The sequence below is a fragment of the Enhydra lutris genome, unplaced genomic scaffold (genome assembly GCF_002288905.1).
Source record: "Enhydra lutris kenyoni isolate GAN:26980312 unplaced genomic scaffold, ASM228890v2 scaffoldscaffold1, whole genome shotgun sequence".
NCBI lineage: Eukaryota > Metazoa > Chordata > Mammalia > Carnivora > Mustelidae > Enhydra > Enhydra lutris.
The window spans coordinates 31954913-32099091 of record NW_019154085.1 but is presented as its reverse complement, the minus strand read 5'-3'; the positions used below and the strand labels follow the sequence as shown (position 1 = coordinate 32099091).

General features: G+C 43.5%; 1 protein-coding gene across 2 annotated transcripts; it reads left to right on the top strand.

The window, feature by feature from the left end:
- The first annotated feature begins 32236 nt into the window (after positions 1-32236).
- On the top strand, positions 32237-129919 carry LOC111144177 (paired box 3). Of its 2 annotated transcripts, none has more exons than XM_022498375.1 (9): positions 32237-32321; positions 33619-33854; positions 35239-35365; positions 36488-36622; positions 99462-99667; positions 109881-110046; positions 111318-111532; positions 129125-129371; positions 129885-129919. In XM_022498375.1, exons 1-9 carry the CDS (start codon positions 32237-32239, stop codon positions 129917-129919), a joined length of 1452 nt encoding a protein of 483 aa, XP_022354083.1. The 2 variants fall into 2 exon arrangements, with proteins under 2 accessions (XP_022354083.1, XP_022354073.1); XM_022498365.1 differs by having other exon boundaries at positions 35236-35365.
- The last annotated feature ends 14260 nt before the right edge of the window (positions 129920-144179 follow it).

Sequence of the window (144179 nt, the reverse complement as noted above, 5' to 3'; positions counted from 1 at the left end):
AAGTAGGCAGAGAGGCAGGCAGAGAGAGTGGGGGAAGCAGGCTCCCCGCTGAGCAGAGAGCCTCATGCGGGACTCAATCCCAGGACCCTGAGATCATGACGTGAGCGGAAGGCAGAGGTCTAACCAACTGAGCCACCCAGGCGCCCCTGGAAAAGCTAAAACTCTCAAAAGCAACTACTAAGAATCCCTGGGGAGTACAATAGATATGCATTTTCTTGCATAAACTACAGTTTAAGCTGAGTATTAAAACACCAAAAATCCAATGAAACAACAAAATATATGAGGGAATGGAGTGAATTTATTATGTTAACTACAAAACCTACCTGATTATTCTTTCTTTACTCATATCTTGCTGAAACAAAATTAAAACAAGCAACAGGAAAAGAAATGGTTTTATACTTATAATAAAGTTCTTGAAGAGAAAAAAGTTATTCTTTTTGAAAAAAAAAAAAAAAAACTCCTCCTTCATAAACAGAAATATTGACAGAATAAAAGCAGTTTCTTGGGTGATAAAATGGTTTCTAAATAACAACTCAAACTGTCAAAGGATAATTAATGCCTAATATAATGTAAATCATCCAGTTAACATATTTTGCATATTGCATTTTTCAAGGATGATGGTCTATAAAAATTCCATTATTTTTTATTATTATTCTGAGATTTAGTCTTAGAGAATTAATTCAAAATTACAGCCAAGGCTATATGTTGAATATTTTAACTGCCACAGGATCTATAGGAGCAAAATATTCTACCCAAATATCCACTGATGAAAGAATGCTTAAGAGGGGTGCCTGGGTGGCTCAGTCAGTTAAGCGTCTGCCTTTGGCTCAGGTCATGATCCCGGGGTCCTGGGACCAAGCCCCACACAAGGTTCCCTGCTCTGCAGGGAGTCTGCTTCTCCCCCTCCCACTCCTCCTGCTTATGTTCCCTCTCTCTCTGTACTTCTGTCAAATGAATAAATAAAATCTTTAAAAAAAAAAAAAAAGAATGCTTAAGAAAATTATGGTAGAGGAGCACCTGGGTTGTTCAGTGGGTTAAGCATCCAACTTTTGGTCTTAGCTCAGGTCTTGATCTCAGGGTCATGAGTTCAAGCTCCACATTTGGGTCTGGAGCCTACTTAAAAAAAAAAAAAAAGGAAAAGAAAAGAAAATTATGGGAGAGTAATAGGATAAAAAATAGGATAGAATAATAGTAATAGGATAAAATGTTAATCACCCATTTAAACTCACTTATTCTTGGGGCACCTCTGTGGTTAAGAGTCTGCCGTGGGCTTAGGTCATGATCCCCGGGTCCTGGGACTGAGCCATGTGGCAGGCTCCCTGCTCAGTGGGGAGTGTGCTTCTCCCTCTGTCTCTCTCTCTCCCCTTGCTCATGTTCTCTCTTACACACTCTCTCTCTCAAAAAAAAAAAAAAAAAAAAAAAAAAAAGTAAAATCTTAAAGAAAAAAATAACTTTATTCATTCAAAAATATTTTTTGAGTGTCTACTGTGTGCTCAGTACTAGTCTAAGCATTGCGCTAGGGCAGAGCGCAAAACACAAAAACCTTACCCTCCACAGACTTTATGTGATTATGAGGAGGGACAGACAGTAAACAAAACAGCTAGTTAAATATATGACATGTGTAAGCAGGGCTGGCTTCTCAGGCTTGTGACAGGGTCCTGTATCCAGAAGGGCTTCCCACTTGCTCTAATGCTCTCTGGCAAGCTTCTTGACATTCTGTTTTTAAAAGGATTTTATTTATTTATTTGAGAGCAAGAGCCTGAGTGGGGAGGGGCAGAGAGGAGGAAGGAAGGATCTGAGTAGACTCTGCACTGAACACAGAAGCCCCATGTGGGGTTCTATTCCCCCGACCTCGAGATCATGGCTTGAGCAGAAACTAAAAGTCGGATGCTTAACCGACTGAGCCCCCTGGGTACCCTAAGCTTCTTGAAATTCTTAATAATTTTTAAACAAATGTTCCACATTTTCAATTTGCATTGGGCCCCAACGATTGTAGCTACAGAATGAAATACAGCAGGGTAAGGACAGGAAGTGGGGAGGAGGTTCCAAGTTGGGATTGGATGGTCAGCAGCAAGCATCACTGTTACTGTATTTGAATGAGGATAGGAAGGATGTCCTGATTATAAAAAGTATCAATATCATGGAAAAATGCTTATTGCATAGTTGTTAAGTTAATGATTGCTATTGACTAAAACATGTACGCTGGAGCTTTTGGATTTAGGACAAAAGTCCTGGAAACATCCTTGGAAACTGTTCTCAGTCCCTCGCTCCCCACATCCAAGAGTGCCGCCAGCCTCGTGTTCATGTACAGGACCCAAGCAGTCCCAGGGAATTGAGCACCTTCCTCTATGTAGTTTTTTTTTTTTTTCTTTTAAGGTTTTATTTATTTATTTAACAGAGAGAGACACAGCGAGAGAGAGGGGGATCGGGCAAAGGGAGAAGCTGGCTTCCCGTTGAGCAGGGAGCCCACTGCAGGGCTCGATCCCAAGACCCTGAGATCACAACCTAAGCCGAAGGCAGATGCCTAACAACTGAGCCACCCAGGTGCCCCCTCTATCTAGTTTGTTAACCAGAGTCACCTACTCAGGTTACCTGTTTCTAAACTTGCCCTCTAATCTATTCTTCACACAGCAGTGATAGTGATTCTTTGGAGACCTAAAGCAGATCCTGTACTTCTCCCCTCAGAACCCTTCAGTGGATTCTCATTTCATTCTAATTAAAAACCAAAAATCAGTGTGCCTGTGTGGCTCAATGGGTTAAGCCTCTGCCTTCGGCTCAGGTCATGATCTCAGGGTCCTGGGATCGAGCCCCACATTGGGCTCTCTGCTTGGCAGGGAGCCTGCTTCCTCCTCTCTCTCTGCCTACTTGTGATCTCTCTCTGTCAAATAAATAAATACAATTCTTTAAAAAAAAAGACTTTATTAAAAACCAAAAATCATTAAAATGGTGTGCAAGGCCCTACATGATCATCTCCACTCTGACACCTACTGTGGCCTCATCTCCTGTCCTTTCCCCTATTTTCACTTTACTCCTGCTATTGGCTTCCTTATTGTTCCTGGAACATATCAAGTATGCTTTTACCTCAGGACCTTTGAACATGCTCTTTACTTTGCTTGAGGCACTCTTGGAGTAGCACATGGTTCTATCCCTCACTTCCTTAGTGTCTTTGCTCAAATATCACTTTATTATGTGGACCTTTCTGGCCTCTTTATTTAAAATAGCAACCTACCCGTTTGACACCCTAATATTCCCAGTCCTCCTTTCGTGCTATATTTTATTTCATAGCAGTTTCCACTTCTTAATGTTACCTATTTATTTATTATTGCCTACACACACACACATACAAGGATATAATCTTCATGAGGGCAAGCATTTTGTCTGTTTTCTTCGCTGTGTGTTTTACATTGTCCACCTGCAAAAATACTGTCTGATACACAGTAGACACCATAAATAGTAATTTGAATGAATAAATCAAATTAAAGTGAAGCAAAGTACATATTACTATTACAACTATATAAAACACATGCCTAAGTGAATAAATTCAATGATGGAATAGCTATGCTAAAGTACTGGGTTATAGGTTATTTTAAAATTGTCTTTTCTGGGGTACCTGGCTGGCTCAGTCAGTGGAGTGCACAACTCTTGATCTCAGGGTTGTACGTTCAAGCCCATAGAGATGACTTAAAAACAATAATAAAATTCTCTTTCCTGAATTTTCTTTGAAGTAGTTGAACAATTTCTATACATTTTTAAAAATTACTACTAACTGCACATCATAAAAAGTATTAAGATATTCTAATGCATTAAATACTAAATCTAAATTAGTTTCCTTGTAAGGCTTTTCAAATCTTGGTTACTGGATTTTACCTGAACTGATAGGGATGTGCGGTAAGCAGACATGTCTTAATCCCAGGGATGTTAGTGGTCTTGTGATCGCAAATCTCCATGAATTGACCACATTTTTAAAAAATAAACTTTTTATTTTAGAATAGTTTGAAATTTACAGAAAAATTACAATGACAGCATAGAGAGTCCCATATACTCTGTACTCAGTTTCCCCTATGATTTATATCTTATGTTAATAGGCCACATTTATCATACCTAATGAACCAGTATTAATACATGGTAACACGAAATCCCATGATTTATTCAGATTTCCTTAGTTTTTGTGTAACATCTTTATTGTTGCTGCTCTGGTATCCCATCCAGGATACATCACATTTGGTCATCCTGTCTCCTTAAGGCCCTTTTAAGGGCTGTGACAGTTTCTCAGACTTTCCCTGTTTTTCATGACTTTGACAGTTTGGGGAGATCCTGGCCAGGTGTTTGATAGAATATCCTTCTGTTGGGATCTCTCCGATGTTTTCCCATGCTTAAACTGGGGTTATGGGTTTTTGATAGGAGTATCACAGAAAGTGCCATTCTCCACACATCATATCAAGGGTACATGTGATCAGCTTGACTTACCGCTATTGAAATGAACTTTGATCACCTGGTTGAGAGAGTTTTCATTACGAGTTATTTTTACTTAGCAAAAAAGAAATGATAATTTCCCTTAAAAAAATCTTCTGGGTTTTTAAAAAAAATTTTTTTTATTTACTTACTTATTTATTTATTAGAAAGAGAGGGAGAGCACGTGTGCCCAGAAGCGAGGCGGGGAGGGGCAAGGGAGGGAAAGGAACAAGCAGACTCCATGCTGAGTCCTGAGCCTGAAGAGGGGCTCAATCTTATGACCCTGAGATCATGACCTGCGCTGAAATCAAGGGTCAGATGCTTAACCCACTGAGCAACCCAGGCACCCCAGAAAAAGAGTATCTTTTGAATCACTGCAGATTAGGCCTGTTTGGTTAGCTTCTTTTCTTGACATGTTTTGGCACTTACCATGGACTAGGCACTGTTTGAGGTTGAACAAAGATTAACTCATTCTGACCCTGCAACAACTATATGAAGTAGATACTACTCTCCTATTTTACAGGAGAGAAAACTGAGGCACAGAAAGGTTAAGTAACTTTTCCAGGATTACACAGCTAGTAAGCAGCTACTAGTGTTCTTAACCACTAGACCATACACTCTCTACACAACAGGAGAAAATTTATCACCATAAATGGAATACATTAATTCTTTAAAAGTTATATTTTTTGCAGTATATAGAACAATGAGATCTAGTGCTAAAGTAACCTTTTAATTGATACAGGTCTCTCCTGAGAGTCAGTACCAATTCTGGCCCACCTACCACACCCAAGCTCAACCACCCAAGGATACTCCTGCCCTGTATTGACTGTGGACCATCCAGCTGTCTACGGAATTAAGCCCAACCCTCCTAGCACAGCATTCTCGGTTTCCCTCGACAGTGTCCTACACACTGCATACTTTCTCTGAAGCAGGCCACTAGCCATGCCCTCAACACACTGCTTTCCCTGCTGCTGCCTTGAATGCCTTTCTCTCTGCATTTTTCTAAACCCTCTACAAATTGCTGACCACGAGCCTATGGAAACCTCTTAACTCCCTAGAACAGAAATAACTTCTCTCTCCTCCTTATTCCCAGCAGACCTTGTCCCTGGACCACAAACTTGCCTCATTCTGCCTCCGAGTTCTGCACACATTTAATATCCTCTATTAAAGTCTTAGTTTCTGGAAGCCAGGTGCCTTATCACATGGTAATAATGCCTGCCAGAGCAGGACCTCAATAATGTCTAATTGAATCAACCTGGCTTCTATCTTAAAATGTCAACTTTTTGATTGACTCATCTACTACTTGCTTCTGAGTGGCATTATCTGGCTATACATCTATTCTTCCAATATTGCCAATAAGACTTCACTTTGTCCTCATATTTTATACACGACTTTATTTATTACAACTAACAGATCAATAACACATGGTTAAATTCTTAGGTCAGGGTTCCTCCTCCTTGTCTTTCTGACTGAGATGCTAAATGTATCTCTATCTCTGAAATGATGAAGACTAGGTTTAGAATTGCTCTGTTGCTACCGGTTTGTCACCTTGGGCTGGTGACACAAACCTTCTAGGCTTCTCTCATAGGGTAGTTGTGAGGACTGATGAGATCAGGAATAGCAACACCTGACAGAAACAATACTGAGAGGTCGGGGGTGGGGATGCCTGGGTGACTCAGTGGTTTAAGCCCCTGCCTTTTGCTCAGGTCAGGATCTCAGGGTCCTGGGATCGAGCCCCACATTGGGAATCTCTGCTCAGCAGGGGGCCTGCTCCCCCCTGCCCCCTGCCTGCCTCTCAGCCTACTTGTGATCTCTCTCTCTGTCAAATAAATAAATAAAATCCTTAAAAAAAAAAAAAAAAAAAGGAGAGAGGTTGGGAACTCTGTGTGTTATGTGTAGAACTTACTCAGTCTTCACAACAGACTTATGTCACTACTCATCTCCATTTTAAAGTTTGGAAAACGGAAGCACAGAGAAGCTAACTAGCATATCTAATGCCACAGAGGAGGTGAGGAGGAAAGCTTAGCATTTGGACCCAGGATGATTAATCCTAAAACTAAAACATTCTCTCTCTAGATGGTTGATGGAGGAAATATATGTAAAAGAGTACCTGAGACTAGTGGTGTCTTTCATTTATTGAGGTCTTCAGAAAGAAAACAATTCAGCCAATACTGAGTATCTAATATATTCAAGGCTTAAACAAGATTCACAAGCAAAGCCAATTCAAACCCTGATGTGAATATTGAGATCCTTCTTTCTGACTTAAGATCCGTTTCAACACAGTTTTCACCACAAAGAAAGCATAATTCCTACATGAATGACCAAGCTTCACTATTTATTGCTGCAGGCGACATGGTGAGCACTGGGCCTTAACAGCTCATTAAGGCGGATGCCTGTGGCCTACAGCATCCAAACTCACACTCTTCAGGTATGTTGTGGCTTCTCATTGCACTGACAAAAGCCCCCATGTGACACCTTTATGAGACCTAAAAATAATTACTGGCCCTAGGATGTAAATGATTGGAGATGCTGGGTCCCTTTAAAAGCCATCCAAACACAGAGAGTAAATTCTAGCATTGCTAACTGAATCCTGGCAATTGCTTATGATCCCATCAGTAGAATGTACAGACCTCTCAAAGAGGGTGCTAGGGTATCTAAGGGACCATGAGCTGTAGAAAAAATGTTGGTAGCTGCTAAATAATTACTTCCAACTCCAAGGCTATCTTCGCTTGTACCAGTTAAAAGCTGGAGAATGTTAGTTCTTTTGGTGTCCCCATAACCAAATCTGTGACTTTGGTAGAGACCTGTGATTCTCCAGCAGGGGTAATTATACCCCCCCCCCCAGGATGAGTTTACCCCCGTGTCACCACTGGGAATGGGCTGATACTGACATCAAGTGGGTAGAGGCCAGGGATGTCACGAAACATCTGACAATGCACAGCTCAGCACCACAACAAAGAACTCTCCAGCTCAAAATGTCAATAGTGCTGAGACTGAGAAACTCTGCTCTAGCCCCATGCTCTATTTCTCCATTCTTCCATCCAATGCTGAGAATCCATAATCAAGTGAAAATTCAAAATCTTCCATTGTTTTTGCCCAATGCAGACATGTGGACTTTCAGAACACGTTTTCCATCCCCTTTTGGCATGGAAGCTGCATATGTCCTAGGAACTGGGTGGGTGGGAAGGACAAGACATAAATACACACTAGTTCTCCTATTTCTGTGCTTATTTTTTCCCCATGCCCTGTTTTTAAATGTTTCCTACATCAGCATTATGTCTCATCTCAGTAAGGGGCGATCAAGGCTTAAGTAGAATAGGGGTGCCGGGGTGGCTCAGTGGATTAAGTATCTGCTTCAGCTCAGGTTATGATTTCAGAGTCCTGGGATCGAGCCCGAGTTGGACTCCCTGCTCAGTGGGAGTCTGCATCTCCTTCTGCCTCTCCCCCTGCTCATGCTCTTTCTCTTTCAAATAAATAAATAAATAAATAAAATCTTCTAAAAAGTAAGAAATAAAAAATTCAGAAAGGGCTTGAGTAGAAGAACCCAGCTTAAAACTGCACATAAAATGCATGATTCTAGGGGTGCCTGGGTAGCTCAATTTTTAAGTGTCTGCCTTTGGCTCAGGTCATGATCCCAGGATCCTGGGATCGAGTCCTGCATTGGACTCCCTGCTCAGCAGGAAGCCTGCTTCTCCCTCTCCCACTCCCCCTGCTTGTGTTCCCTCTCTCTGTCAAATAAATAAATAAAATCTTTTTTAAAATGCACGATTCCAGGCTCATCACAATCATACAGCTCAAGGAGGGAAAGAGAAGGACAGGCACCCAGTTCCTTCACTGAGTGGTTGGTTTGCATAACTTTGTCTCATCATAGCCCCCATCACAAAATGATATATTTTAAGAAGAAAGAGTCTCACCCCAAATCATATTTATAAAATTTGAAACTAGGAAATGGAAAGCTAAAGGGGTCTTTAATGAGTTTTCCTAAGATCCCTCACACTTAAGACATCTATCACATTCATTATTCACCAACAGTAAAAAGAAAATTTACTTTCAAATATCATGGAAACTTACTAGTTGTTTATGACAATTCCTGCATTGATGGCTTCTCAGTTTCTTTTTGTCCTTTTCCTTCATCTGCTTCCCCGTTCATTTGTCCTTTCCACAAACATTCTCTGGAGCATCTTACTGCCTTCCGCAGAGAACCTGGAGAAAAATGGAAACATTCCCATCTCTTAGGAACCCAGAGAACCATCCTCTTCCTCTCCCTTCTGGTTCTCTCTTCACGGGGGGGGGGGGGGGGGGGGGGGGGGGGGGGGAACACGTCCAACCTGGAAAAACAGGGAACAGAACTTTGTGGTTAGGAATATCTGAACAGTACCTTTTGGATGGTCCCCCCAAACCACTAGTCCTATATTCTACTGGGTGTTCCTTCAAGAAATACTGCTTCTTGCTAACCTGCCCAGCGCGGCTTCCATTAGTTATAATAAATCAGGAAGATCTATCCTAGGTTACTCAAGAAATTTTGGGCTCTCTACATTTGCATATTAAAAGTTTAAGTGGAGGAAGGTGGCAAATGGTGCCAGGGGCTAGTTTAACCTGGACTTTAAATTCCGCAAACCTGTCTGACAATAACATTTCCCCCTGCTGCTTCCATAAACGCCTGCGCACCAGCGAAATAGCTACCTCCTCCCCTGTGGTCAGCGCCAGAAAATCACCAAGACCTAGCTATGAGTCTGTCTCCGTGCCTCCTTAAATCTCAACAGGCAATATTTCGCGGGGAAAGAAAGATACCGTTTAGCTCCAAAATTTCCTCCAAATGGTGAGATGAAAATGCCAGCCCGCCGCTTCCAGCCTGTGAATGCGGCAGGGTTACCGGGGCTTTGCTAATGCAAGTGGAAAGTGTAAATATCTGGTTGATTACTGGCTTTCGCCCTTGGACAGAGAAATGAGATCATGATTTTCACCAAGGACAGGAACCAGCGCTGCCTCCGCCGCTGCCCAGGCTGCTGCTTCCCCTCCCTGAGCGGGTCCCGCATTACATCACCGGTGAGCTCTTGCTGGTGGGGGGAGAGGAGGCTCCGCCAGGGACTCAGCCCCAGACCAAGCGGAGTAAACACGGAATAAGAAGGATAAAGGGGGAGGAGGGCGAGGAAGCGGAACAAGGAAAAAGGAGGACCAGGTTTCCCACCACCACCCGCTGTCTGCAGGAGAGGGGGAGGGGTGTGTGTGCAAGGGCGCCACATCCTTAAGCAGCCGCACCCCAAATTTCGTTCCTGCACCGCCCCCCCCCCCAGCATCCCTTCACTTCCAAGTCCAAGTCCAACAAAAACTGACATCCAAAGGGACCAGGACAGTGGCCTTGAGAGGCTCAAGAGTGACGGCAGAGAGACGCCAGGGGACTGGGAGTGACCGAGGCGCCCGCGCCTTGGGGCAGTGGGCAGGGAGGGGGTGGGAGGGGAGGCGGTCGCCACTGCGCCCCCGCCCGGCCCAGCTAGCGGTGCCTCCCCCGCCAGGCGACAGCAGCCCGAGGCGGGAGGCAGAAGCGCCTCCTCCCCGCCGGGAGCCGAGGCGGCGACCGAGGGGGAGGAAGGCGCCTCACCTTGCCCCCGATGAGGGGCGGATCATGCCATGGCAGCGCCGGCGAGCGACAGCGGCGGCGGCGAGCGAAGCCCAAGCAGCAGCCCCGGGAGCTCGGCAGGAGCCGGGGTCGCCGCGGCGGGAGCCCGGGACAGCGGGGACGCGGGAGCTCGGAGCGCCGCGGTTAAGGTCCCCAGCCTCCCTCCGCTCGAGGACTACGAGTGCAAAATCTGCTACAACTACTTCGACGCGGACCGGCGCGCGCCCAAGCTGCTGGCGTGCCTGCACACCTTCTGCCAGGAGTGCCTGAGCCAGCTGCAGCTCCGCGCTGCCGCCGCCGCTGCCGCCTCTGCCAGCGCTGCGTCTGAGCGCCCTCTGCGACCGCCGCCCTGGCACGGCCCGCCTGGCGCCATCGCGTGCCCCGTGTGCCGCCACCGCACGCCGCTGCCCGACAGCCGCGTGCACTGCCTGCCCAACAACACCAAGCTCGCCGAGGCCTTCCCGCTGGCCCTGCGCGCGGCGCAAGACCCGCTGCCCCAGGACCGCCTCCCGCCGCTGCCCGCGCGCCGCGCCGCACCCACCGCCGCCCCGACCCCGGCCCCGCAGCCGCCGCCAGCCGAGGACACCGCTCCCGGACCCCGCGCCCGCGCCGGCCTGCGCGCCCCGGGCGCCTACGAGAGCTGCCAGAACTGCAAGCGCGCCGCGCTCACCGCCGGCTGCGTGTGCGTCGTCTTCTCCTTCCTCTCCATGGTGGTGCTGCTCTTCACCGGCCTCATCTTCGTCAACCACTACGGCGGCAGCGGCGGCGGCGGCGGCGGCGGCGGGGGGGGTACCTCCCGGCGGCGGGGCGCCCCCTGGCGCTGCCCCGGCAACCGGGTCGCCCTCGCCTTCGCCCGTGGGGCCTATCTGCCTGTCGGTGGCCAGCATCCTAGCGCTCTTCTCGGTCGTCGTCACTTGGGTCATCTGCTGGCTCAAGTACCGGCCCGACGGCGCGGCCGCGGGCTCGGCTGGGGGCGGCGGAGGTGGCCCGAGGGCGCGGGCTGCGGCGGGAGGCGGCACGCCGAGGAGCGACACGTAGCCTGGCCGCAAGCCGGGCCTCCGCCGGCACCTCCAGCCCCGCGCCGCCAGAGGGGAGGGGGGTCTCCCACTCCGCGCGCTCGAGCTTTGCCCTTTCCGTGCGGGCCCCGGACGCCCAGCCACCTCCGAGCCTGGCTGTCGCGCCTCTCCGGCCTGCCACGCCCCGCCTCCTCCGCGCGGGGTCGGTGAGGGAAACCGAGGAGGCGGGGATCCCGCCGGGGAGTCCCGTCTCCACAGACTGTGCAAGGTCAACCGCCCTTCGCGCACCACCCTCGTCCTCGCCAGAGTGCACGACCGTCCCTCCCCAGAGCCCGAAGACTTGCCAAGAGGAGGGCAAAAGAAGTGGGACCCCCGCCACCCGGCCTGAGAGCTGGTTTTCCCGCGGCCGCGACCAGAGAGTTTAAGGGAAGAGGTGCGCGCGCGCACGTCTGCGGCTGTTGTGAAAGGACTTCTATTGTCCAGAGTAAGAATGAATGAGATGTCAACGTGAGGGAAGGCTTTCCCTGCTTCCTGGCGGTCCTGGACGGCGAAGGAGCCGGGGCGCCGAGGGCTAGGTCCACCGCTCGGGGGCACCAAGCGGGAGAGTGGGGCGGCGGCCCGCGGCAGCTGCTCGCAGCTGGGCGACCCCACACCCCAACCCGGCAGGTGCGCAGCGCGCGTGCGCGCCCGGGCTGCCGCCGAGTCCGCGGAGTGGAGAGGTGGCGGCTCGCGCTAGGCTGTGGGTCCTGCAGCTCCTAGCCCGGCGGAGTGCAGAAGTCCCATCTCCTGGAAACTTATGGTGTTTTTATTCACGTCGTTACTACCAGGAAGTCATTTCATCTTCTGTAACTGGACTCAGGGAGCTTAAAGAGCCCATTCTCTCTTCTCCTCTCAAAACTGACTTACTGTTGCCCCCACCTGGAAGATATTGAAAGCTATTCACGCAGAATATAAGCTGTAGGCTTCCTCCGCCTTTTTTTTCTTAATTTCATTTTTCTAAAAATAATTTATTTTAGGATGTATTAATCTGGAAATTTTGTGCATTGAAATTTCCAGGAAAGTGTTTGATAAACAGTAATATTTCTCCCATACCTCCAGTCCAAGTACATTTCAAAATAAGGAGCAGAAAATAAAGGCGTGTTGGTAATTGATTCAAGATTTTATACTGTGAAACAACTACTGACTTTCAATTATCTGATAAAATAGAAAATAGCTCCCCAAAACGAAACTTACAAGTCTTAACTGACAAGTCTTTCTTCCTTTGATTACAAATATACATCACACTTATCAGGAAAATATTATTTTGAATTTAACTGGTTTGTTGGAAATCACTGAGATGTTCACACTGGTCACATTAGATGAAAAAGAATACGTATCTACCTGATTTTGTAACTAAAAAGCTGAGTTGTGAGTGTATGTTGCAAGTGGATTAGATGCCTTTTTAAAGAAAAAAAAAACACCACTGTTCCAAATGTATTTTATATGAAAACGTTCTATATTCCATCTTTTGAAATTTGGAATAAGACAAAGTTTTCATGTCTAGAAATCACAGAAGCTATTGAGGGTATGCTATTATTCCTCATGTGTTTATGCAAGCTGTCTGCATGATATCCTGACTATTCTATTAACTGAATTTGAGTGGAGCATTTGTGTCTATCATAGAGTGAAGTAATTTATTGGTCATTGATAAGTGGTATGGCTGCAATTTAGGAATTGCAATATGGTGTGTTTTATCTCTGCACTGTCTTAATAAAAACAAGAAACATTTATAGAAAAACTTGTCTTCATGCTCCAAATTATTCGTATAGCACTTTTCTTGAAATAGACATTCCCATCCAAATCCTAATTTCACATTTTGAATGGGGCTGAGAGAAATAACTCACACATGGGAGGAACGTCCATTGCTAGGGTGGGCATTTTATGGCATTATTTCTAAGGTTTAACAGGACTCCTGAAGGGCAAGGGAGATCTGTTGTATTTTGAAAGAAGCAGCAGCTTACCCACCCACCAATATAACGTCCACTAAAACTAAACTCTGTTGTTGGATTTTGTTCTCAGTTTCTGATGAATGCTTTCAGGTTCCTAATGGTTTTATGTTCCTAATACTAAGAGGCACATTTCAGAGACTAGCTTTGATTTGTTTATACCTCCGACAAATGACTTGGGTTACTTCTATGTTCATTTTTATCTTTTACTTTTTGTTTACTTCCAATGCTGAGGTTGTTTGTATTCACATCTGTTTTGCTGCGCAAGTGTATCCACACATCTACTGTGCATGTGTGCTAGTAACAGAACTTGGCTTTGTGGATGTAACAATGTGTACATGTGTGCACACACGTTTGTTATTTCACTCCCTCCAACTGGCAACCTGGAAGTCTGTCTGAAGTTACTCGGGGACCAGCTTGCTTCCTAGAGAGTTTATTTATGTTCCACAGAGATAGATACACCAATGACCTAAAGTGAATTTTTCCTCGTAAACCAGAAAGATATCTGAATTGCCTCAGTCACAAGACAAGCCACATTTCGCTTCTTTCCTAGGCTGCACATGTAAATTTCTTGTAATGAGAAATTTGAGTTAGGATTATTTTATTTATTTATAGATTTATGTATTTGACAGAGAGAGAGACAGCGAGAGAGGGAGTATAATCAGTGGGAGTGGAAGAAGCAGGCTTCTTGCTGAATAAGGAACCCGATGTGGGGCTCAATCCCAGGACCCTGGGATCATGGCCTGAGCGGAAGGCAGCCACTTAATGACTGAGCCACCCAGACGCCCTGAGTTAGAATACTTTAAAACAAAATAGATGCAATTAGTAGTTCAGTACCTAAACAGGGTGAAGTTTTTTGTTTGTTTGTTTCCTTCTTTCTTTCTTGGTTGACTTTGTATTATTGCTAATTTCTGCCTTCCTTATCAGGAATTAAATGACAGGTCATGGAACATGTTTGGTCAATTTCCAGTGTCCCCCATTTTGCATATGTGCTTTAATCATTCCTACATCATGTGAGAAGTCCTGGTACACCAGCACCTTAGATAGAAAAAACTGGAGTTTAAAAAGTAATTGTTGAAATGGTCAGTGAGTTGTAGAGAGGGCTCCCGGTGGCAACGGAGTGCTTTTCTCCCTTCTCATGGAAATTCTCAACTTCTTGTAAGAGCTTGACTCAATTCTGGAAACATCTCCAGCTCATGGGTGTTAACTGCCAATAAAGTCACTATAAAAAGCCAGCCCTGGTCTGGTTTGCACACCTGCTCAAGAGCTCAGGGTTTCCATGGCCCAAGGAATGAGAAATTTGAGCTCTACTTAGGTTCTGGAGCTGCAGGTCAGAGTTATCATTGTGATTCAAACGGTGTCCATATCTAGAAAGAACATTGATGGGAGGTCTAAAGACTGGTAACAGCACCGGGAGATGTGAGTCAATAGGGACTCTCTCCTTTCTTGGAAAGACTTTGGCAATTAATTTAATCCCTTTGAGACTTGGACTCGTTTGCTACAAGATGGGACACCAAGTATCAGCCCTGCTTTCCTCAATGGGGTGGGTTTCAGGACTTGTATGCACAAGAGGACATGTAAGTAGAAATGCTTTGGAAACTGAAGTCCTGTGTGGATCCATGGCTTTGTTTTCCTTCAGATTTCCTAGGGTCTAATATGACCTCCCAAGAAAGGTCTGCCCCAACCTCTCTGTTGCAAAGAACTACCCATCAGTTTTATTTTCTTCTTAGCACTCATTACTGTCTGTAGGGATCTTCTTTCATTGTTACAGGCTTTATCTCAAACTTCTGCAAACAGAATGCAAAAATAAGAGCGGAAACCTAGTCTGGTCATGGATTTTCCCATAAAACCTTACTCAGCCCTCAGCATATGGTAAGTGGCAGATAACTAGTCTGTTGACTTGACTGCATGGGAGTCCCTGGACTAGAATGTTAAGCAACTTGGCTCCCCTTACTCAAAGTACCACTTAATAACTCAACAGACCCTGCGGGGCTTAGGTAAACAGTCGCTTCCCCCACTCCTCCCCGACTTCATAAGGATTTTTGAAATGTGAAAAAATATATCAGACAACCACTTTGATTTTTGAGAAAAATCAGTTCATCACAGTGAATATCTTCGGTGCGTTATATTCAGTGACAGAAGGCACCGGAGAGACTGAAGAGCATTTTGGCCTCGATTTCCAATCATTTTCTGCGTTGTGAGGTTTTGAGGTGTGACTCCCTTCGGCACCTGCATTGATGGGACATGTTCACGTTGCAGTGAAATTTCCCACAACGTTGGATCTAAATTTCTCATCATTTGTTACTTTCCGTTTTAATCCTTCAGTCTTTGCCATTTTGAATAACTTATCCTTCACTGATTTGTTAAGTTTATAATCTTAATAGCTGAGTAATCCCCCATTAGTCTGGGATCCAGATCACCCTCTTTAATCATTTCTTTCCCATTAGCTAATATTTGTGTGTTAAATTTCTGCTATGATGCAAAGTTGATTAAATTCATGTCTTAGGAAATGAACTGCATCTCTGCTACGTATGCATTTACATTTTTTCCCCTTTGAAACCATCTGTTTTTATTGTATGTGTTACAGTGTAAGTTTGGGAATATCTAATACTTACTCCAGGAAAAAAAAAAAAATTCTGAAATAAATGTTAAGAATGACGGCGGCCAGATCTTAATCTGAAGTCCTATGAGTGAAGAAAGTATGAGAGAGATTTTATCTATCTTTGGCTAGATCGCTTTTGATTGTCCATTTAAGAAAATTTTGGTATGTATACCATAAGCATGTTTCTCTCCATCGTTCAAACTTTGAGCTTCTGTTCTTTTATGCAAAACTAAAATGTGCAAGGTTTTTCTGTGATAAATTTACCACCATTCCTGATTATAAAATACATTCGTGGAAATAAAACTACTCAATATCTAATTTCCAAGAATATTCCTAGGAGCTCAGGAAGAATGTGCACACTTCCTTTAGAAAAAAAGAAGTCTTTGCATGTAAAATTGGATTATCTTTGGTTTAGAAATACCGCATCTCCATGGGGTGGAGTGGGGGAATGTTGACGTGAGAAGAAAGAAGTTATGCAAAAAGCTTCTCCTAGCTCCTAATATTAAAAATTTTTTTTTTCCAAATAAAGAGGAGAGGAAGTGTTTAATCACTCAAGGACAGAACACTATTATTTTGACAGTTACTATTTCAAAAACCACGGCAATTCCTGGGTAGCTCAAATATCTCTTAGCACAATGACGGAATTATCCGCATCATATAGAAATAACACATTTATACGTCTGTGTGTGCATTTAAAAATGTTTTATAGTCAAACTTAAGTGGTCAAGAACAATTGCACCTGACTTGTAGTTTGGAGGAAGGATTAACTCCAAGTGAGAAGTAGACAGTTACTGCTTAGGAAGAATGTTTGGGACCAATCTCTGCAAGGCAAATGATTTGTCCATAGAGCTCATTTCTTATTAAATTCACACACAGCAAACTTATTGCCTGATGGGAAACTTAGCAGAAGTTCTCAACGCTGACCACTGGTTAGAATTACCTGGAACTTGGGAGAAAAAAAGAAAGAAAGCCAAAGCACTCGACTGGCCCCCAGAGACATGTATTTAATTGGCAGGGAGGGGAGGCGCATCAGTATTTTTAAAAGGCACCCCAGGTGATTATACTATGCAGCAAGATTTGAAAGCCATTGTATTTCACAAGGTTTTTATTGAAATGCTAACTTCTCCTTAATCTCACTTTAATGAACTAAACCCCACCAGGTTTCTTAGAAACTGGGAGATGGTGGAGCAATGCTGGGATTTTCCAAGTGGTCATGATTTAGATAACTAGTTTGGATAACTATGCAATCGTTGCTTTGGTCATTGATTTCCCCCCACCCCCACTCCTGTTGACTTTGTGTTCCCTGGAAAGTTAAGCAAATATTTGCATCCCCATTTGGAGTGCTGTGATCTTTCCTAACGAGGGCGGGGTGATTGGGTTGCATCTCCTGGCCATACGGGACTCTTCTGTGGACTTCCCCCCTTCCCCCAAAATAGGTGAGTGCTTTCCAAGTCTCCTGAGCCATCGAAATTCAGTGAAAATGAGGGGATTTGGGGGCAGACTATGTGGATAACCAGGAAAGTCTTGAGGTTAAATTATCAAAACCTTGCCAGTGACAGCTGTGGGTGTCATTGCCAGGGACAGCTGAAGGAGAATCTGCTGGTCGCCAATAGGATGGATGTTTGAGAGATCTAGCAGAGACATGTTTTAAAACACTCACTGGGAGAGCTTTTTTTTTTTTTTTAAGATTTTATTTATTTATTTGACAGAGATCACAAGTAGACAGAGAAGCAGGCAGAGAGAGAGAGGGAAGCAGGCTCCCCGCTGAGCAGAGAACCTGATGTGGGACTCGATCCCAGGACCCTGAGATCATCACCTGAGCTGAAGGCAGCGGCTTAACCCACTGAACCACCCAGGCGCCCTGGGAGAGCTTTTAAATGCTTTTAAAGGACCCTTCTGAGCAGCCGTTCAGCGTGCAAATTAATTCCACGCGCTTGGATCCAGGTGTAAATGGATTTGCTCCGAGACCCAGTTTGCCCGCTGTGGGTGGGAGGTGGGGGATTACCTCCATTTCTCTTCCTTGGACGAGGACGCCCGTGGTGGCTCCCTGTTGAGCCAAAGTACTCTCAGGGGAAAAGCGGGTTCTTGGGAGCGCTGATGGCTGTCCCGGCTAACTCCGCGAGAACCGCCCGGGGACCGCCACCAAAACAGTTTCCCTGGGGGCGGCTCCCGGGTCGCCAGGTGGAATCCCGCCTCCTAAGGCTAGCCTATGTCCCTTATCTTCCTGCAACCTCCTGGGCTGGAGGGAACCTGAGGCAGCTCGGGGGTGACAGTCTGATCCCCAAACGACTGGACCAACGATTCGAGCCTATCCCCTTCGAGGCCCCTTGCCCCAGTCCTCCGCCCCGCAATCCGCGCGCACTTGTGACCCAGAAGGGCGGACACACGCCCGGGTGGAAATCGAAGGTGCAAGGACCCTCTCAGAGGGCCCACTCGTGTGGCACGGGTGGGATGGGGACCGGCTTGCACAGCATCTTGTCATCCCCACCCCGGCACCAAACATCTCCGCTCAGCTTGTTTTGTTTTGTGTTTGTCTGGAACCTGGTCTTCCGCCCTACTGTCCCGGATTTTGTGACTGCTTCGACCCTATTGCAGGGCCTGAAGGGTCTGTGATTTATGATCCGATGGTGTATTTACAGTCCCTCAGTGCCCACGAAACCCTCCCCGCGTTCGGCTCAAAGCTCCGAGTTCGAAACTATTAAAAAACAGCGGAGAACCCCCAGATACAGGGGTAAAGAAGAAAAGAGACTCAGAGTACTGTGGCTGTGCAGCCTGCGGGGGACGCGGAGTCGCGTTAGTCCAGCCCTTCCTTCTTTCTGGGCTTTCAGGGCTTTTGGAAAATCCGCCCCATTCCCCCTCCACCCCCTCGCCACTCCCCCCCTCCTTCCGCCACGGCTTTCAGAGACGCAAAAGGTGTCAGGACAAACCCTGCCCTTGTCCGGTGGGCAGACCAGCGCCAGGTGGACGTGAGGGGATTGAGGGGCAGTTGGGAGTACCTTAAGAGTCCCTAGCTTTCCCTTGTCAATTCCTTGGAGTTCCCTCGCAGGCGCCAGACCAGCTTCCCACCCCAGACCTTCCAGGACCACCTGCCAGCAGAAGGCCCGGTTCGCCCCTGGGTTAGACGCCTGGTAGGAACTCAAGAAGCCCCAACGATGACACGGTCCAGAGAAAGAGCCAATCTTCAGGGAGTTAAGAAAAACTGGATTCTTTCTGCACATCTTCAGCTGGCCTACCACTTGTCCCGCCCAGAATGAGAGGCAGGTGGATGATGCCAGTCTGTACATTTATTTATAATTTTTTTTTAATTTTTAAAAAAAGATTTTATTTATTTATTTGACAAACAGAGATCACAAGTAGGCAGAGAGGCAGGCAGAGAGAGGAGAAAGCAGACTCCCTGCTGAGCCGAGAGCCTGATTCGGGGCTCAATCCCAGGACCCTGGTATCAGGACCTGAGCCAAAAGCAGAGGCTTTAACCCATGAGCCACCCAGGCGCCCCTATTTATAAATTTATCTATAGGCTGATAAATTCTACGGATGGGGGGGGAGGATGAAAGGGGGCTTGTTTAGAATAAGCAAAAATTTAAAAATGGGATTGTATAGTTGAGTGTGTTTTAAAAGAGAAGATGGAGGTGGAGTAAATTTCCAAATTCTTTTCAATAGAGGTAAGGTAGATCAGTGCCATCCAGAAACATTAAAGGTAACTTCAGTTGGAATTTATTTACAACCAGAGCAAAGCAAACAACGGAGAGATGAAGTATTTGGGCAGCTCCCAGATCTCATCCCTTTGGGGTCTAATCAGAGTGCTGGAAACCTAGGGCTTTTTTTTTTTTTTAATTCATTTTTTTAAATGTTATTTTTTAAAAAGTAAACTCTACCCCCAAGATGGAGTTCAAACTCACCACTGGGAAATCAAGAGTCACATTGTCTACCCACTGAGCTAGGTAAGCAACCCAGAAATCAGCGCTTTCTAACTGAACAGACTGGCAATATAATGCCCTGGGTTTATCTTAGCTCGGAGAGCATATGGGTGGCTCAGTTGGTTAAGCGGTTAAGTGACTGCCCTCAGCTCAGGTCCTGATCCCAGGACCCTCGGATCCAGGCCCCCATGGGGCTCCCTGCTCAGTGGGGAGTCTGCTTCTCCCTCTACCCTTCCCTCTGTTTGTGATCTCTTTCTTTCTCCTGCTCTCTCTCAAATAAATAAATATAATCTTTTTAAAAATGTTTAAAAAATTAATCTTGCCCTGTCGCTTCCTAACTGTGTGATTAGGGCAAATTAATGAACCTCTCTGTGACCCCTTTCCCTCTTTTTTTGTTTTTTAAGATTTTTATTTATTTATTTGACAGACAGAGATTACAAGTAGGCAGAGAAGCAGGCAGAGAGAGGAGGAAGCAGGCTCCCTGCTGAGGGGAGAGGCCGATGAGGAGCTTGATCCCAGGACCCAGGGATCATGACCTGAGCCAAAGGCAGAGGTTTTAACCCACTGAGCCACCCAGGCGACCCCCTTTTCCCCCTTTTTAACTAGATATAATCTGGTTGTTTGGAGAAGTAGGTAAATTGTAAAATTGTAAAGTGCTTTGAATAATGCCAGCACCTTCAAAATGCTCAATAAATATAAGCTATTACTATTATATAATACATACATCACATTTTATAACATATAATAGTACTATCATATTATAGTAATAATCATAAAATAGTAATCTAGTGTGATTATATAATATTGCTATTATATATTTTTGTGATGATAATGTCCTAGTGTCATTGGTCAAAGTGGACTTATGTTTTCCCAAATATATTTACAGTTCTCCCAAAATAGCTTGAATCCAAGCAGCTGCCTCAAGGTACACCAAGCCTTCTGAGCTGTCATGTTGCCAACCCCAGGACACTGGACATGTCCTCAGAGAAGTCTCCTGGAAACTGTGGTCTGAATCCTGGGAGGGAGGCTGAGAGATGGCATAGCTACCTGTGGTGGTATGTAGAGGGGGGTGCAGTCCCTCTCCCTGATTGTCCCACCCTGGTACTGTCATAAGTGAGACTTTATTTGTATTTTTTTTTAACATAACTGAGACTTTAAAAGGGTTTGTCTTGAGGGTTAATTTCACTTATATCCATCCTTCCTTACATCACCCCGCACTTCTTCAGTGTATAAACTGGCAAAACCCAACCTCTATTTCATTTATTTTTAACATAAAAGAACGTGAAAACTTTGAGAGCAAAGGACATAGAATTATTCTTTTTTTAAAAAAGATTTTATTTATTTATTTGACACAGAGAGAGAGAGATCACAAGTAGGCAGAGAGGCAAACAGAGAGAGAGGGGAAGCAGGCTCCCCACTGAGCAGGGAGCCCGATGTGGGGCTGATCCCAGGACCCTGAGACCATGACCTGAGCTGAAGGCAGAGGCTTAACCCTCTGAGCCACCCAGGCACCCCTAGAATTATTCTTAAGTCAATAATATTAAGTAAGGGTCTATATGACATATCTTGCACATAGTAGGGTTACAACTATTGTACTTTCTGTCCTAATGTCCTTTTCTTCCTCTCAATCCTCTATATCCTGCTATCCCCTAATATACAAGTATGCCCTCCATGCCCACATATTCTGGACCAGTGAAGTGGGGATTCAGATTGCTTCCAGTACAAATGTGTCCTTCAAACTAGAAACAGTCATTCATTGTTGTCTAGTATGAACCCACCTTGACTGACATCAATTAGGATTCTTTTTTTTTTTTTCCAGAAATATCTTAGTCATACTGTTTCTCCTGCATTTGGTCATATTCTCTTTTCCTCCCTCCCTCTCTCCCTTCCCCCCATCCCTTCCTCCCGCTCCATCCATCCCTAGTCTACCCTTGCCAGTTTTAAAGCAATCCTCTGTCTTTCCAGGACTTTTCATTTTCTTTTCTTCAGTTTTGTTTTTTTACTCCCTGCTCCAAACCTTTCATTCTGGTGGCACTTCCTTCTTTTTAAGCTCCAAAAGCTTCTTTCATTTCTATCTCCCATGGTGACCTGCCATTCTGTTCCTGAATACCCCAGGGTCTGGCTCTTGCCTTCCTGGGTCATCTACCCTGATGAAACCACACTGTTTGCTCTTCTGAAATTGGGGCTTCCTCACCCATCAGAGGAGTAGAGTGCAACCCCTGCCCTCACCCCAGGGAAATGTGACCTTGTTCTGAGGGACCTGAAAGTATCATTTCTATTCTAGAGGTAACTCATATGACCCCATTGTGACAGGGCAGCCTGGGCTTTCTGAGAACCTTCTCAGCCAGCTTTGAAAACAGAGAACTAGGGTCTGGAGATGCCATTGGGATTCCCTTTCCCATGAGACTGCTCACCTCAGCCACAGCTACAGTTTCTGTTTTCTCTTCTGCCAGGGAGCTCGAACATCTCGTCCAGTTTTGTTAGATCACTAGTTTTTGTGACAAGTAAGAACGGCTAACCCTTTGGCTGGGCGGTGTATTGGTACACTGTTCTGAGAGACCTGTGGCCTCTTTTCAAGCCCCCACTGTAGGGCAACTGGCTGTTGCCTCCACTATATCTGTTGGGTCCCCTGGTCCCAAATCTCCTCAGGGAAGATGTTCTCAAAGACTTTATATAAGTAATTTGTGGAGCCTTGTGAAGACTCTCTCCTGACTGTCCCCACGTTCTTTTCCATTTATCTCACAAAAGCCACCAGCTGGAAAATGATGACTGGTTCTCTAGGATCAGAATGTCCCAATCCCCTGACCTCCAACAGTGACATCTGCCTTACTCCCAGAGGCAGAGAGAGGGTTGGTCTCTAAGAAGCCTCCACCTGTTCCTGAGAAAATTCAGTCACTGGTTTGGTACCCTGAAGGAAGTGTCTTCAGAAAGAGGACAGTGGGGGAACTTCCAGAGGGATGTTGAGTCCCAAGAAGATCCCAAAACTGCCTCTTTCCTGGCAGAGCATATCTATAGATTTGGATGGCCAGGGCCTGTCCAATTTGCCAGGACTTCAGAATGTCCACTGGACAGTTGCCTTTCACCACAGTAGTCAACGTATATAGCTCCTTCACTCTATCGCTTTGGACTTCTCCACCACATGCTCCTTCCTACCCTCCCCTCTCTTCAGTAAGCTACCTAAGAGGAGCTGCCCAGACTTCTCTGGTTGAAATAGCATCCCACCCCCCAACTCTGGTGGTCCATGCCCACTCCTTCCCCTCTTCTCCTCCCCCAAGTCCTTCAGCTTCTCCAAAGCTGAGCCTCATCCTTGCAACCCATCTTCTGACATTTATATTCTTTTTAGCTGTTTTCTGGACCATCAGCTCTGTCAGGAGGAGGATTTTGGTCTGTTTCATTTACTAGTGTAGTCCCAGCTCTTGGAACAGTGTGGAGTAGAAACTTAATAAGTATGTGCGGAATGAATGAAAGTCCTTGCATGCCAGCCCTGTAATCTGCTCTGAGGACACAGCAGAAGACAACTGACCATTCAGTTGGAGATAAGAGGTAGAATAAAATAATCAAAACTTTCTCAGGGAATGTGTCTCAGGCCTAAGAGCTAGCTTTGCAGGTGTCTCAGGACCTGGAGGGGACCAGTGAGCAAAGGAGCCTCAGCACTTAATGAGAATTTTCCGAGGAGTTAATGGATGATTGAATGGGATAATGTTGGACACGAAAGTGTTTCCAGCTTGGTCTTGAAGAATGTAGTGGGGAACGGTGTTAGCCCACTACTAGCTTCCACACCTCTTGGCTGGCCCAGAACGGCCCAAAACAGCAAAACAGGTTGGGCTTCTCTGCTGGCCATTGGGTCCCGGAGCTAATGCGACTTTCCACTTCCAGGGGAGACTTCCTGGGGCCAAGGGTGTCCAAGAATGCAAGGGTGGACAGGCCAGTGCTTTGGGGTCCAATGGACTGAGGTCCAGACCTCGGATACCAGGCTTGACACAGCATTTGTAACTGGGCAGCAAACCCAAGAAAGGCAACTAGGAACAGACCCAGTGTCCCTCCGGGTCTGATTCTTGCTGTCAGAGCACCGAATACTCAGAAAACCCGTGAAGAGGCTTTCTAACAGCTCCTAACTCATCTGCTATGGCCTCGGAAATCATTGTTTCGTTAGATTTGTATCCCAAAATGCCCACTTTTTTTTTTTTTTTTTTAATCCAGCAGAATCTCTTTAAGGGGACCCACTGGAAAAATCTCAGCCCCTCATTGTCCAGATTCAAGGTAAGAGAGGACTGGAGCAGCAAGTCGGTGTTGGGGGGATGGGGGTGAGAGGGGCTCTGACCAACCCCGGGCCACGTCGGGAGGGGTGGTTACACGAGACACACCTTCCTAGGGCACTCTCCAGAGTGAGCACAGGGTCCTTGCCCTCAGAGGTCAGCGGGACTGCCGGAAAGGAACCTGAATTTGTCGACTGCTATCTCCAGCCAGCTTTCCCACACCTGGTCTGGCGGCTTCAGGCTTTCCGGGGTTTCCCTACCAAGAACTGGAGCTTTGATACCCCATCCCACCCCACCTGCGAAACGCAAGCGTCCTCAGGCGCCCTCGGTACCCAGGAGTAGTGGGCCAGCTGCAGGACTTCTAAGATCGTCCCCACTGTACCCTGGGCCAGCTGCAGGATCTTCTAAGATCGTCCCCACTGTACCCTGTATCCTCCGTCGTTGGGGTCCCTGGACTGGGTTTGCTGTCCCCCCCACCCGTGTCGTCTCAATGCAGGAGTAAACTGATGGCCCCAGGATTGCTGCTCCGCGGAGATTTGGGCTCCGCAGAATCTAGTCTTGTCCGGCCCCTGGGAGGGCCCGGGGGGGGGGGGGGGGGGTACTGTGTGGGGCTGGCTAGGGAGTGGAGGGTTAGGGCGGAGGAAACGGGTCTGGGGTGTGGTGGCACCAGTATGTGTCAATTTCCGGACGTGTATAGGAGTGAGTGCCCGGATGAGGGAGGGACAGGAGTGGGGGGACCTTCGGGCCCGTCGGGGCTCTGGGAGCCATTGGGCTCGTGCTCAGCGGACTCTGGGTTCAGGGAAAGACCATGTCGCGCGGATCCTGGAGCCGCGACTGCAACGCGAAAGGTGGACGTAGGGAGGAAATGCCAGTTTCTCAGCTCCGTCTACAAAGGCGCTCTGGAAAGGGATTAGGCGCCCGCTGTACTTTCGCTTTGGGCGCAATTGATGCGAACGGCGCTCTGAGGGCTGCGTAATTAATAAAGATTACGCCTGTTTTGTCGAAATGTCCCTCTTAATTAATGGAGAGAAGGGCGCGAAGGGTGATTTATTTGCATTTGCAAAAAGGCTTTCGGCGGCATCGGCTTCGCGGTGGGGGCGGCTGCTGGGACCCAGGACTCACTGGCAATCACCTGGTTGAGGCTGTCCAGTTACGGATCAGTGTTCTCCCTCCTGTTCTCCTCGCCTCGCCGTCCAAGGGACCTACTCCAAGGGCCTTACACCTCCACCCCCTAACTCCGTCTGAAACCACCGTAGCTCTGGGGGGGCTTGCATCCCCTCAAAGGACGGGGCGGGCCGTGGAGGGCACTCCCTTCGCCACACGCACCCCCGCTGCGCCTTTAAATCACCCCCTTTCTAGCACCAGAGGGGACATCCAGATCTGGTCGCTGATCCCTGCGCGCAGCCCAGGCTCCGGTTGGTGCTGTCAGGGAGGGGGTGCGGGATGGAAAGAGGGACTGGCTCCGTGTCCCTGAGGCCAGAGGCTCTCAGGAAACTCTGCAACCTACCCTCTGCGTGCGCATGTATGTGTGATCTTGTGTGAAAATGTGTGTGAACGTGTGTGACTGTGTATGTCCCTGTGTGAGTCTTATGTGTCTGTGTTTTCTAAGTACGTGAGGAGAGAGTTTTGCTAAAATAACACTCTCTCTCCGGTCTTGCTGTCCACCTGCTACAGCCCAGGAAAAAAGTGCCGACTTTTCCTTGAGCGTCACCGCGTCAAAGCAGTCTGACTTTCTCCCCCTGGGTGGGGAAAGCAATGCTTTCCACCCAGCAGGGGCTGGGGGTGGAAAGGTGGAGGAAGCCGTGTGGCCAGCGTGGAGGGAGGGCCCAAGAGCCAGGAAGAGGCTTCAAAGGTTTCGGTAATGATTCTTCGGCCTTTATTTATGCCCCTATTAATACAATATCCATCATGTAGATATCGATCTTTATCCTTTAAACTGATACGCTAGGAATCAATTAGCCATGCAGATTACATTTCCTACATATCCAAATGTTAATCTTTCAGTCTCTGGGCCAGTGATATATATATTTGCAGCCAGATAGTATTAGATTTCGTTTAGAAATGGGAAGAAGAAAAAGGCTCCCTGAAGTGCATTCCTCTTGGGGCTACTTGTCTTAACTCTTGGCGTGGGCTGGGCATTGGGGATCTGAGGGCCGGGATACCCCTCTCAGAGTTTTCTGGACGAAAGAAGCAAGGCCGCTAGAGCGACCAGCACGCAGGGCCACCAAGGGGATGTGGGACAGCTTTCTATGACAAGGTTCTGGACAGCTGGTTAGCCCCAGGTCTGCACTTCGGTCTGGAGTTCCCTCCAGCTAAATAAAGTACCCGGTCTGGCAGGCTCCTTTCGATCGACCATTCTGGAATGGTCAGTTTTCATCTTTTCAGAATTTCCCCTCCAGGTTCCTCCCATCTCCAAGGTTCTAAATCGAAACTATTCTTCCACTGCTCACTCTAAAACCCAAGACTCATTTAAAGATTCATCTCCTGAAAGAAAAACCTAATTTAAAGCACGAAATAGCTGCTTTTCTGGGGGAAGAGAGATGGAGAGAAAGTTTCAGGTCTACGAAGGAATGTAACGGAATTAATGATGTGTAGAAATTGGAAGGGCTGAGGCATCCTGTTCGGCCTGTGGTAGTTTCTTTTTCTTTTCTCCTTTCCTTTCCTTTTTCCTGTCTTTCCTTTTTCTGTCTTTTCCTTCTCCTCTTCCTCCTTCCCAGCCTTCTTCTCCTCCCCTACAAAAGGCTGGTGGGGTCAGGAAAGGATGCATCCCAGGGTGCGCGTCCCCTCCTCTGGTCTGTTCACGGAGAGCCCGGAGGGGCTGCCTGGGGGAAGGGTGGATGTTGCATGTTTCCTGCGATTTTCCTTCTGTCCCCTGCCTGCGCCGGCCAGTCTTAGGAGACTCAGCCTCTTCTACCTCCCCCACCTGTTGTGCTCACTACACGGAGTTGGCCGTGAAGTCTCTCGCTCCGGCCCAGATTTTAATCCCTGTGGATTGTGGGTGCTGGGTTTACTCACAGTTCTGCAGGCTCCCGTGCCCTCACTGTCACTTGCATCCAGGCTTAACTAGAGACCGGGTTTGGACACTCTTCCCCCAGATCTCTCTTTTCTTGTTTCTTGCATCCCTCCCTCTGAAGTCCACCTGGGAGAAAAATTTCCTGTGGGGGTTGAAGATATTTCGACTGGGAAGCAGCAGTGGCTCAGGGCTCTGACTTGGACACTGGAGCCACATGGAGTCAGAGACCTGGCCTGATCCAAGCAAAAGGCCTGTTAGCTTTCCCCCACCTCGCCTACTCCTCCCACACAACCTCCATATCCCCCACCCTACCCCAACTCAGGGCTCTGCAATTGGAACCCAGTTAGGACTCTTTCCATCCTAGTGTGCCCCCAAACACCCGGGGGGGGGGGCAGGAGTTCCTGGAGTGGTCATTTGCCTTGCTTTTTGCTCCAGACTTCAAGGAAACCCAACAGACCCTGGAGTCTCCCCACACCTCCTCCACCCCCCTCATTCCCATCAACGTTCTCCAGCTCCACTCCCTCCTCCACCTCTGGTCCCCCGCCTCTTCCCCAAGGCTCAGGCTGCCTCCAACACGAGACAATGCCTCAGCAAGACCCCTCCGTCTTTACCCCCAAGCAAACACAGCCCCCCCCCCCAAGGCACACAACTTGCATTCTCAAAAATAAAGCAGTTGTTCGATCTCTCTTCTAAACTTCAAATCTCTCCACCCTGCCATGGATTCTCACTGAGTTGGGCAGAGCATTTTTGAAGATTAGAGAGGACCTATTCTAATTATTTTCGCAAGACGCTTTCCCCCCAGGGAGAATTGGGCTCTGGCATCTTGTCTTCCTTATTTGCATAAAATATAATTTTTGCAGAGCCAAACAAATGTCTGTAGGAGACAATTTGCCGTGAGCTTCATTCTCTCCCTCCCTCGTTGCCCTTTAAAAAAATACTTTTTTTCTTATCCATCTTCTTCCTCTTTCTTCTTTTCCCTTTCCTCGTTTTCCTTCTTTTCTTCCTACAAACCATATGTTCTTTATTGAGAACCCGCTCACACGTTCTCAGCCCACTCCCCCAGCTGCAGGGGCACCGTAGGGGCACGCAGGGGCAAAATCACTGGGGCTGGCCCACACCACATTTCAGTGCGGCGCCCAGATCCCCATCCAGTCCCTAAATCCGACCTCATCCCGGCTGATTTTCCAGTGGGGAGAATAGCGGCGCCAAAGCTTTTGACAAACAACCGCGGGGGGCCTAATGAAGGTCGCTTCGCCTGGCGCTGCGCTGGGCCGCGGGTTTAACCCAAGCATTTACCAATCCGGTATCGTTGCATCCGGCCAAGAAGCGCGTGGTCAAGGGCTCGGTCCTTTGATTTCCTACGCGTGAACGCGAGGCAGCCTTTCTGCGGAATCGAGGGCTTCGTGGTGTCGGCTCAAACCCACAGACTGCATCCTGATCGATGCCTGGGACCCAGCGAGCGGACAGGCGCGTCTCCTCCAGGCCCTCCAGTTGGGGCAAAAAAGACGTCTGCCACCCCACCCCTGCAAGTCAGGGATATTATTTTACATAGATCATAATTTTCTCTTAAGGCCTGTGTCTGGCTAGAAATGAGGTCACCTCTTAAGAGGCCACAAGAAGTCCGTGGACCACGAAGGGCTCATGCCTGGGTCCACAAGCGCAGAAGCTGCGCTCTGCAGGGTGTCCGGCGGCCCAAGCAGACGCCACTCAACAACCGTGGGACTGTGGATCCACACATCCAAACTCGGGAGCGGAAAATCCTTCAAGGGAATGGTTAATGCTCGCCCCGGGCTCGAACAGACAGCCGGCTGTCTATTTCACCTGAAGTTCCTCTGAAACTGCGGGCAGAGGAGGCATCAGCAAGTTATTCCGCAACCCCCGCCCCCGCCAATTATCTTACTATTACCCTCAAGGCTTCAGTCGTTTTGCACGTGCACAGATAGCGCGGATGGACACAACCTTCATTCTTAAACTGTGGCCGGGACTCTACTGCCTGCTCTCTCGGTAATTTGTCAGCCTCGGGGTATGAGGCTGCCTCCCAAACCCGTGTTCAGGGCTGCAAGGCGCGGGCGCTTGCCTTCCAAGCCCCACTGTGGGGCCAATCCTTTGTTAATTAGCGCTCGTAGCGCGCCCAGATTCCCCAGGGAGACTCTGGCTCACAGGCCCGGGACTCGGGAAGGGGCCTGGGTGGACACTCCCTTCCGGCTCTGGGGAGTGGGGCGGGGGTAGCTTTTCTTTCCGGAGGGATCTTGGAAAGAAGGGGAGGCACAAGCTTCGGAGATAGGGAAAGAGTGGCTGAAGTGTAGAGCCGGCGTTCGTTTTCAAAATCAGTCTGGAAAACCCGGAATCACTCCGCCCTCGCGCGCGACCTGTTGCGCTCGACTTTGTCCAGCTTTGGGCTCGGGCCTGGTCTGGTTTAGCTGCGAGTGGACGCCTCAGCCAGCATCGCGGTCCTGGCCTTCCGGGGTCGGACTTCAGCTATACCAAGTTCGGGGAACTTGGACTCCCCGAGGTCTTCAGATCCAAAGGGGGCCCCCGCAGCCCTACTGGCCCAACGCCGGGAGAATGAGGGTGCCCTCTCACTCTGTCCTGGGTCTCTGGGGTCCTCTAACTGCCGCCTGCCTGGAGAGGGGCCGAGCTGATCTCTGGCTGCAGAAAACATCAGAGCGCCCCGGCAGGGGTAAAGCCGAGAAGGAGAGACCCTGGAGCTTCAGGCCTCCAAATCCCACACACACCCTCGTGGTCTCTATTTGTACATTTTAGGAGCAAGTGGTGGTCGTGTTAAGGATGCTTGTACTGGACTGGCTCCCGTGGGTACTCCAGATCCAGTTCAAGCCGCAGTACTGCCGTTCCGGGACCTCCCTGGCCCTGCTGCTCACCGTGACTGAACGCGCAACCCGGGAGAACAAGACCGCGGCAAGCGCGTCCCTTCCGGTATCTGCCAGCTCGGGCGAGAAGAGCGCCGGGTCATCGCCGACAGGGTTTGGCTATGGAGCCCTCCGCTCAGAAGCAAATAAGACTCAGTCCTGGATGTTTCTGGGGTCTTTTCAGCGGCGAGTTGAGTCTGCATTTGTCCTCTGAAAATACACTTTGGGTACCTCCCTCTCCCAACTACAGCTGCCCCTAGAAAATGCCCTGTCTGCTCCACTCAACCTTCTAAAGATGGAAAACTTGAAAAAAATTCTAGCTCCCGAGATGCAGTCCCTGAGAAGTGGTTTGGCAGACTTTGGTTACCATCAAGTTTGCAGAAGGGAACTGAGAAAGTTTTCCCCCTTGGCAAATTGAATCGTTTTACGTAAAATCAGGTTAAATAGGGCTTCATTCTAAGCTGCGTCTCTCCTTTGTACTGTGAATGCACGTGGGCCCTCCCCTCTTGGGCGGGTGAGGAGATGTCCAGACTTTTCCCGTGGTTCTAGAGGCCTGTCACGGCTGCTCCGGAGGTCAGTCAAACCTTTCCGTGTCGAAGCCCAGCCGAAAGCTGCCTGCTTTTCCCACTTGCGAGTGGATTTTTAAAGGACCAACTCCAGGAGGGCTGAACCGCTATACGCTCCCGGCTACCCCCACCCCGTCCATCTTCCCTTCTGTGTTTGCCTTAATTAGGGGGTGGGGAAATAGGGTTAGGGTCCGAGTTCTCTTAAAAACTGTCAAAGGAGTTGGGGGATGGGAAGCTGAGAGAGAGAGAGAGAGAGAGAGAGAGAGAGGTGGAGAAATGGAGAACTCCGGCACAGGAAAAATTTAAAAATCGTAAAAGGAAAAGGGGGAACTTGAAGCCCAGAAGTCATTGTTTCCTTTATTTCAAAGGGGAAAACCTGCCTGATTCTCATCCTTTTGATTGATTAAGGCCCTGAATACCTCGCAGTCCCGGACTGACAGTCCCTGAATAGGACTGGAGCGAATAAAGCGCAGTGCAGAGCGCGGGGCTGGCACTCGGGGGTGTAAAGGAGGCGAGTTCTCTGGCACTTACCAAGTTATAAATAAAAGGCTATGCACAATGGTACCTTCTCTAAGGACAGACAGTCTTTACAACACTCCTGGCGTCATATCCTGCTGGGGACACTTCAGCTCCTAGCCAAGACTTTGCTCCTTTTATTTTTCCAGCAGTTTAGTCTGAATACCATAATAAATTCCTGAGAACAAACGCTGCAGCAGGGCAAAACTTTAACATATAGACACATCTCTGCTGTGGCATTGGGGACCTACACCTCGAGATTTAGAGCTGCGGCTTCCCAGAGTGGATTTTTCAATCAAGAGGAGACAGTTTTCTTCTCCCTCCCCTCCCCAGACTTCAACGCTTGCGTCCTAGGGCCTCCCACGGCTGCCTAAGCTTCACACTCACGACTCCAGCTCCCAGACTGAGAAGACAAAGGAACTTATCAGCACACCCTGGACTCCTCCTGGGAGGAACCCCACCGGGAGGACCCCTACAACAAACCTAGGCCAAAGGGGCATTGACCAGAGGAAGGCAGGCAGCACATGTCCAGGCCCTCCCAGTGCCTTCTCATTGGAATTGCGCCCCCTCCCGTGGTAGTAAACCAAGAAAAATGAGAGAGAAAAAAGTCACAGGTAGAAAAATAGAGACACAGACAAGGAGATGGGACGAGAGGAATAGAATCAGAGACAGAGAAAGACACAGAGATACGCACAGAGACAGAGACAAAGAAATGGTTTAAATGAGGGAGAGAGTGACACACGTAGAGTGAGAAAGAGAAATAGGGACTCCTCTTCTCTTTGCAGCTGCTATCTCCCTCGGGCTGTCTCTCCCGGTTTCCACGGGTCTGCCCTTCTCTTCTGGGGAAGGGGCGCAGCGTGGGTTCCTCGCCGGGCTGGCCAAGGCCTTGGCACCGCCGCGGATGGGAAGAGAAAGTGGTCGCTGTCGCCCAATCAGCGCGTGTCTCCGCCACTCGGGACGGTCTCCCCGTCGGCCAATCGCAGCTCAGGGCTCCTGACCAAGCTTTGGGTGAAAGAACTAATAAATGCTCCCGAGCCCGGATCCCGGCACTCGGTGTCACGACGGGAGGAGACTCAGGCCGGCCGCGCTCCCGCCCCCCCCCCCCCCCCCTCACTCGTCGCGGCGCTCGGAGCCCCCTCCCCAGCGCCCCCAGACTCAGGGCCACTCGCTCAGACTCGCACCAAACTTTTCCGCCCTGGGCTCGCGATCCTGGACTCTGGGGCCTCCCTGCCCGCCCCTTTCCCCGGTTCCTTCGCGAGCCTCGCTCTGGACTAGCAGTCCTCGTCCCCGCGTCCCTCCCTCTCTCTCCAGCCTTTTTGGGGAGGGGCTCTCCACGCTCCGGGGAGTTTCCGAGGGTCGCCAAGAGCCGCGCTTGCCTTTCTATTTCGCCTTCACCTGGATATAATTTCCAAGCGAAGCTGCCCCCAGGATGACCACGCTAGCCGGAGCTGTGCCCAGGATGATGCGGCCAGGCCCGGGGCAGAACTACCCGCGCAGCGGCTTCCCTCTGGAAGGTAAGGGAGGGCCTCGGCGCCGCCCGGAGCCCAGGGCCGTAGCCGGGCTGCTCCACTCTACCCAGGGTTTCCACTGGCTTCTTTGGCGTGCCCAGGGAGCCCATCCGCTGGGCACCCCTACCCCAGAAGCTAACAGTCGGTCGAGATCTCCACTCGATTTTCTCCCTGCAAACAGAGCGCAGTTCTTTGGGCAAACCCTTGCGGAGCCTGACGGCCAGGCCTGTTCCAGGCGGGTCCACTTTCTCCTGCTGTTTTGGAAATGCCGCGGTGGGGAAGGGATGAACTAGCTCCTGAGCACCAGAAAGCAACTTCTCCGCATTTTGTCCAACCCAAAGCATCTCAAAATGGTCCCGGCAGCTCCCATATTTGCTAAGCTCTTGTTAGTTCCGAAAGACTTTTCTTACCGATGCAAAGTGTAGGGGCAGACATTCCATGGCATTGTGCTGGGGATTTTTAGTATTAATTGACTAATTAATTAGAGTTCCATTCATCTCAAGTGGCATCTTGAAGTTTCCATAACCCTTTTGGGGAACTGCCTTTTGGTCATCTGGAAGTGACTCCCAAGGCAGGAAGACTTGCAAGCCTGAGTGCTTCTGGAGAGTTGGCAGGGCTGGAGTGCCTGAAGGGGATTTTGATCCAGCCACGGCCCTTTAGGCTGGGTCTAGAGTAAAATGTCATCCCAGACCATGAATGGAGGTGAGGGGGTCTGTGAGCAGACCCACCTGTGGGCTCCATCTCAAGGTGTAACAGGTGACACACGCTGCCACCTGAAGCCTCCTTTTAGGACCCTCTTTGACCTTTGACTTCTGCACTCTTAGCCAGAAACCCCAATGGCTGTCATTTCCTCCAAGTCCCTTAGAAAGGGAGCGGTTCCAATTGAGCATGGTTTGGTGTGAGTGGAGGTCCAGAAGGCCAGCGTCTGGGTCAACTTTTCTCTCTGCCAGGACGCTGTTTCTTGAGCAAACCTCAAGATACTGACCGCAGGGTCTCCCCACCTCCCAAAGTTGCCAGATTCTCTGGGCCCAAAAGGAAGACAGTTTCTCTGAGGCAAGTTATTTTGCCATTGTTGGTCCCTTCACACAAGATTATGTGCCCCGGAATTGCTTCATAATTTGAACAGATGTGATTGGAAAAGGATCTGGGGGTGGTAGCTGGGTGTCGAACAATTTCAGCGCTCTGCCTGTGACTTGCTGATTGTCCAAAAGAGTGCGAAATTATGTGGGCTCATTTTCCAGGCTGCTCTCTGTTCTCTGAAAATGACTTTCCCTCTGCCTCTCTTTTTGCCTTTTGCGCCCAGTGTCTACTCCCCTCGGCCAGGGCCGTGTCAACCAGCTTGGTGGCGTGTTTATCAACGGCAGGCCGCTACCCAACCACATCCGACACAAGATTGTGGAGATGGCCCACCACGGAATCCGGCCCTGTGTCATCTCCCGCCAGTTGCGTGTGTCCCACGGCTGCGTCTCTAAGATCCTGTGCAGGTACCAGGAGACTGGGTCCATCCGTCCTGGGGCCATTGGCGGCAGCAAGCCCAAGGTGAGCGCGGGGGGCCTGGGCCTGGAGGCCTCCGGGTCTGTGGTCTCCCGCCTTAGGGAACATTGGGCAGGGGGCAAGGACTGTCATCTGGGGCTTTCTAAGGAGTTATTTTTCAAGACCGGGAAGGGTCCTTTGGGGTGTATGTGCGTCTATGCTTGTGTATGGTGGGGGTGGGAGGACTCGGTTGCTGACTGGGCCGCTGTTCCTCCATGAATGCTAAGGGAAAACTCCAGCCTTTTTGCAAAGGAGATAAAGCATTGTTAAAAATGTGTCGGAACCCTAGTATACTCACCAAATTATTTTAATAGGCAGACACCTAAAACACGCAGTTGGATGTGCCCACCTGTTGCTGGTTTCTTCCCCAAGAGTCTCCCCAGCTCCCACCCACTGCACTGCCCTTGCCAAACCTAATCTAAGGAGCTGCTTTTGGCTTTCTCTCCCACCCTCTGTCCCCAATCTCCTCCTGTCCAAATTGTCTTCAGGGAGTCAAAAGCCAGGGTGATTTGTTTCCTTTGTAAGGAGAAGATGACTTGGCATTTAAAAAGCAGTTTGGTACTATCCTCAAAATATTTTGGTTCCTTTTAAAAAATGAAAGAGTCACACTGGCTAAGGCTCAGTAGGAGGGGATTACACAGGGTCTGTCTTTTCTTCTGGACATGGGGAAAATCCAGTATAATTTCCTAGTTGCCACAGGGCAGAATCAAAAGGAGGGTTCTGGTAAACTGAAGACTTCCAAATGCCGTGCTCCCCATCTTCCCCCCGCCCCAGATCCCCTTGCAAACTCTCCAAGAATCTCTGGGAACTACTTTTATTGAAAAAAAAAAGAAAGAAAGAAAGAAAAGAAAAGAAAATAGCTACTCTCTCAAATTATCCATATTTGTTATCCATATTTGATTCCTTTTTTAAAGCCTATATAATTAGCTTTTGCATTTAATTCTGTTCTCCAATTTAGCCAAAATCTTGTGCTTTTTTGGGAGAAGTACAAGTTGCAGATCTAACTTGATTTTTTTGCTTCTCTTTCAAACATTCCCCCTGTTTAGTTTCGTTTTCATGTTGTTTCTGTGTAAGGAGTTGACTTTCTTTAGTTTCAGGGATCGGAAAGTATACCCTTTGCCACCCCCAAGATGTTATGAGTCTTCTTAATTTATCCTGATTGTCTAAGCTTACCTAGGGAGTATGAGGGTCCCCCAGGTGTCGGGCGATCTCACTTCTATTCCTTCCTGAAAATGAACTTTTTCAGAGAGCTGGGGTCCTTTTGCTGACAAGGGGCCTTCCCCTGGGGGTGCAGGAAAGAGCATCCCGCTGGGTCTGGAAGCCGTAGGGCCCCCACATTTGGCCCAGAGTACTGGGTACCAACGCCTGCCTGCCTGTTCTCTTAAAGCAGGTGACAACGCCTGACGTGGAGAAGAAAATTGAGGAATACAAAAGAGAGAACCCGGGCATGTTCAGCTGGGAAATTCGAGACAAATTACTTAAGGACGCTGTCTGTGATCGAAACACTGTGCCCTCAGGTACCAGGCCCATTAACGTCTTCCTGAGGCACGGCCCTCAGACGCTATTCCCCAGGCGGGTCATCCGAGCCACAATACCCCCCGAAGATCGATCTGGGCGATCGGGAGGCAGCCCCTCCCAGGGCCCTGAAATATTCACGAGCCAGACGCGCTCGCGGTGTTTTACCGAGAGGGGGCTGAGCTGCTAGTCCTGGGGCTGAGAGACCGCCAAGGGCTCCCCAAAGAGGAATTCTGTCGAGGAGGCAAAGGCAGGAAACGCGAGGCGGAGACCAGGCGTTTATTAATATTGATGTTCCCTTTTAAAGAGAAACAAATGTTTTGGTAACCCCAGCCGAAGGGAGATGGGGCTGCGCCAGCCGAGGCTTTCCCTTGTGCGCAAAGGAGGGAAGGCTTCAGCAACGGCCCGGATTTTTCCCGAGAGTCCCAGGGACCATCCGGCGCCCCGGGCATCCGGGGGGAAGGCGGAGGGAGAAGAGGGACAAACGCAGGGGCGAGCGCGAGGGCGCGCGGGAGAGTTTGTTTTTAATTAAAAGGAAACTCCCTTTCCCCCCTGCAAGAACGAGATATTTCAAGAGTATGGATTTGTTTACCAGACTGGAATCTGGAAAAAATAAATGGGGGAGAGTGCATTTTCTTTTGATTTTTTACAATAGGAAACGATTCTGCAGTTGAAATTTAAACCCTTTATAGCCTCAAAAAAAGCTGAATTGCAGGGGACGGGCCCTCTGTGGTTCTTCCTCCCTTAACGCCAACCGCGGAGGCCCAATACCCAGGTGGCGGTAGGGGATGCTGGGTGGGCTGGCTGGAGAAATCTCTTGGAGTCGAGATCTAGAGCCCCGTCTATAGAGTGAAAAAGGGAAATGCTTTCCGCCGGGACGAGAGGGACAGAGACGGCATTTCTCTCGGATCTAACCTGGAGGTGAGGATTTTGGAGTGGGGGCAGGTGTTAGAGCGGGAGGTTGAAGGGGTGATAGAAGGTCGAGGATGCCCCAAGATGCAGGAGGAGACAGGCCAATTGTGCAGGGCAGCCGCTCTAGGGTCTGGGCTGGGGATTCGAGGCTCCTTCCTGCACGGCCTGGCAAGGCTCAGTCGTCCGCGCTCCCACCCTCCTCCTGTCCCCAGTGAGTTCCATCAGCCGCATCCTGAGGAGTAAATTCGGGAAAGGCGAAGAAGAGGAGGCTGACCTGGATAGGAAGGAGGCCGAGGAGAGCGAGAAGAAGGCGAAACACAGCATCGATGGCATCCTGAGCGAGCGAGGTAAGCGGCGGCGCGCTTGAGCGGCGCGCTCAGGGACCGCGCCACGGCGGCACCCGCGCTCTGACGTCGCGGGCGCGAGCGCGCGGGCCGGCCCCGGCTCGGGTCAAGGTCCCTCTTCGCTCGTATCCACTGCACTCGGGAAAGAGCATTCAAGTGAAAGACTAGAGGCGTACTTGAAGCTAAAACAAAAATCTCTTTTCTTTCTTTTTCTACTTATAAGTCTTTCTTCTGCACCAGCCTCAGCCGCTCAGAGTCTAGAACTGCGAACTGCGTTTTGGTGCAAGGCAACCCTTTTGCCCTCAGGTGTACGGGGCCGGGCGTCTCGGAGCTCTTGAGGGGCTGGGGACAGTCTGTGAGCCTCTGGAGGTTGAAGGAACTTTTGCGTCCTAAGGGAAGGCCCAGATCTCTAGATAGGTTCCCATAATTAGAGGAGGGGAGGGGAGAGGAGGACTCAAAACTCTTTGGGGGCAGTGTGGCCCCAGAGTTGCACCACCTTGACTGCCTTATAAATACATACAGAGTACATCATGCATATATATATATGTAAGATGGTAGTTTTATGCTTTAAATTGGTTTTCAAATGCGATGGGGTTTGATTTCTGTGTGTGTGTGTGTGTGTGTGTGTGTGTGTGTGTGTGTGTGTGTCTAGGAAGGAAAATCAGCTTAAGATGTGGGTTCTTGGAGCTGTGGTGTTGGTGCCCTGTCTTCATCAGAAGGTGCAAGCCACCTGCTCCTTGTTAGCTGTGACCTGTCATCTTCAAGAAAAAGTCTCTCCTTTGGAGCCATAAGTGCAGCCTGCTTCCCTTATACCCGCCACACATGGTCTGGAGAATCTAAAGGTGTATCCCTCTTCCCAAAAGGAAAGCCAACCTGTGGAAGTTGAACCGGAAAGGGATCCCTGCAGCAGTTTTCCACTCTGCAGTTTTGGCCTTGGGGATGGTCACACCTCTTCAGAGTCGCAGAGGGTCAGGGGGCACCTGGCACCCCTGCCACACCCTGAGTTGCCCCCTTCAGGGCCCGGGACTTAGGTGGGTTGTGTTGAGTTTTGACTTGTCCTAGAAGGGTAGGAGGCTCCTCAGGTGGGCTTGGACACCCACTGTGACCAGCTGGGTTTGTACCCTCAGCAGGTTCTCCAGGGTAGGACTGTAGGTAGAAAGCTGGTCACACCTTTTGCTTTCATTGCCCAGCCCAGGTGGATGGCAGCCAAGGCAAAATCTGTCCACAACCTTGAAGAGACACTTAGATTTAGATGTGACAAACTCAAACAGCTGATTTCAGGGATCAACAGAAGTGTCGATGTTCTGGGACACACGGGCAATCAGGAAAAGACACCAAAAACCAAGGCTCGCTGGGCAGGGAAATATATATAGGCTGTTGCTTTCCTTAAAAGCAAGGGACTCACAGGGTCTTAGCCTAAGGCCCTCCTTCGGAAGCGGTGCTTTTCTGCTCTAGTCTCTCAGGAGACACCCCAGCTTTTATTCCAGGCTTAGATGCAGCAGAGGGGTACTGGGGAGGGAGGAAGGAGAGAAACCAGCCAATCCCAAACCCAATGGGCCCCTGTGGGCAGAGGGGCAGGAAGCCCAGAGCTATCAGAGAGGCTCAAGAAGCAGCGTGGGGGTAGCACAGCTTGGCTACTTGTTGCTGGAGGCGCCTGGCGACAGACTGGCCGCTCCCTCTCAGCACAGGCAACCGAGGCCCAGGAGACAAAACGCCCCAAATGAGCTGGTCAAACATTTGTACAACTTTTCCAGCTTTTACAAAGAAGGCCTTCTCTACACAATCTACACTTGGAGATGAACTTGGGAGACAAAGCCTGGAGAGTCCATTGAAACTCACACTTTAGCTCGGCTCAGACAAAGCTCCAGCTCGCAGCAGCTTGATGTGAACAAAGGAAGGCAACCTTTTTATAATTCAAGGAGAAAAGAAGAGAAAACAGCTCCACAAAGGGCCAAGAATAGACATTACGGGCTTGCAATGAGGGATGAATTATTCAATGAGCTCCAATAGCTGCTGCGCCAGGAAGTTTTATGGACTCTCCAGCGTGGAAAAAGTGTCTATTTCACCTACAAAATGTTTCTAGTCTTTTGGGCCGTCTAGCTGGGCCGGCTGCCATTCAAGGGCAATTGCTACCATTTTTAAAATCAGAGTATTCTCCGCAGCGGGGGCTGTACCGCTGAAAACATACACACTCCACAGAGGCTGAAGCCTAATTTAATTTGGGGTTGTCAGAGAAGAGGCAGTGTCCCTCTCTTTAAGCGGCTCTAGCTCCCTTTCCAGATAAGCCCTGGAGGGCAAGAGGGGCACAGAGAAGGAACAGAGTGAAGGGTAGTTTAAAGGGAAGTCTAGAAACCTCAAAAAATTACCCCTGTTGTTTGGGCACCAAAAGTCAGCGGCTGTTCCACCTGTAAAATAGAACGACTGTTGAGAAAGCGACCCGAGCTCCCTAGCCCAGAGGGAGGAGGCTGGCTGAGAAAGGACCTTTGGGTGCCCTGAGCAGGGTGAGGTGCTCTTTTCTAGAGGTTCCAGCTTCCTGGGGGTGGGGGAGTTGGAAGGAAAGGCGGTGTTAAGACTGGCTTTCCGGGGGGAAATCTTCCTGCCTGTCAGACTCTAGGACACAGGAAGAGAAGCACCCTGAAAGATGTCAGAGCTGCTCTCATTTTTCTGTCCAGTGTTTGGCTTTTCTCCCAGGTGACCCCTTTTACCTTCTCACTTTCCCTTGTCCCTTGCCCAATCCAAGAGCTGCTCAGCGTGCAGACTCGGCGCGCTCAGGCCCCTGTGCCCTGGCGCGCACTAGACGCTGTGCACCCCTCCTGGGTCCATCCTTCCAGCTCCTTTGCCCGGGTGGAATGAGAAGGTTGGGAGGCCGGGGACAGCAAAGCGCCCCCCACCCACCCACCGCCAGCGCCTGGGCCCGGGCCTCCGGCCAGCACCGAGATCGGAACAGGCGCAGTCGGAGGAGCCAAGCCCTGGTCGCAGCATCGGGGGCCGTGGGTACAGCCTCTTCTGCGGCCACTCAATGGGCGCCTCTGTTCCTCCCCCAGAGCGGCCGAGCGGGCCCGCGGGCGCCGCCACAATGGGTCGGCCCCCACTCCTGCGCCCTGCGCCAAAGCGCCGCGCCGCGCCGCCCCCTCCCCTGCGCTCCGGCCGGCTCGAAGCTTAGCTCGCCGGGCTGCAGCCGACTCAATTGCCTCCTTTATGTCCTTCTCACTTTCATCTAGACACAGCCCGCCTCCCCCCCCTCCTTCTCCTTTTTTTTTTTTCTCTCTCTTGCCTGAGGCTCACATTAGTGAAATTTCTGCAACCTCCCCCCATTTTTTTTTTCTTATTTTAAAGAAAGCCCTTAACACAAAAGCAGTGACTAATCAATAGAAACTGCTCCTTCATCTCTTCCTCCTCCTCCTCCTCCTCCTTCTCCTCGTCCCCCAGAAGGGTGACGCTTTTCCTGTTTGTGAGTTTTGGGAAACATTTTTGCTTTGTGCCGTAATGGAATTAGAGGACAGATGAGGACTGTAAATGGGACACGCGACGGCAAGACTCTCGCTTAAATATTTAGATGCAACGTTACAATTACTGACTTGTTGCTGCGGCTTTGAAGTGGCAGCTCGGGAGTACAGGGGGAGAGAGGCCAGATTGCCCAATTGATGTTTTGACTGGGGCTGGAGATACACTTTCATAGGACTTTGCTTTTCTCCTTTAAAAATCACTAGTGAGCGTGGGAGGTTTGCAACGATTTCAAAGATGAGGCTAAGAGCCCCGAACCATAGGTCGTTTCAGGCTTATACTCCGTTAGAATCTCTCGCTTCCTATTTGACACTTAGGAAAAGCAGGTCTTTTTTTTTTTTTTTTTAATTTGAGAAAGTAAAAGTGACAAAAGTTTTGCTCGAGTCCCGTTTTGTTTGTAAACTTGTGAGCTTTTCTTGAAATATCTAGGACGACGTCAGCTTTTCAGCGGGACATAAGAGAAAGCAACTAAAAACGCAGAAAAAATTTAAAGGCCCTCGAACTATTTCATTTCCAATGGAATCACGAAAGGAGCACTTTATCATTAGCGGGAGCTACTGAAGTCGAAAGGAACGGAAGGCCGTTTCTTCCCCCCGACTTAGCAAGGAAGGACATTTTGGCGCGAGGCAAAGCGGGGGAGGCGGGGGTGGGGTGGGGTGGGGTGGGGGGAAGAAACTTTCCCACAGACTGAAATCATGGGGTATAAGATCTTAGGTTTGTGGCTTGGAACCTTTATTAAAGTGGACAGCCCACTCTCCAAGTCCATTTGTCAGAATCCCAAATTTGACCCCAATGTCGCCTCTAGTCTTTTGAGCGAATTTTCTGTTTTCTGAAGCCCTTAGGTTACTCAAAAAGGAAATAGCACCCATTTAAAAGTGTGTTGGAAATATCAAAACTTCAATCAAATTAAAACACCACGTTGCGTTCTTTTCAAGGACATAGCGGTAGCGATTTTTCTGTTGGGATGGGAAAGAAAGAAAGAGAAAAAGAAAGAAAGAAAACAAACCACCAGAATTCGGGTCTTGTAGGTTTTTCTTTTTTGCTTATTTGTTTTGTTTGGTTGGCTGGGGCATGTTTACTTTCTAGCCTTATTGAAAACATGCAGATTTTCTAATTAATGCTTGAAATCGTATGTTTATTTTGGGGCTTGATTTGATTGTTGATAGCACCGGAACGGGATGTAGGGGCTTCAAGTGCGTAATAATTACTGAAGGGTCATTTAAGAGTCCCCAGGGCTTCGCAATAAACCCACCGGGGCGTTGAGGCAGAACCAGCAAGTGCTCCGCGGTTCAGGAGAGAGGGATATGCTGAAATCAATCAGGAGAATAAGAGCATTGCGACTAAAACCCAGTTGCAATATCCATGAATAAATATATTTGAAGAAAAAAAAAATCCTTCCTAACCATGAGGTTAAATGTTTAAGTCCTACAAAAGTAAATAGCCAACGAAAATTAAAAGTTGGAACAGCACCTACAAAGAGTGAGACAGAGTTTGTCCAGGACTGGGGGGACAGAGAAGTTTCAGTTCGGCGGGGTTCTAGACAGGTAACTTATTTATGCGGGTAAATAAAGATTAAGGAATCATTAAGAATGTACATATATAACTAACACGACACTAACAGACAATTAAGCAGTCAGTTTAATGCCTTATCTCACTGGCTGCTCTGGGGTTGTTTTACAACTAGGAATTAAAATCTGAAAAGGAAGTTTTCAGCAGCTCTGGCCAAATATTGATTAAGTAGCTGTTTGTTGATAGCATTGTTACGCATTAAAAGGCCGGGATCCCGGCCCCTCAGTGGCCATCTTCTATTGTTAGGGATTCTTAACCACAGAGATCAAAGCGGGATCATTTCAACTTATCTGTCTTGGAAAATCCTCCTTTTCCTCTGAAACCTCTAAGGAGGATTGGCCAAATTCTTTTTAAGAAATAGGAACCCAAACCAGTTACATGTCGTAGGTTTGTAGAGAAGAGATTCATGTGGTGTTTTTAATTATCCTATGGTGATTTCTTGTTTAGAGCTTAGGCTAAGATGGTGAATTTATCATCAAATAGATTCTCATTTTTGGAGGGTGGCCGGAGACACGGAAGCTACTATCTGCATGTCCCTAAATTTTTAAATATGGAAATTTCTTTCACCGAAGTTGCCTTCTAAGCTGGAATGATGGAAGGGACAGATGTCAGATTTTTTATGTAAAACTGGGTGGGGAATAATTAAATACATGGGAAACTGGGAGTTATACTGACTACATTTCTCTACATGTGTTTCTATATTTTTGTGTGTTTATAGATGGTTATATGAGTCTCATGTATATTTTTAACCCCCTACAATGTAGGCGAATACATGTATTTGTGTGTTTAGTTTGTGCATCGTTAGAGTTTATAAGTTCGTCACTATGAATTAAGCTGGCAGTAAACTATTTCCAGTTGCACAAAAGTAAAAGCTCATTTGTCCAGTGCATTACACTTCTACAGTCATCAGAATTTGAGGTAACAGCATAACCTCCCAATTCTTATTAAGCACTGCTGTTGAATGCTAGGAAAAAAAAAAAAATCTTCCCCTGAATGATTTTATGACTGCTTGGCTGTTGATTTTTAGATGAACTTTAGCCTTTTTTTGTTTGTTTGTTTTAGCTTAAGAATTCAATATATTTGGATCGATTTTTTTCTTTTATTATGAGAGCTAAAATTCCTGCAAGGGCTTTTTTGGAAATACCATCTCTGTGCCTAATTTGCAAATGCCAACAAATCACTCTGAGGTTGTGAAATTTATGCCAGATTCAGGCTTTGGATATTCAAATGTGCATCATGGATTTGTCTTCCTGAATCTCCTTCTCTGACTGTGCTCATTGCAGTACTAAATAATTGTGCAGAGGACTGTATCTTTATTTCATTTTGGTTTTATTCTTTCTTGTTCACTCCTTTTTTTTTTTTTTTTAAGATTTTGTTTATTTATTTGAAAGAGAAAGAGAGAGAGCAGAGAGGTCAGAGGGAGAAGCAGACTCCCCGCTGAGCAGAGAGCCCGACTAGGGACTCCTTCAGAGACTCCAGGATCATGACCTGAGCCAAAGGCAGTCGCATAACCAACTGAGCCACCCAGGAACCCTCTTGTTCACTCTTGAATAAGAGGGGTCTTGACATACAGATATTTTCTATATATCATATCTATATCTATATTTTCTTGATGTAGTGGATATTTTCTAATATATTCTATTCTCATCTCCCAATTAATTAATATTCTACCTATGCTCAAATGTTTTTTGATATAACCCAAATCATTTGAGTGTAGAGCAACTGTCTGAAATGGATTAAGCTGGAAGGGTGAGTCAGCTCAGATCTGTTTTGGTTACCTTGTCCTGGGTCCAGATGCAACATTAGAGAGTTCTTTGTTGCGTATTCCACATGTACATGTATATTTCATATACATATGGAGTTAAAATAACTTTCCCCTCTTGGGTATCAGGCTATGTGTTCATATACTCTCAGGGAGGGCAGCAAAATTAGGCTCTAAACTAGGTCTGATCTCAGTACCAGGGAAGAATTACTGACTCAAGAACTGGCTTATGTCATTATATCTCAATAAAGTTGGGAAAATTAAATATGATTTTGATATTATTGTAAAAAGAAGAAGAAGAAGGAGGAGGAGGAGGAGGAGAAGGAGGAGAAGGAGGAGGAGAACTGGCTGCCTTTAGCTGAGGAATTGTGGCCAGAGAAAGTGAAAGGGAATTTTAGTAGTTGCCCTTCTCTTGGAAGATTCATACCAATGTGGGACCATCTTCTGCTCTGCTGGGAAAGCTTTTCTTGCCCCGTTGTTCCTGGTCTCTGGTAGAGATTGTCACAGTTCAGCTCTCAGCTCTGTCTTGCAGTATTGGGCCAAACACTGAGCCCCAGTAGCATTGAATTTTTGCTGGAATTGGGACTTCTGTCTTCTAAGAAAGCTTTATCTCAAATCATCTGTGTTAGGATTATGCTCTTAAATAACCAGAATATATATAATTTCCAGTTTGTAACTGGAAGGAACAGGCACAGTTGTCAAAATGCCCATTAACATTACAAAACCTCTCTTCAAGGGAGATGAGTTAGAAACTTCACCATTGTTAAAAGAAATATGAAAACCATAGAAATTAGTTGCTGAGGATGATTAAGGAAGGGTTCAATGAATTCTTACCTTCAATGTCTGTTTTCTTAACTTCCTGATAAAAACTAAGAAATGACGAACAGATAACTTCTATCTTTAAAGAAGAAAGTGTATATTACTAAAGGGTGGTGTACAATTTAGAATTTGATTTGATGCACATTTCTCCTAGGAAGGAAAACTAAGAAAGAGTTACCTTGTACATTGCATGCAGCAAAGTTTGTAGCATTTAGATTTTTGCTGCAGGATTTTAAGTAAACAACAACACAACAACAGAGAACCTCTTCTCTTTGGGGTGAAGCAACTTGATCAAAATAGTCTGAGTTTTTATGCCCTCCTTACTGCAGTGATTGGGAGGTCAATCTTTCTCAGTAAAACAAATTAGGACTTATGACAGGCAATAACAAACTAGCTGGCTGTTTGTCTCCTTCATCCCACTTAGGGATTTCGTGACTGTAGGTACTTTTCTTTGGCCAGATTTAATGCATTGATAGCAGTAGAGTAACAAAATCTCGGTTCTAGGACCTCATCGATGGATTCCATTTAAAAATAGCTAATCAAAATACTTGTGACAAGGATGGGAGACTCTGTTTGGCTGACCAACATGGAACTGAGGGAGAGGAAATACCACTGATTTTTAGCATTAAAAAATGTCTAAGGTCATATTGTGAGTTCAAATAATACAGTTTTATGGAGGCTTAAATGTAAATTTTGAGAATTTTTATAATCAGCTGGTAGGCATATTTCTGGAAACAACTGCAGAATTAAATGTCCCTGCCTTTATGTCATTAGATGGAAACAATAAATAAGTTAGGGTAAAATAGTTAAGAAAGGAAAGTTAATTGCTGTGCAGTTTATATTGTAACATGGGATTGCTTTCATGTTTGTGTACTTTCCTAGTGAATATTTACATAGTGACATACAAATTTGCATTTTTAATAGAAAGCCTACATTTGTAGGCTGGGGATTTTACAGGTACACAGATATGCTAACAGTACACCCAATATACCTCTCTTACCTTTTTTTTTTTTTTTTTTTTTTTTTTTTGGCAAACCTTGGTATAGACATAATTTCTCCAGCCTACAAGAACTTGGGCATTGTATGGATACGTTAATATGTTCCTTATTTCCCTTATAGGGCATATCATTTTTTTAAAAAGATTTTATTTATTTATTTGGCAGACAGAGATCACAAGTAGGCAGAGAGGCAGGCAGAGAGAGGAGGAAGCAGGCTTCCCACGGAGCAGAGAGCCCGATGCAGGGCCCGATCCCAGGACCCTGAGATCATGACCTGAGCCCAAAGCAGAGGCCTCAACCCAGGCGCCCCGGGCATATCTTTTTAAAGAAATTTATATTTTAAATAATTGTAGGCTTAGAGAGTCTATCTTCAAACGTATTTTAAAATTCTCCCAATATTCTATTATCTTAATTAAGAAAATCTTGGTCCGTGGGGGTGAGTGAGTGTGTGTGTGTGTGTGTGTGTGTGTGTGTGTCAATTACCATGGTTGAGCTTAACCTGAACTAAAGAAAATTAATTGGTCCAATTCATTTTATTATAAGAAAAGCAACAGGTTTCTTCTTTCTGAATCCCTACCTGGCCAGTTTCCTGGTTGAGGTCCACTAAAGCATTGGAGTGTTATCTGTTCTGACTTAAACACACCCCAAGTCCCTCTTCCTGCCTTTGCTTCCACTGTAAAGAGCCTATTACCCAAGGCAAAAGTGGCCTTTTCTTGCATCCCTTATTTCACTCTAAAATTGTGACCAAGCGCATTTAGGTGTGACCCCTTGAACTTCAGTTTTGACATATGTAAGATGGGCCATATCATACCAGCTTCCCAGGGCGCTATGAGAAGAAAATGAGAAGATGCAAGTTTTATGCAAAGTACATGTATCATAGGAAAATTCAAAATCTTGCGGGAGGAAACCCTCCGAACATGCAGAAAGTGACCAGCCTGCTGGCAGATGGGCTCTGCCCAAAGGCAGATAAAAGCTTAATTCAGAGCTTAGGAGCAACAATGAAGGAGCACGCGCGCGCGCGCACACACACACACACACACACACTTCACTTTCACTGTGTCAAAAAATGGAGTTTGTAAGCCGCTATTAATATAATAGATTTTATTGACTTACCAGATAAGAAAAATAGCAAAATTCTAAAGCCATTCATTGAGATGTCAAAAGATATTTCTGAATTATTTTTTCTCCTAGTTCTGCAAAGATTACTCTTCTTTCTTAGATTAACTTGGCTTTTTCAGAGTCCTCCAAATTAAACTCTTCTTTCTTTCTTTCTTTCTTTCTTTCTTTCTTTCTTTCATTGTTTGTTTTTCAACAGGTTCTTCTCCCTCTTTCAGACATTGACAAACAGGCTGCTTTTTGAAAATAGGTCTCGTGCATGCATGCCTTTGTACTCCTGAAATTCTGTCGAAATGCTTCATTTTACGGAATTGCTTTTGCACAATTTCTCATTCTGTGCCCTCTTCAGGCTACTTCATTGTTCTTAAGTATCTTCTTAGCTCCCCATGTGAGACTGTGTACATTCCTCTTTCTTTGTGCATGATTCTACTTAACCCCCTCTCCTATCAAATTTGAGTTCACAAATATTAAAGAAACTTTCCAAAATAGGATTCTTTAAGCTGGAGGATACATTTCAGTGACCTTTCTACTTGATTTCCCTCCATCCGGTTCCCAAAGCTGGGGACTTTTGTGTTATCCCGGTGCAATGCAAGAATCAAAAATAAAGTAGCCTGGAGAGCGCCTGCCCCGAGTTTCCCCTGCTGGAGCAGCTTGCTAGTGCAGCCACTGCAGAGAAGGAAGGTTGTTTTCTTATCCCCGCATGCACTGGTCTGACCTGTCTCCGAAATAGGTCAGGCTGGGGCGAGGCCAGTTTATGCAGCTGTTAGGGCTTAGGCTCTCGGCAGGCAGCCCGGGAGCCTGGCTTGGCGGCCCCCAGTGAACTGATGAAAACTCGTTGGCCAACCACGGGGCCTTCCTTCTGGACCGTGCTGCCTCCCCACCCCCATCCCGAAGGCTTTGAGATGCAAGAGGATCCCTGGATTATGGGGGCTGACTCTCAGCCTCAAAAGGGAAGCGTTCTTTGATTCCAGGGATTGCCCTCCTGTAGAGGCAAAAGCTCTTCGGCAGATTCCATTTTTAAAATCATCCTATTTATTTTGGCTGGGTAAAACCTTCGCTCTTACATAATTCCAAAGATATAGGGGGATAGACAGTAACGGGTTTTCTTCCCGTCCGTGTCCCTCTGTATCTTGGTCACCTTTCTAGAGTCTATGCATAAATAAACAATGATATTTCTCTCTCTCTTTTAAAAATGTTCTCTCCTTTTGTGCACATGGTAGCGCATGATAGAAACTGTTTTGTGCCTTCCTGCACCTTCCGCCCCCCAAGCCTGTATCTCAGCAATTACTCCGCATCAGGGTCTGGGGGCTTCCACAGCCCCTTTGTACAGCTGTATAGTATTCCATTGCATTGGCAAATGATGGTTTATCTAGCATTAGGTAGTTTGCAATTAAATGACACCATCTGGCACATGTGTGCGTTTATTTGTAGAAATAATTTGTCCATGGTAGGCACAAAGGGAAGACATTTGTAATTTTGATAGCTTTGGTGGAATGTTGGTACTATGTTGAGAACAAACAGGGGAAGGCTTGCTTCGTAAGTGCAGAGCAGAAGCATGTTTGTCTGTGGCCACATGCATGAAAAAAATGAAACAAATTTCTCTACCACTGTACACGTATTGGAGAACAGGTTTTGAAATCTCTGCCTAGGGAGTTGTTCTGCCAACATTGACTACCCTCTGGAAATTCCTCTAAGCAGTTATTGCTCCAAATGGAACAGTCTCTAAATCCAGGGAAAGCTTTTTTTTTTTTTTTTGGACTTTTTGGTTCCTCTTTGTATTCTTTTTTTTTTTTCTTGTCTATTGTTCATTTCAGTCCTCATGTCCCATCATATATTAACATATTTACGATAAACATTCTTAGCTGTTTTTCTTTCTGTGCTAGAAAAATTATGGACAATTTTATAGCAATTTTGAGGCAACTTATTCTGATTGTTTAGTTACAAGAGATAAGCTGTCTGTCAGGGTCACCAAATCAGGGTTGAACTAGTAAGAGAGCAGGCCATGAATAATAAAACAGGGTCTTATATTTCTAATTTTTGAGAAGTGCTGGCCTGGGTTCTTGGGGTTTCTTAAGTTTGGGAAAGGCTGATTTTTAATTTTACAAACTTTTAAGGGGCATGTATCCATTCCCTTTTAGGCACAAAGGACTTTTTATGGTTTTGCACATACCTTGCCTCCCTCAAATCATTTCAGCCTATTTTCCCTTAAATCTGATGCCCAGGAATTCAGTTCTTGATGCTGCTGCGTACCTGGCCTACCTAAGCTGAAGTCCGAGTCTGTGAAATGAGCCAGGAAGAACCGTGTTCCAACCATAGGAGAAAAACAACCTTTTCCAAACCCTCCTGGGAAAGCGGAAGAAGGACATGCCAGTAAATATTACGAAGTGAACATTTCAGCTCATTCCTTTTGAGGAGTGGGCCTTTCAGAAATAGGAGAATGAGCTGGGAGCTCAGGATTTATTTTTGAAAAGCAGGATCTTGATTTGGCTTAAAAAAAGAAATAACAGAAAAACAAAACCAATCTTCTGTCTTGACTTTTCTTGCCTCCAGTGTGAGAGCACAGTTGTAGCAGGCAGAGGAGGGAAGGTCTGCTCTCTTCATACTAGAACTTTCGTCTTGGCTTCCATAGAAGGCAGCTAGATGAGTGCTCTGGGTTCTCTCCCTGTTTCCCCTCTGACTTGCTTATGGAAATCTGAAGGAGTCACTTTGGACATGTAAACAGGCCTGGTGTTAAGAGCATCTGTAAAGAGCTGAGAAGAATCAAAAGCAGCTCCCCCTCCCCCGCCGCCCTCTTGCCCAGCTCTGTGCATAATTTGGATTGAATCAGACCCATCATTTGTGACATCTGATTACTACCTGCAGAAGGATGCAGCTCTCTACATAGGGAGGAGGGCCAAAGGAGGGTTAATTCTGAGAGAAAGTTTGATTTGTTTGTCAGATTGCTGTGATGTTCTCAACAGAAATTTAGACCAGAAGAAAATGCGGAGTAGTTTTCAGACCCACGTTGGCCCCGTAACCACACTTGAGATTCTGACGTTGTTGTTCTCCCCTACACAGGTAAAGGGAGAGCGTTGTCCAGGGGCTGGCTCCTTGTCAGCAAGGACGGACTTAGGTGTGAGAGCTGCTCTCTCTCCTGACTGGTAGATTTGTTGCTTTTTAAAATTAAGAGGGTGGCGGGGGGGTGCCTGGGTGGCTCAGTCCTTAAGCAGCTGCCTTCGGCTCAGGTCATGATCCCAGGGTCCTGGAATCCAGCCCGAGCCTGGTGGGAAGCCTGCTTCTCCGTCTCCCACTCTCCCGGCTTGTGTTCCCTCTTTCGCTGTGTCTCTCTGTCAAACAAATAAATAAAATCTTAAAAAAAATAAAAAATAAAAAGGGACCCATGGATTCTTTGGGGGAGACAACTTTACATTTCATGATTTGCAATTGAATGGGATCTCAGTGTCTGGAATCACTGGTTCCCTTCATCTTCTGGGAGCATTTCTAAAAGGGGCTGGGAGTCCATGTCAGGAAGTCCCCCAAATAAACAGGGTCTCCTCACAGCACCTCCGGGGGGGGGGGGACTAGCAACACCCCAGAGAGGGATAGGATTTGGGAAGCTATCCAGGGTGGAAACTTTCCAGGTGGTGGACTCGCTTGGCTTTTGTGCAGACAGGGCACATCCGGGGCTTGTGTGCGCGCGACACGCATTCATCAGAGGGCGGCAGAAAGGCAACTTCTATAATTTCTTACTGGAAGCCAATGTCTGCTTGTGGTCACTGGCCCTGCCAAGCTCTGAATAGTTGCTGAATTTTTGTCTGAAGAAAAGATGGCAAAGGGGAGACTGGGATCTCAGCATCAGGTCGAAAACAGCAGAGAGCCGGGATGAAGAGTCCAGGGGATGGAGGGATGCCGGGGTCTTGGCAGGTCCCCCATCATCCAGGGATTGGGTTCCAGGAAGGAAGCCAGGATGGAAACTCAACTGGCCTATTTGGGATTCTGCTTCTGGGCTCTTCCAGTTAACTTTCTGGGCCTTGACTTCTCAGTGTCTTCTTGCCTGTGGAAAGTACCAGCTGGTGTGTCTCAGGGCATTCCTGAGCCAAAAGCCAGCTGGTGGCTGGGAAGACCACCTCACCTTGTTTTCTTCAAAGGCTCAGTATGTGGTCAGTGGAGGGTGGGCACTTACAGATCTTCTGCAGGTGGCAGCAAGGACTCATTACCTGGCACACTCTGGTGTCACGCGGTCTCTCCTTTTTCCAGGAAATTGAAACCAAGTCACTCCCCCGGGCTTTTCTTTGTAACGGAGTATTAGCATATACCTTGGGCAGATAAGAAGAGGACTGATTTCCTTATAACAAAATACAAATACAAATGACGTAGAAAACCAAATTTGGTCTGAATTTTGTTTGCTGTCTAACTTTATCATTTTATTGAATTATTATAATTTAATGTTACTGGTTTAAACTAACAATTCTTCCCCTGAAATGAATCCTTTTTATTTTTTTTTTAAATTGAGAACCCAAATTAAATTCATTAGGAAAGACAATGACTATCTTTCACATTGAAATTCCTAGTACTTGGAAAATCCTTTTGGAAAAGCTTTAGGAAAAATAGAACTGTCACTCAAACTATAGTTTATAGGAAATGATATTACCAGAACAATTTGGGCTTTTTGCAGGAATGTTTGAAAATCTCCCTACCCCCAGTGCTCCGCCTTTGAAATCCTTTGAAAATGTTTCTCCCGTTTTCCTTTCACAAAGTCCTCTCTGGGCTGACCTTGGATAAAAAGAGGGAGGTCTGTTTTGTGTGTTCCCTGTGTCCCCCACCCCGGTCCTGCTTCCATCTGCTTCCTTTCCTCTTGTGCACCCCCTACTCTACACACACACACACACACACACACACACATAACATAAGCTTCCACCAAGCTCTTCCTCATTCACAACGAGACTTGATGGTTACTTCTCCCTGGGATGTTGGCAGTTTCCAAGAGGATGCTGGGAGCTGATAACCTAACATGGAGGAACCAATTCCTAATGGCAGAATTCCAGGTATCTACGTAGGAAGGAAACCTTTGAAGGGGGGGCAAGGAATAGATCTCAGTTGCCACTCAAAACACATCCCCGTAGATTCTATCTTCATGGTGAATGGCAAGACTAGTTCTGAAATGAGGGAGCTTCTTGCTGGTGAGTATGACCTCCCAGGGCATGGTACACTGGTGAGCTCTCCAGGCGAGGCAGGTCCAGGTGAGGCCAAGAGCATTCTCCATCACAGATGGATTTTCCACACTTACCGGGTGCCAGAGAAGAGCCTTGGCTTGTGTTTTTTGGTCTTCTTGGCAAAGAGCAGGGCCAGAAGAACATGAAAAGTCTGGGAGGGCACTGTGGGACCCATCTGGCCTCAGACCTCAAAACCCTCCCCAAGGAGCAGACATCTGATCTGAGCCCTCACACCATTTTTTTGTTTTTAAGAGTTATTTATTTATTTATTTATTTCAGAGAGAGAGAAGGGGGATAGGGACAGAGGGAGAGAATTTTCAAGCGATTCCCTGCCAAGCACAGAGCCTGATGCAGGGCTCGATCCCATGATCCATGAGATCATGACCTCAAGCCAAAACCGGATGCTCAGCTGACTGAGCCACCCAGGTGCCCTGAGCTCTTACACTTCTCGTGGTACCTGGACTGATGTCAGAGGTTAGAAGAAATGAGGCTCCCCTCCTCAAGGGGACTAGGGCCCAAGGGGCAACCATGATGGCTCTGCCGGCTGGAAATCTTCTGGAAAGTGCACTGAAGCCCTTCCAGGAGTCTTCTGGAAGGCCAGTGACTCCTAGACTCTCAGTGCTGGGGTCCTGGAGAGCCTCAGCAACACACTGTTCTGGAGGATTTCACCTCCCAGTGAAACAGCTGGGATTTATTCCACCCATGATAGATGGAGTTCTGAAACAGCCTGTCATGTCTGTGAACTCTTGAATGATCTTGAATTCCTGCTGAGCACCCAAAGTTAGCACTTAGACTTGATCGATGTTTTATAAGTATTAGGTAATGACAGCAGACACAAGCATGTACAAACAGTCTACATCTCCCCCCGGTCCCCTCAAGTGGAGGATGAAAGAGGAGTCCTTGTTGGAGGTGAGCTCACCATAGAGGGAATGAACCTTGAGTTCTAGGGATCTTCACCTGTGTGGGCCCTTCCAGACTCTGGAAGGGACCCCACGCATCTTCATGCCATTAGGTTTTTGCGAATGTGATAAAATGAAGGTACATTGGTTTTTTACTTTTTTTTTGTTTTAAAGATTTATTTATTTGACACAGCGAGAGAGAGAGAGAGAGAGAGAGATCACAAGTCAGCAGAGAGCAGACAGAGGGAGAGGGGGAAGCAGGCTCCCCGCTGAGCAGAGAGCCCAATGCGGGGCTCGATCCCAGGACTCTGAGACCATGACCTGAGCCGAAGGTGGAGGCTTAACCCACTGAGCCACCCAGGCATGCCTGGTTTTTACATTTTAAGAAGGGCTCCCTAAATTATAAAAGCTTTAGGTCCTACAAAACTGCATTTATCCTTGTCCTTGTTCAGTTTAGGGGAGGAAAGGTAGAGGTGAGGAGAGGTGGTCCCTGTGCATGGTGAAGGCCTGGCACAGATGTGTGTGAGAGCAAAATAATAATGATGATCATGATGATAATAATAATAATAATAGTCATCATCATCATCATACTCAGTTCCCCTCAACTATGTCTTGGATGTTAGGGTTGCTAGGATGCTTCCTCTTTCTCAAGCCTTACCCTGTTTACTTATGGAGCCAAAGTCGGTCTAGCAACCCACAGCTACTGAGAATTTACCTGTGTGGCCCTTAGACTGCATAGGAGTCTTTGTCCTTGCAGGGAACCTCTTAGAAGGATCCTGGACAGATTCCTTACAAGAAGATAAGGAACATCCATCCTCTTATGGAACATGGGCAGGTGGGCAAGAGCCTTCATCTGGACATGGGAATGGGGGGCTGGGCTTTGATTTCCTCAGCTGTAAAAGTTGGGTCAGGCAATTTTTAGATGTTTCTTGTAGGTCTCCCGAACCGTGACTATGACCAGGTTGCTTTTCCTCTCTGGGCCTCACTGTCCCTTCTTCTGGGAAACAGAAGCACTAGCGAGGTGAAGGGTATGGTCTCTCTCAGCTCTGGCGGGATGTGGCAGCTCCGGTCATGTTCTATTCTCAGCAGACTCTCGGCCGCCCCAGGCAGTTGTTTGAAGAAACAGTGAGGCCTCCAGGCAGCCAGAGATACAGGGCAAGAACAGAGAGGCCTGGCGCCTTTCGATATCTTAGTGGATGAGGAATTCCTACCTGTCTCATCTTTGAAAGGAAGGACTTCAGGTGCCGAAACAGCCGAGGCTGAGGACAGAAGTTTGCTATGTTGTTGGGCAGGAGGACATGGTCTTCTTCCCCACCCATGCTGGGCAATGGATGGTTTCTTGCAGCTCCTGTCAAAACTGTGGCTTCTAGAAGAGTCTGGAAACGGGTATTGTTTAGAGAGCTTCCCCTTAAGTTAGAGTTGCTTAAGCAGGACGGTAACATTCCCTCTTTCAAATCATCTGTGTCTGGACATTTTTCCCAGTGATGAGAGAAGACACAGGAGATTTCTGGGAGTCGACCAAGTCAAAGCTAGAAACTGGGCTTGAGGAGAAAGAATCAGAGGATGGTACATTCACTTCATCTGTTTCTGCTCTTGTGTTTTAAATGTAAAGTAACTCCCTCATTTGTAGTTGTCAAAAACTGAACCAGATAAATAAGTTTGTTTGTTTGTTTTTGCCTTGGGTTAAAAGACATGCATAGAGGCTCAAGGGGAAAAAAAAAATCGGATTTGAATCAATTAAAATTTTCCATTTTCCAAAAAGCAGAGTTTGAGATAAAACTCTAAACAGTAGGTAATTTGAAGTCTGAAAACCTATTGTTTTTGCAAGGACTTTACAATTATGCATTTCAGAAACTTGAATGTAAGAAATGTTTTTGTTATATTAAAAACAATTGAAGGCAAGATGTCATAGCCTACCAAGAAGAGATTTTAATAGTTTTTTTTTTCTTTACTTTTTTACTCTTTTATTTTTGTGGAAGAAAATTATTTCAAAAGTCAACATCTACATGTTGACTTTTTAGGTATATATTCTGCAAACAGACTATGAATCATTCAAATGCAGCAAACCTTAACTGCAAAGGCCAAATGACAAAATTAACAATGTAAAATGCATTGTAAAAATTTATTTTTGGAAGAATTTTTAGAGCATATAAAATATCCAAACTGATCTTTGCATGCATAATTTTTCTTATGTATCCAATAATCTATGGCTCAAGGTTTCTTATAGTTTTCTTTATCTTAAACAAACAGATTTGAGGAAACACATGTGAGCAAATATTGCTACAAAATATCTACTAATCTTTTGACATAGAAGCCGAACATTATAAAATGAGAACTTCAGAAAGAGGAATTATACTTCTTTATACATTCAGAATAATAAGTACTACTGTTTACCATATGAAAGAGTTTGCTTCTATTTTTCTTAGTGATTATCCTATACTCAGATCAAATGTATTGCGATTTTGAACTTTGAATCTCAAATTAAAATTTTTCTTGATAAGAGAGAAAGTCACTACTTGACCTGTAGATTAAAGAAGAAATCTGATCGTAGCTACTTTTAGCCACCACTAGAATTTTTGTCTGTAACTTCATACAAATCAAAACAATTCGAGTTGTCGACCCTCCTTTCTGTGTCCATAAGCAAACCTTCGATTTACACTGCAGCCCAAGTTTATGCTCCCCCAACACATCTGAAGAAGGAGAATTGGTGAGAGTTATGGCATACATTTGTTTAATATAGTTCGAATAGTAAGATAACAACATAACTTTTAGAACGGAAAGCATTTATAATGCTTTGCCAGGTTTGGGGTGGTGAGTAGTACTCGATGTGAGTATTTGATTTCCTCTACGTACTTTTTTTTATGTTTTCTTAGGAAAGTGCTAGTGGAGAGTCGAAGAATTGCCATTCTATTTAACTATATAAAAACATTAAAGCATTTTAGGGAATGCAGAAATACATATGCTTCAGGTTAAAATATTGAGACATCTTGGATATTTTAATAACATTTCCACTATAAAGTAGCAAGAGCAGACTTATTTTTTAAACTTCTTTTATACAGGAGGTTACAGTTGTTGATTAAAGTAATTTGAACACTTTGGAAGAACACTTCAGTTTTCTAGTGGTGAGACATGGACTGTTTTCCCCTCTGCTATGAAAGGAGGTGTTTTTTTATTTATAAGTGGAGCGCTATTAGGATTATTTTTTGCAGTTGCTCAGAGGGATTTTAAAGTCAATATGAATACAGATTTATATGCATTAAAGAAATGAAATTAAATGCTAAAGCTAAAACTATTGGATGGCATTCTGTAAAATTTAGAGATACATTCCACTGAAATTATTTATATTAATGATGTTTTAAGACTTTGTTGTACAGTTCATTTTGGATGTTTGAGATTAAAAAAAAAAAAACTCTAGAATTTGGAGAAAGTGAAAGTGTTGCTGTGTGCAAGGAGAGGGGCCAGCAGAGCAGAACACATTCTAGAGAGTATTAACCTTGAACATTCTTCAAGCACTAAGGACTCTGTATATTTCACTTCTCAGGTCGGTTGCGAAGTTGATTTCTCACATTAAGATTAAAAAAAGTGTTTTCCCTAGAAAGCAAATAAATGCCAAACTCCAAATTCAACTGCAAAGGCGGAGTACGGTTTAGACTTGCTTTTATTTGAATGATAGGGATTTTCTAATGAAGGGAATGAGTTGACAAACAAGTTTAAGAAATTGTAGCACCTACTTTGTCATACTGTGGTTGAATTTTAATTCTCTCATAGTCCCAAGGACTGCCAAATTACTAAAAAGAACAATGAGTTTCTCAACAGAAAGAAAAAAAAAAAAAGAAAAGAAAAGAAAGAAAAAGAAATTACCCAGGGATGCTGTAACTTACAAAACAATTGTTCCTGCTAAGCTTTGTGCAGCTTTAAATACAATTGAATATTAATTCTATCAGACCTAGTTGACTTAAAAGCTAGGATGGATCAGGAGCTGATTTTTGGCATTCCTTCATTTTTCCACTCTTTTGTTCACTTGACACACAGCTTTTATACCCGAGCTTTGCGGGAACCACTGGCGTGATCTCTGAACAATCTGTTTGAGGAGGAAAGGGCTCCTCCAACCAGCAGCCAGAGTTTTAATTAAATACTGTTCATCTTGTCTATCTCAAACAGCTGCAGAAATAGCTGTTGGCATAAAGGTATCAATGAACTTATGTTCTCTGGTGTTAATAGTGCAAAGAACCTCCTTGGCGTTTAAAAAGCAAAACAAAACAGAACGCACACATGCAACACCCCCCCCAGTCGTGTCACTATTATTTTTAAGTTAAGAAGAATCACATCGAAGAAACGGTCCTGTCCTGTGGAGCCAGACTCCGTATCCCGTTGTAAGGCACATGCAGGTTGAAGAAATTATTTTGTTTATTAATTCAGGTTACATGTCCTGCCTGGCTGGCTAGAAGAGAAAGGAAAGAGAGGTGTAACTTTCAGCACACACACTGATTTGTTCTTATTACATAACAAAAGTCTATTTCTTTATCATGTTATCATTCAGTTAATAAAAATTAGCTACAATAACAGCATCAACTTAAAAACCCCGCAAAGTCCAGGGGATTTTCTTTCACAATGAACATGAATACTGTTCAGAAATACAAACAGTCAAAGGATAACTTTAGGTCTGAAAGAGAAACCTGGCAAGGGTAATTGAATAAGCCTGGGTCCCTTGACTGTGTCATGGTGAGGGCAGTCAACATGTCATAATTAGGTTTATTGAGGGCCATTCCAACAATCTGCTTCTATTCTTCCTGCCTTATTGTCCACAGCTAGGCAAATAGCCAAGGGACAAAAGGAATCAAGTGCTGACAAAACATGAAAGAGGAAAAAGATTTAGCTGCTTTTATCAAAGAAACTGAGAAGGACTTTGTGTAAATAAAATAAGTGACTGGCCATCCTGCATTTAGGCAATGCCGTTTTCATTAGAATTAATTCTTGACATATTGGAAGAGTTCCAAGGGAAGGATTTCTACTTCTGACAAGTTTAATTTGTAAATTAAAAACAGTTGGTTAAACATGAGCCTCCATCAACAAAACTTAACCAAAGCCATACATGGCAAAGGCCTAAGCAGGTGAAAAAGAGAATGACTTTGAAAACAGTCTTCCCCCCCAAAATTATGCAAATTCTTATTACTTCATAACAAATGTTTCCCATTGAAGCCTACAGCAGGATGTCTGCTCCTGGAGGTTTGTTTAGATCGCATTTTCTTCCCCTTTAAGCCTCTGAGGTTGACATAACACTTACTCCGCCTTGGTTCCTGGGAGTAGTGGCGGCAAGAGCAGAAGGGATAGACAGACAGGACTTTTATGTTTTTTAAGAAGTCAAGCGAGTACGACTGTTGTAAGTCGACACATCTCAGGACAGGCTGCTCCGCTTTTTTCTTCATTGAAGGTGAGCGTTTCTTGCAGGCGTGCTTCTGATTCCTAATGGGGAGAAAGCAGAAAGCGTGGACGGTGGAGGGCAGTGGTACCCGTGCTAAATATTCGTGAGATCTTCGGTCCAGGTCGTCTGGCTGGAGGTTCGCACACCACGCCAGCAGCTCTGTGGTTATGACTTGGTGATAGAGACAAAGTGGAAACCTTCGGTTCGGAGGTCCAGCTGGCCTCTAGACAAGACTTTCATTTAAGTCTAGGGATGTCCTTTCAGAAAACGGCTGCTTGTGAAGTGGGGACGCTGTTCCTGTTGCATCTTTGCAGATGGTGGCATCATCAGCTTCTGAGAGCAGTCTTTCGGGACGCCCTGGATTTCAGAAGCCCTTTTCCAAGCTGTACACAGGAAGGTGGCTAGAGGAGGGAATGCTATCCTGAACGATTTGTCCCTTGGGAATAAAAATTTTGCTTGAGTATCGAATGTCCCTCGGTTCTATTGAGAGTTAACATGGGAAATAAGAAACCTATTACTCAGGCAGCTTCAGGGACCAGGCTGTTCAGATTTAAGAATTTCACATGGCTTTACTTCTCCCGACACCAAGGCATACTGGAGATGTGCATTGCCTTATTCCTACGCCCTTGAAATTGAAGTGAGAACATTTATTTTCTCATCTCAAAAAAAAAAAAAAAAAATCACCTCATTCGATCAGGTAGCGGGTGTGAACACGCTTTACGGGTAAAGGCCTGGACAAATGCAAAAATAGAACCATTACCATTGGTATCACTATTGTTGCTCTGTTTGAATGGAGCTCATCCACGGTTGCATTTGTACAGTGTTACTAGCATCCTGGGAAGCACTGAAATGCATGGTCCAAATGTTTCTCTTGTGGCCCATTACATTGAATTTGCAGTGTCTTGAAGTTTATTCCACTTGTGGGTTTTGGAAGAAACCAGAGCACCCACTGGAGAGCCCCAGTGTCATTCTGCACCAGATGTAGCTGTGATTTTCTGAAAGGCTTTGGGGTTAGAAGACGTTTGCTTTTTACTCCAGTTTGCTCTCTTAACTAGCTGTGATATCAAGGGAAACTCCCCAGCCACTCTGGGCTGAATTCTTCGGAAGTGGGAGTGATAATATTTGCTCCCCTACCTCAAAGGATTGTGGTGATATATCAGTGGTCCTGAACGCATTCGAAGTTCTGAAGGATATGGAGCCTTATTTACTTATAATCTGCTCATTGCTTTTGTACTTACTGAAACAAGATTTGGTAGCTGATTGGGTCGCCTTGATGCTTTCTCAGAGTACAGTTTAATAAGAATTAAGTGGATCTTCCTGTGGTCAGTCCAAAATACACAGAATTCCTTCTGTATCCAGGATAGAAGGGACCTGGTTGCTGAGATCACGTTGCTTTCCTGCAAAGCAGCACCCTGGTGCATATCTGGTGGGTGAGTGGGTTTTGGGGGAAGCTGCTGTTAGGGTTTTGGACTTGGGCAAAATAAGGCTTTTGAGTTCCACATTGTTCTGATGCCTGTTGGCTCATGTCACAAGATTAGAAAGCCCAGCAGGCCAGGAAGGAGTTTCTCTGGAAGGAGCTGGAGATTTATGCAGACTGGCTGACTCTCTGACATTTATTTGCTGCCCTTTTCTCCCTCTGTTCTGGCAACCATGAACCAGATGGACAAGCTCATGGAAAATAAGGCCAGTGAAGAGAAGATGCTTTTGATTTCTTCAAAGATAAGACAGAACTTGCTTTCTCTCTTTCTTTTTGACCTGGCAGGGGCAATTTTATGTGCACGAATTCAAAATGGGCCCCTTAGCTTTTGGAGACTGTTTGAAACATTTGAACAAGGACCTTCCTTGGTATGTTACTGAGAGTAACATAAACTCTGTTGATCAGGCATCAGCTGAAGGGAGAAACGTCCAGGGGATGGGTCAAATGTTATGTCTACCAGAGGCCAACCGTCCACCTTGTAGCTGGGCACCAAAGATGTCGTCTGAGCTTTAGCTAAGATTATAATTCAGTGGGACTGGAATCCTTCCTTAATCATCAGCCTTTCCAAAAGGAGAATGATGAAAAGAGGAAGCATGGCTTACTATTTCACTCTGTAATCATTTATGAGTTGAGCTGTATTTTACCTTCTGTTGACCTCTGGTGCTGTTGGTGTCCTCATTCTGTACTTGCAGCTACAGTGTTACAAGGGGACCATGTGGTGATTTCCCTGGGAGAACGCTGGTTCGGTATATGGACGATTGATAGATAGATGTGTTTTATTATTTAAGACTCACACTAAATTCCCTGTACCGTAAGAGTTCATAAAGCATCAATAATTTAAACACAAATGTTTATATCCGGAGTAATTGTGTCTTGAGCTCTGGGACATTTTTTCTTTTTTATCAAAAGTTACAGGTTTCCCATACATTTTAAAGTCATCACAGTTTCCCTCTGTATTACCTGTGGCGCAAAATTTCAGACTGAAAATGCTTCATCAGGCATGTTGTTGAGCCTGGCCCTTGGAATTTCAGTGTTGAAATATGGGATTAAAAATGGTGAATGGATTTGCTAATTACATGCATTTTTTCCTTTTCTTTCTTTCTTTTTTTCTTTTTTTTTTTTTAAGGAAGGATGGGAGGGGCATGTGCAGCTCACGAATTTAGCCTTATTATTTATTTTATGTGGTCGCTGTTTGTAGACTTCTTCTTCTTCTTCTTCTTTTTTTTTTTATTTGTTTACTCTTGTTTGTTTGAACTAATCACTACTTAAGGAAAAGACCTCTCCGGACAGCCTCCCCTTCCCCAAGCCTTTAGCCGGGGTGACCATTCAGGCATAAAAACGTGCTTATCTGCAAATGAATGGCAGCTCTTCGCTTCATTAAAGCCCCTTTCTCTTTTGGCACTCGCATTGTGACCCTTTGATATTAATTCAAAGGGCAATTAAAGAATGCGGCCCATCTTTGAAGTAAGGCATTCAGAGCAAGGGTAGGGATGAACCTGGGCCTCTGATGGACTGTGTGTATTCAACAGGCCTTTTCAAGGCAGTTTGAAGTGAGTCAAAGAAAATGGGCAGGAGAAGGTCAAAGAGAAAAAAGAGGCTAAAGAAACAGTCAGTATTTGTTCGGAGTATTAGCCAAGCAAACTGCAAATAGCAACAAAATGAAACAGTTAATAGAGCAGCCAGACAGAGCCATGTCAATCACTTAACTTGGACAGCATTAGGCCCACGGAGGCTCCCTCCGCTGTGTTACCTAATTATCTTGGGAAAGGCAGTAACTGGAAGTAATGGTATTATATTTCTTTCTGCTTACTGCCCAGAAAAGGTGATAAATACTCACTGCTCCATAATTATGCAACATATATACATAAAGGAGGAGGAGGGGGGTGGGAGGGGGCTGGAAGGGGGCGGGGGATGCATTGAAGTCGAGTTCCTAGTAAGAAGTCCAAATATGGCACAAATATGGCATTTTCAAACATCAGCATCTGCTGGAGAATCACTTAAGTTGTTTCAGCTGGAGCTGGTTGAAATACGCAGGATTTCTTCTCTTAACAACCCTTAAAGACAAACGTGTTTACCCATCTAGGAAAGTTCCTTTTTAGAGAAAAAAAAAATTCAGCCAACAAAAGCTGTGCTTAAATCCTATGAAGGATTTGGCTGACGCCCCATCCTGCCCCCGTGGAGAAGAGGAGATGCAGAGTGAAGCTGGATTGTCTCTGAGCTTTCCCCATTGTGCCTGACTGTTGACACACCCTTGGTGGGGGGGATGCGGGGGGAGCCGTCCTGGTGCCCACATCACCTAGATAGGCCAGGCAGAAGGCAGGGCTGGGGGTCTGATTGGAGGTTGGGTCAGTTTCTCCTTGTGTGTTGAGGCGGGATAATTTTAGATTCCACTTTTATTTGTCATTATGAAAAACAAAAACACCTCATTCATTAACCAAGCACTTCTTTGAAAGTGTGAGCAAACTGACTTAAACAAAGATTTCCAGGCTTCTCCAGGGGGAGGAGGGAGCGATAGGTAAGAGATGGGGAATAGCCCAGGCAGCCAGGTAAATGTCTGCAGATGGGTCGAATGGTGTCGATGGATTGCAAAAGACAGAAGTCGGCTTCTAAAGAGACCCCCGAGGACTCTGTTCAGATTATTTGTAACATGGGCTGTTGGAAAATTGTTGTTTGATGTTGCATTCGTGCATCATGGGTTTTGTTTAGAGGGACAGTAATAGATCTGAAGGATCTGTTATGCAGATTTTTGACATACTGTTCCAGAATGTAGCTATTAATATAAAAAGCTTCTGCTTTGTAAAAAGTCCACTATTGAAATAAGTACTCAATCACTCTGCCTTTTGACACACAAACAAATCATCCCCAAATCAGGATTTTTTTAAAAAACTGCTTAAATTAAAAAAAAATATATATATATTTTAAAAGATTTTATTTATTTATTTGACAGACAGAGATCGCAAGCAGGCAGAGAGGCAGGCAGAGAGAGGACGGGAAGCAGGCTCCCTGCTGAGCAGAGATCCTGACGCGGGGCTTGATCCCAGAACTCTGGGATCATGACCTGAGCGGAAGGCAGAGGCTTTAACCCACTGAGCCACCCAGGTGTCCTTTGAAAAATATTTCTTATTTATTTATTTGCAAGAGAGAAAGCGAGAGACAGAGCATGAGTGGAGGGGGAGGGGCTGAGGCTGAGGGAGACGCAGACTCCCCACTGAGCCCGGACATGGAGTTCCATCCCAGGACCCCAGGACCATGACCTGAACAGAAGGCAGACACCCAACCCACTGAGCCACCCAGGCACCCCATCCTTTTTAGAAAAAAAAATCCTGATTTGGGGGTGATTTGTTACAAAACCTGAAAAACAAATTAAATGGTTAATTTTTGAATCTATGAATAACTTTAGCTCTTCAGTAGAATCTACCTACCTGTGTTCCCTCCAGTTCTGTTTAATGCTACAACAGAACAATGTTGGAGGGGGGAGTAAGAGGCGTTTCTACCACAGAAACAGTCAACAGAGCCTTAGCTGCTTAACTAGAAGAAATCTACTACATGAATTTGCAAATTCCCTTAGGTGCCTTGCGAAGAAAGTACTACAAAATGCCCCAAATAATAATAAAAACCTAAGTAAACAATAATTGTAAGATAAGGGAAGCTTAGGCAGTAGGAATCGAATAAATTCGCTAGGACGTTTTCATCAGTAGTAACCATGGATACTTTTGTACTTCTAGAAGGAGGGCATTTCTTTTTTCCAAGTAACTTTTTCAAAGGACTCATTTCGAGGCCCTTTTTCAGGGTGACTAAAAATCATAGAATCCGGAAATATTAGGAAATGTCCATGATCTTGGAATATTGAAAACACTGATGCATCTTTCAGATCAAAATAGGTTCTAGTGGGAAGACTGAGAGCTTCTGCTTTCACGGTGCTCTACCCACTTCTGGGTGGTTTTACCCATTTCCACCATGTATCCTTCTAGCCTCTTTTTTCTTTCTCCTTTCCTCACACAAACCCCCAATTTTTGTTTCAAGAAGTGATGGCTTGGAAACAGTGAAGATGAAGAGCAATTTATGTTCCCATTTTCCTCCCATTTTAAATCTGCCCAGGTACCCCAAAGTCAGAATTCTGTGCCACCTCTAGGTGAGACTGTGGCTCTGAAAGTCAAGATGAATTACATCATGGGCTCTGCCTTGGTGAGTTTAGATGGAAAGGGCTTACAGAGCAGATACAGTGTAACTCCTACTACAAACAGGTTCAAGGCCATGTGCTTTCTTAGCTTTAGGATGCTCCCAACCCACTTCCCTCATTCCAAAGCTGCTTCCTGGAAGTATGTAGGGAATTCCTAGAATCTGTATGATTTCTGGGATCTTATGGTTTTAATGGTTTTCCTATATTGCAATTTACCCTTGAGTTGACAACCAACCATTTAGGGCCCAGACAGATAACAACAAAGCAACAAAAGGAATGTACTTCCTAGGGGGGCCCTGGTGGTTCTTTCAGTTAAGCCGTTAAAGGTATGATCCCAGGATCCTGGGATAGAGCCCCCCATTGGGCTCCCTGCTCAGCAGGGGAGTCTGTTTTTCCTTCTCCCTCCCCGTGCTCATGCTCTCTCTCATTTGCTCTCTTTCTCAAATAAATAAATAAAATTGAAAAAAAGAAAAAAATAATGTGCTTCCTACCTTCTAGCTAAGGATGCAGTTTAGAGAGACTGAGGAGTGCCTCTTGTAAAGGCAGAGCTGGGCTGAGGATCCGAATTTGTCTGACTTTAGGACTTTTGGTTCCAAGTGCCACTCTATGTAACTGGCTTGTGCCTTCTGGGAAGAGAAGCTGCCTTAAGCAAATATTGAGAAGTGGCTCCAGTGCCTCCGCAGCTGGGAGGTTTATGAAATGGGACCGATAATAGTGTTTGGCTTATAGAATTATGATTAAAAATTTTATGAGAGAATACACAGAGACACTTTGTGCCCCTCAGTAGGCATCAGATATTATCTTTGCTAATCTTATCTGTGGGGTGTGGCTCAGAGGTGGGATTCCCAGGAAGCTAAGTAAGTTTAAAGTTTATGGCTCTTACATGTTTGAACCCTGAGAGTGCTGGGAGTTTCCTGGGCTTTGTTAAGTGTTCTAGGAGGGGAAAGGAAACCAGGATGCAGTTACCAGTTTTTTTTTTTAAACTTTTTCTTTTTCTTTCTTTTTTTTTTTTTTTTTTAAGATTTTATCCATTTATTTGACACAGAGAGAGAGAGAGAGATCACAAGTAGGCAGAGAGGCAGGCAGAGAGAGAGGGGGAAGCAGGCTCGCCGCTGAGCAGACAGCCTGATGGGGGCTGGATCCCAGGACCTTGAGGTCATGACCTGAGCTGAAGGCAGAGGTCTAACCAACTGAGCCAAGTAGGCGCCCCGACCAATTTTTTTAAAAAGATATAATGTATTTATTTGAGAGAGAGAGAGAGAGAAAGCAGGAGCAGGGGGAGGGGCAGAGGGAGAGGGAGAAGCAGTCTCCCCACCAAGCAGGGAGCCTGATATGGGATCCGATCCCAGGACTATGAGCTGATGGCAGACACTTAACCAGCTGAGCCACCCAGGCGCGCCCCAATCATGAATTGTTTCTGTGTAAGCATTCCTTGTAAATTTCCTGGACAGATACACATGAAAGGGACCTCCAGTAACTTACCATGATTTTTTGTTTCCCATTCTAAGCAAATATTCACTTTGTACCAGGATTCTGTATTTGTAAATCTATTTTATTTTATTTTTTCAAGTTTTTATTTAAATTCACGTTAGTTAACATATAGTGTAACATTAGTTTCAGATGTAGAGTCTAGTGATCCATCAGTCACCATGATTCACTTACATACAACACTCAGTGCTCATCACAAGTGCCCTCCTTAATGCCCCTCACACATTTAACCCATCCCCCCCACCCACCTTGCCTCTGGTAATCCTCAGTTTGGTCTCTATAGTTAAGAATATTTTTTCTGGTTTGTCTCTCTCCTTTTTATCCCCGCCCCCCATGTTCATCTGTTTTGTTTCTTAAATTCCACATATGAGTGAAATTGTATGGTGCTTGTCTTTCTCTGACTTATTTCACTTAGCATGATACTCTCTAGCTCCATCCACGTAATTGCAAATGGCGTATTTCATTCTTTTTTATGGCTGAGTAATATTCCATCTCACACACACACACACACACACACACCCCACATCTTCTTTATCCATTCATCAATCAGTGGACATTTGGGCTCTTTCCATAATTTGGCTATTGTTGATAATACTGTTAGAAACATTGGGATGCATTTATCCCTTCAAGTCAGTATCTTTGGTATCCTTTGGGTAAATACCTAGTAGTGCAATTGCTGAATCCTGGGGTAGTTCTATTTTTAACTTTTTGAGGAACCTCCATACTGTTCTCCAGGGTTGGTGCACCAATCTGCATTCTCACGAACAGTGTTAAGAGGGCTCCCCTTTCTCCACATCCGTTCCAACATCTGTTGATTCCTGTGTCTGTAAATCTATTTTAAAAAGAGAGTCCCTCAAAACCTAGGTCAATTAGTGGATCCTTCCAGCACCATTGTGTTGGTCCTGCTTTTAAACCCTGGGAAGAGGGGCTCAAACCTGGGTGGCTCCGTCTGTTAAACAACTGCCTTTGGCTCAGGTCGAGCCCTACATTGGGCTCCCTGCTCACGGGAAGCCTGGTTCTCCCTCTTCTCCTCCCTTGTGCACTCTCTCTTGCTTGCTACCTCTCTGTCTCTCAAATAAGTAAATAAAATCTTAAAAAATGAAAACAAAAACCCTTGGGAGATACCCTCTGTTGATACTGGGGAGCCAGGTTCTGGCAAGAAGAAAAAGATGTCTTACTTTTCTGATTGGTTGGCTAAGAGTTTGATTCATTCACAGGCATGAACTGAGAATTCTAGCTGTTCTGTCAGATTTTATGCATATATGCATGAGCTAAAGATGTCAAAACCATCATCCTGTTCTGGAACTGTTTGAAGTCTGTCTTCCCAAATGTCCTAACTCCTGGTTTTCTGAAAGAGAAGAAAAAGCCTTTCTCCACATATGAGGGGTCCACACGGGCTAACTTAGAACTACTGGGAAAGCAGAACCTGGAGAATGGGAATTCACTGTAAAGTAAGGACAACAGCCTGTGTGCGTGAGGAGAGGCTAGAACTTGTCCAGACACCAATTCGGATTGTTTTATGAGAAACACACAACAATCCACACAAACCAACTACACTTATTGAATGCCTACTCTGTGGTAGTTACTGGAGAGAATAATCATGAACAAGATATGCCCCCTCTTCTCCAGAAGTCTATCACCTGGGGTGGGGAGGGGAAGATGGTCATACGATTAGATCATGCCAATCACCTGTTGAATTGCTTGGAAAGTCCAGGGTTCTGTGGGAATGCAGGGGAAGAGTGTTGGCCATCCACAGGTTCAGGGATGCTGCATGGAGAAGATATCAGAACTGAATTTTACAAGATGACTAAGAGCTGGCCAGAGCGAAAAGCACAGAGGAGGAAAGGCATTACAGGCAGAGGGAACAACATGGGCAAAGGCACAGAGCAGTTAAACCCATAGTGTAGGTAGGAGCTGGCAAGCGGCTGAAGACAAAATAGGGTCCGGTCACCAGAATTCCTCAGTCTTAAAATGCGACATAAGCTCCTCTCTTTTTGTCTCTCTCCTGTTAAAAAAAAACAACCACATTGTCCAAAGACTAAGTCAGTCACTTTCCCCCACTAGCTTTATTGAGATATAATTGACATATAACATTGTATAAATTTAAAGTGTGTATTGTGATGATTTGATACACTTATAAATTGCAAAATGATTACCACACTAGCTTAGCTAACACCCGGATCGCATCACATAATTACTATTTCTTTTTTTGTGGTCAGAATATTGATGATCTACTTTCTTAGCAACTGTCAAGGATATAACACAGTATTGTTAACTATGATGACTGTTCTGTATATTAGATTCCAGAACTTATTCATTTTATAATTGGAATTTTGTACTCTTTGACCAGTATCTCCCCATTCCCCTCACCCTCCAGCCCCTGGTAACCATCATTTTGTTCTCTGTTTCTAAGAGTTTGGCCTTTTTAGGTTCTACATTAAAGTGAGATCACGGGCACTCAGGTGGCTCAGTGGGTTGAACCTCTGCCTGCAGCTCGGGTCCTGATCTCAGAGTCCTGGGTTCAAGTCCCATGTCGGGTTCTCTGCTTGGCAGAGAGCCTGCTCCCCCCCCCCCCCCCCCCCCCCCCCCCCCGCCTGCCTCTCTTCCTGCTTGTGATCTCTCTCTCTGTGTGTCAAATAAATAAATAGAATCTTTAAAGGGAGATCGTACAAATTTTTATTTTTGTCTACTTAGCTCACTGAGCATAATGCCTTCAAGGTCTATCCACATTGCTCCAATAGGTAGGTCAGTTTTAACTTTGGTTATTAAGCATTGTTTGAAAAGAAAATGAATTTCATAAGTTGAGTTTTTTTTTCTTTTCTTTGAATTGGACAAAAATTCTCCAATTACGAGTGCCCATTTTGCTGGAACATTTTCAGGAAGAATAAAGCATAACATACAGAAATGGGAAGTCTTCTAGAATGTAACAAACTTAGGCCGACTCTTCTTTTATACTTTGTTCAAGGAGGTAATCAGAGCCTGGCGTAACAAACCCATTAATTTTTTATAGTCTCCTTTTTTGTGTGATTTTAAATTTATTTTTTGAAATTATCATATAGTAAAACAGACTTCTTTGGATTACTTGTAATTGTGAAATTCAAATAACATGGAACAATTCAGTAGCATTTAGTACATTCATGAGGTAGTGCAACCACCAGCTGTGTCTACTCCTAAAGCATTTGCATCACTCCCAAAGGAAACCCTGCACCCTTAAAGAAATGTAAAAGGAATAGGACCATATCCTCTAGCAACCATGACTGTTCCGTCTCTATGGTCTTAACTATTCTGATTATTTTATATAAATGGAATCATATGATATATGACCTTCTGTGTTTGCCTAACTTAGCATGTTTTAGAGGTTCATCCATATTGTGACATATATCCGTACTCCATTTCTCTCTGTGGCTGAATAATTGGTGGACATCTGAGCCTTTTGGCTATTATGAGTAGTGCTGCTATGAACGCGTGTGTATGTGTATTTGTTCTTTTTTGGAATGTTAACACACATATAAATTCATGTAACCCCCATCCCAGTCAGGACAGGGAATAGTTTTGTTGCCCCCCAAGCTCCCCCTGCTATCCCTTTCAAATCACACCCTCCTCCGACCCCTAACTCCTGGAAACCACTGTTCTGTTCTCTATCAGTGTTGTTTTTGCTTTTAAGAATATCCTATAAATTGAACCATTCGGTATGTAACTTCTTGAGATTGGCTTTTTTGACTTAGTAGAATTATTTTGAGATTCACCCAAGTCATTGCATGTGTCAACATTTCATTCCTTTTTAATGCTGACTAATATTCTATTGAATGGATGTGTCATAGTTTGTTTATCAATCATACCTATTGGGGAACATTCGGGTTACTTCCAGATTTTGTTCATTATGAACAGAACTGCTATATACATTTGTGTAAAGGTGTTGTGTGAACACAGGTATCATTTCTCTTGAGTAAATGCCTAGAAGTGGAATTGAGTTGCCAGGTCACATGTTAAGTGCATGTTTTAACTTTATAAGAAACTGACACACTGTTTTCCACGATGGCTGTGTTCTGCAATACATGAGCATTCTAGTTGCTCCGTATCCATGCCAGCCCTTGGTATTGTCAGTATTTTAAAATTTTAGCTTTTCTAATGAATATGCAGTAAAACCTAATTTTTTTTTTTTTTTTTTTTTTGAGAGCATGAGTGGAGAATGGGGAGGGGCAGAGGAAGAGAGAGAGAAGGAATCTTAAGCAGGTTCTATGCTGAGCACAGAGTCCAATGTGGGGCTCGATCTCACTACCCAGAGATCATGACCTGAGCCGAAATTAAGAGTTAGACACTTAACCGACTGAGCCACCCAGGAGCCCTGAATCATGTTTTTTTTTTTTTTTTAAACTATACTTTAACTTTTTTTTTGTTTTTTTTTTAAAGATTTATTTATTTATTTGACAGACAGAGATCACAAGCAGGCAGAGAGGCAGGCAGAGAGAGAGAGGAGGAAGCAGGCTCCCCGCTGAGCAGAGATCCCAACTCGGGGCTCGATCCCAGAACCCTGGGATCATGACCCGAGCCGAAGGCAGAGGCCTTAACCCATTGAGCCACCCAGGCGCCCCCCTGAATCATGGTTTTAATTCACATTTTACTAATGCCTAATGATCTTGAACATCTTTCATATGCTTATTTGCCATGCATATAGCCTCTTTGGTGAGTGTCTGCTCTACTTTTTTGCTCATTTTAAAATTATTATTATGTTTCTTATTGTTAAGTTCTGAGAGTTCTTTTTTATATTCCGGATACAAGTCCTTTGTCAAACATGTGATTTGATAATATTTTCTCTCTGTCTCTAGCTTGTTTTTAAAATTCTTCTAATAGTGTCTTTTGTAGCACAAAATCTTTTGCTTTCAATGTAGTTCAGTTTGTCAATTTTTAATTTTATGGTTGTGCTTTTTAGCAGCACATCTAAGAACTTTTTGCCTAGCCTCTGGTCATGAAAATTTTCTCATATAAAATACAGATTTTACATGTAGGCCTATGATCCATTTTCCATCAATTCTTGCATGTGGTTTTATATTTAGGGCAAAGTTTGTTTGTTTATTTATTTTTTGCATCTGCCTGTCCAATTGTTCCAACACCATTTGTTGAAAAGACTGTCCTTTCTTCACTGAATTGCATTTGTTCCTTTGTCAAATCAACTGGCCATATTTGCGTGGGTCTGTTTCTGTACTTTATTCTGTACCATTGATTTATGTGCATACCCCTTTACTAGTACCCCAGTGCCTTGATCACTGTAGTTTTGCAGTAGTTCTTCAGATCCAGTAATGGGATTCCTCCAACCTTTTCTTCTTTTTCAAAAAAAATTTTTAACTATTCTGTTGCTTCTCCATATACAGTTGTCTGTATCTACAATTCCTTTGGGGGAAAATGTGTTTATTGAAAGCTATTTTGTTGTGCTTTTGAAGAGTTTTGGAAATCAGAGAGTGATAAATGGATCTACTTATATTACATGTAAAATTAATAAAGTTATCTACCAAATTGGGGATGTTGTTCTATTACCAATTCTTTCTCTGTGTAAGTGTGCTCAGTGTTAGTGTTTGGCTGTAAGTCAGAGAAGCTGAGGAAAGTCATGTCTACACCAGAGATGAACTTTGAATCACCACGTTTCACCTGCTTCCTACATTTGTCATGCAACCCTTAAAACCAGTCTCAGAGAACAAGGAAGGCATTTTGATGTATGTTTGAGAAAAACAGGTCAATCTGCCCTTGGCTTTTAAAAAATCATTTATTAAATATATATGGTTTTAAGTCTTTGGGTCCTTTCAAAAACATTTGCAAATGTGCAATATTGTGGGGTTTCCAGGTCAATGTTCTGGCCCATGAATTAAAAGCTAAAATATCAGGAACTCAGAGCAGGAAGAGGGTAGGAAATTTTGCTATTTTCTCTTGCTTTGAATGAAGAAAGAAAACCACCCTTGCTCGCTTCAGAAGGGGATGATGAGAAAGAGGTTATAATCTTCTTAGTATCTTTTCCTCTGAGTCTAGAATTTCATTGCCAAGTTCCAATGAACTTTGAATGCCCTGTCCTCATGTTTTATAGAAACTGACACGTGTGCTGAGTTTTTAGCATGTCTTTTCCTACCCATTTTCTAACACTGAGAATAGAATTAACATTCATTTTTTATTTTTCTAAAAGATTTTATTTATTAATTCATGAGAGATAGAGAGAGGGAGGCAGAGGGAGAAGCAGGCTCCGTGTTGAGCAGGGAGCCCAGTGTGGGACTTGATCCCAGGACTTGAGATCACAACCTGAGCCCAAGGCAGAGGCTTAACCCACTGAGCTACCCAGACGCCCCTAGAATTGACTTTTAACACTTACCGATGAGTCAACACATGAATCTCAAACATAACTGAAGATTCAACATGTGAATCTCAAATTGGCAGAGATTGCCTATAAAACTCCCCGGTTTTCAAGGGAGGTTGTTAAAACCAGTCATTCTGGACATCTTGGCAGCTTCTTCTCTGCGTACCAGGTCTGCCAGAATAGTTCAGTTTGTTGATCTAATTTTGGAAAATTTGGAGTAGATAAGTCTGCTTAATTCAGGTGACTCCTTAAAAACTGTATATTGAGGGGCACCTGGGTGGCTCAGTGGGTTAAGGCCTCTGCTTTCGGCTCAGGTCATGATCCCAGGGTCCTGGGATCAAGCCCCGTATCATTGAGGGGCACCTGGGTGGCTCAGTGGGTTAAAGCCTCTGCTTTCGGCTCAGGTCATGATCCCAGGGTCCTGGGATCAAGCCCTGTATCGGGCTCTCTGCTCAGCAGGGAGCCTGCTTCCTCCTCTCTCTCTGCCTGCTTCTCTGCCTACTTGTGATCTCTGTCTGTCAAATAAATAAAATCTTAAAAAAAAAAAAAACAAAAAAAACCCCTGTATATTGAGATGAATATCCAATGTTCCAGTTTATCGGTTAAGTAATACTAGGAGTTTTGCTTTGAGACTGCCCATGTTCGTGGCTACTTGAGTTCAATTTCATCATTAATACAGAGTTTAGGTGGCTCTATGTACTTCTTCAATGATCCTAAGAAAAGTATGACTCTCAAGTTTTATATGGTCAGAAATACTTTGTTCCTCAACTAAGACCTTATGGTGTTAAAATATAGCCACATGTAAATGAAAAGTACTTATTTGATTTCTTAAAGAGAAACTTAGGAATGTATCTCAGTAAAACTATCACAATCCAGCAATGGTAATTCCAATGCTTTATTTTTCTATCGTTCTCTTACATGTAGTGTTTATTGGCCACATCAGTGTTGCACTGGGCTGCAGAAGGGCAGTGTTCTCCTGTCTCAGAGATCAATGAGGCTCTGAGAACTTCAGTGACTGATCCAAGGCCACTGCTGCTAGGAAGTAGCAGAATCAGGGTGAGAACCGCATTCCTGAGGCCAATGTGAAATGGCATTTTATTCTTAGATAAAAGAAATGTCTACTGAATATCTGTGAGAATGATGACTCCAAAGTACTGAACTACTGTAATTTATATATTTCATATATTATTTTTATGAAATAAAATATTTATTCATATAAAAATTCATATAACATAATTCATAATATAATATATTATATAATATATGAATATATATCAATATATTCACATATTCATATATCGATGTATTCATATATATATCTATATATTCAACATATCAATATATTCATATCATATATCTATATATCCATATATTATAAATATTCATATAATATAAAAAATTCATATAATATATTCATATATGAATATATTAAATAATAAATATTCCACATGCTATATGAAAAAATATTTCATATTTCATATACTTAAATATGGGCACTTGCATTTTTTTTTTCTCGAAACACAATCAGTGTTATTTCCCAGCATAATTTCTGTGTTTGGGCTAGTAGTTATAAACCTCTTTTATTTTGATGTTCTTAATAGATGTTGATTGGTATCATGCTATGCCTCATCTTTATATTTGATATATCATATAGTACCTGCAAAGTGCTTGTTTGCTTTGTATAATCTTTTGGTCTTACCTTTTGATCTAGATACAAAACAGGCAGAAGCAATGTGATTCCTGTCTTTAATGTAACATGATTCCAGAAATTCCAAATTCCATGTCAGAATGCAGCCAGAAGTAGGGAATGGGTTTATTCAACAATGATGTTTTGTTGGATAAGTTGTGTTGGTTGCTTCCAAGTGTGCATGTGTGTGTGTGCGCGTGCGCATGTGCATGTTCAGCTAGAAGCAGTAAGAACAGGTTTTTCCTTTCCAATAAATCATGCTTGGAAACTAAATCTTAGCTGCTGTAGATAAAGTAAAATATAGAATAAATTTAGTTCATGAAAATTTAAAATTTGAGATGAATTTTTTAAAGGAAGCTATAGAAGTACAATTCTGCAGGAAAAAGTTGCCTGATCCAGTTTTCTTGTCGAGGTCGTTTTACCCGCTCACTTCACACTATGCCTCAGGGGTTGAGATTTTTATAGTGTGTGTTAAATCAGAGCTGTGCAGTCAATCCCAGATTTGACCCAGGAGAATAAGACTCAGAAAAAAAAAAAAATCTCAGCGTTACCAGTAAGAGAAATTTTTTTTTTTTAAAGAACTGAGTTTCAGATCCACATGTTAGGAAGATAGAGTCAGCAACCCTATACAACTTAGAATGAAACAAATTCTCCCTCTGCCCCAAATACTCTCACATTGCAAACAATATACAAGGTTTAGGAATCAAGTCTAAAGGTTAAGGGTTCTTGCTGGCAAGCCGAAGAGGGAGGAAAGAGGTATATTGAAGCATGTCAGTTTCCAGATTCTGGGGTCAAGCTGTTCTTCTTGAGGGGAACAAGGCATCTTCAGAAAAATGTGATTATCAAACAAGAGGTCAAAGTTTATCTCTCGGTCAATGAAAAGGGGTGGGGGAGGGCCATCCTTCACGCTCTGAATATAAGCTTTGTATTTAGATAAATTTGTGGCAAGGTACTCAGTGTTTCTTTTAAATTACCCTCTACGGTTTATCAGAGATTATTTAATAATGGGATAAAAATTGTTCTCACTTATGATTAACATGGGGTAATAATAATAATAAAATAAAGCTTCACATACATTATGTAGTTCAGTCGTCAAAACAATGTTGTGAGGTAAATATGCCCATTTTGCCGATGAGATACTTGAGGCTTAAGACACATGAGCATCTCTTCTAAAGTTGTAAATAGCAAGGGACAGATAATTGCACTTTCTTCCATCACTGTAGTTCCTCCAAAAAAAAAAAAAAAAAAAAAGGATGGTGGGGTTGTCAATTAATTCTAATTTGACTGAACATAAAGTATAAATGTGCTCCAGAGCATTCCAGAAAACCAAATCGGTATTAGGATGGAAAGGAGTCTCTCAAATATTCTTCTTCCTTGAAGCCGTCCTTTTTTCTCCTCTTTCCCCCCAGAAGGGTCTGCGATTGGTCGGGTCCCGTGACAAAGCTCCTCTGTCCCCCGCCTGGGTTCCCATAGCCGCTTGGGGTGGGAACGCTCGGAGCGGTTGGGCCCAGGCCTGCAGCGGCAGGCGGCGCCGGCGGCCACGACGGGGCCGCGAGCCTCCCAGCCCCGGTCGCCCCGACTTTGCGGGGCGCTCAGAGGCGAAGGGCCCCGGAGTCACCACGACTCCCCATTGTTTTTTGGGAAAATACAGCCGGGGGATTTCTGCATCTGTGGCCCGCAGTGTGCATGCCTCTAGGCCTTCCTACCGAGGAATCCAGGCAGGTCGTTTATTTGATGAGGTTTTCTACCCCAAAATGAAGGATGATTTTGGAACAATGTCTGGAAAACAGGCAGTTTCTCAGGGGAGAGCTTTGAGAACAGGCGTCTCCATAATTAGCGTGATAAAGCCTCAAATAATGATTTAAAAATTCACAAGCTATGCAGGTTTTCATTTTTCTGGTGGCTGGGGTGGGGGAGGGTGGGCTGCGAAAGAGTTGTTCTTGGCTTCTACTAATGCTTAAAACACGAAAGTGTATTATTAGTGGGCCCTTTAAGTTTGGCTGCATGAGTTAAAAGCGAAGGAAAATGAAATCCATCTTGAATTACCATGATGTGCAAACTCCAAGAGTCGGACAAAGAGGGTAAAGAATGAGACATTCTGAAGGTCGGAACATGCTGAGCAATTTACTGAACAAATATTTATTGCATCCCTGTTGAGAGAAGGCTCTCGGAGACATTTAAGTAAGTGTAGACAGTTTAAACTGCGTATCTTTGTGAATGCTCACCCCCACCCCTCCGATGATGATCGTACTGTTTCCCTCACCAAAAAACAGCCTGCGGCCTGTTCCTCTTGTGTGTGCCCCTTCTGTGAATATTTTCCAGATTTTACCAGCGTATTATCCAGCATGTTATAACTATCACTAGTTATACTTACTGTCTCCAACTTGCCTTATTAAACAAAACTATCTCACAACCACAGGGTCCGCTCCAATGATGCGGGGTGAGCCGAAGTTTAGAGTTTGGTGTTTTGCACCCCTCCCAGGCGTGCTTTCAGAGGGGGAGTCCGTCTAGGGACAGTGTAAAATTTCAAAATGGAGAGCCAGTCCGTCAAATTCAATGACTGCTTTCTGAGACGGAGTCAGGTTACTTTCCCCGAAAACAAGTTGTGCAGCCGAAGCATCCCATTAAAAGTTCTGTATTTTATGCCCTTTCAGATTTTTAGGGGGAGGAAATTGAAAAGATTGCCCATTTAAACGCCACAGTTGCATATCGTATTTTATGTTGTATTTTTGAGAAATGGAGACTTCCAGGCTACTAGGAAAGAACAGTTAATTCCTTGCAGTAGAGAAATCAAAGAGCAGTTTCCGAGTCTCCCGGGCTGAGCCTGGAGGAGGTTAGGGGGTCTTTGTGCCTGGGGGATTGTCTCGGTGGGAGTGGAGAGGGGAGCGGGAGGGATCAGGAAGTGCCTTCCCGGTGTGAGCCAAGGGATCAAGGAGGGACGGCAGGGGGCTCTAGAGGGAAGGGTGGCATTAGCAGCCCAGAGGAGGTCCGGCAGGATCAAGGAATCTTCCAGGGGATGGTGAGCAAAGTCCTTGGGCTGGTTGGAGAGAAGAATGGTTTTCTGTGAGCACAAGAAGTCCTTCATGGAAACTCTGAAAACACTTAGGAGGATGCATCTGCCTGCCTGCCAAGCTGGTTTGCCCCCTTGGAATGTGATTGGTTCTGGGATACTCCCAATTCCTTCTAGGACTCCCAATCCCAGAAGGAGGACGAAGAGTCCACAGGCTCTGATGCTTCCAATAACAGGGGCTGACACAAACTGTAGGGAGGTGATGGCTCATTCTCAAGTTGGTATCTCACAGCTGTGGGCGAAGAGTACCATCACTGCCCAAGTATGGACGTTTTCTCAAAGGTACTTGAGGAAGAATGGCCGTAATCACAGTTCCATGCGTACTAGGAATTCTGACCCCTGTTTGACACATGAAATCGCTCGGCTCGGAGGAGGTTCAATAACCTGTCGAGGGCCATGCTTTGAGAAAAATGACTCATCCAGGATTTGCCCTTCTGCGTGTTACTCCAAAATCCAGCCCCATGGCTCACCAGCTTCATGGAATCTACCAGTCACACATAAAAGAACCGGACTTAGTATATATAAAATGCTCCGAACGTTGACCTACATGGTGAATGCCAGACAGGTGTCTTTACTATGACAATTAATTTCTGGGCTCCTTGCTTAAAAGCATATTGCTAGGATCAATTTCAGGTGCTTTTGATTTTGCAGCTCTGGGGTACAACTTAGAAATCATTTCCCTCAAAACTTCAGGTAATTCTGGGGCGCCTGGGTGGCTTAGTGGGTTGAAGCCTCTGCCTTCGGCTCAGGTCATGATCTCAGGGTCCTGGATTGAGGCCCACATCAGGCTCTCTGCTCATCAGGGAGCCTGCTTCCCCCTCTGTCTCTGCCTGCCTCTCTGACTACTTGTGATCTCTCTCTCTCTGTCAAATAAATAAATCTTAAAAAAAAAAAAACAACAACCCACCTCAGGTAATTCTGATGCAGATGTTGGTAGACCATTGGGACGATATTCCCATTTAATAGTGATGCTAAGGCTTTGTCACCTAATGACAACTCTCCAGCAAGGAGCTCCTGATGCCCCTTCACCCATCTTGAGACCTTTATCATATTTAGATTTTCTACCAGATGCCTCGAGAGTAGGAGTACCTTACTCATTCTCAGTATTAAAATCAGATCCCGTGACTCATGTTTTTGAAGACTATACATTCCCTCTTTTTCCAAAGAAATCTGTCAAGGAGCCTGGCTATTGAACCAAACAAAATCTCTATTTCTAATAATGTTGCATTGTGCCTAACCGAACAGAGAAGAGAATATTCGATAGTAAACCTTAAGCATATGGGATTCTGTGATAAATGTGTGTGATATTAACTGAGATGTTTGATGTGCTTATACTATAGAGTGATAGGAAAATAAAGTCTGGAAGAGATCTTTGAGTACTCTCTTACATCTGAAGTAATCATGGCATTGATGTCTCCATCACTTTAGGGGCAGACCCAGAGATGGGTCTCTGAGATGCCTTTGAGATAAAATAATATTCAGAGACTCTGGGAAAATCAGATTTCCAAAGGTCTTTCTGGACATCTAACAGACCTTGAATTTCAGACCTTCAGGGTATAACTGATGGTACTTATTGCAGGAGGAAGCATGTCAGGACAGACACGCTTATTTCAGTCCAACAAAACCAATGTAAATGTAAGGTGAGACAAGTCTGAGATAGCTACCTCTCCCCCACTCCTGCCCCACTCCCTGGCAAATAACATGTCCACTGAACAGAAAATGGGATTAGAAGTCCAACTATTATCTGGTTAACCATCTAACATGTCTGACTGAAAACTTGAAGTGAAACTCTCCATTTAAAAAAACAACAACACACATTGGCAATTGAAATTTCCTGGAGATTGGATGTCAGAATTTAAAAATGCAAGGGTGTGAGCTCCATTCTGCTCCCTTTTTTGCATATATTATGCTTTGCACAGACTTGGACATAGAGTCGGCACTAATTAGCCTTTCCTCAATAACTGAAGGTAGAATTAGAGGAAAATTTTGTGATGAGATTTTTAAAAAACTTTGGCTTCTTTTTTTTGCTCTGGAAAAGAGAAAGCGTATGTCTAAACATATGTATGGTGTAGGTTATGTCCCGTTATGTAGACTCTGGTTATATCTTTGACAACTTGACCTACTGTTAATCCTGATGGTGAGTCATCTAGGTTGACTCCTCGAGACAGTCAGGGTCTTCATTAGCATGAAGTGTTGGATCCCTGAATCAAAATCCCAAAATGTCCTTAGTGGTTGAGGAAGTTAGCATAATAATGTCAAACTAGGATATACATTTGATACTTCAACAATGTAGCTTACTTACCTTTATTTTAGATTTCTATAGTATTCTCCGTTTTTCAGAGTTTGTTCATACCCCTGTAAATTTGTTCCTCACGATCATCTGTGGATTGTTATTACTTCTTTTTTTAAAAAATATTTTATTTATTTATTTGGCAGATATCATAAGTAGGCAGAGAGGAAGGCAGTGAGAGGGGGGAAGCAGGCTCCCTGCTGAGCAGAGTGCCCCCATGTGGGGCTTGATCCCAGAACTCTGAGATCATGACCTGAGCCAAAGGCAGAGGCTTAACCCACTGAGTCACCCAGGTGCCCCTGTTATTACTTCTTTACAAATGGGGAATATGAGAGCAATGCAGCTTAGGTAACTTGCTCAACAGACCGCCTGGGTTGAGATGAGAATCCTGGGAATAGAATACCACTCCTTTATTTTGTGCTGCCTCTCGCTTCCTTGTTTACCAGATAGGTAAGTTTGCTGCCATGGTTATGGCTATGTAGATAGAGAGAGATGGGAGTGGTGTATGGGGCATCAGGACAGAGGATTAGGGAGTGAGTTGACAGCTATGGTTCTAGCATTTCTGTGGGTGTAGCCAGTGAGTCGTTCATGGCAGAGTTCACCACGGCAGAGCTCTCTGTTCATGGCAATCGTGTGGAGATCCAAGATAATCCAAGAATCTGAAGTCAAAGCGAGGTTCAACATTAAACTAAAGTAACCATGGCAGTAAGACTTGAGATCATCTGGAAAACCGTTGTCCAGTTAAAAGAGTTTCCTTATTTTCTATCTTCTTGTGAACTGAGCAATGGCATGTTCCTTGGGTGTAATTAATCCATGGATTACACTTGGCACCCACTCAATAAAGTGAGTAACAGCATAGAGACCGGGGCTCTCATGGGAAAAAGTTCCCCCCCACCCAAGTCTGGCTTCATTCATGCCAGGATATGGGGAAATGACAGCAGCCGGAGAATGGGCAGGGCATCCCTCCATCCACACTGCAGAAGGATTGGGACTTGTGTCATGCTATGGAAGCGTGCGAGTTTTGAGCTCTATGTTTTGCCTGCCCTTGGATGGTGGTAGTGATGACGGGCTTTAGTCGTGACGAGGAATGTGGAGATGAAGTTTGGCACAGAATTCATGAACACGAGTATCTACATACATTATGTCAAATCCACCTCCACTCCATACTAGCTATGTCACTGTGTCTGTTCCTCAGTTTTTCATCTGTAAAGTAAGGGATGATAATAGTGCTAATTGGAGGAGGAGATGAATGAAAGCAAGTCAAGATGTCTGACATGGTACCTGGTGCAGAGTGAGTACCCATACAATGTTGGTTATTGGCTAGGCCAGGTAATTTTTTTTTTCTTCCTGTAAAGGGATATATGAGTGAGTATTTTTGGTTTTGAAGACCTTTGGTCTCTGTCAGCTCACATTTATAGCACGTGATCATAAAAATACATAAATGAATGGGTGTGGTTATGTTCCAATAAGCTCTATTTATGGACACCAAGATTTAATTAAGTATTCCTGTGCTGATATCATTCTTCTTTCGATTTTTCCCCAACCATTTAAAAATGTAAAAACCATCCTTAGGTTATAGGACATGCTAATACAGGCAGTGCTTTGTGTTTGGTTGATTCCTGGTAGAGACCTTCCTGTCTTCAATATGGAAGAAATTATTTTATTCCTTAGCACCACATCTGTGTTTGTGGTGGTGCCCATCATTCAAGCTCTTTCTGTGGGCAGCTTCTGGTTAGGCAGCAAAGTGTGTGATGGGATGTCAACAGTCTTCCTCACTCACCCCAAATTGGCTCGCCAAATGGAACACTTATAGAAGACAATCCGAGTGATGGGGTTGGTGGTCCATAAAGGGAAACGTGCATTTTCACTTTTGTGGAGTCTTAGCAAAGTCGGCTCCAAGTTTCATGTTTAGTAAATCGTTCTTACATGATATGTTAGGAGTGTGAAAATATACAGAAATAAGCATTTGATCTATTTACAAGTGGGAAGAAAAGTAAAGAAATCTAGTCCCAAGTGAGTCTTTCGGGGGAAAGCTATGTGACATCCTGTATCATATTCAGAATTTAAGAGATCTCAGATGAGAATAAAGCCACATCTTCAGAAGCAGGTAAAGATGTAAGAAATGCAAGGTAAGTGGCGCCTGGGTGGCTCAGTGGGTTAAAACCTTTGCCTTCGGCTCAGGTCATGATCCCAGGGTCCTGGGATCAAGCCCCGCGTCGGGCTCTCTGCTCAGCAGGGAGCCTGCTTCCTCCTCTCTCTGCCTGCTTCTCTGTGATCTCCGTCTGTCAAATAAATAAATAAATTCTTTAAAAAAAAATGCAAGGTAATATTTGGGTAAATGAAACTCTAACACCCTAGTGCCTGAAATAGCCAAGCAATTGAATGAGAAGCATCATTTTTCTTTTTAACTTTGTGATTGTCCCATTTCTTCCACTTCAGTTTCTTTCTCTTTTTTTAAGGTTTTATTTATTTATTTGACAGAGAGAGACACAGAGACAGAGAACACAAGCAGGGGGAGTGGGAGAGGCAGAAGCAGGCTTCCAGCCAAGCAGGGATCCCAATGACAGGCCCGATCCCAGGACCCAGATCCCAGGATCCTGGGACCATGACCTGAGCTGAAGGCAGATGCTTAACGACTGAGCCACCCAGGCACCCCTCCACTTCAGTTTCCAAGAGCATTATTTCTGACCTGAGTCTGGTGCAAGTCTCATTTTTCACAATGTTTCTTTCCAAGTCTCTGTGGTGCAAATATTTCCTAGGCAAGATTTATAAAGTTAATTACATGCACGACATTTTCGTGGGGCTGTTACTATCATTCTGATATTTTTTTCAAGTTCGGGACGTGCTAGTGGTGCCATCCTTTAGGTACAACAAGACTTTACACGCTGGCTAAAAATGTTGCATTGACTCACAAGGTTGTTTGCAAATTCTCGTAGAAATACCCAAGCTTTTTTGCGGATACTTCTCAATACTGGAACTGTTTCCATTATTATAAAAGTAATAATGTTTATTGTAGAAAAATATTTAAAATGGAACCAAATCATTTCCCAAATCATTTCAATGCATTCCTTTTGAAGTCTAAAAAATATCAGCGACATGCCTGGGGAGGTGTCACACTCATGGTAGTGATTTCATGAGGATATCCCCACACTCATTACATTGCTACCTAGGGTGTGTTCCAGGTTCCAAGATACTTCCTTAAGGTTAGAAAACAAAGCAAAATGGTTTTTCATATTTATCATGAGGTTCTGTGAACTATCTATGATGTGCATATCTCCACTGTTATAGTTTATAGAATAAGCTTTATTTATAGGCTGAGGAAGTGGCTACCTCAAGGCTTGATTTCAGCAGAATTGGGGAAGAAATGCCATCCCTCCCCATGGAAGACTTTAGGTAGTTTATAGTCATGAGTATGGGCTGACTTGTCTGTCCCTGCTACTTATGGTAGAATGGGGTGTCATTGTTGCTGTTGCTGTTGCTGTTGAGGGATACTGACACCTTTGATGGCAGGAAGGGTGGATGTAGAAAGAGAGTGTCTTTCTGTTGTTCATTGAATTTAGGGCCTCTCTGGTTTGACTAGAGGTTTGTGAGCAGAAGTGGGTTTACAATGAAGCAGACTTCAGCGCCTTCTCTGATAAGGAGTCCTTTCAAATTCCTGCAAAGGGCCCCCAAAATGTGTCACATGGTCATGTGATTTTGTAAAACATGCAAAACTAAGCTAGTTTTTTTTTTTTTAATAAAGGACCACTCCCACCCCCCCAAAAAACTATAGAAGCTGTAGGCTCCATGAAATATTGATCTATTTCTGGCTCTATATTTTCAGACAGGACTTACTCAAACTTCTTTGGAAGGGGAGAAGAACATCTTTGTTGAGAGACGTGTGGGATTCTGGATGTTGAGAGTGAGTTAATCTTTTCTAAGGCCTAAGACTGAAGAAGAAACTGGGAAAAGGAAAGATTTTCTCTGGGAAAGGAACTTGTAGACCCTGTCGGTGTCTTCCTGTATTCAAGGAAAATTGAGAAGTTTGAGGAAAGAGAGTGGCAAGTGTCTTTAGTTGATCAGAGAAGAACTTCTTATACACTCAAGTTTTTATTTTCTGGAGAAAGTGAAAGGCTTAATATAATTCCACTTTAATTTAATATTGGTGGGGTACCTGGGTGGCTCAGTGGGTTAAAACCTCTGCCTTTGGCTTAGGTCATGATCTCAGGGTCCTGGGATCGAGCCCCACATTGGGCTCTCTGCTCTCAGGGAGCCTGCTTCCTCCTCTCTCTCTATGCCTGCTTCTCTGCCTACTTGTGATCTCTGTCTGTCAAATAAATAACTAAAATCTTAAAAAAAATATTGGCTAATAAATTTTATGTAACTGGTGCTATAGTATCTACTATAATAATAATGGCTGTGTGGTGGTGATGATGATAAAAACATGTATGTTTTGTGAATGTTACAGTTTACTGAATACTTTCACATATTTTTTTCTCATTGCTAATTACTGAAGTCAAGAAAGGGTCTCTTTATCTATGGCCCCTGGATGCCTCTCAGATTAACTGGAATCCTATGAAAGATTGAGGTAGAATAGTCTCCGTGCTTCTCCCAATTATTCTTTCTCTATTTTGTGATAAAGCCATGACACCGTCACTCACTTTCTCTTCTTTTGTCAGTTCTCCAGCATCATGGCCATCAAAATAACCATTGAACTTGGACACACAAAGCCATTGCGCTTAGAATGGCCTCTAATTTTTCGCTTGCAAAACTACTCAACTGGCAAGCAAAGAACCAAGATCCCTCCAAACCTGCTCTTAGGCAGTGTTTGCATTTGTTAAATTTGTCTGTATGAACTTACTCGTTGCTTTGCTGACCTCTGACTATTTGACCCTTGAGATGAAAAAGCACTGCTGGGACCCACAACTAAATTTATACAAATCCAAGGAAGTGGTCAGTCTTACAAATGTGGGGTTGTAAAAGAATTGACCTTGAAGTTTGGTCAATGACAAGTGCTGAATGTATGGAAAATATGACGTGCTCTTGAAATACAGAGAAGGGAGAGGTAATGATGAGTCAGGTTCAGGGAAAGCTTTGTGGACATGGGTTTTGAGGTCTCAGTGAACATCATGTCAAGATGGGCAGGAAGGCCATCCTGGTGGAACAGTTAGTGAGGGTGGAAAAATCAAGATATGAATGACCAAACCTTGGTCCATTTCGGCAAGCACATGGGATTCTGGAAAGTAGGTTTGTTCAGATCCATTGAAAATAAATTCCACTCAGTGAACTCTTGGCAGATTTATTTTTTTAATTTTTTTTAAAGATTGTTATTTATTTATTTGACAGACAGAGATCACAAGTAGGCAGAGAGGCAGGCAGAGAGAGAGGAAGGGAAGCAGGCTCCCCGCTGAGCAGAGAGCCCCGCTGCAGGGCTCGATCCCAGGACCCTGGGATCATGACCTGAACTGAAGGCAGAGGCTTTAACCCACTGAGCCACCCAGGCGCCCCTCTTGGCAGATTTCTGTGCATATGTTCAGCTTCACATTAATAACTTTCTACATTTTAAAGCTGACTTAGAAATACATAAATCATTATTTCTTATAAAATGGCTATTAGTGATCAATATTTGAATATACATGTTACTTGAGTGAAGAAATTTGTGAATGATGCTAAGAAATAGATGATAGAAATCATTTTTGTGCATTTTAAGAGGGAAGACTGGTGATTATCCTCTCAACACTTAATTGGTTTAATTATCCTTTCAATACCTCATTGGTTTGCTAGGACTTTGGTCCAGTCGTTGTAAAGATTTTATTTATTTATTTGACAGATAGATCACAAGTAGGCAGAGAGGCAGGCAGAGAGAGGAAGGGAAGCAGGCTCCCTGCTGAGCAGAGAGCTCGGATGGATGCAGGGCTCCATCCCAGGACCCTGGGACCATGACCTGAGCCAAAGACAGAGGCTTAACCCACTGAGCCACCCAGGCGCCCCGGTCAAGTCGTTTTAAACATGCTGAGTGTCAGCTTTATTTTTAAGAAAAGGATAATGATGTCTAACTCGAGGAGTTGTAATAAGGATATAATGAGGTAAACAATGTTAAAAGTCAGGAACAAAACCAGCATCATGTAATGGTTAGATGTATATAGAATGGTTGAGAGGCTAAAAGTTTATTTTCGCACCCCCCCTGGCCCAATTTGAGTCTAAAGTGCTTCATCTTGTTTCATCTCATTCTTTATTTTCTTAAAAGGTATTTTATTTATTTATTTGTTTGTTTATTTATTTATTTCAAAATAAGCTCTACACCCAATATGGGGTTTGAACTCACAACCCCAAGATCGAGAGTCACATGCTTTACTGACTGAGCCAGCCAGGTACTCCTCATTTGTCTTTAGATTCAGTGATTCTGGGAGGGGGACTCTAGCTACCATAGCTGACTGGAAAATAGAAGTCCATTCAGCCACAGATCCACAGAAAATTGTGAGTTGACAGTGTGATACAGAGGTAAGAACCAGAATTTAGAATTCACAGATCTTAAATTTTGAGATTTAACTCTGCCACTGATAAGCTGGGTGTTGATAGAGGTATCCTGTCATCCATTTGAAACTCCATTTTGGTGTGTTTTTCATCTGTAAAGCATGGTCTGATGGTGATTTCAAGTGGTTTCTTCCTTTTCAAGCTCTTTGAGAAGCATCACGTTTAATAGAAAACATGACCACTAGCAAATAGTGGAAAAAAAAGATGTTAAGCAGTGACATATTCCTAATTCCCCCCCCTGCAGTTTACATTATTATGTACCTGGGATGTTGTCTTGCTGTGTGTTGGCTTGTTTTCTCCTGTTGGTTTTCTTCTCTAGCTGCTCTCTGTCTCTGTGCACAGTCTTATGCTTAAATATTCACACACTCTTCCTGCTCTGGCTTCTATCAAAGAGAAGGAAGCATTTTACGTGCTCCCTCTTAGTTACAGCCTGGTTAGAAATGGGGATAAGGATTGAGAGGAATGGTCATTAAGGCAACCATCTCTGGTGCTTCAGGACTTAATCTTTAATTAAGACTGGTTTATTTATAGTGAGATGTACGGGAACAGCTTCTGTGTTTGAATGAATTATATGCCTTCATCGTGTGGACACAATGTGAATACACGCCATTTATTGTGGTCCTCATATAGAGAGATGGGCAAATGCTCATATTTGCAGGTTCAAATGTATCTACAGGTGTATATGAGCAAACTGGAAGGGATAGTGTTGCATAATTTCAGAACTCAAGTTAAATTTTCACACATCAGTAATACTATCAACCAAATTTGTTGTTATAACTAAAACAATAAAGATAAATTTATCTGAATATTTGCTGGAGGGAAGAGCTTCATTTACCTTTTTAATGTGTAGCTAATCAAGAAAGAATTTTTAAAAACTTACATTTTGTTTATGATATGCACAAAACAAAAGAATGGAAAGAAAGAAAGTAAAGAAGTTTGGTCAATCTATATTTGATTCTTACTTGCTCTATCCATCCATCCATCCATCCATACATCCATCCATCCAATCATTTATTTAATCTAAGTCCCTAATTTTTTTTAATTTTTTATTTTTTTAATTACTTTTCAGTGTACTAGAATTCATTGTTTATGCACCACACCCAGTGCTCCATGTAATATGTGCCCTCCATAATACTGACCACCATGTTGGCCCAACTTCCCCCCCCCGCCCCTTCGAAACTCTCAGGTTGTTTTTCAGAGTCCATAGTCTCTCATGGTTCATCTCCCCCTCCAATTCCCTCAACTCCCTTTTCCTCTCCATCTCCCCTTGTCCTCCGTGTCATTCCTTATGCCCCACAAGTAAGTGAAACCATATGATAATTGACTCTCTCTGCTTGCTAAGTCCCTAATTTAAAATCAATAGTGATTGTTTCAGATTCTGGGATTATCATTTTTTTTTAAATTTTTAGGCACTGCCCAAATTTTATTTTATAATGTAATGTACATTTATAATGTGAAAACAAAAATGGACAAAAAATAGGAAATATATTTTGTCCAAGAAACTCTTCTTAGGAATAAATTTATGGTTGGGTAGTGAAGAGTAGGACTTGAGTTTAAATTGAATTAAATATTGGCATTGTCCTGACGTATTGATGGGGTGATTCCCCATTAAAACCACTGGCTGGCGTGGGTGGGAAACATGAGTAGGACTATCTTTGGTCTGCATCCAAGAGGGTCCGTAATTTATTCAAAACTGCCAAGGATCAGGACATGTTTTCAGACCCTCACTCTTCCCACTCCTGTCCCTCAGAGCAGGCTTTCCCAACTCAAAAGGACTTGTCATCAGTCTTTTGGGAAAGGAGTGCCTGGGGTCAGCCCACTGACTCTGAAATCACTTACTGCATTATGGCTCGTCTTTGCCACGATGGAAAGTTGACCCTTTTCTCTTTCCTTCTTTCTTTTCCCCTCTCCATTACCCTCTGCTACCTAGCACTTCCTTATTCATTTCCCTTCAGTTCTGAAACACTGTTCCTAAAAAGGCAAGGCAGTTGTCCAGTCATTCATGTAGCAGTCGGCTACTGAAGAAACCCTTGGTATTTTTTTTTTTTTTTTTTGAGATGGGGTGTCTGACCTATTCATATCGGCTGTGGACACTGATCAAAATGATCAGAGAGTGAATTGCTCAAAACTATGTTTCATTTTGCTCTTCAGACATGTATTAATAGACATAAAAGAGGATGAGAATTTGCCTCCAAGCAAACAGGATTCAAAGTTCTTTCCCATGGAAACCAGAATGAACGTTGGCATAAAGGAGAGGCCAAGTATACTTAATTTCTTTCAGGCTAGTTGCCTGATTTTTGTTCAGTCAGCCTTCTTGTTTAGGCCCTGAGGTACTTGGGGGCAAAGAATTTATTTGCTTTTATAGCTGCCTACATCATTGATCCCACAGCACAGGCACGCGTCCTAGGCCAGGAGGAATAGAGTGCCCTGGCCAACATTTTGGATTTTTAAGGGAATTGGATATGGAGCAAGAGCTGAATATCCTCTTAAGTAGATACATACATATTGGCTGATTATGGGCAGGATCTCCAGAAGAGGAAGCAGATGACACAGTGGATGAGGAACTCATTTCACAAATTTGGGAATTCCCGCAAAGTTTCGGTGATCACTTTTCCCCTGGTCTTAAAATACAGAGACGATTTTTCTCACGTTTTTCCTTTGTGCCTGGTGGGCTTGGACAGTATGGAGGTGAAGGTAGGCAGAGGGAGCTAAGGGTGCATCGGGAACTGTTCTGTGCTTGACATACTATCACCTTCCCTTTAAGTCAGCCTTGGAAGCAGGTGTTTTAAACCACATTTTTACCAATGAAAAAACTGGTTTGGAGGGATAAGCAGCTCTCCCCAAATCAGAGAGGAAGTGGCCAACTGGGCATCTGAAGTAGATTGACTTGTCTCCAGAGCATGGGACCACCACGACATACGTCTTCGTTTGCCCAAACCTCTGGAATCACCTTTTTTGAGTTTAATCATGACTGTTGCTCACACCCAAAGAGAAGAACACAAAATTTCAAAAAGCAACTGTCCCCATCTAAGGGCGGTGATAAATCATTCATATCATCTACTTAGTCATCTCAACTGGTTTGCCAGTCCCCCACACCTGAGCCTAGTAACTTTGCAGGACGAAGGGGAGAAATCACTGTCTCTTCTTCATCATCCCTCTCCTCCCGGCCTCTGGTGAAGTCCTTGCTCAGTGGATATTCCGTGAGTGATTTCTGATGGTGACCTTGATGTTGCTACTAATTCCTGTGCCAGCCAGAATGAAGCTGAGCCTTCTCTTTTGCCTCCAGGAAAAGAGTTTCCTCTTTCATTTGTATCCAGTTATTACCTCTCTACCTTCCAACAACCCGTAATTGTTAAGATAAGATTTGGATTTTCAAAACAAGCTCCCTGTGCTGCCCCCTTTCCCCCCTTATGGAACCCCACAGAAAATGAAAAGCAAAGAAACAATCTTGAGATGCCATATGGGAGGTGTCAGTGAAAGCATTTATGTATTAATTTGATCTCTATATTAAAGATCACAGGCTCACAGACTTTATGGCTGGGATGTTTGGTAAATAATGTATCTAGGTTTTTCAGCCCGGAGAGGCCATTTAATCCTCCTGTTGCTGTAGGGCATGGCTGGATTATCTTCTATATATACCCCTATTTTGCCTCCATGAAGAGAGCACTGCAGTGGGAGCTAGGTGATTTGAGTTTTACTTTGAGTTTAAGCTCTATCCATTATTCATATTCGCATCCTTGGTGCCGTGAACAGTATCAGCCACATCTGAGGCAGCCCGTAACTGTTTATGGAAGGTCTGTGATTTGGGCCAACTCTCTTTGCTCTCTGGGCTTCAGCTACAAAATGCAGGCACTGGCCTAGGGTTTCTGATGATTCTGCAGTTCTGTAAATGTTTTGCCCTGGTATATCCAGTCTCTTAGTCATTGATCTCTTTACAGAGAACTTCTTGGAGATTTTTGGCACAAAAATTGTAATATTTAACTTTCTTCTTAAATCTGCCATTCTTCTGTTTCTCCAAACATCTCCTGTCATGCAAATCTTGGCAAAAATTTAGTTGTCGATAAAACTATTTAGGCTTTGTGTGTCTTTGGTAGTCTTAAGAAGGGTGGCAAAAGCATTCTTTTGTTTCCTCTCCCCTGAAAGGCTCTTTGTGTAACTTGTTACCTCTTTTTTTGTATCCCGTTTGGGCTTATTTGTTGACTTAAAAATGACTGGTGCACACATAGCAAAAATATCCAATAGTGAGAAATAAAGATGAAGGCAGGGTGGGTCTTCGTCTTTGTCGACCTTGTCACTAGTCTAATTGTGTCTTATTTAAAGTTGTGTATATATAGCTAGGGTTTACATTTCATAGCCAGAAATCTCTGTTAGTAACTGTGTGTAACATGATTTTCACATCCTCCAACTGCCACTGAGAATACCACTCACCTTTTATGGTCATGTTTTCACAACTGATTTACAGGGTTGACTGTGACATCTGAGTCCTGGCACGGTAGACCAGGAAGGAAAAAAAAAGTGATGATATTGGCTACAGTTTTTCTTCCAACCCCACATCAACCTTACTCCTCAAATGGCAATGTTAATTAGATCTTATATTTGACATAAGTGATCTTATATTTGGATAACCTCTCTGAGTTCTCATGGATCAGTTAGGTTACATTATTCCCTAGACCTCATTTTTTTTTTTTCCTTATCTGTAAGATGGGGATGACAATACGGGTTTTGGGAAAAATGAAAGAAAATGGACATCGAGGATGAAGGAAACAGGAGTGGGCTCTAGTATAGAGCCCACTCCTGGGACAATAGTATGCAGAATATATAGTAGAAAGCTCTAGAGCTCTCAGTGAGTCCGAATAGCAGCCTTTCTTATATAACTGTTGAGTTAATCTTGCCCAGAATGTTGAAGGAGCCATCACAAGAAGGGCTTTGAGATATCCGTGTTCTGTCTCTAGTTAACCATTTTACACAGAAATGATTTCTGAGGTAAGTTGTTCTGCATGGCCCTGGATGAACCACTCTTGGACCAAAAAATGTGGTTTCAATTCAGATGCGGTAACAAAAACATAAGCTAAATCTCCTCATAAAGCGAGTCTTTTGCAACACGGTTTCCTTTCCCTATTAGAGAGATCCTTTTCCAAAGGAGGAAGGTGACTATGTTTGGGGGAAGTGCAGTGGCTACACACAATTATTTCTTAAGCTGCTTATTTTTTGTTCTGATATCATTGGTGACATTAATGGTACTCAAGCCAGAATGAGGGCAATTTCTAATATCCCCCAGTTCTGAATAAATAAGGTGCCGATGGAGGAAAGGTACATAATTACCACATGGAACGTGATCTTGTGGTCCATTTCTCAGGTTTTTTTGTTTGTTTGTTTTTCCATTTGTATCATCTTAGAAATGACTATTTCACCAGGAGAGATTAAAAATGCCCATCGTTCTTTCACATTGTTCTCAGTGTTCTGATTTTTTCCCCCTAAGTCCATTCTGCTGAATATCTATGAGTTGTCACATTTTTAGCAAGTAATAACTGTGTCTAGCTGTGCTGACAAAATGTCCCAACGTAACTGTTAATAAGCATTGTCATTTTAAGCATGAAACAGTTTAGCTAATGATTTATCTCTTATAAGGCAGCACTCGGGGCAGCTGTATGATTTGTCTCTTTAGCAAGTCAAGTAATTTCTTTAACAAAATGTTAAGCACAGATGGGCCATAAGCTGTCAGCTAACGATTACTGTGTCTGCATCTGCTTGCTTTCAATGCACTGTTTTCTGTATTAGGTCAGTTACTTAGAGGCAGCTCTGTGAAAAGCTGAACCTACTCTGATTGGCAAATAAAACGTTCATTTGTCTCTTCTTCCTATTGTTTTGTTTTGGTAACACATGTCAGCAGCTCAATTACCCAGTTCATTAACAGCTCCCAAAGGACATGATGGCCAGCCCATGATAAGAGGGTAATTGTGGCACATATGGTCAATAATGGCCTCTCTCTTGGCAATTGTAAATAAAAGTCACTTGGCTCTTATCCTTTCACAAGAACTACTGTTTTCCTGTTCTCCTTCAGTGTGCAAATTACCTTTCTTTGCTCGCTGCAGTCCAGTCCCGGTGACTCAGAACCTAGCTCCCTGCTTTGAGGGTCATGGAGACAGAACATGGATAGAGCTCTGGTTCTTAATTTTAATTATGACTGACTTTTAAGCTCTTGAGGGGGAAATTCTTATCACGGGAGACTATTCTTAGAAAGCTGTTAACTGATTAATTAGTTAACTAATCAGTTTTCCTAATTGAATAGCAACACATTTTCTTGGGGCTTTCCTCTCTTTTTCTCTTTGAAATGCTCTGGTGGCAGTTACCATGGAGTTTTTAAAAAGCCATTTAAAAAATTGCACACACACAAAAAAATCATTTGCAGGCAGGGGTGGGAAAGGGAAGTGGGCCTTCATCTTTTCTTGGTGAGAGAGATTCATTTTGTAAAAGCCGTTCTTGTCACACGCAGGTCTTAAAGGGCTCTAGAAGCCACTGAGTTCTTTGGGGACAGCCTCAGGGTCTCTGAAAAAGTAGTGATTCCTCCTTCCTGCTAAGCCTTTGCAAGGAAGTGCTGAAACACATAGTTTGGTCGCTGCTCTGTCAGGGGAAGAGAAGGGGCACGAGCACGCTTTTTACTTAAATGTAGTTTTTTTACTAACATCACTAGCAGGGCTGTGATGAACGAAGGGAAAGCAAGGCTTTCTTTCCAGCTTCCTTGTTACAAAGGGGGCCTTTTCAGGGATGCCTAGTTAGGTGATGGCTGTTGGGACCCAACTCCACCCCAAGAAAGGTTTCTCAGTGTAACGTGGGGAGGGATCCAGCACGCACCTGAAATTCAAAGTTATTGGGACCTTAGGCTCTGGGGGTCTTTGGAGGCCGTGCTGCTCCACGCCTCGGAGGCAGCTTGGCCACTTCTGCCTGCTCGGCTTGTCAGCCCTTATCTTAAATAAACACCCAAAGGGCCCATGTTGCGCATTTGCAATCACCTGCGGGCGGGCGCGCAGCACACGCGGGCTTCCGACCGCCCCCACGGCCCGCCATATTCATAACCAATCTGTACTCTCCTCCCAGGGCAGCAGGCACTCGGGGAGTTGTTGAGTGTCAGGGTTTATTTGTGCTATTTTGATTAGCACCAACCTGGCAGGAGCTTATTTTCCTTCTAATGACCCCGTGCTGGGCGAAGGCGGCTTCCGAGAGAAGGACTTGGGTCAGAGGGGAGGGGCATAGCGTTCCATTGCTCCAGCCCCCCAAATGGGGACCGCGGGGGCAGGAGCAGGAGTGCGGAGAGGGCTGGAGGCTCCTAATGAGATTTCGGGTTCTGAAAAGAACCTTTCTTCCAGAAAACCCACGATATTCTTGCCCTAGATTGTCCTACTTTTTTTTGGTTTTGTTTTGTTTTGTTTTTGGTACTTGTTAAAGATTCTTGGCTGGCACGTTTGGAGATATCGTAGAGGAAAACGCCAACAAGGACACCCCCCCCACCACCACCATGGACCACTGATGAGGTTATAAACCATCTCTCCTAGTTTGTGACACTAACAGCTCCTCAAATCCTAGCTGTGAGTTAGGAATTCTGGGAAGTTGGCTTTAAGTCTTGATTAAGTGTGTTAGGTCCCACACAATTTCTAGATCTACCTTTGGATTCTGTCCTCAATCGTCCGTTTGTTCCTTTCAGAGGTGTCTGTCTTTCCTTTTCTTGACATCTATACAGTTTAAACACACTTAAAAAAATATAATGTTGACGATTACTTCTCAGCTTGTGAATTAATGTGGAAGAGAAGATTCCAGGTGCTGAAGTCTCTCAACTGGCTTGGATTAACCCCTACTGTGCATCCATTTCAACCTCTCTCCCCACCCCCCTTCTTTGGGGAGAAAAAAAAAAAAAAAAGAAAACCAACCTCCCCTTTCTCATCCACTCCCCGCTTTCTTTGTGTCTGCTGCTCCCTGCCAGGCAGGTGTCAGAGCCCTGAATGAGGGTAAATGCCCTGTTGATGGATTCCACAGATGGAGCGTGGAAATTGGTAGAATAGGCCTCAGCCACAGGCCATTTCTTGGGATCCAACAAAAGCCTCCAAATAAGTCAACAAAAATCCCAAAGATCACAAAGGGAAAATGTCATTTGTCATTTACTCTGGGCCTGTGAGGGAATATCAGTCTTGCCTCACTCCTCCTGGCTTTCACCCGAGTAAACACGAGAGAGGTCATTCACATCTCTCTCAGTGTAAAAGGGCCACTTCACATCAGAAAACAGTTAGCTGTCCCATCGCCCCCTTCACGTTGGACGGTAAAACTCACAAACACAGGAGACATTCTGCAATTAGCCGAGCAGGTGCACCAAACTTCAAGTTGACCCGTTAAAGATCTTGTGGAATATACCTGCCAGATACCCTAGAACCTTCAGATCGGGGAGGAAATGATTTCAGGGAGCGCTAAGGCATGATTCCTATTTTTATTTTATGATTATTTTTTGAATCGGTGAGACACAGCTTTAAGTACCGATGCTGACAGGTCTAGCTTGCCAAGATTAGTAGAGATGGAAGGACCATCTGATTTGGTCTGGGGTTATCTTCCTGTAAATGCCCGATGACTAAGGACGTCAGCCTCAGAGCCCGCAGAGAGAGATCCCCCCACCTCCTCTGTGTCTGTAAATTGCATTGTATTATATCTGGGACAAACATAGAGTTTAAATGGTTGTCATGTTTTGATTCTTTAATTATTCAAATGAAAGGTCTTGCTGAGAAGAAAGACAGTGTGCCAAATTCATGCTTGTGAATTATTTTGTTTCTCCATTTTTTGCCTGTCTCCCATCTCTGAATTATATTGGTCTGGAAACCAATAATTATAGAATTCCACATGACTAAATCCCTATAAAATTGAGGTAAGATCTCATGTATAATAGCGTTAACTAGGATGAAATATTTCTTCAGGCTACAGAAGAGGTCACAAGGGGTTAACGGACAAAGACATACTCTCTAATTCTGTAATTCCTTCTTTAATTAAACTTCATGGTTGGTCTGCTGGTGGTAATACTTCTGCCTTCTCCTCCCAGTTTGATTTGTTTCTGAAGGAAGAATTTGTAATCCTGTGGGGTATGATTGTTATCTATGCTTGATCTTTTTTCTTTAATTTTTATTTTTTAAATGGATCCTGTCCACTTCCCCAAGGTTAATCTTAATATTAAATTATTGGGGTAACTAAAAATTGGTCTCCTAAGACCTATAATTAGCTTGATATAGAAAAAGAAGAAATGTACTTTCTTACAAAGCACAGAGCTGAAACATTGAGGTACCTGGGGAGAGACAGTATTTTCCTGTGATCACTCTGGGGCATCTGCTGAATAACTTGAGAATAGGCCAACAGATTTCAAGTTATTTATTCTCACACTTTTGTTTGAAAATAGTTCGAGGTTACTTTAAAGCACTTGAGATCCTTTCACTAACATGTTTTTAATAACAAAAAAGAAGGATGTAGTAAAGATATAAAATGAGGGATCAGTTCAACTGCTTGTGATCAGTAGTAGTATGTTCTAGATGGACCTAGGATCTTAGGACCAGGAGTCGGTCATGATTAGGACCAGGAGTCAGTGATGATTCTTAAGAGCTACTGCAAATGGTCACACTGACTATTTTGTTTTCTTAAATAAATTCATTCAGTGTCTTGGCAAACGGATTCATTTCTTAGAGCTTTATCCATATTTAACAACTATACTTGAAGATGCAAAGAGTTCAATGTTCATTGACTTGAATTAAATTCAATTAGAAAATTGTTTGATTTGGTGTATAAGATTAATCAAACTGTTGTGTTTTCATAAATTTCATTCGATTCTAGGACGTTTTTGAAAATCTGGGGCAAATGGGAGGGGTAGGTGGCAATCAGCTGAATAATTTGCATTGGAATTCCTGTTTGGATTTGTTTCTGGTACTCCTCTTTAGAAGGACTCTTTGTTGTGTGTTTGTGTGTGTGTGTGTGTGTGTGTGAGAGAGAGAGAGAGAGAGAGAGAGAGAGAGAAAGAAACTCAGCAGCACCTATTTGGAACATACCAGGCTAGAAGAGAGAAAGTATGTCTCCTGAAGCCCCATAGACCAGGGTCAAATCCTAGCTTCCCCAGTCGTGTGATCTGAACAATGTCTCTAAGTCTCAGTTTCCTTCTTCTATAGAATAGCGTATTTATTTCACAGGATTTTTGTGTAGTTATTTTGGGAAGAGAGAGAAATCCTCATCTTCTTGGAAAGGTTTGCTCCAGATTCATTGGAGACATCGAGTTACACAAATGTCTAAGTCAGAGAATGGATGGTGAGGAGGTTTTGAAAATAGAGTAAAAACTTTCAAAATCTGATAAGAATATGGATTGGGATAAAATCTGAGAATCATTCAATTTAAAGCAATATAATCTTCACTTAAAAAGCTGTGTATTATATGTTAATATGGATTAAAATTTTTTAAAAAAATTTAAATTCAATTAATTAACATACAGTATATGTTAATATGGATTTCTTATGAGCCCTATTTTGGTATTTCAAATTGGGGAACAATATCTCTATTTAATGAATAATAAAGCAAACTTTGTGAAGGCATGTGTAGAATATGATTGAGTAACTTAAATGTAATTGAAAATCTCCCCTTAATATTGGGGCCGGACAGTAGAAATAATCCAAAGAGATTTTACCGAAGAGATTGTATTTAATCTTGTTGCTGAATCCTCACAATCTATGAACTCATTTAGATAACTCTCTTGCTGGTGGTGCTTGCAATGTCCAAGTCAGAGCATTAGATATTCTGTGCAGAGACAGATATAATTTATTTCTGTGGAGCTGTCTGGAAAAAAAAAAGTCTTGTTTTTTTAGTTTGGTGTAATATTTAGCAAATGAGGTGCTTTGTATCAAGGATCTAATGTTGAATATGTAAAATTGATGGACTTCAACGAAATGATTTTTTGTACTATTATAATGGGATGTAAGTATCAGATTTATTTTTGATAAAAATAGAATGATTCAAGTTCATGACATTATCATGTTCTCTGTAAATCTTATTTCTATTGAGTGACATTAAAAAAAAAGTAGTATTTCCATCTTTAGAAATAGCTAGTAGTGCCTAGCTCGTAGATTAATCTTGGGTCACTGACTTAACATATTTTAAAGCCCCACATCCTTTTGGTGTGTAAAGATGGAGGAAGGTTAGAATTTACTTGTGCAACGGTGGCTTCATATTGCCAAGAAGGTTCAGTTGGTTCAGATAACTTTCCAGCAGAAAAGTCAGGCAAGTCATTTCCTCAGTGTCTTTTGAAATGATGCTTTATGGAAGTTTTCTTAGGGAGGTACAACTGTTGCATTGCTTTTGCATAACAGTCTAGAAATACAAGTAGTGATTTGTTAGCTTGTTAAAAAAATTTTTATTTTGAGTGGTGAAGGCTGTCCTACTGAACTCCCAGACATTCTGAGTCTTTTTAATCATTAGCTGTTGGTGATTCTTCATCTTTTTTTTTTTTTTTATTAAATCACAATCTTCTGAAAAAGTTGATAATTATTTCCCAGAAATATTCAGGTATGCAAATACTTGCAAAATCTTCCAGAAATTTTTTTGAGGATTTACAGACTCCCAAATCTCATTTCAGTAGATGTTGGGAGACTCAGAAGGGCAGAATTTCCATGTAAGGTGTAAAATAGGGGCAAAGAAATCAGTTTGGTTCAAACCTTAAATTCTACCAGGCATTTCCATTCTGTCAATTGTGTTTATTAAACACCTACTATGTTCCAAGGTGTCCAGCAGGGAACAAGACAGAGAAAGGCCTTGAGCTCACTAAGCTTACGTTGTGGAGGATGTTGTTAAGGTGAAACATGGTGGTCTTGACCCTCAGAATTAACTCTCACTGGTACTTGTACATTTCAGGAGCCCTTTTTCTTCAGAAACTGAGACGATTTTGATTAATTGACCTGACAGTGCATGGCACATCATATTTACTTGGGAGGATTTAATAACCTTTGAGACTCCCAGAGGAAACATGAAAATTTCCACATACTATTATCCTAATGGGATCATAGTAAGAGAAAGTGCAACCAAAGATTTAAGGTTCTCACATTTGGGTCAGTCCTTAAATGCTATTGGGCTTTTCACCTGAATTCACAGAAGATAGAAAAGTCAGGGCAACAGAAACTGGGGGCAGGGAAGGGAAGCATTTTATGGTGATTTATTATCTTAGGGGAATGAATAATCTGTTTCTTGGGAAGTATACTATTTAAAATTTAAAAATATGTATGTGGAACCATTGTTTTGATAAGTTACAGAAGGAAATATTTTATGTACTTGGGAATTTTGGGAGAGAAAATAATAATATGGATTATCCTATAGAGGTAGTTCTCCGAGGATCATTTAGGACCAGCAGACTTGGCATCGACCACCCCCCAAAACTATAGAAACTGTAGAAATTGGGGGGGCAGCAGTCTGTGTGTTAATAAGCTCTTCAGATGGTTCTGTTGCTTTAAAAGTTCAAGATCCACTGCTCTACAGTGATGTGCAAATTATTGCTTTTTTAATTTGACTCACATTTATCAAACACAAACACATGTAAGTTGTATTGTGAGCTTTTGAAGTTTATAATGCAATGCACATTTCTCAGCATGTTAATTTTCCTTTAAAATATTCCCACACTTAAAGCAAGTCTCGTTTCATTTTTTTAAGTATCCTAAAATAAGATTTATATCAAATTAGACCATTTTATATCAAATTAGACAACATAATTGAAACACCAAGCATAATAGTTAATGTATAGTAGATGTACTGTATATCATAGTTCCCTTTCGCTTTTATCTATTAGCACTTGTTTTTCTTTAATTTGTCATATAGATTATTAATTTACTCTCTTAATTTTATAGTTTGTGAATAAATTGTAAAGTTTTAAATATTAAAATAACTTAGAATTCTATTTATGGGTTATTTTGGATGTACACCCCGTTGGGCAGCTTATACTATAATATACTGAAGTAGAACGAAATTTTAGATTTCTGTAGGGCAGAGTTGAGTTTGAGTTTAAATAAAAGAGAATGAGGGGTGTAGGAAATACTGCATTTTGACATTGCTTCTGGTAGCACCTGGATTTCCCCAGGTCCTACAGCCTGAGAGTGCAAAGGAGTTTTACCTTGACAATGACATTAATAATTTACAACTTTCTGGATTTCCTTCCCCATTTGCCAACAGCACATTTCAACCCCTTCCCCGGAGGATCCCCCAGTTATCTGGGGAGTTTTCAGAGTGTATTTGGATAAGCTTAGGAGCATGGCTGGCCGGGCTTCCGAGTTCTGCTCAGAGTAGGTGCCCGAGAGCTCTCTGATGGTCCTCGGCTACTGCCCCAATGTCTAGGGCCTCTGGGAGACGGCTGCTTTCCTGCCCAGAGCCCTGTGTCTGCTGTGTGCTCAAACCTTAGAACCTTCTAAGGCTGACGGGTACTCAGTTACTGAAGGAACTTATAGGCGCCATATTGTATCACCAGCGTAAATTCCTAACTAATTTCCCAGTCCCTCCTTCTCTTCTGTAGATACTCACCCACTAAATAAGCAAGACCTCCTTCCCTGATGCATGCTGACACAGGCAAATTCAAACTTTGCTGGGGAGGGGCCTGCAGCAGGGCTGGTTTCCGGGACATCTGACCTATGTAGTCTTCTACCCACGGCCCGTGCTTAGAAGGGCTCTGTGTTTGGTTTTTACGCTGTGTTTGGCCATCTCAAAATTTGCAATCATTTTTGAACACAGGGACTTGCATTTTTATTTTGCACTGTGTTCCTCAAATTAGGCAGCAGTCCTGGGCAACTGCTCACCATTCAGCAGAGACCCAGACTCTGACCTTCGGTTTAGGGACAGTTTGCTAGTTGATGTCTGCCTTTTCTCGAGTCTGTTCTTGAGGTTCACAGTAACAATGTCTAAACTCTCCTTAAACATTTCTCAATATGTGGTAATAAGATCATGAATTTAAATATGATTTCTCTTATGGGAGTAGAGTCTATAAATCTGTAGGAATCCTGCAACACTTTACTATTATTGACTTTTTAGATATTAGGTCAATTTTAGTAGTTCCTAGCTCGTAGATTAATCTTGGATTAATCTCTAAAAAAAATCACATTTGTTAATGGATTTCCTCCTGTAAAAGGTGGCAAAAGTTTATTTAGAACCACACTAAATTTGATTCATTCATCAAACACAAATGGTGGACCCATTAAGTGCTAAGCACGAGGGCCATAAAAATGGAATCATGTCCATCCCTGTTTTCTAAGATCTCGTAATGGACCTAGGGTGACAGATGCAAAGAACAATGATTTCTGCCTTGGGGGCTTGGAGACAAAATAGGGGAAGAGATTAAATATCATTTAATAATGTGATACTGCACAGAGGGGCTTGGTGTCTGTGCGAAGACACTGGGGATGTACTTCAGGATTTGAATCATTCAGTCTTGGTCAAACTTGTTTTTTGACTCCTGTTTTACCACTTTTTCTCTCCCGTGCACTTAGCCTCAGCACCCCAGTCAGATGAAGGCTCCGACATTGACTCTGAACCAGATTTGCCATTAAAGAGAAAACAGCGCAGGAGCCGAACGACTTTTACAGCAGAACAGCTTGAAGAACTGGAACGAGCTTTTGAGAGAACCCACTACCCTGATATTTATACCAGGGAGGAACTGGCACAGAGAGCAAAGCTCACCGAGGCTCGAGTTCAGGTACTGACTCTAAACATCCACGCCCTGATTAAATCCGGACAGGAAGCAAAGTAGTGTCTTTTCATCTAAAGCAGATTTTATTTTATTTAAGATTTTATTTATTTGAGAGAGTGAGCATGAGCAAAGGGAGGAGCAGAGGGAGAGGGAGAAGCAGGCTCCCTACTGAACAGGGAGCCAGATGTGGGGCTTGATCCCAGGACCCTGAGGTCATGACCTGAGCTGACACAGACATTTAACCCACTGAACCACCCAGGTGCCCCTAAAGCAGATTTTAAACCCAGAGAATAAATACGTTAGAAATGGCACTTCATTGTGAATTGTAGCCTTTAGTAGCATAAAGTTTCCAACACGTTCTCTCTAGTGTCTTTTCTTTGTCTTTTGCCTTGTCCTGATGGCACTATTCTGACCTCTTTTTAATTTTTATTTGTATTTGCCTGATCACAACCCCCCCACCGAATTTCTTTTGTTTTTAGGTACGTCTATTGTATCCAGCAGTATTTTACTTTGCTAACCAGTCAGACAATTATTTTTTTTCTCACTTAAGAGGTTGGTAAGTCTAATTAAATTTATCAATGTGATCAGTACGTTTGGCTCCTTTTCTGTCATGCTGTTGGATACAAGTATTTTATGTGGATCTGTTTTAAAATGACCTATTTGTTTGCTTTACATTCTTAGGGTTTTTTGTTGTTGTTGTTGTTACTTAAGAAAATGTGCATTCTTATTTTAGCCTTTGGTTATCATTAATAGAAGAAAACAATTATGTCCGATGTAAGTGTGTCAGTTCCTGTTGGTCACTCCCCATTTCATGAACCCTTGTTACACACGGGGCACGCTATGGACCTCAGGGGTGGCACATAAGATAATAGCAAGCAATTGCGAGTGGTCCCCTTGTGCCCAGCACTGTTCTAAGTGCTTTACGTGAATTAACCCATCTACTCGGCACTAGAACTGTAGGGTGATACTATTATTTACCCCCAGTTTTTTTTTGTCAGACTATTGAAGTGAGCACCCAAAGTCCTAAAACTAGTCAGTGATAGATGTAGTTGGATTCTATATACTTGCTCTTGATGACTTTTCAATTATGAGGATGGGCAAAGGTGTATAAAGAAAAATTCCTTCTAAGGCTGCTTCAAATAACTATTTCAAATAACTATTTGAACTAACATTTCAAATAACTATTATTTTAGGAATGGTTTGAAGCATCTTCTGAAGTTTTAGAATGACTCTGAACTCTCTGGAAAGACTACTTTCGTTTAATAACTTTCTATTGATAGAATAACATTTTCAGCATTAATGAAGATAGTAAAACACTGTTTGAAGGCTTAAAAATGTCTTAGGGTATCCTTAAACTCCTCGAGTTAAGTTGCTTTATCTAGAAATGTGTTCTTTCCAGCTACTTGACTTTCATCGTCAAAGCGAGCCTGGAGACTCAGAGGTAAACCGATCAGTTGATATGGTCTCTAGATTGATCATTGCTTTCTCCTGTGCAGCTCATTACCTCTCCTTTTCTAGGCTTTTACAGAAATAGCCTCTCCCAGGGTACAGAACCTAGTCAGAGTGATTGTCTTATTCAACCTGACTTGCCACACATCACCGTAGAGGTAAGAAAGTGAAGGAACGCTAAGATGCATTAAGGCAAGTCTCCCAAGGAGCTCCAGTCTAATATTAATGAGTTAATGAGGTAAACACAGATAGTTAAAAAAGCCAGTTATGATAAGTAGCCTAAGAGAGAAACAAAGTGCAGTGGGAGTTGAGAAGAGGAAAGAATGAGATCCTGCTGGATAACAAGAGAAGCTCACAAAGAAGGCAGATTTAAGATGAACCTTTGAAGCTAAATAGAAATTCTCTGGACAGGGAGGGTGGGGAGAGTGTTTTAGTAAGAGAGAATAATGTGAACAAAAGTGCAGAGAGTTGGATGCATGTGAGTCACATACCTGGTGATCTTTCATTTTTGCTCATGTCAAAGGAATAGGGACTAGTTCAGTTTGGTTGGAGGGTAGGAAGAAATAGGGTGGTGGGAGGAATATGGTTGGAAACCTAGGCTGAGGACATCCTGTGGTGGGCTTGGGTTTTAGGCAAGGGCTCTCACAGTTGATGTGATGGGTAGTGGAGGCTGTGGGCATGAATGGGTTAGGGGCTATGGGAACAGAAAGAAAGGGCAGAGGCAAAAGGTGGAAGGTAGGCAACAGGTTGGGTAAGCTGGAAGTGGGTGGAAGGGTGAGCAAAGAAAGGAGTCAGAGATGCGTGGAGCCTTACTGTACAGATGTTTTACAGCGGGAATTATTGACTCTATCTACCTGTTACATTGGGATACGGTGTTCCTCTCCAGAAATGACCACCACTAACCACAAATTATGATAACTTACGTACATAAATATTGTATGATATAATACCATATGTGGCATATGAATCATGATATGATCTATAACAATGTTATAAATATTGTATGTATCAAATCTAATTGCGTTTATTACAGTTCTGTGGACACCTGGCTTAAATCCGAAGTCAGATCTGTTCCCATCTCCATTCTTCCAGCAAACCTTTATAGAGCGCCCATTGCATTCCAGGATTTGATCCCTATACTCTTTGTCTGGCCAAGCCCACATCCCGAGTCCATGCTTCAGACAGATAGGAGATCAGCTCTGCACTCAGAGTAAAAAAAAATAAACATTGATTTTAAAGAAATCAAACAAAGAGAGTGATGGAAAACTGAAAGGGTTCTGTGTTGTCCGTCATTCCTGCTTTTGCCAAAAACAAAGATGGGGGACCGACTAAATCTCAAACCCATGCGGCTTGTGCAGTGCCCAGCATTCACATCTGGCTCAATGAATGTCTGATGAGAATAAGAAAGGCCCATTAACTTGCAGAGGACACGGGATCAAACCAATAAAGAGTGGTTCATATTTTTCTATACAGTGACCTCCTCTCCAAAGCAGGGCCCTCATTAACCTAACAGCTGTCCTAATGTGGCTTTAACCCGATGACTCTTTACATTCCTTATGGCTTCATTAGTTCCCTTGAGACACATCATGTCCTGCACCACAGCTATGATCTACGGCCTAACAAATTCCCTACAACACCCGGCATATGGATCTTTTACTTAACACAGCAGGAAAAAGAAGGGAGCAGTTAATCACTGATTAAAATGCCAGAACAAAATCCTCTAGTTTTTAGAAGGATCTGGGAAAGCAGTAGCAATGTCAGCTCCATTTGAGTGATAGCCAGAAAGTGTGAGTGAGTTTAATTTGGGGCACCTGGGAAAACCAAACACCCAGTGGAAAAAAACCCTCAAACAGGTCTACATTCTATATATTTTTTTTCCCCTGAGTAAAATATTTCTAAAGTCTTCTGGATAGAGATGGTATTAAAGCTATAATAACTTAGGCCTTTGTCAGTATTTCCTAAATATTTGTTTAGCCAGTAGCTCTGTTGTGTTTATCACAGCCAAATCTGAGGACACAATCTGAGAATTATTGTATACCAAAGACTAATTTGCCTAATTCACCTCCTGGGTATTATTATGCAGATAATGGCAAGCCTCAAAGTTTCATGGGGAAGAATGCAAATATTTATGATGTGCCACAGTTTTAGTAAATATTCCACCTAAGAACTCCACAAAGCAGGGAGGTAGCCCTCTTTTATCCCCAGGATAATGGGAGAGAGCGAGGAAGCTGTTTGAGGAAACCGTATTGAAGCAGGGGTCAGAAGATGGGGGTTTTGGTCTCAGCTTGCCAAATGTGTTCTACTGAGGAAGTCACTTAACTCTGCTGTAATCTTGCTGGCTTCAGATTGTTTTTTCTTTTAATTTAAAAATACAGGGTAGGTTAGATCAGATGATCTCAGTCTGGGTCCACAGATGACCAGGATAATCATGGATGGAATTCAAGAAATCTAGGAGACTTGAGATTTGTACACACAATTTTGTGCCTTTGCCTCTGCCTCTCTCTCTCTCTCTCTCTCTGTGTGTGTGTGTGTGTGTGTGTGTGTGTGTGTGTGTACACAAGCATTAACGGGGGGGGGTATCCCTGGTTTTGTCATTTTCTCAAATACCACTGCCCCCTTTCCTATTCCCAATTAAAAATAACTAGGTGCATGACTTATCATCAGTAATTGGAGGTTCTCACAGAAGCCCAATAGGGATGGATTGATTAATTTCAATTCCAGTACAGTGAACATGCAATGATTTATTAGTTTCAGGTGTACAATAGAGTGATTCAAAAATCCTATATATTATCCAGTGCTCACCACTATAAGTGTCCTCTCAGTCCCCATTTCCTATTTCACCCATCCTTGCACCCGCCTCTCTTCTGGTAACCTTCAGTTCTCCATAGTTAAGAGTTTGTTTTTTTGGTTTTTCTCTTTGTTTTGTTTGTTTTATTTCTCAAATTCCACATATGAGTGAAATCATATGGTATTTGTCTTTCTCTGACTTATTTCACTTGGCATTACATTCTCTGGATCCCTCCATGTTGTTGCAAATGGCAAGATTCCATTTTTCTTTTATGGCTGAGTAATAGTCCATTGTATATATTTGCCCCATCTTCTTTATCCATCTATGGAAGGACATTTGTGCTGTTTGCATAATTTTGCTATGGTAAATAACGTTGCAATAAGCATAAGGGTGCATATATCTTTCCAAATTAGTGTTTTCATATTCTTTGAAAAAATATCCAGTAGTGGAATTACTAGGTCATATGGTAGTTCAATTTTTAATTTTTTGAGGACTCTCCTTACTGCTTTGCATAGTGGCTTTGCATTCCCACCAACAGTACACGAGGGTTCCTCTTCCTCCACATCCTCGCCAACACTTGTTTCTTGTGTTTTTGATCCGGTGGGGATTTAAAGTCATCCAACAGATCTGTATAGTTTAGAAGTTAAGGTAGGTATGGAATATTTGGCCCTGAATTCCTTAATGATGCAAAAATATGATCATCCTGAAATTTGCTTCTGGAGTTTGCTGTTGGGATGAATGAAGCTGCAGTTGAGTGTGCCTGTGTGCCACGCTTGGACATTCCTGGAAGCATGGGGATTCTCCTTATCAACCTTATGCATTCTCTCCCCAACCTGCTCCTTGTACAGCGGTCTGAGCTGGAGAGCAGCAATGATAGAAAGGCTGGGAGAGTGTGATGTGGAAAGAGACAGGATATAGAGTGAATGAGAAGGCCCAGGGATAAGCAGCTGGTCCTGAATTTACCTACTTGGAAAGTACTATATTGGGCATTGGGCATCGTCACATTAGACATCACTGAATCTAGTGTTTAATCAAGCATTTTATTTTATTTTTTTTTAAAAAATATTTATTTATTTATTTTAGAGAGAGAGAGTGCATGTGAGAGAGATAGCATGAGTGAGGGAGGTGCAGAGGGAGAGGGGAAGCAGACTCCCCACTGAGCGGGGAACCTGATGCATGGCTCAGTCCTGTGACCCTGAGATCATGACCTGAGCCGAAATCAAGAGCTGGACACTCAATGGACTGAGCCACCCAGGTGCCCCTAATCAGGCATTTTAAGTCTTGTGAATTCTCTTTCTGAGCATTAAGCATTTCATTCTCTCCCCATTTTTCAAGTTGCATTTGAAACAACCCATCTGGACTAATGCAGGTCAGATTGCCTTTGGGGACCACACCAAAAATGGGAACCAGTAATTTCTCGATGGGCAAAATTAGTCTTACGCCGTGGGACAATTAGCACTAATCCATGAAACTTGGAAGCAAATTTGACCTAAGTCTCCATTCAAGCCAAACTGGCTTTGAATTTATTTGAGGTGTTATGTGGGCACTTTCCTGTTTGCTCATGGGCACAAAAGGCTTTGGCTATAGACCACAGAGCTAAGAAAACAAAGCAAAGCTTTAGTTCTTGGATGGCTAAGACAGAGATGGCAACGTGACATTCATACTCAATAGCTACCATTTATTGAACACTTGATATCTCTTTGGTGTTCTTCCAAGGGCTTTGATCGCATTGTCTCATTTAATTGTCACAACAATCTTGTGAAGTAGTTTTTTATTCCTCCCATTTAGTAGATAAGAGAGCAGAGTCCCATAAGTATTAAACAATTTGTTTAAGGTCACAGAGTTAGCAAGGTGGGGGGCCTGGGAGTCAACTTTTGCCTGGGCTGCATTTCATCTATGTGAATAAAAAGTATTACTACATTGTTGAAAGTACAAAGTTTTCAGGGCACCAGGGTGGCTCAGTTGGTTAAAGTCTAGTTCTTGGTTTTGGCTCGGGTGGTGATCCCAGAGTCCTGAGATTGAGCCGCATGTCGGGTTCGTGCTCAGTGGGGAGGAGTCTGCTTGAGATTCTCTCCCCCTCTTCCTCTGCCCTGTCCCCCATTCATGAATTCTCTCTCACTCTCAAATAAATAAGTAAATCTTAAATAAAGTACAAAGTTTTCCCCAACTCATATTTTTGAGAGTCTGAACACATTGGTTACTTTTTTGACCCAAGAAGAGAAAAAATGATGAAAACCTTATTTTTTTTTTGTGGGTCTTATCCTTTTCCCCTAGTTATCGTGATGTCATGAGGATCTTTCCATCGAAATTTTGCTTTGAAAATTTATTGGATATTATATTACTTCAGATTATTGGATATTATATTACTTCAGAAATGGGTCTGAAGATCATTCCCAAAAAGCATGAGTATAGCTTTGTGGAAGGGCTCTGCAAAGAGACAGACAAGTAGGGAGAGATCCAGGGGCAGATGAAAATGAACCAGGTTGCAGTTCATCAATTAAAGTTAAAAACTTGCTTTGTGGGAGGGTTATGACATCGTGTGATATATAGGCAATTATCAGTATTTAACTGTAGGTAATAGTAGTTATCGATCAACATCTGCCTCTTGCCCTACTTGTTAACCGTGTTAGTTGTAGTGTGGAAGGCCAGGTTATGTGTGGGGAGGGTGCGATTACATTGAATTATAGGTCCTAGAATTACATTTAAGAGGTGATAGTGAACTTTGTAAAACTTGCTCTTTCTGCCCTACTAGCTAAGACATTGGCAGAACACTCATATTCTCCTTTAGAACATCAAGGCCAGTTTGTTTCTGTGGCCATTGCTACTCTTTTAAAAACAAAGAGAAGTTTCTGGTAGTTGTAACAACTGAGTCATAATGCCTTCCACCCAGTTTAGATGAACTTTTTTGGTGTTATACACTCAAGCAGTTCATTTAGTAGACTATTATTGATTGTTAGGAATTAGTGAAACAATATTGAGTTATCAAAGACCTCTGGGTACTAAAGGGAATGCCTTTCAAGTAAAGACAGGGTCATAGCAGTATCCCAGGATCACTGTGCTTGGTAAGTTTAGATCGTTAAAACGGAGATTATTTCAAAGGCACCCTTTTCCTTTTAAAAACAGCAGATATGTCTTTTATCAGTTTCAAATTATAAAGGAGGCAAGGACCTCTTTCTGATTTGTGGCTTCAGTGCATGTATGTATGTATGTATGTATGTATGTATGTATGTATCTATCTTTAATGCTACTTTTGGCAGACACAGCTGGTTTTAGGAGATGCAGAAGACTGACAAAGGCAGGATGATAAAAAGTCTGCTTAAATGCCCAGCGACAGGAAGGAGAGTCCTCACTCCTCAGGAGTCTCTGGTTCTTTCAGGACTAAATAGCCCTCTGGATTTATTTAGCCTAAATTTAAACATCAGTTGAATTCCTTCCACTGGCAGACTCTTGAACCTCCTGCTGAAAGTTTGTTTTTTAGTAAAGATTTGTTTCCCAACTATTTCTCTTCAACTTTTCTTGTAGGCATAATAGATATTGTATTGTAAATGTGAGAACTTTCTACTGCAACTGCTGGTGGGTTTACTCAGTGTCTTCAGTATTTGGATCATTTTGGAAAAATGAGAAGAAAACCCCCAACACCTTACATCCCCAGTCTTTCGGATATTTGAAGCTATCTATAGAAAGTTATGATGTTTCCTCCAATCTATTACTTGACCAAAGACATGTCCGATATAAAAAAAATTGAGTTATGGAGGAGTGAGAATGATCTTGGATCAACAGTAGCTTGAGATCAATGAGGGTGATCAGGCAGAGCCATCCACTGGGTGGATCAAACCTGGTTTACTTATCTAAAGGTTACAGGAGGAAGTTGGCCCAAAGAGATTGGAGGCATGTTATTTAAACGATGGAAGTGTGAGCTCTGGGTTCTTCCTAAAGGATCTCACCAGTAGAATCGAGGCTAGTAAGTCTGAATGAGTGAAATCACATTGAAACTCTGGGAAATTCGATGCTCTTCCCAGCCAAAAGCAGGAGATGCCCTGGATATAGTTTGGTTGAGATCAGTGTCGGAGACCGCTACATTTGAGCTGGGGGTGATTTATTAATCTCAAGGTTTTTAATGTAAAATATGACCATGGTGTGTGATATAACACAGCACACTCAGGCACGGAAGTGGCCCCCATTTACTACCCTCCACCTCCTCATCCCAAAACAGCTTGTTCTAGACACTTGGGCGCGACCTGGTTACAGACGCTCAGATTCACAGTGAGCAAACACAGTTGCTGCAGACCTGAAATGGAGTGCTGGCTTGTTCATGGGTCTATTATCCCAGGTGGCAATTTATTAAGTTAAGTAAAACTCTAACTCAATTATGTATCAACATGGAAAAATATTGACTTACCTTCTTTTCCTGTTGGAAACTTAAAGAGTATTAAATGTTAGTATTTTGAGGAAGTTCAAACAGCTTTCTTTACCGGTATCATAGGATGTGCCTGGAGAAGACCAGACTCCTTTTCAGACAAGTGCTTGGGTGACTAGCAAAAGTTTAAGCAGATGCTTTGGTGAGGTATTTGTTAAACTGGGCTTTTTTGCTCCAAAAGGGAGAAATTCCTACCTCCACTCTTTCAAGAGTTTCCACGATTTCAGAAAAATTCAGTTAAGTTGTATAATTGTTAATTTTGTTCTATAAGGAAATCAAGTCTTACCTTTCCTTAGACAAGTTGGTCTCCTTCATTATCATCTCCATCTGGAGTGACCTTTTGTTGAAATCATATCTATACTCTAAAATGAGTTCAAACTCTCTGTCCACTCAAAACTTTCCCTGATTCTCTGCATTTCCAAATATGGAGCTTCTTCCTCTCGTGAGCTCTTATTTCGGTTTCCTTGAGGACTCTGTGAATTCCAGAGGATAAGCCTGAAGGTTACTGGGGTGCAAGGTTCATCCCTTTATCCTTCTGACTGCAAGCACGATGTTTTATTTTTATGAAGTTTTCAACGAACTTTCCATATAGGAATTAGGATACCTTTAATTGGTAGAAATACTGTATAATTTTGGGAGAAACATCATAAAAGCACTCTCTCAAATCCTCCAAAGTTCCACATTTAAGCCGCAGATGTAAAAACTGGGCAAGGAGATGGGGTCCGTTAAAAGCCTAATATCACAATTCCTTAACGTTTTAGATGTCCAGTTACATTTCTTACTCCCATTATCACCATTTCTCCCCAGCTCTCTACCAAAATACACCGGCTTTGAATTCTCCAAAGGCATTTTATTATATTATACCAATTTTTTCTGAATGTACCTCCGTACTCGGCACGGAGTATTATAGGTGCTTAAAGCTGTTGTTGGAAGAAATAATTAATTATTTAAGGGATCTTCTTAGATAAAATGCTTTCATTTCTTGACATACCTCTTTGGCATTTATTTCCATTAAGATCAGAGCAATGTCTCAACTTTGAAAAGGGATGGAACAATGTTTCCATTTCTCCTCCTGGTCAGTTTATAGGACGATATAGGAGCTATGCCTGTAATGACCATAGAAATGCAAAGATAGACTGATAAAAATATTAAATACAAAGTTAGTGTGATAGGCAAGATCCAGTTAGGACATAGGTCACGTACGGGTCGAGGAAGCTCATACACGCTCCCTACAGTGCTGTGATAGGTGAAGGCGAGTAGGTGTTGGTGATGGCGACCATGGGGAAGAGTTCCAGTGGCTTCCACTCCTGCTCAGCCATCCCTGCCCATGGTCATCCTGGGGCTTGTGGGGGCTCTGCAGGACCATGGAAGTTCCAGGAAGCCCCTTTCCTGACCTCTGACATTGAGCTCTCCTTTCTCTCCACAATATAACAGAAGATGGAGGGCTCTTGCATCTCTTTGCCCTGTCAGTCAGGGGCCTTTAATCTGTTTTAGCAAGAAAAATTCATTAAGAATGTACTATTATTTCATCAGTGAAATCCTCAAATTTTAAATTAAATCCATAGGTTTGGTTTAGCAACCGCCGTGCGAGATGGAGGAAGCAAGCTGGGGCCAATCAGCTGATGGCTTTCAACCACCTCATTCCGGGGGGGTTCCCTCCCACTGCCATGCCGACCCTGCCGACATACCAGCTGTCAGAGACGTCTTACCAGCCCACAGCTATTCCGCAAGGTACGGAGGGAGTCGAGGGGATAAAATAGAACTCCCCATTGCGTTCTCTGCTGCTGGGAGATCTTCCTCGATGCTGACATTGCTGTTGTTTGGGTGTTAATGACCTGATACCAGGCTGTCCTGGAGGTTTACCTGTCCCATTTCAGAAAGCTACATTGTTTGGTGACATAGTTGGATTGCCCTAGATGAGCTATGTTATAACACTCAGTATTTTATTTTATTTTTTAAAAGATTTTATTTATTTATTTGACAGAGAGAGAGAGAGAGAGATCACAAGTAGGCAGAGAGGCAGGCAGAGAGCGAGGGGGAAGCAGACTCCCTGCTGGGGCAGAGAGCCAGATGTGGGGTTCCATCCCAGGACTCTGAGATCATGACCTGAGCTGAAGGGAGAGGCTTAACCCACTGAGCCACCCAGGTGCCCCTTATTTTATTTTTTAAAATATTTTACTTATTTATTTAAGAGAGAGCAAGAATGAGTGGGGGAGGGGCAAAGGGAGAGGGAGAAGCAGGCCCCCCACAGCCCCAACATGGGGCTCCATCCCAGGACCCCAGGATCACAACCTGAGCTGAAGGCAGATGCTTAAATCCACTGAGCCACCCAGGAACCCCTGCTTCCATATTTTAAAACAAAACAAAACAATGAAACCAAACCAAACAACTTTCCTAAATAAATATGCCATTTGCTTTTTTTTGGTTAAAATTTTGCTTCTACCTTTGCACTCCTGTCAGCAGTTCACTGAAGTTCTGTGAGAGTTACTAACCACAGCAGCCTTAGAGCAAAGGTAAGCTTTGATCAGGTCGCTGTTGGACGGCGCAGAGAGGTGAATGGGTTCAGTGAGAAGACTGAATTCTCTGGGATTATGAAAGATAGTATTCCAGGCATTTCACATGAATATTTAGGTGCTTTGAAAGCGCGTTTGGTATGAAACGCGAGACTTGCGATTCTGACACTGGTTTGTTCTTAGGCTGATTCATAATATTTGCTACCAAAAATAGGTTCGTTCTCATTGTTCATGTGATTTCTGCATTCGTGTTCTGGGTGAGTCTGCCCTGAAAGTATATAAAGAAGTTACATCCTTGCACTTTGGTGCAGTGACGGGGCTCTATTTGGAATGAGTGGTTCTCTGTGCATGGTAAGAAACGCAGTTTCAAGTTCATCTTTGGTCTGAGCGACCGATACTCCTGGCGGCTCCAGGATGCGAACTTTGGCTCCGCGCTTTTCCTGCCAGCCTGCGAGGAGTGTTAAGAGCTGATAGTCTTCTTCATTGCAGCGGTGTCGGATCCCAGCAGCACCGTTCACAGACCTCAGCCGCTTCCTCCGAGCACCGTACACCAAAGCACTATTCCTTCGAACCCAGACAGCAGCTCTGCCTACTGCCTCCCCAGCACCCGGCATGGATTTTCCAGCTATACAGACAGCTTTGTGCCTCCGTCTGGGCCCTCCAACCCCATGAACCCCGCCATTGGCAATGGCCTTTCACCTCAGGTCAGTCCTGTGTTTCCAGACAGACGATTTGCTGTATCCCAGAAGCAAACAGTCAATTCCCCTAGGCGGTCATATAATGAATTGCCAAATTTAAACCATAATGTATTCTTTATACAAGCCACATGATTTCAGTTTTCTGGTTTCCTTTCTCTCCACCCTTCCTACGGGCTGTATCAAAAGTTGTAGCTTGGGCTTACAATCCAAGTGATTTTTAATGTAATCAGGGAGAGTCTGTGTTTATATCTCGTTGTCAAGGCACTGGTCCAGTCCACCCCCTAGTTCTGAGCTTTGGGTTAGAAGCTTAGACACATTTTTTGTTTGTTTGTTTGTTTGTTTAAAAAGGTAACTGATCAGCTGATCTGGTTGTGAACAAAAGCACCTAGTAGGAAAACACCAGCGCTTTATTAAAACAATTGGAGAGGAAGCAAGCAAGTTGTGTGGAGGGAGACCAGCTGATGATCCCGAACTCTGGGATAAATGAGTTATAAATGCACAAATTAGGAGAATTACTGCTACTTTGGGAATATATAGATACTTGAATGTTGTAATTGTTTTTCTAATTTGCATTGGACTATCAGCCTTTCTTTAGAGATCATATTAATAAATTGCCTTGATAATTGCATGTCAGAGGGTTGGATAAATTTCCTCCATGTGGCATCTGTCTGAGGTTGACATTATTAGCAGTTGTTTAAAGACAGATCGCTTGATTTTATTAGAGAGCTCTTGGCCCAGGTGGCGAGGATAGTTGCCCACTAAATTTGGAGAAATGTCACAACGGGGTTGCAATCTATAATTGCGATCAAGAATCTCTTCAGGGCCGAGAGGGAGAGTTTCAACAGCTTTATCTTTTCTTAACCCCCTTTTTCCTCTTGGTGGTTAGAAAAACAGAGAGAAGCTCAGAATGACAGAAATGAAAAGTGAAAAGACAATTATACTCAATTACACACTAATCACTGACTATCACCGCCGCCTAAGCACCAAGAGGGCATTCTAATAGGCAGAAAATGAGATTTTAATGGCACAAAGGGTGGCCAAAATAACGACTCCTATATCTTTGCCTTCTTCGTTTTCTTCAACTTGTGGTTTGCGTCTTGGGAGTGCAGGTCCTGGGCTCTGCACCACGGTGATAACTCTGAGCAGCTGAAAAGTTCAAAGCCGTCGGAGTTGAAAAGAATGAATAGCAAAGGCAATGAAATAAACATTTCTGCCTCGAGGCAAAAGTTCATAAATCCTTTTTTGTAACAGTCAATGTAATTAAGTTTCATAGATTCCTATAGCACATCCTGGGATAAGAAATAAGAGGTAGCTTTAAACCTTGGCTGAAAAATAACAACATGAAAAACAATAAACGTGCCTTCCTACAGGACTTTAATACATTTAATTTCCAAGTGCTGGCATGTGTGAATGGGATTTTGCATGAATATCATGGACTTATGTTAGTAGATTCCTCTTTAAAATGCCAGATTTATAGCATTTATATAGACTTATAGAAGCCTCCTCCACAGTTGAGAAGGCACATCAGAAGCAGTGATCTCTGCGGTTCTTAACATCAATTATTTGGGGCCGTAGCGGAACTTTTTTGAACACGACTGGGTTGTGAAAGTTTTCATAAAAAGTAAACTAACCCTAACCGCTTCTGCAAGGTGAGACCCAGGACACCCTTGGTTTTCTTTCGTGTTAATCAGAAAAGAAATAATGACATGGATCTGTATTCTCGAAGTAAAAGTCTTAGCTTCTTGTAAGTCTATGAGCTTGTATGTTATAATAACCGTATTCTATTTCATTCTATTCTATTCTATTAGTATTATGTAACTGGAGTTATTGGCACTTAATCTTGGAACTGTTCTTTGATTTTATGATCCCAGAGTTGGCAGTAGGGTGGGAATCATTCCAATATCAAGCAATGGAAAATTCCACAGGCAACCCTTCCTGTATTTCTTTATTATGCTCTTAAATATTAATTCCCTACTTATTACTCTGTACATATCCCGGATATTTTGCATTTCGATCCTATATTTCCTCCTGAAACCACCAGTAGGAATCCATGTTGTCTTTGTCCTTGCCGCATGCTCAGCGAGTTAGATAAGGGACAGACAGTATGATGAAGTTCCTCCTTGTTTCTTCCGAGGATTGCCTCTATTGAAGCAAGGGGGAGGGGACCAATCCTACTTTTGGTTGTCTGGTTTTATTTGGAATATCCTAAAGATAATTCAAAGATAGCCCACTCTGAACAGCCTGGTTTACCTCTTAACTAAAGAAGAGAGAAAAGAAAGGTCCTTCGGTCTTCCTGCTGATAAGATAGAAGGGCTTACGAATAGATTGGATTGTAGGATATTCAAAATGGGACTAGTCTTACCATTTCTCCTCTTCTTTTCCTCCTCCACTTCCTCTGCTTCTCTCTGGACATCTAATCTGCGGACGAGTCAGCTAGAAGCTCAGAGAGCTTGAGGCCTGCTGAAGACCACCAGGGGCTAGAGAGAGAATTGGGGCTGGAACCTGGGGCCCTTGGCTCAGAGTCTAGGATCGCCCCCATGAGAGTACGTGGTTGGGCAGAGAGGGAAGAGGTTTCATGAAAAATAGAGGCAGGGGGCTTTCATCACATCTTAAAACCATTTACTAGAGATGAGTTTTTAAAAGTTTTTGGTTCATGTTAAATGACATTCTTTTTGCTAATATGCTCTTTACATGCTTTTTGCTTTACACACTTTTCCTATTAACTTCCCTGATAATAAAGGTCCTGCATGGTTATTGTAGAAAATGGAAAAAAAAATTTTTAAAGTGTCTTCAGAGTAGAAAAAAGAAATTACCCTAGGCAACCTCTGTTAATATTTTTACATACTGCGTTCCAGCTCTTTTGGGTCTTACGCCTTTTTAAAAAATATAATGGAAATAATAGTGTATATAACTTTCCATGTTGCTTTCTATCTTAACATTTCAGCATTGGCCTTTCCCCACCAGCTCATTTACATGGAATTGGATTTAAAGGCTTTTGAATTGTTTCAATCAATTCATTGTAGGTCTTTTCAGTGGAGGCTGCTTTACCTGTTCAAAATAATGTGTGCATCGCGTTTGACTTTCTTCCTAGTGGTGCTGGCCATTCAGACTTGGATCGCATGAGACTTGTTTCTCTCTGTGTGCGAGTCCTAGTGTTGGTTTTCTCCTGGAGTCTCTGACATATCTCCTCCCTCAAGCCAGGATTCCTCTAGAGCTTGGAATCAGAGCCATCAGCCCGAGGGCATTTCTTAAATGCCCTGCTCAGTGCTTTTCTCAGGGAGGGTCTCAACTTCATGAGGGACAGGTGTGACACAGTGACACAGGAGGTCACACCCGTCCGGCTGGTCAGATTTGAGGAGCAACAGACTGACATGTATTTTGACAAAAGATCAGAATATTAACAAAATGTTTTAGAAACGTGGGCATCCTTCCTCAAACTCCTCTTGTTCCGAGGGAATCAGTAGCTGTATCTGAAGAATATGGCCATTTTTCTTGTGGAAAAACTTAGACCACTGCCGCACAGTGATCTAAATGGCAGGGTGAGCTGCTGGCCGACTTCAGAGCCAAAAATCTCTCTCTTCCAGTTGTTACTAATTCTCATATAAGCACAAATGATACATTTCACTTGCTGAGGAAGTGTAATGGCTTAGCGAGTCTTCCAGAGGTCTAGCACTGATATTTGACCTGATTTTCCTGCAGGCGTCGTCCAAAGGCTTCGCCAAGTGGAGGGGTTGACTTCACATTCTCCCAGAGACTGGATCTGTCGGGGAATCTGAGACAAGAGTCCCAGGGATGGGTGACAGAGGGGATGGGCTACGACCTCAGCCTTTTCTGCTGTCTCTGAATTGCATTTCATCTGAAACACATACCCCTTGTAAGAGATGGGTCTCTTTTTACTGAATGGCAAACACCTTCTGAGAAGACCATACAAGTCACTCTAGCGAGGGCTTTCTCCCGCAGTAGCAGCCTTCTTTGGAAAGGTTGTGTTGTCTTGGTGTGGGGACCGTACAGAAAGAACACAGAGAAATAGAGACCATGTATTTCCCCTCCAGACTCAGATGGCACGTTCCCAGCACCTTGTTGCACATGGAGGAGAGAGGAAGGAATGCTGACTTGGAATACAGAGCGCCAGGGAAATCCTACCATATGCTTAAGACATGAGACTAATTAACATTTGGCCCATGTTCTTCCAATTAACTCTCCTTTGCAGGAAACACTACCCTTACTGCCACCCGCCCCATCGCCATGTCCAGAACACACAGAACCAAACCCCCAAAATAAGGCCAATTAATTTAACAAACTTCTATCATTTCATGCCCCAGCCCCATCCCATGGCTATAATTGCCACAGTTTTTCGTGACGGTTTCTAATGATTTCTTGAGTGAAATACGGTATCATTGGGGTTGCATGGTTTCTAGAAAGCTTTTTTTTTTTTTTTTTTTTTTTTACTATTATGTTGTATACAAAAATGGGCCAACTTGGCTGCATTCAGGGTTCATCAACCATTGCAAATGATTCTTCAAATGTTTTGGGTTTGGTAAAACCTAAAACACATTTTGCCAAGCACTTTTCCTCCTTAATTTTTCAAACTGTGTATTTTAGGGAAAATTTGATCCATATGGTTTTGATTCATTTACTCTTATATCATTAACATTTTTTTTTCCTACGGAGCCATTTGATATCCAAGAAGCTTTCTGAGCCTTTCCTACGTTCATTTTAAGCATTTTCCTCCTTAAAGAGAGGAAGTCCTCATTGCAACCTCAGAGGCCGTAAATTTTGAGTACTCTCTCAATTCGGCAATGCTTAAAAATACATTTGGTATAAATCTGGATTATTATGAACACATTTTATGTTTAGAGCAGATGGGCAGATTTTCGTTTCTGGTTTATGAGTGAAACCAATGACAAAATAAGAAAATGGGCTTAAATTACCAAAAAAAAGTTTTGTTTTGAGGAACGTCTAACTGTTATTAATAAATCCCTATGGTAAGAGCTGTGCTCCGAGGCCTCATTTCAAATTTTTGTCCAGGTCTTGGATAAGCTGTAATTGAATAACCAGTACACCTGTCCAGTTTCATGAATAATCTACTGAGGAAAGAAAAAATTCTCATAAAGCCTTGTGTACCAGGCTTAAAAACACTTGAATATTTGTTTGCTGCTCAACACCTCAGGAACAAAGCGTAGGTCTGCACATCTCATCAAACCTGTGGACCACACATCTGTTCTGTCTGGTTGCGGGATCACGGCTTCGTGGGGATGGAATCATGGACCCAAGAAAGAGCAGGTAGATTGTCCTACTAATGAGATGGTGGTTAATGGTGGAGGACAACCGGGATCAACTTTTGTTCTTATCCCCATTTTACAAAAGAAAACCTTTAACTCAACCACCCATCCAGTCGCTTTTAAAGAATAATATTAAAATTGAGATTATTAGTGTGTAATGTATGTAAATTGGATATTTGGTGGGAGCCACGCTTATTAGGGCGCGTCTTCATTTCATGCATATATGTATTAGACCGTCGTGGTTCCATTTCAAATCAGATTTCAATTGCTCAGCACAGTTTCTTTTGACAAACATTTGTTAATCCAGACACTTATTAGGGAGAAGCATTTAAGTGTTAATATGTGTACACAAAACTCAAGACTGCTTTTGATTTTGCTTGTCATTTTTTGCACTACGGTATTCACAATGATCTTAGATTCCGTAGCTGCAAGGCATGATGATGGTTCTTTGTCCAGAGGAGGAATAAGGGTTTACTGCAGATCAGCCTGTGAAGTGGAGACAGTATCGTCATTAAGAATGGTTGTGATGGGTCCTTTTCGGTGGCGTAGAAGGAGAAATCTTTTTCACTGTGGCGTGGTAATTCCTTGACCTTTTCTTGTACTGTTGATCCATGGAAAAGTGGTAAGATTTACCCTGGTCAGGGGTGTGGAGGCGGCTCCTGTTTCAGGAGAGCTATTTCTCTGGCCGTTTTCGGGCACGCGTGCAGAAGCTGCTCGATGCCTGGCCATTCGTTTTGTCCTTTTCACACCCAGGTTGCAGGCTTGGCATCCTCGGCACTCCTTTATCATTGCAGAGAACCAGACAAGCAGGTGGCCGGCCACCACCAGCCCGTTTCCCAACAGAGGCACTTCCTTCCCTTGACACTTTCCAGAAATTCACCTGTGGAGGAAAAAAGGAATGATTTTGATTAAAGAGATTGGTTGGGTGTCAAACAAATCTCAGACAGAGAGACAGTCCATGCAAAAGTGGCAGCCCCTCCAAAGCTCCAGCCTTCTGTTTCATTTCTGAAGCAGCCCATGAGCTCAAAGCCAGGGCTGCAACCTCACGTGTTTACGAAGGCTCCAGGATGTTTATGATTATAAATGAGCCCATTTCAGCTACACCAGCATAACTATGGGCCATTTGCATGTTTCCATCCTGCCATGCTATGTTTTCGAGATGCTCTGCTCCACGCTGAAAACGTTGCTGCTAATCCATTTGTTGAATCGGTGCGGGCTGTAATTGACCCGGTACCTTTGGTTTTTCTCCGAAGGTTGTGGTTGCTCCCCTTAAAGAAGGGGAGGCAAGCCCTGGTTTTTGTCAGCTCTGGCCACAGCCTCTTGAGTTTGTTACAGATTGGGAGAATTTTGCAAGAAACAACGACTTGGCCCAAATCTCCTTTTTTTAAGGAAGGGAGGGAGCAGCGTCAATGACTGAATCTTACATCATCTTGCTGAAATGAGCCACAAGCAAACCTTTCTTGCTGAATTACATTTTTTGTGGGTCTGCTGTATTGATTTAAAGAGAAAGTCCATCAGCTACTTTCCCTCGTATGTTGGACAAATCAAAGGCAACAGCCTCATGGTTTTGGGGTCCATTTGAATTTTTGTAGCTATTGGGGGAGAAAAAATTGAGTGTGATTGCTAGGTCTATCACTAAACTACTAGAATAAAAAGTTTTTCTTTGTAGTCAGTAAAGCGCAGTAAAGCCGTGCTGGGTTCTACTGTGAGGCCAGTGGTCTGAATCAACCCTTTATGTGTGGTTGGAATGCGATGTAAAGCTTTTAATTTATTACTGCATTTGCAAAATGGCAATATCTACAGAAATCTGAATACTTGCATATTTATTCAATTAGGGGCTGAATGTGTGCTTTGTACTGCAGACTCAGAAGACTGGATTTACTCATTAGTTGTGTACTATTTTTTGTTTTCTTTTTTTAAAAGAAATCTGTTTCTGTGAAACAGTCTGGGTCTCATCAGAGGTGTGTATTTTTCAATGTACAGTATAATATTTAAAAATTACTCTTGACATTTAGCTAGAGTGCAGTGAACTAGACTTTCTGAGGTTGGTGATTGCGCTGTTCCCGCTGATCAACGAGAAAGATGGGCAGTTGTGAGCGCATTTTACAGACTCACAGGGTAGGAGTTCCAACTCGAAGGGAACATTTCCTACCTGGGACAGGACGGCAGCCCATCCTCAGCCCTGAAGAAATGAAGGAGGCAGGCATTATTTAAAGAAATAACTTATCCGCTTATCTCACAAAAAACTGAGGTCTCATTTTGTGCAGCTTGCATTAAAAAAATCTGATTAAACTTTGGATTTCAAAAGTGCCCGCAGGACTGAGGCTCTCTGTGTGTGACTCCACAGGAAAATTTCTAGTTCAGTGGCAATTCTGCCATGACTCTTGCAGGCAGAACTTTGTCTTTTAGCCTCTCTTGATGTCCGTTGGTGTGTTCGTACCTTGTGAAAACACGTACCACATACCACACTGTATTATATGATAATGTATCCATTCCCTCTTTACTATGAGCTTCTAGAGTGATAATAGGCTCCAATCATCTTGGAATACCCAAGAACCAAGCACTACCTCATCATAAAGCCTTGTTCCCCATAGTGGGCTCCTTGAAAGGTGGTTTGGGGTAAATGGATTCTGAATCAACCACTTGATAAATGTTACAAATTATATCCCCTTTTCTTTCAAAGTCCCAGGGCACATTAGCCTCCTAAAGGCTCTGACAAGTCTTGCAGTGTAGCAACATATTTGTTTCACTCCATGTTTTCTGATTTAACTATGGAGACCTTTCGTTGAGTTTTAAACTACCAAGTTTTGAGGAACATTTCCTAGGAAGTGCTGAATGAGAGAAAACACAGTTGGAGACCTGCTCATAATTTGTCCATGTCTAAAATGCTTCCCTTGATTTTTTTTTTTCATGAATGATTCTTCTTTTTATGTAATGTCCGATGTTACCTTTTCCTTCCACACCTTGTACCCCCCTCTGCAGAAAAACTTAGCAGGGAAAAGAGTAATTTTATTTTATTTTATTTTATTTTTATTTTTTTTTAAAGATTTTATTTATTTATTTGACAGAGAGAAATCACAAGTAGGCAGAGAGGCAGGCAGAGAGAGAGGAGGAAGCAGGCTCCCCGCTGAGCAGAGAGCCCGATGCGGGGCTTGAACCCAGGACCTGGGATCATGACCTGAGCCGAAGGCAGCGGCTTAACCCACTGAGCTACCCAGGCGCCCCGAAAAGAGTAATTTTAAAGAAGAAGCTGTGAACTGCTTAATAATGTTTAGACAGGCAGAGAAGGGCATAAAGAAAGGAAAGAGTTCCTGTTTAGTGACTTGATTGCAGTGTGGATGTAATTCATCAATCTAAAGAAGGAGCCTCAAGGTCAAAAGCACCAGATTTCAAAACTTACCCACAACTTGCTAGCTGTGTGTCTTCAGGAAAGTTGCTTAAACTCTCTTCACTTCTGTTTCATCTTCTTGTTAAAGGGGGAAGATAACAACAAAAAATTGTCCAGTAGAGCTTGGCTGAGAAACACAGTACTTTGGAAATTTGAAAATGCTTTTTCATGAAGCAGTAATATGAATGCAACAGGACTTTCACTACTGTTTACTCCAAAATAGCCTGTGAACCTCTGACCAAAAACAAAAACATTACGTTTGTCCTGCCAAAGACAAATGTGGAAACTGAGTGATATCAAAAGGATGGCAGTTTCTTGGTCGAGTGGAGTATTTTCAGTTGTTCTATTCAGACTTTTTTTTTAAAGATTGTATTTATTTGACAGACAGAAGTAGACAGAGAGGCAGGCAGATACAGAGGGGGAAGCAGGCACCCCGCTGAGCAGAGAGCCCAATGCGGGACTCAATCCCAGGACCCTGGAATCATGACCTGAGCCAAAGGCAGAGGCTTTAACCCACTGATCACCCAAGTGCCCCATATTCAGACATTTTAAAGAATATTGGTATCCATTCAGAATGCAGGAATTATAATGTGCCTGAGATACAGTAGTCCCCAGAAGTATGATATATACAACTTGGTTTTGTTTGAGAAATTCAGATTACAAATACATAAAAACTCACTACAGCAAGAATGAGCCAATGGTTCTTTATTCTATGGGGCTAGGAGTAGGGAAAGAACAGGGTTACGCTGATGGTTTCCTTTCCTTATTCTTTTTTTTTTTTTTTAAGATTTTATTTATTTACTTATTTGACAGAGATCACAAGTAGGCAGAGAGGCAGGCAGAGAGAGAGAGAGGAGGAAGCAGGCTCCCCGCTGAGCAGAGAGTCCGATGTGGGGCTCGATCCCAGGACCCTGGGACCATGACCCGAGCCGAAGGCAGAGGCTTTAACCCACTGAGCCACCCAGGCGCCCCTCCTTTCCTTATTCTTATTTGGACTTACTGTAATACAATATTGACATGGGCACATTTTAAAATATCTACAGCTTCATAGTACTGGATACATCAAAGGTAAGCGAATCCGACAAATGCTAAGCTTCCCTCTTCAGTGAAGAGTAGAGGTAGCTAAGACAACAGGTACAGTGGAAAGGTCTTAGAAAGTAAGGGACAATCTGACCAAACAACTTTGAGTTATCAGTTGGGGAATATTCTTTTAATCACTAAATTACAAAGACACTACTTTGTCAAGACCTGTAGGAGCAGATGTGGTTTCTGTAGCTTAAAAACTCTATAAGTGGTTTCACTGTGGGCTCTAGGTGTTTCCAGCATAAACATCAGTTTCCTGTGCGATAGGAGACACAGCCGCTGCCCAATTTGTGATCAAGGACATAAATAAATTTGCAGGCAGAAAAGCAACACGACATCTTTATTGGCTCAGTGTCCCTGGAATTGGGTAAGGGAGAGAATCGAGGTACCCAGGATCTTAGCTTAGTGGGGTAATAGCTTCTGGTTCTTGGAAGACTGTATTCTCAGACATCCCGTCTCTGTAGAGTTACTACAAATTTCCATGCATCTTGGATGGATGCTTGTTCTGCCTTACCACAAAGCCTGTGAAACAGGCCAGAACACATTTCCTGGAGGATATATTCATTCTTAGACTTTTGCAAGGCTGTCCTCTGCTTTCCCGTGGTTAATGGAAATAGCCTTTTCGACATCTACTCGTTAAATTAGTATCACTTGGTCTTAATCACTTGATGTCTTCCTCTACCCTGAGAACATACCTTCTTTCCCATGAAGAGAAGGACAGGTAAGCTTCTCTTCTGTAACCTTAAGCATTTGTAGATGGCATCTTATGACCTTGACTTTGGCAGCCATGGAAATATTTGCCTACCTCACACCTGGCCTGGAAGAAAGAAGAGATTTCCTTGTTGCGATGGGCCGCTGTTGTCCTCCCTTAGTAGGCTGGAGTGTCTGTCCTTGGTGTTGGTAGAATGTTGGCTGAAGGGAAAATTTCAGGGGCAAGAGAATACAGCGTTGCCCAACATCTTTTGTTTCAAAGGGGCGGAGTTTAGCCCTTCTTTCTGAAAGCCAACGTGGACTTTTAATTTATTATAAGCTTGTGTGTGTGTGTGCGTGAATCTTAGACAGAGTTGGGCAGTTAAGGGGCTGCATTATGAGTGGTCACGCGACAGTGACTCAACGCCACCGTTCCCTGAATGCAGGTTTCCCGTTTGGGCAATCAGCGACGAAGTTTTAATCCATTTCCCTGAAGTACTGTGGGATGCCCAAGTGTAAAGCTTTTCCCTTTCTAGATTTGGAATCCCAGGTCCCAGAGGGTCAATTAATATTTAGCAAACATGTCCCGAAGTCGTCATGAAATTAAAGCAAGATATATGTTTGATTTTCCACAGTCACGTGTTCAGACAGGTTTTTGAAGTGGTGATTGGTTTGAGTGCTTACCTTTTGGAGGACTGCTGGGGTGGTGGAAAGAGTTAACAGCAGGTAATGCCATTCCTCCCAGAGAGAGTTTGAGACTCTCTGTGTTAAGTGATGAATGAGGGTATCTGACCCACATCTGTTTTACATTAGAATGGAACATTGCCCTGACATCGTTAGGAGCATTTGTCAAGATTCCCTGGACAGAGCTTCTGTAAATTACATGCTGCAAATGTGTCAGGGTCAGATAAGAGGATATCATTAACTCCCTCAAGTTTACTCAAGGCTCTGTCAGTCCATCTCAATATGCTAACAGCCAACGGTTTTCCTTGAGCCATTTTGTTGTATTTTTCATTCATAGAAGAAGAAAAGTGGATGCTCTACCCCTCCACCCCCAATATTGCACATGTTCTTTTCTCATAAATCATATTAATTGTAGACATGGTCACAAAGCATATTAAATGCAGGCATGCGTAAATGAATTAAAACATATGAGAATTTTATTATGACCCATGGTGGGTCTAACAGTCAAATACCAACTGGCACCTTTTTCATTTGGGTGGAATAAGTTCTTTCTTAATGGGCTATATTTTATTGATAATAGATGGACAGGATCATCATTGGCTAGAAGTAAACAAGATGTATGTGTGTGTGTATGTGTGTGTGCATGTGTGTGTATATGTCATTATTGCAAGCCATTTCTATGCTGAGTCTTTGCCTGGATTTATGTTTTAGTCAGCAGTGCCTAAAGAATATTGCTGTCAGTTTAACAGCTTAGCACTATTGAGAAATAGGTACTCTAAAGAATTGAGGAAATAGAAGTTATTCTGTGATTGGTCATAGGGCTGGAGATTAAATCGCATCTGTCACCCAGAGTTGATCTGAAACAGTACTGACTATGTTCTTTACAAATAAAACTTAGAAGCCCCCGTAGCATATGCGCCGCACTTGTCTGGCACTCGTACTCTTGAATCATGCATTAAACATAGCTACTTGCAAAATGTAAGCTAAAGAGTGAAATAAAAGAATACGGATGTGTTTAGCTGGACATTTTACAAACACTGGTTTTCTATCTGGTTAGGTAAAGAAAGGTCAGGCATGCCCTTCCCATAACTGTGGGTGTGGGTGAGAAGGTCACCATACTTACCTTAAAGAAACTTCTGTCCTCAGGCAACTTCCCTCTTATAGCTTTTAAACAGACAGGGCCAAAAATCTAATTATTTAGATTCTAATCAACTGCAGGATCATTCCTAAGGCATTTGAATCTGAAGGCAACGTTCTGGTTCTCCGTTGTTCAAATTTAGGCTTTTCCAGACTCCAAGATACAGTCACTGAAATTTAACCATCAGACAGACGATTCCTGCAGCATCTGTGTTAGCAAAACAAAAAATAAAACAAAACAAAAAACAACAAAAACCCCGCAAAACAAAACCGAAAACCAAAAACCAAAACCATTTAGACATTCGAGTATTTTTGTTTGGTTTTGAAAATACATTATCCAAGTTAAAAATACATGCAGTCAGTATATATAGTTTTGGAGGTGAAGGTAGAAGCTTAAAAAAAAAAAAGCACAACAAACCCTTTATATCATACATAGCTTTATTTCACAGCCATGTTTTCTAAAACATACAGAAATGTATATCATTGAATGTTAAATCACAGGAACGTCTGATGACTTAAGAACAAAAAAGAAAGTAAAGACATGAATTGGGATACCTACTAAGGAAAAAAGAAGCACCAAGATGTACACTATAATTTGCCAAATCGTTTGAGATTTCTGGTGAGCTGATGGCAAAACCATAACACTTAGGCTAAGACAAATATTTTCCAGACTCATTGGTTTAAACATAAATCTTCATTTGGCCCATAATTTTTGTCTTTTATATTTAATCTCCCAATAGGAAAATTAATTCAAGAGAAATATGGCATGAAGCAATTGTAATGAATTTTTTTCCCCCTGAACCATATAATCTTCCAATCAAGATATAAACGACCTATTTGGAATTCTGAAACTTGAGAATGACCTTAAAGAGATCTTTCGAAAATGTCTCTAATAATTCGAAGGACGGAAGGATCAGCGCACGTGTTGGTGTTGGCACACGGTTCCAAGGCTTTAGATTTTTTAAAAAGGTTACCCATAAAGCAATTTAGAAACAGTGTCTGGGAAGTGTTTTTGGAGGTAGTGATTTGGAAAGACGCTGAATAGTGGTTTTTTCAGATGCCTTACCTAGGAGTTGTACTCAGTGTGAAATCTTCCTCCTACACCCATTCCCAGTGGGACAGAACAGAGATCTTCATTACAGGAAAATTCTTCCTGGTCATTGCATCTCCTGGACTGATTATTTGGCATTTAGTAAGAGTGTGGTCGGTGTTCTGTAGACAGAAATCATTAGCCCCGAGTTTATTTTTCTTTGAAATTGTTTGTGAAAACCAGGCAGTTATGGTTCCCTCAATGCCCCCCTCCCCCCCCAAAATGCCAGTCTGTTGTAGAAACAGCTTACTAATGGTTTATGAGGGGGGAAACATACCCCATTTTGCAACAAATGAAGATTTTATTGTAGGCTTTGAGTGACAGATTGCTGTAGGAAAAGCATGTATAAAAGAAATTGGGACAATATTCTTAGAAAGAAAATATGACTGGAAGACATTCCATAACCATATTGGGGGAGTTCTAAGAAGTTCGTTTACAACCTCTTTGTGTAGCAAAAAGAAATTTCCATAGTTTCCCTTGAACCACATGAAATACAAAATAGCTTTTAAAGAAATGTACATAAAAGTGTAATGGGACTCTTCCATAGAGACTTGAGGTTTTAAATTATGTTAGGGGAAAGTAATCCGTTTTATATTGATATATTTGCTATTTTATTTTCCAACGCAGATTTCCTTTTCATTTTTTAAATTAGAAGTATTAAAAAGATGTATTCTCAAGTTTTCTCCATGTGAAACATTGGAATAAATCACGTTAGTTTCTAATTATTTGTTAATTTCCATTTCGGGAAATTAGGAAACTATTAGTGTAGGAAAATATTAGTGCCTCTTTCCCATCCTTATATAATCTTGAGAAAGAAATCAAAGGACAATATGTGACCACCACAGTGGACATAAGAACTTGTGGGAGAATGTCTGTCTCTTGGGCTCTATCGAGGAAATCAAAGGGAGCAAAGTTGGTTGGTCCTTGGTCTTTTTCGGTTTTCATGTTAGCCACTGCAGGTACTGGGCTGCTGAGCTAAGGGCTCTTGCTCAGGTGGAAACTGTCACTGGCTTTTTGTGTGGGGTACGGGGAATACTGAAAGGAAGACCCCAAAGGGATTCCTCCTGTTCCATTTGCTCAGCAGCCATCCCTCCTCATTGGGTCATGCTCTGCGATGTCTTCAGGACAATGTGTCCTGGAACCTTAAGGGACTATCTTTCTTTTTGCCCTGGAATCTGACTCTGGCAAATCCTACTGCATCTTCTCCATCCTCCTGGAGATATATTTCTAGGTCTTAGATTTAAATCTTGTTCTCAAGTATTTTCTAATTCAGCAACCTCACAAAGTTGTGCCATGAATCATCAGCTGAATTTGGCTTGGAGGAAGGACTCATTTCTTCTCTTTAAGGATCTTCATGGTTTTCTCCCAGGGACAAAATTATTACTTCTTTCAAGTTAATGCAAACAAGAAATATATGGCAGAGGATTAAAAAAATACATTTATCACAAAAATGTACATGTAGCTCATGAGAGAGTGTGCATGTTTTGAATAACAGTTGTTCTTGCTCTTCAACGATAATTGTGTATCGAATATTCCATTTCTCCCTTAAAAGAATATAACATTAACTAGATTTCAAGTAAGTATTTTCAGGAAGGGTGCTATTAATTTAAATATAATTCCATTTTATCCAGTTCCATTGGCCTTTTTTTCTTTTTGGGATTAATAGAATTACCAAATTGCTTTTGCTAAGTGTTTGTTTTTACTTAGCATGGATTACAATAAAATATTTGTGCCCAGGTCATTATCCCCCCTCTCACTGCCACGGTCACATTTGTCATATTTTTATTTCCCCCATCCATTCTTGTTCATCAGGCCAGTACACAAAGAGATAGCCCTGATTTGAAAGGGTAGGCTTGGTACTGAACAACCTCTATTTTAGATCCTTTTCTTCTAGTAAGACATGCCTGCATAATTTGGCTGAAATAAAATATTTAACACATGAGTACATCAGAAACATTTAAAAAAAATTTCCAGATATATGTACTATAAAATCATCTATACAAACTCAAAGGCAAGAAAAGAAAACAAACAAACATGGAGGTGGAAGAACATTCATGAAATAATTTAAATGCATTCTGGTTTATGTTCAAGGTTCTTAAATAAGAAAATGAAGTAATTAACTTACTATAAACAGTGTGGGGGGGCCCATTAGAGCCCCACGTCCTGATGACTGCCCGCCCTCCTAGAACTCCAAGAATCTACAGGCTCTTTGTTTTGTGACTCTCACTTTTCCCAAATCCCCAGTAAAATAAAATGACACTCTGTCACACATGATTATTTTTTTTTTAGAATATAAGTAGTTTTTAAGGCTTTTAAAAAAGCGATTTCACCACACCACATAACTCAAGAAAATTTAGATTCCCTAGAACATCTTTAAAAGTTTGGGTATTGCCGTCTTGCTTTCTACCCTCCCCCCAATAGCCCCCCTCCCCCGCCCCGGCTTCCCACATGCTCACACATACAACTCAAACGAAAAGGCAGGCGAGAAAACACAGAATAGCTCTTCAGGGGAAAGGTGGGGGAAACTGGTACCTTGTTAAAATAGAGAAAGAAAGGGTCCCCTATAGAAACTGGTTAAGCAGATCTGCCCCCACTTTTCTTGGTTGGGGCTAATTGAACATACATCAGTTTAAAGCTGCATTTCAAGAAGATTTGGTTTAGATGGGAGCGTTTGATTTTGGAATCTAATTTAAGATGTCTTTTCCGGGATGCAAGACTAGTCCCTCTCTCCCACCTTGCTGGGAGCCCTCCATCCAGGATTCTGTGGCCTGAATTGCCTCGGTAGACCGCGTGAGGCCAGAGTCACGGCTCGGGGCTCACTGCTACCCTCTCCTCTTGCTCTTATTTGTAACTTTAACCCCTATATGCTTCAAACTCCCTCAAAAGCAGCAGGAAGATGCTGGCCACGTGTGCGGATATGGGCCCCCCCATCCCCCCCCACGCTGAAATACTTGATCAACAGGCTCTTCACAGAGTACCTGATTTCTTCTGCATTTGTTTCTTGACTCCTGACGCTGAATGGTTCGAAGTTGAGAAGAGTCACTCCCATTCTCCAGTGGCAGTTTTCCAGCTGCCAAATTAATTAGCCACTTAACTTCCATCTCCAGGAGGTGTAAGGGTCAGTGAGCTTGAGTTTGCGAAACACTTCCCTGCGATCTGAAAGTTGTTCTGTTAATCACAAGGTGGTTGTGGTTTTGTTTTGTTTTGTTTTGTTTTTTTGTTTTTTAAGTTCTCTCGCTCCCCAGGGTTCTTTACAAAATTGAACAGAGTTTTTAGAACGTGCTTGCATTTCAGGTTTTTCTTTCCTTTTAACACCTTCTTATATATGAAATGTTTAGATAAGAAATGAAAAGGCAGGGAATGGAGGCAGTTACTTGGAAAATTGTTCACCACTCCTTCCTTCCTTCCTTCCTCCCTTCTCCCTTCCCTTCCCTGCCCTTCTCTGCCCTTCCCTTCCTTCCTCCCACCTTTCTTCCTTCTTTTCCTCTGTCCATCCTTCCCTCCCTCCCTCCCTTCCTCCCTTCCCTTCTTCCCTTCCTTCCCCCCTCCCTCCCTCCTTCCTTCCTTCAGTACTTAGTATGTGTCAAGTACGAAGGTAGGTGCTAGGAATATAAAGGTGAGTAGGTTATTGACCTCAAAACTCTCACAATTCAAAGTGGGAGGGATGAGGAAAGCACTCAGGAGCATCAGGGAGGGAGTAACTATCTCTGATTACTTAAGAATGGCCAAGATAGGGAGAGGAACTTTCTTGGAGGGAACACTCCGAGAATAGACATAAGTATCTTAAAATACACAAAAAGAACTTCATTTTAATCCATTGAATTTTAAAAAAATACATAAGTGAATGTCTGTTTAAAATCACATGTGGAACTTCCAGCTGTAATGTATGATTAGCCATTGTTCTATATGAGCAGATATAATTTCTCCTTCCATCCTTCTGTCCTTCCTTCCTTTTCCCTCCTTTGAGATCCTAGTCCCATTTTATCTCTAGAAGCTTGGTGAGGCTCTCTTTCGACCTCTTTTCCTTTTCCCTCCCCGCCTTTCCTTTTTCTGAAGCCGTAGTCAGATGTTATCACTGGGCATGGTGCGGGGCTGTGTCCCTTGGCGTTGTGGTCAGTGTCTTCTGTCCCAGCAGATTTCCGAAGAAATAAAAATGGGACTTTCCCAGTTATCCTTTCAGCTCTCAGCTATGATCTGATCCTCTCTGCATTCTTACTTCCTCCCAATCTGCCTGTTTATTTTAGGTAATGGGACTCCTGACCAACCACGGTGGCGTACCCCATCAGCCCCAGACCGATTATGCTCTCTCCCCTCTCACCGGGGGCCTGGAACCTACCACCACGGTGTCGGCCAGCTGCAGTCAGAGACTAGACCATATGAAGAGCTTGGACAGTCTGCCAACATCTCAGTCCTACTGTCCACCCACCTATAGCACCACGGGCTACAGTATGGACCCTGTCACAGGCTACCAATATGGGCAGTATGGACAAAGTAAGCCTTGGTCTCTCTGGGGCTAATTACTCCTGACAGGATGAAAAATCTCTACCCTTCCTTAAGAAAGGGGCGGCGACGGTGGCGGTGGCGGCGGAGGCAGCGTGATTAGGCCTGACATCCCAGTATCCATTTTTGGCAAAGCCCACCGACTGTTCCAGCAAGGGCTCTCTTGTATCGTTATTTTCTTAAGTGATGTCAACAACATCTTGCGGTTATTAATTGCCGCGACGTGAAGGCTGATTGCCACTAGGTGAAACACGAGGGTTGGCCGAAATGAAATAACCCCTGGCATTAGAAACACATGTTCTTAATGAGGTCTGCTCAAGGATCATATGGGGTATAATCCCAAGGACACAGACTTGTGTCAAACTTGTCTCCGGAATAAAAATATTAGTCTCGATCCTTTGATACCGTGGTATTAAATATGACATTGTCAGCGTGTAGCTGATTTTGCCCCTTGCTGTGAATTGTCCCAGCATGACCTAAAAAGCTACGTGTGTTTCCTTACAGGTGCCTTTCATTATCTCAAGCCAGATATCGCATAAGTGAACTGTCCACTTGGAGCTAAAACTGGCCCTGTTTCCGGTCTCCACAGCCTATACATGAAGAATCCTTTCAGAAAAAAAAAAAAATCACCTTTTTGGGGGGCAGTCTCGCCAGGACATGAAGAAGAGTGATTGATTTTTTTTTTTTCTCCAGTAGTTGGTTTCAAATTCTTTTGAACATATTGGACAAAAGCAGTGGAAGAAAGGAAGGGCCTGGAACAGTGAAAAGACAAATGCAACATTTGAAGGCAATGATTTAACATGGCTACACATCAAATACCCCAACTCTTCAGCGCTGATGATCAAGGAGCCAAAACATTCCAGTTGTGTGCACGTGCACGTGTGCGTGTGTGTCTCTGTGTGTGAGATTTATCTGGACTGGTTCAGGCAAGCAGAATGTTCTCAAATATAGCCGGAGAGTACTCTAAACTATAAAGGTTTGATGTTCAATGCTGACACTTACACAATTTTGAAACTGCTCCCGTAACGAAGCAGGAATGGAGGAATCCTTGACTTTTCTACACACTGGAAATTGATATAAAAATAAATGGCACCATTTTTTAGGAAGTTAGACTAGATGTAAAGGACCTCCCAAATAAATTATTTGTGATCTTGTCCTCATTTGTAACCCAGTTGTCAATAAAGGTCCCGGGGCAGACAGCCTTGTGAACAGGATATGGGATAACAGGGAGAAAAAGCTTGTTTTCTTTCTTGGTGTGGGGAGAGGTATGGGACATTTTCCCAGCTCATTTTCATTTTGAAGCCAACCTGGCCGGGGTGGGGGCAAGGAGGTGCGGTGGAGAGGAAGTGACGAGCATTCCCACAGCTGCTTATCGGTGTGCAATACTGTGTACCTCACGGATGCTTTGGCAATGGCCAGGGCCGTAGAAACAGAACCAGAACTATATTTTTGCAGGTGCTTTATTTTCGCAGCCCACGATTCATTGCGGTAGAATGCATGATGTTCGCCATTTAATGGACAACCAACACCCGGCTTGCTCCCTTTGACTAGAGACCGTGTTCGAGAATCATGCTTTTACAATGACGACGTTTACATTCTTCTCTTTTCTATGAAAGGCAGGGCAAGAGCAGAAATGTCCACGTGGCTCTCATGTACTTTTAAATTATACAAGGATATCCAATATGGAAAGATTAAAGGAACCGAGGTTTACATACGTTTGTGTGGTGACATTTTAGAATGTCAATAAATTTGTTTTTTTCGAGCTGTTAAGAGGAACGAGAAGGTGGAAGGCAGTGTTATTTATTTCTTTCTCTTCTTGGAACCATGAACGAGGTAGGCACAAGTACATTCCCTTTAGAGTTAAGAACGATGACGTAGTGGGGTAGTGAGACTAGACGTAGTTCCAGTTTAGTTCATGCGTTGGTCATAGAGGGTGATGGGTCAAGAGAAGTGCTCTCTCTGTGTTGCAGTCTCAACCAACAACAATGTGTTGTAAAAATGTCTTTCATGTAAAAAGTGCAGTAAATATTTACTATTTATAATGAATAAACAGTTATGAAAACTTGCCCAACACTGCTTTTTGGGGGGAACCGGTGCACATAGCATTAATAAAAACTTACAAATGGAAAACCTACAAACACATGCTTCATTGCCAACGGGGCCTTTTGAATTAGACTGTAACCTCCACAGATAGGGTCACACAGTCCAAAACTGTGTTCTCTTGAAGAAGCTTGGTTGAACACAATTTTAAATGATGGAAGCTTTTATTTTTGTAGATGTGGTATTGACAAGACCCCTAAGTCCACCTTTCTCTCTCCTTGGTTCTCTGAACTATCAAATCCCTTCACTGTCATCTTGGGAGTATGTCTTCCCCCAGAGGACCTTCTCTGTCTTCATCTTCAGTGGTCATCTCTATTGAAATTTTTATTGAAAGCTTTCATATTCTGTCATTTGCTTTATTTTAGAGGCTTTCTTCACTTCTCATGGAAAACATGACTGCCTACATCATTCATTCTTTCTTCCTCCTTTTTCTCCCCATCCTTCTCCACTTCCTTCCCTCCCTCCATCTGTCCCTTCAATACTTTTTTAAACACTTATTTTTTGAGAGTCTAATTGTACCAGGTATGGTCCTTGGCACTGGTGTTTTGACAATGCTTATAGCGTAGTGGGTATTCCAGGGGGGTAAATGCACAGTAGCAATAAAGCACGAGGACTGTTTTTATCGAGTAAATAATCACAGTGCCCTTCCTTGCCTTAACCCATTTATTCCTCCTAACATCTTCTATGAGGCACAGTTGTTGTCATTGACATTCCCCTCTCACGGATGAAGAACCAAGGCATAACGTGCTTACGTGAGCTCTGCCAGTGGTGAGCTGGGGTTTCATTCCAGGCAGACCAATTCCAGAGTCTACATGCTTCAACTCACTCTTCTGCCTCCCCAAGGCAGGAGAACCTGATAGTCAAAGACCCAGGAAGATGTGAAGGAGTGCTGTCCAATTGAGTAAGCAGATAGCCACACATGGCTATTTAAATTTATAATAACTCGGGGCACCTGGGTGGCTCAGTGGGTTAAGCCTCTGCCTTCGGCTCAGGTCATGATCTCAGGGTGCTGGGATCGAGCCCCACATTGGGCTCTCTGCTCCACGGGGAGTCTGCTTCTCCCTCTCTCTCTGCCTGCCTCTCTGCCTACTTGTGATCTCTCTCTCTGTGTGTCAAATAAATAAATAAAATCTTAAAAAAATATAATAACTAAAAATAAAACTAAGAAGTTGGTCCCACAGGTGCACTAATGGCATTTCAAGGGGGCAATAAGCACATGAGGGCAGAAACTGTAGTATCAGGCATGTAGATCTGGAACATCTCCATCATTGTAGAAAGTTCTGCTCATCAGTGCTGATCTAAAGCATGTCTTCTTAAAACCCTAAGGACATGAAGTGCGGTATGCAAAACGTCCAAGTTCTTTAAATGTGTTAGATGTTCTTGCTCTTTTTCCAACAATTAGCTATTCCAAAAATATTTTAGGAAGAGGAAAGGAAGGTAATTCTTACCAAACACTTTTGTCATCTTGTTTAGTCCTCACGAAATCCTGTGAGGTGGGGATTATTAGCCCCAAATGACACATAAATGGACTGAGGTCCAGAGTTGTTCATTAGTTGGGCCGAGGTCATACACAGTCAGAAATAGTAGAAGCAGGCTTTGAGTTCCACTCAGCCTGATGGCAGACCCTGCCTTCATTTACCTTTCCAAATCCTGATGGTGACTCTTCATTATTTCAAGCTACCCTCATGCCAAACTCAAGTTGAAAGCAGGTATTACAAAACAGAATTCACTCCCAGTATGAGAGCAATGCTTCCAGGAGCTGGGATTACACAACAGAACTGTCTTTCATGTCACTTTCCCTCCCTTCCCAGTTCAGAATTTGGCACGTATGTGTGTGTGGCTCATCTCTCTCTCTCTCCCTTTTCTAAAGATTTTATTAGAGAGAGAGCTCATGCATGAGATGAGGAGGGTAGCGGCAGAGGGAGAAGCAGCTTCTGAGCAGGCAGCCCAACAAAAGGCTCCATCCCAGGATCTTGGGATCATGACCTGAGCTGAAGACAGATACTTAACCCGACTAAGCCACCCAGCGCCCTGCTCACATCTCTTGTATTTCTTTCTGCCCTTATTTCTGCATGTCTCTGAGATCTCTTGCTCAGTTCATATTTCTCATGTTGAAAATCTCTGTAGATCAATTTTTCCCTGATTTTTTTTTTTTGGTTTGTATCTAATCACTCTCCTTTGTCCATATAGTTATAAAATTTAATTTGAAAACTTAAAAGTGAAAACTGAAAATTAGAACTTAAAATTATTAAATCATGGATATACTAATGTCAATTGCTGAGTCATTCCTTCCTGGGCCATTTTCCTAGGAATACGTATCACTTCACATCTGTGATGGACACAAACATATTTTTTGGGTCCCTCTTGGAAAGATATATTCACACACACTTGGTTATTTGGGGAACATCCTATGTTAAGAGGGATCTTCATTAGTGTTGGCAACAGAACCAGCCAATGGCTCATGGCTGTGGGTTTATAAAGAGTCTCAAATGAGGGAGGGGATGGATTAATTGATGTCCTTTGTGCACACATGCCATGGAAGACTCAATCCTGAAACTACACAATTACCACATGGAACCAGAACCAAGATGTCTATTGAAAGGAAATCTATTTGGGGACGAAGGCTTGGGCCTCAATCATTCTGAGTAAATAAATGATTTTTGGTGTTGAATTATTTATGGATAAGGAGAGCTGGTGTCAGACATTGAGCAGTAGAGCAAGTGACAAGTGGCAATGTTTATGCAGTGATCCACAAGGCCAGCCTCAGCCCTAGGCAAGCACTCATGGGTCTGGAATCAGTGTTGGATGATATGTGAGAGAAAGGGAAAAAACAGATTTGGGCTCAGGCTTCTTGTCAAATGCTGGTGATATAAGCTACTCTCTCTCTCTCACAGCTCCACTCTTTGGTATCACTGACCAATGTATCCCAAGAGCCTCGCACTATGTCTTACCCATAATGAGTACTCAGTACCTGCCTGTTGAATAAATGAATGAATGAAGAGTGCCTCTCTTGTACTGTCCCGACATGATCTTCTAAAGGAGTTCAACCTCAAGGGTGTGTGAATTGGATTGAAAAAATTTGATATTGCAACGATCAATTGCAATCTGGGTAGGGCACAGGCTAGGTGTCTAAGGTAAGACCCAAGGACCACAGATTGTCTTGAGATTGGATTAATACAAAGCCTTAGGGAAGGAGTGGGACGCAGGGGGCCCTGATGAGTTGCTTGAAGCCATCTCTCTGGTGTTTCTGACTGATGCAGATGGCACAAGGCAGGGGAAGAACCAGTTGGGTGATTTCTGAGAGCACTGGTTCTAATTATAAACTAACTAATTATAAGAAACCCCGGTGTCTGGACCAACCCAGACCTGTGACTCTGAATCCAGAGAGATGGGCACGGGGAGGATTAATGAAGCAAGAGCTCAAAGAGAAGCCTTGGCTGGATTAAAGCCTGGGCCACACTTGACCAGGGAACTGGCAAATGTATTTTCTGGGCTTGAAGTTGTGGTCAGGGTCATTCATCACAGCACAGCTGAGAGGAGAGGTCACTTCGGCATTTGGAGTCTCCTTAGCCTGATCTTCCACCGTTCTTGAGCCAGAGGGAAAGATGCAGAGAGGCAGCATGTCAGCAATGCCGCACAAGGGGGAAATCTGTGGAATTACTGTTGGATTGGCAGTGTGTTATGACTACATCATATCTCCAGCTGGAAATCTACAAAGCCCTACCACACAAAAGTCAGCAGTGCTTGGGCTTTTCCCAACTGGTGTGTTGACATCTCATGCCCCAGGCTCTTGTGATCCTGTGGCATTCAGGAGAGTTTTAATCATGAGACTGAAAACACAACTTTCTTTTGACCTTGCTCATCTGGTTCCCCCTCCCCACTCTGTGAAGCCAGGCTCCTGAGCTTTGAACAGAATCCCCACAAATGGCAGCTCCTTTTACTACTTGTAGAGTGAGGGAGGTGGGCAATGGTTTCTATTTCCTAATTCATTAATTCATTGGATACTTATTGAGTTCCTTCTGTGTGTTGGGCAGTGGGTCTTCAGTGGAAGGTGAGACAAATCCTGTTGCTAAAAGACCCCAACTCTGAATGAGCTGGATCAGTGAACAATGTGTTGGGAGACAAAGCGATAGGTAAGGAAAAGTTCGTATGGAAACACAAGGAGAGAGGGCACGACTCCTCCTGGCATTGGAACACAATCCAGAGGAAGTGACCCTGGAGCAGAATATCTAAGGATAAACAGGAAGTTATGGGGCAGATGTGGTGCCAGGGAGCAAGTCGGTTCCATGTATATATGATGCCAGCTGCGGGGCTGCCAGATGAAAGAAACCAGGGAGGTCAGTCAGGGGCTGGGCCTCTCAAATTCCCCAGTAAGTCTGTTCCACAGCCAGAGCCTTCTGGGAATCCCTAGTTTATAGAGTTCAAAGAATATGAGATTAGGTTAAATGGGGCAATTATTTTTTCTTAAAAATGGATTGAGAGACTTCCCACCTAAAAGGCCCGATAAGAATCTTAGAGGAGAAGGCACACATATCTATGATTATCGCCTTTTTTTTCTTTTTAAGATTTTATTTACTTAGATAGCAAGAGCAGGTGGGAGAGGGACAAGCAGGCTCCCCAGCCTGACCCGGAACTCAATCCTAGGACCCTAAGATCATGACCCAAAGCCGAAGGCAGACACTCAACGACTGAGCTCCCCAGGTGCCCCTGATTATTGTCTTTCTAAGCAGACCCCCAAAGCTTGGTAGGGGCGTGATGCCAACACTTAGTGGCCCAGCTGCATTTTCATCAGTGGAGAGCTCTTTGTTGGAGGTCTGGAAGCTGCCCTGCCTTTCATTACAGGCTGACAGGGACAACCCATTGTTAGTAATTATCCAAATGTGTGTAATTGGGTGCTCAGCTGGGGACAGGCCCCCAGATCTCTGTGTTCAACCTTGAGGGGCAAAAAGGGGAAAGAAATGCTTTTCTTCCTTTTCTTTTTGACGCTCCAAGTTTAAATTCTCCTTTCAGACAAACTGTACCTATCCCACCTTCCCAAACACATTCTCATGGGGCTCTTGGTTATGTAAAGGAGAGCAGATATCCTCTGTGGGATGGCGTAAAGAACACGTAGTTGTAGGTACAGATCATGGGAAATGAAGTGGTTTTGTAGGAGGATGTGAAAGGCTATCTTTGTAGGTGCAGTTTTATGTTTGCATATTATATTTATTTGTAGGAAACCAATGACTTCTTTCTGGGTTGGAACAGTAGAAGCATGCTCAAAGGAAGTAAACTGTTCTTAAAAGCACAGTGACAGGTTGGGAGCCCACATGGAAACATGAGGGTCTGGGGGTGCTGTGCTCTCAGGCAATTATGATTTTGTATTTGTCAACAGAAAACAGATGCTACACTTGAATTTGGAAATTTAGAGAAGGTTTTTTTTTTTTTTTTAAAAGATTTTATTTATTTATTTGAGAGAAAGAGTGTGTATAAGCTGAATGGGAGGAGGGGAAGAGGGAGCAGGAGAGAATCTCAAGCAGATTCAACACTGAGTGTGGAGCCCCATATGGGGCTCCATTCCATGACTCTGGGGTCTTGACCTGAGCTGAAATCAAGAGTCAGCCAGCCAGCCAACTGAGCCACCCAGGAACCCCTAGAGAAGGACTTTTAACAAGGAGACTATCTATAAAGTTGGAGGGGTATAGGGCAATCATAAGAGATTATGTGGAACACTGGGAAGAAGACCTGCTATGGAGTAGGAAGGGAGAACTTACTGGATCCTGGAAAGAGTGTAGTTTAGAGCAGTTGGCTCTAAGAGTGACAACTTTTGGAAAGTACACAGACATCCAGAGGTAACTACAAGAGGAGGGAGCCAAGGGAAAAATATCCTGGCTGCATTTCCCCCCTCTCCCAACTCTTACTTGGGGGGGGGGGTTCCCATTGGCTGAATCCAGTTGGAAACCAGAGGGCACAGGAACCAAGCATATGGGCCCATATAGCCCCTGCTACATGGAGTGGGAGGGGTGGAAAGTCTGGAGAGGGATTTGGGAGGGCCCACAAAAGGTAGCTAGGTTCAAGTGCTCTATTTTGCAATATTTTCCTGTTGTTTCCAACTCAACAAAAGTCAGGCCTTAGCTGTCATCCTAGGGCATTAAGGGACGGGTCCATGCCCAAGCTGGGAGAAGGGTGCCCCCAAGCAAACACTGTTTACCGATACGGTTTGGTTAAGAGGTGTCATGAACAGCAGCCGTCCAAAGTCAAGAGGGTTGCCCGAGATGACAAGTGAGATTTATGTGAGAGGTAGTCAGCTTCCAAGAATTCCCAGGGACATTTGGATGAGCGGAGTCTAGTCAAAGGCTCCACTTCTTGGGGTTAAGCTGTAGGCGTACTTGTATTCTAAGAGGCTGGGCGTAAAACAGAAAGTGAGAATGTTCTTTTATAGTTACTATCCCAAGAGATCTGGAACATCAGCCTTACCCCTATAATTTTTTTTTAAAGATTTTTATTTATTTATTTAATAGACAGAGATCACAAGTAGGCAGAGAGGTAGGCAGAGAGAGAGGAAGGGAGGTAGGCTTCCTGCTGAGCAGAGAGCCCGATGAGGGGCTCGATCCCAGGACCCTGGGATCATGACCTGAGCCGAAGGCAGAGACCTTAACCCACTGAGCCACCCAGGAGCCCCGAGCCTTACCCATATAATTTTATAACTGTTTTAAACTTGTCTCTGTCCTCCATAATTTAAGTTTCTGGAAGATAAGGACAGTGACTTGGTTATTTTTGTGTTTCCAGCTTTATTTTGCTCATTGCCAACCTGCTGGATATGTTTATTGAATGGAATCAAATCATTGTTTACTATTTATGCTAGGTTGTTACGAAGCGCATGAATAATTCTTTATGCCTTAAGTATGATCGGTTCACTGGTTTTCAGCTGTAATTGAGTTAAATACTAAATTCTATAATGTGTGTTTTACTCTTTGTAGTTTGCTGATAATATAACATGGATGGTCCCTTGTAAGTGGAAAAATATCAAGAGTGGTTAGGGTTTCAGTGAATTCATAGCATCTGCTCTAGTTCCCAGGGCTGGGGAGATTGAAAAGACAAAACAAATCACGATTCCTATTTAAAGAAACTCATAAATACATCTATGGATGAATTTATAACCTAGTTTGTAAGACTATTTGATGTAAGCTAAATTTTAGTATACCTTTGTATTAAAATTGAAAAGGCACTTATCAAAAAAATTATGGTGTAATATGATTATACTGATATAATGAGCCTACTTGATAAAATCAGGCCTTTGAGCTCACAAAAGGAATCATTAAAGTATGAACAAAGTTATATGGTAATTATAACCCAGAGAAGCATGTATATTTCTTTTAAAGGACTGATAGAAATTTATACCTGGCAACATTTTATTTGTTGGGAGTTTAAGTTATTATATATATTTGATAACAATAAAGCTGTATTCCTTAAAACAAGTTCTATCAGATTAATTTTGTTCCAATTTTTAAAAAATAAAAACCATAGCCCAACTCTGGAGGAAGTTTGATAAATAGGTTGTTTCTACCAACATTAAGAGACATTTTCAGCTTTGCATATTCTTTTCAATCTTTAAGTAAACCAACATATTTTCATGATCATTCAGTTACATTTATATTAGTCAGTTTGAGCTGCTGTAACAGAACACCATAGACTGGGCAGCTTACAAACAATAGAAATGTATTTCTCACAGTTCTGGGGTCAGGAAGCCCAAGATGGAAGGCGCTGGAAGGTTAGGTGTCTGATGAGAGCTAGCCTTCTGCTCATTCACAGATGGCCATCTTCTGGCTGTGTCCTGACATTGGTGGGGTATGTGGGGAGAAGCGATCCTCTGGGGTCTCTTTCGTGAGGGCACTAATCCCACTGATGAAGGCTCCACCCTCATGACCTATCACCTCCCAAAGGCGCCGCCCCCGATACCATCATGTTCATCATATGCGTGTCGGGAAGACATATTCAGTCTATAGCAATGCTTAAAATTTCTTTAAAAAACAGTAAAAGGGAATTTTAGAAAGAAAAAAAGTCACCATTTATAGCAGTTCCTTCCTAGTTGTCTCTTTTTCTATGTATCCACTCTAATTTTCAAGGATTGTGGTTACCCTCATAAATTAGTCTGATTACAGAGCTCCTTATGAGTTCTTTTTCCTTTTTGTGCTCAGACTTACACTCTGCCCACAGTGTACATTAAATAAAATACTAATAAAAAATAAATTCCTTATATCTGTTTTTTTTTTTTTTTCAAAATCCAAAAACTTTTTTATTTGTTTGCTTGTTTGGGCTTCTTGTCTGACCTCATTTCTTTCCTTCCTCCTTTGTCTTTACTCTCAAGTTTAACATTGGAAAAAGACCTCATCTTGAGAATGGATTGTAAGAAAATGTCTCCATATGCACTTGTAGACTTTGTCTTTAATTGTTCAGTATCAAAGAGTTTGAGGTGTAGTATTCATGTATCTGTGATGGTCTGTGTAAATGCTTTAGAATTTCAGGGAACGTTCACATACATTATATTGATCTTCTCACTATCTTCATGAGGAAGGCAGATCAGGTATATAATACTTTGTCTCCAGCCAGACTGTTGAGCAAACGGGAGTTCAAACAAATGTCCACAGTTTCACACTCTGCTGTTAATGGTAGAGTCAGGAATGCAGTTCAGGTTTTCTGCTTCTCAGTTTCTGATTCTCTGCAACACCTTGCATCAAGCAGAGTATGGCCTCAGTGAGTTCTTACACACATGCTCAACACTGTTGTCTGTCTCTGCTTACGTGATTTAAACTTGTAAGAGACAAGTAGAGCCCTGAGTTTTATGAGGCATTAGGAGTCATTGCTTCTTCCCATCAAACAATACAGAGCCAGATATTGTCAGGGGCTGACAGAAAGTGAAGTGAATGCAGTCACTCAGCCTGAGAAGTACCCACGGCTCAGAATTGCTGTGTAGATGCAGGTTGGGGGTGGGGGGCGGGGCGGAGGAGAGCAAGGAGAATGGGAGAAAGAGATCCAAAGCTGCCTATGACACTTGCGGATGAAAGTAACATCTGTTGCCCATAGGACAGAATGATGAGCTTGGAGAGGTGGCTGGGGCCCCGTCCCGAATGTCTTATATCATATCATGTTCATGGGTTTGGGTTTTCTTTTAAAAGGGAAGGGGAGCCGTGGAAGAACCCGTAAGTAGCAGACTGACAATGTAGATTAGTGACTCAGGAAATTCCTCTAGAATTACGACAGTTCTATTGTATGGAGCTTTTGCAGAAATGTACTATCTACACACCTTCACAGCAACTCGACAACGTGGGAACATTATCTGATACTCAGAAAGTTAGAGTACCTTTTTTAAAGCCACAAGGCAAGCCTTGCTGCCCAGAGAGAGATTGAAGGTGTGGTGGAGGGTGAGTGATGGTCAGTGACGGAAGCGGGCGGGTCCTGGTGAAGTATGAAGGGGATGAGTATGGCACAGTGCAGATTCAGACAGACTGGCCTTTCCCAGGATAAAGAGCTTCCTTGTAAACCTTTTCTACTCAAGTAAGGGAAGGAGGGAAGAACACAGACCTCTTTGCTGTTGGAGCAGAGAGGGCATGACATTGCAGGAGTTCACCTCTGCTGTCTGTTGTCTCTGAGGCTGAGGGCAGCGGGGAGGGGACAAGCATTTCAAGTGGCCTCAGTGGATCAGTGAGGGCTCTGTCTGGGGACACGGAGTCTGCGGAGCAGCCTGGAGGCTCAGGTGAGAGTGGACTGATTTTCTTCAGCTGCGCTTTGTGGCTCAGGGGGAGGGGACTGAGCAGCCTGGAGACCAGACTGGTTCTTTGGGAGGGGATGTGCAGTATGGCCAGCAAGGTGCGTGTGGCAGAAATGCCATTGGAGGAGGTGGCAGGGGCTGGGTCTTGCAGGGCCTCTGACGGCCATTGAGGCCATTGGAGGGTTTTCTTCTAAGCACATGTGAGGTGGCTGTACTAGGGTTTGAAAGCAGAGTAAAACACCACCTAAAATATATTGCTGGAAAGATCATTTAGGAGAACCACTTTTGGGGACAATAACCAAGACGGGCTCCGCTGCATGCCAGAGAAGAGATGAGCTCATCTCCACTCAGGGATCCTGCGGATACGTCGAGCTGCTTGATTGAGAAGTTTCCAGAGCGTCCGGGACATTTCTTCCACGACAACCCACCCTCCTACTTCTTTGCGTCTTCTAAGTCCTCAGAAATGACATATCATTCTAAGAGTAGTATTCACAAGACTGTGTGGCCTAATGCTACAGATTCTGGGGACTCCACACCTAGGTTTGAAATTCCGGATTGGCTATTCAAAATTTATACTAGCTGTGTGATTTTGGAGAAGTTACTTAATTTCTCTTAAACTAATTTCAAATTCTGTAAGAAAAGAAAAATAACGATGGTTTCTTTAGCAGACTCTGTTGAGAGTTCCATGTTATCTTGCATCTGCCTGGCCGATGGTAAGCACTCAGTAAGTGTTAGTTCCTATTAGTAATATCATTTAATCACATTAATTATCATGTGCCAATTATACAACATGTTCCTCGGCTTTTAAACTTGCCCATTAACCTACCCGGATTACTAAACTGATGGAGAGATTATTTTTAATGACCATGAATGGAAAAGTCACAAAATAGTTATTTTATGTGAATATAATTTATTGGGAAGATGTATTCATAGCTTCCTTAATTTTTTTTTTGCCATATATGGTCATAGTTTTTAAAGGACTCTCTCTTACCACTGAGAGTTCCCAAAATAATGGGACTGAAGTTATAAACAAGAAAATAATAAACTGATCTCTGCTCCAAAGAAACTTCACCAGTCGTGGCTTACTTACCATTGCAACTTTAGTTGTGAAAACAGGTGTGTTTCTAAGACCCAAAGAAAGAAGAGTAAGGATCAGTCTGAGCCTGTCATCTGCCATGTCCCCCACCACCTGGGTTTGTCCACTGAGGACTGTCTCACTACAAGACTGATTCCTAACAGCGAAGTTGGCATGGGCAGGGGGATGTTTTGGTGGCGGTATCAGGAATCTCTTGGAGAGATGACTCCTTTTGGTTTAGATTTTACAGACTTCTGTCTTTGGAGAGGGGAAATGGTGAGTAGATTTTTTTTTTTTTTTTTTTTTTTTTGGCGAGTAGATTTTGTAGGTACAATCTGTGGGCTTTGAACCTCATGGTCCAGGGAAGAAGGAGATCATTCCTTCTGTCTTTGCTGAAAGAGCCCCGACTCTGTTCAATTGTCTGCAGCCATGTGATCGAGTCAGGTGGGCCTAGTGGAACCCGGGGCAAGGGTGGGAAGTGAGGAAGGATCGTGTTCCAATAATACCGTCGCTGCAATTTTAAAGATGAGTAAGAGGCAAATGTCAAGGGATGGCAGAGTGAGACCTGGGCAGGCCAGATGACCTTTTGAATAAATGCTGCAAGTGATCTGAACACCTAGAATGTGAACTGGGAGACTTAACCCTTCTATTCGTTTATTTGGCAAATACTTTTCGAGACTCTTCTGCCAGCCAGGAATTGTTTTCGTGTCTTCGATGTTTTGGTCAACAACCCAGACTTGGTTCTTGTACCTTCTGAAGCTCATGCAGGGAAGGTAGATGTGAGTAAAGAAGTGATTCTATAATTAGACATTGTGCTGAGTGTGGGGAAGGAAAAGGACAGGATACAAGGGGAGAAACACAGGACTTTCTCACACTGAGTCATCAGGGAAGGCCTGGCAGGAATGGTGAGCCTTGGGAAGTGAACAGAGAGGTTTTCTAAACAGAGGGAGCAACATATGCAGTGGTTCGAATTTGAGAAAGAGCTTGGCTTGTTGGAGGTTCTGAAATTAGGTCTTTGTGTCTGGTATGCAGAAGGAGAGTAGGGCCAAGGATGAGGCTGGCTGAGGCTGGGTCACATGGGCCCTCACATAGGCCACAGTAAGGAGCTTGGATTTGATTCTATTTGCAATGGGAAGTGACTCCAAGCAGAGGAGGAACATCAGCTAACACTCAGCCTCCGTAGAGGGTGTGTTGGAAGGGGGCAGGATTGAAATGCCGGGTGGAGGCACGATGAAGATTGGCCCGTGTTTGTGTCGTGCAGAAGAGAGTCTGGCAGTGGAATTAGTCGTGTGTGGGGTTGAATCTGATTTGATCTCCTGTTACTCATTTACTAATGCCCTTGAGGTAGTGGTTTCTCTGAGCTGCCATTTTCCAAATTAAGTACGTAATACTTAGCTCCCAGATAGTGAGATTAACTGGGCTAATTTCATGTGTCTTACTTCAGTTCTGGTCCACATAGTGAACGTCCAAGAAATGTTAACTTCTTCCCTCCATCTTGGGTGTAGATAAAGAATGTTATTTACCTCTTAAGGAAGAAAAGAGTGTGCAGCGTAGAGGCCAATGGGCTGGTGATAAGAAGACAGAGAAAATACATTCATCCTTTCCTGACAGGGTCTGCCATGGTGGTAACCATATTTGTTCATTTTTGCCTCACAATATTAACAATTCATTTTCATTGTAAAAATAATGAAACTTGTTCAAGAAAAATAGAAAACAGAGCCAAGTAGGAAGATAAAAAAAATCCCCCAAAAACCCTCATCTGAAGAACCACTACCCAAACACAAGCACTGATACCATTTGGTGTGGTTTTCTTTGCCTCTTTGCTTTGGGAGTAACAACACCAGATAGTTGCCTACTTGTTAGGGATGCTGAAATA

Excerpts from the sequence above, each read along its gene's own strand:
- LOC111144177 (XM_022498365.1), top strand. The coding sequence starts at position 32,237 with ATGACCACGCTAGCCGGAGCTGTGCCCAGGATGATGCGGCCAGGCCCG. Across the intron at positions 35,366-36,487 it reads TCGAAACACTGTGCCCTCAG|TGAGTTCCATCAGCCGCATC; the intron begins GTACCAGGCCCA and ends TCCTGTCCCCAG. Across the intron at positions 129,372-129,884 it reads ATATGGGCAGTATGGACAAA|GTGCCTTTCATTATCTCAAG; the intron begins GTAAGCCTTGGT and ends GTTTCCTTACAG.